The sequence below is a fragment of the Prinia subflava genome, chromosome 2, assembly GCF_021018805.1.
Source record: "Prinia subflava isolate CZ2003 ecotype Zambia chromosome 2, Cam_Psub_1.2, whole genome shotgun sequence".
Classification (NCBI taxonomy): Eukaryota; Metazoa; Chordata; class Aves; order Passeriformes; family Cisticolidae; genus Prinia; species Prinia subflava.
This window is the reverse complement of record NC_086248.1, coordinates 20,900,718-21,044,896: the sequence shown is the minus strand read 5'-3', so window position 1 is coordinate 21,044,896 and position 144,179 is coordinate 20,900,718. Positions and strand designations below refer to the sequence as shown.

Sequence of the window (144,179 nt, the reverse complement as noted above, 5' to 3'; positions counted from 1 at the left end):
GTGATCTTTTAAAATAGTTCCCATATAAGCTTTTCTACTAACAGTGTTGTTCAGTGCAGTGGAATGAAAATGGTATTGAAGGGGAACATTTTTCTCAGCATACTGCAAGTCAGTCTATTCTGGCAGGCAGCAAGAGCAGGTAGCGATTTGAGACTGAAGTCATATCAGATTTCAGGCTTTGAAGTGTATGAGAAAATGCCTTCTTCGAGCCTTATCACTGTCTATTCATCTCTCTGAGGTATTTTTTGAGGTACCGTGAAAGCAGTTTGTTCTCCTTCTGTGAACTGTATTAAATAAACTCTATGGGTTTACTGTGATAGTATATTTATGGAGATGCTAACTGTTTCATTTTAACACTAATCTACTTAGATATTGGTTTTACATGGCTCCTTGAAAAACACTACGGAGTCATGGTCTTGATGGAATGAATAATGTACTAGCAAAACTTATCTTCTAACTAGCTCTTCTTTCTCCTAAGAGAAGGTACTGAACAGAGTGCTTCTTGTCTTTGACTACACGAATTTCAAAACTATAATTCACTGAATTTCACTCATTAACCCAGCCCCTGTTGTTCAAATGTGAAAAAGAAACAACAACCCCTCCCCCCAATTAATTCTGTAGTCACATTTAGGGCCCAGTAATTGTTCCATAAGGTTGATTTGTGTAATTTAACACTACTAATGAAATTTTATATTGTGATTTTAAGTTTTGATCAATGTGGAGGAAAGTTTCTGTTTTATGCACGACCAATGAAAATGATGAATTTTTTTCATCCTAAGAATAAAAGTATTTTCAGGTTATTCAAAGTGTCCAGGATTGGTGAGTAGTCCAACCAATTTAAAAGATCCAAAATTTTCAATCAGATAAGTATAAATTACCAAACTGTTAATACAAATAAGATCTTCTTTAAAAGAATATTTTGTCATAGCCATGTATCTGTCGTGGCAGAGGAGGTTAAAAAACCACAAAATTCCACAGCAACTATAAGTTGGTCTTGAAACCATGATAACAGTGTGCCAGAGGAAGTGAAGAGTATAATATACAGAATATTATAAATCCTTTTTTGTTGACAAATAACTGTTCAGCATAGATTGAAGCAGAAACTGTAATGGAGAATAAAGTTAAAAAATAACTTGGTGGTACCTGATAGGATGGAAATATAACCTCAAGTTATCTTAGGTGATTATATTGCTAAAAAACACACCCCCACAGAAATTTGTATATGTAGATGACAGTATAATGAACTGTACTAAGACCACCACATGCGCATTAGGAATTTTGTTATATAAGTATGGGTGACTAATCACTTGTTTCTGCATCATTCTTTCTTTATCTCTTTGTATTAAAAAATCTGTGCTTGTTTCCTGAAAGATATACCAGCTGTGTTACGTGCTTGGCACCATATTCTGCAGAATTGTAATAAAATCAAGTAACTCAGTATGTTGATTGGCTCTTGCACACAGGGTAAAAGAACTCATATTTGGGACAACGTGTAGTATTTGAAATTACTCTGCTAATCTGCAAGGTGTGTGACAATGACTCACATTCACCCACACACTGAAAGGTAAATTCATCATCTTTCCCACCAAACTCCCCCATTTTCTACCATTGCTGTGTACCCTTGCCCAATGGCAAAAGCACTTGTCTCCCATTTCCAAAACATATCCCTTTCCCCCCTTTTTACATCAGTCTGATTACAAATTCTGAGTGGTCATCAACATTTATTCTTTTGGAAGTTTAAGTTCCTCTCCCAGCTTTCCTACCTTTCCTGACTCTGTATTACTTTGATCCTATTCTCCCAAGGATGGGAATATCCACATGAATAAACTGCAGCAGAAACCTGTTCTTTTTCCAGACCTAGTCTGCCAGAGACACAAACAGCAAAAAGAAAGATTGGACAGCAGCCTTTGCTTCTCCCAATACAAAAGCAGCATGTAAAGCCACCTTGTACTTGGAAACAACTTTTCCCCTCCTAAGTACACTAGAAGGTATAAATAGGTATATCTACTTTCAGCCCTGTTGTTTTTGGCAGCTTTTATCTGCAGAGCCTGGCAGATAGGGAAGGAAGCCAGATAGATGGGATAAGACCTCTTCAGTTGGAAGGGACCTGTGTCTGTGGTGCCAGCCAGGACATCTGCTTAGGCAGGAGTGAATATGTCCATTGATCCTGAGTTCTGACTTCTTTTTTAACTGCTCAGGTCTTTCTAGAATCCCAGATCGCTTCATGTGATGAAAAGTTAGTCAGCTAGGTAGGAAAAGCATTAAATCAGAAATCAAATTTGTCACATTTTGTTCCATTTAGATGAGTAAGAACCAAACGTGGATCACAACATATTATAAATTATAAAAGCATAGTAAACATTTTAAATCTCAATTCATTTGGCTGATGAATTAAGGACTCATTAATGGCAGTGAGTCACTTTTTCATAAAATCTATCTACAGAACATGAAAAAGCTCCTGTGGTTGTCATGGTATTTAATATAAAATGTATGGTAAGATAAATGGCTGATTTTTAATAAATAGATCCCACTCTATAAAGGCAGATATTTAGGCTCTAAAGGCATGTAGCACACACAGTAAATTGTGTGGATCCAGGGCTTTGCTACTGGAATTATAATTAGTCTGTCTGCAACTCCATGTGTAAAATGATTCCTTCTCAGACCATGCAGAGATTCCATTGTGGCAGCAAAGAAATTTCATAAATAACAGCAAGAATGACAGCCACAATATGTAAATCTCTTTTTACACAAAAAAAAAAAAAATTAAAAACCCAGATGCTAATCCTTAAGGACAATATTAAAATAGAAACAGCTCAAAAGTGGGGGGGGGAAAAAAAGAGATGGATATTTTCTTGGGCAGGAAAAGGTATCAGGCTCTTCCTAGAAATCCAGTGGAAATTTGTTCCTGGCTCACAGGGAATATATGAGTTTTTTGAGTTGTCTCTTTGACAAGCAGCACACACAGTAACTGGGAAGTTATCCTTATTTATTAGTTTTCCATTTTTTCGGTTGGTACTCCTAAGAATCTTGCTTAAAACTCTTGAGTTAAGGGATGGGGAATGTTATCTGTTCACTTAATTATGCTGTCTATTTTATTTGCCTCTTCTTTGCAATTTTAAATACCCCTTTCTATTATCTGAATTACATATACCTCATAAACGACACTATCATAGCCACACAATACTTTGCAGGGTGAATGATTCCATCATGGCACAAAGTAGATATTCGTGAGTTTTGTTAAATGTGAGCAGACACAAGGATATCATGAGAATAGAGAGAATCACACCTTGCTAGTAAAATGGGCCACACAGATTTCAGGCATGCTTAAGAATAAATGTGTATCTGAACAGGTTTCATTAGAAGTGATGCAACAGGACTAAAATCAGGCCAAAGCCAACTTCCTCATATAATTCTTGGGTGACTAAAGAATGAAAAGTTGAATATTTTTGCCTATAGGAGCAGTGATTCATTAGAATTACAAAGAAATACTAAAAGACCATTTTTCTAAGTGAGAAAATATAGGAATCTGCAGGAAATTTATGTAAAAATACAGAACTTGGAAGAGGGTCTACTCACTGAAGTGTGCATTTTCTGTGTTACAAATTTATTTTAAACTCAACCTGTGTATCCATGTTTAGAAATGTTTCAGGGGATTCCTGTTGTGTCTCCAGAAAGTTTGTCCAGGACTCAGGCTTTGACCCTGGGACTAGGAGGGTGCATTGGCTTTTTCTCTGCTCTGTTTGCCTGACCCATGATTTATTCTCTCTGTGCACTGGGATGGGACACCAAGCTGATAGACTACAAGTAGTAGGAATAAAACCAGGAGCTGCAACACTGACTTGTTTGGGGATCGTTACTTGTAAAGTGCCTTAGTATGAGTACTAGAATACAAAAGAGGCAGAATGAAGAAGATTCCACTATCTCTTTATCATACTTAAACACAAGTAAAATAGTGTGACAGTTAATGTGAAGAATTTTTTCAGAATTTGTAAAGCTAGAAATTACACAGTTTGATTTATTACACTGATTTCAAATTAGAGTTTAAAAAAATAGTACACATATCGACTCTCAAGATCTGTGCACAACAAAAAAATCAAGAAAGCTGAAAAGAAACTCCCCTCCCACTCTGCATTCTTTTCTCCCCAGAAATTTGGTTTTTCATTTGGATTTCTTTTTCAGCCAGGCTCCCCAGGAAGCTCTCAGACATCAGGGAAAAAGAAATTATATGGGAAAGAATAATACACCATCTGGCAACCGATTTCACTCTGTCTGTTTGAGACATGCATCTAAGTGTTCAGAAATGCCTTCATATGCACATATTGTATTCAATCATATGGTGAAAGAGTAACAAATCTGCTTTGTTGCACTCTTTGATCAACTTCTGTTACAGACAAGCAAAGTGTCATTCCATTACATGTTTATTAAGAGTTCTAATGTTGCTAAAAAGGGTCAATTCATAAAAGCAAAGAGTCAATGAAAACATAATTTAGGTTACATTACAACACGTCTAGATTTTATGGTTTCCCTAAAGTCTGTCATAAATAGTCTAGCGCTGTTAGGCAGAAGTTAATGGTACTGTTTTGTGACCATCCTAACTTAGAGTTTATTCTTTCAGAAGGCATTTTTTTTCACAAAACCTGTGATTTAATAAAGTCTTGGAGCCATAGCATAAACATCTGATGCCAGAAATAAATTTTGACATAATAATACTGAAAGACAGTTTAAATAATAAGCAAACACACTATTGTAGCTTACATCAATACTATTTCTTTCTTCTGTTTGTTTTTTTTTTTTTTTTTTCACAAAAATGATGAAGATTACATATCTCTGTATTTTTACCCTATTCTGGATTGTCCTCTATTTACTGTGGTTGGAATACAAACTGAGGACATCATTAGAGAGGGGCTGTAGTTAAATTAGCTACATTTATATTAGCATTAGGCTTTGTCTGACCAAAAGAACTGCTAGTTACTTGTGATTTAGGGAGAAAGAGACTGGAAAAAGAAAAAAATTATTTAGCCTGCCATTTTCTGAAAAAGAAAAAAAAAAGAAAAAAAAAAAGTTGTTTCAAAATAGGCAAACAAAATTTAATGCATCTTTAAACTGTGTGAGATAAGGACTTGCTGTGCAAACAACTTTAGTTTTCCATTATTTTATTACATCTTTTTTTTTAATCAGCAGCAGAAAAAAGGGAAAAAAAAGCAAATATATTTACATGTCTAAGCTAAGTTACTATGCCACTCTGTTGCAGTATATAATATCCTCACATCTGCTTTCTGTACCCTCAATTTTTTTGTAAAGAAGTCATACATTTCAGAGCCTTCTTTGAGGCATCCAGCTTATTTTTGGGTGCTGAGATATCAGTTATCACAGTTAACACAAACAAAAGAGGCCTGATCTCTGATGGTTAGAGTGGTTGTCAATACTAAGAAATTGATAGTTTATAACATATGAAAGAAGACAAATAATAATTATGATGTGTAACCTAAAAATTATGTAATAATCTCCTTTCACCACAATGTAAAATTTATGACCAAAACTGTGATGTTTGCCTTTTCCATCATGTGAGTTTCTTCTTTTAATTCCATGGCTCATTGTTTGCAACACAATAAATCATGGGGACATGCATTAATACTCTGATTTCAGGGGAAGCTTTGGGATAGAGGGGTGTGTCCGGGCTGAGTCTTCCCACTTTTGAGCTAAATTTCACTCCCCCCATTTACCAGAACAGTTTTCTCTTCTAGCCTTTTCAGGTTCTTTTTTTCAGAGTCACAGAATCAGGTGAGCTGGAAGGAACCCACAAGGATCATTCAGTCCAGCTTCTGACCCTGCACAGGGTCCTTCCCAAGAATCACAGCAGATGCCTGAGAGTACCCATTTTTCAGCATACCTTTTACTTCTCTTTGAGGAATTCTATTCCATTGCTCTATTAGAGGGTTTATTTGATGGGTTTTATTTTGTTGCCTTTATTTGCCTCTTCTTCTTCTTTCCTTCCAAGCTTTCTCAAGAGCTCTTGATATTGACCACTATACATTGTTCTATATAAAACCAGAAAGTTATGTTCAGACAGTAAAACTGGCTATCAGTCAAGTCCTCTGTTTATTTTATATAATTAAACTCTTGAAGAAGCTGGCAGAATATTAGTGAGGTCTGAACTGCAACAGCACAAGTGTGGCACAAAAATGACTCATACTCACACAAAGCTCTGTGTACCTCTGAATGAGAGTCCAGAGGAACTCACTTCCCCACATTTTATCTTAGGATATGAATGGGATTTGAAAATCATTCATCAAGAGGATCATGTCAACTGGCAACTATGGTAAGCTTTGTCCTTCTTTCTTCTGGCAATTTACAATGTGCTGTTATGGGTAAATCAAGCATTTTAATAGAGTATCATTCTTTGAAATGTAATCAAAACAAGAAAATCTAGCATCAAAAAATCTTATTTGCTGCTAGGTTAAATCAAGTGATTATGTGTTTCATTCAGTCTCTAGAAACTTCTTTGTGTTGCTGGAGGTTTTGGGGGTTTTTTTCTCCAAAATCAATGCATCTAAACACAAGAAACTCCTAGCCTTTTGGCTGAGGCTGTAGTTTTATTTAGCTTTAGTTTGCAGAGAAAAAAAGATTTACTAGTGTAGAAACATAAATCGAAAGAATGGAGGCCATGACCTATGCGAAACCTACAGGACGCATCAATATGCAAGGGTTTCTAAAAGATCTATCAACAGAGTGATTAGACAGGTAAAAAGAGAGACATGGTGAGAGTAGTTTCAGAAGCAAAGACAGAAAATTATTTCAAGCAAAATAAAAGGCAGTTTAGAGGTCAAAGATGATGAAGAAATATTGTAGAAGTCTAAGGTTTTGCTAAAATGTCACTAAAGATATTAACAAAAATAGTACCCTTCAATGTAAGGGACAAATTGAGCATAAATAAATGGGAAAAAACAGTCTGCATTTAATGAGCTTGAAGTAAAAGGAATGAACAAGATAGGACAACAAAGGAATAAAATTTGAGATAAAGGTGGGATATCTTTCAAAGAGCAAAGACTGCCCTTTTAAAATTGTTAAATAAAAGATCCAGAAAGTAAGAAGAAATTATGTGGAAAGAAAATGCAAAGGTAAGAATGGTATGGAAGAGTTTCAGAGTTGAAGAGAGGTCGTAGTAACAAGAGTAAAGTTGAGGGGAGAACTGCTAGAAAGTATGCAGATGAGCAGGGAGAAAGGAGAACTGAATGTCAGGAAGAAAACAAGGAGGCAAAAAAACTTGAGAAGAAATGTGTGCTGCACTGCAATAATATCATTTTGCAAGAAAGCAGTGAGGTCCTATATGGGGGAGAGGAAGAGAGGGATGAAGGGAGATACAGAGAGAGAGAGGCAAGGAGAGAAGGAGGAGACAGAGGAGGGTTTGAAGTCTGAGTCAATGGTGGGAAAAAACCAGATGGAACTAAGGAGTTTTAAAGTAGCTGGAAAATAGCTATTTAGGTAAACAGATGGTAGAACTGAAGAGAAAAAGCAGATTTGAAGTGAAAAGAGACAGCCTTTGCAAGTACTTAAGAAAATACCCCATTGTGTTGAGGGAAGTATATGAAATATGCAGATTCAATGACATGAGAAAATAGTAGTTAAATGAAGTGGTAGAGTGCCAAGGACACACTGATCAGAAACCAGTGTGAGGACAAAAGAGAAAACAAGAGAGATGCTAAACTCAAATGTAATCTCAAAGCTCAACAGAGACTGAAACCAGACAGAGAAGGGTATTCCACGAGAGTAAAAAACATTTTATAAATCAAGAAAAAAATTTCTCAGTGACAGCTATAAGCCAGTGGTATGGTAGTGCAATAAGACTGGGCATTTTTTGAATTTTAAAACAGGATTTTTTGTTCACATCTGGAAATTTTATCCTTTTTTAATACAATGAACCTTCTACAGAAATCTATTCAACTTCTACATGAAATACACGTGGATTAGAGGATTTTATATGTTTTAATTTTCAAAATTTCCATAGAAGTTGTTTGGATCCCTAAAAAAGTGTGAAAATCTGTATGACATAACTCAAAAGGTGGGAGTTTTTTTCCAGTTAACTCTTCAAGTTCATGAAAAAGCTCAATATATGAAGAAGACTGTCCAAATGCTTTCTCTCAGCTCCTTGCTGATGTAAGCTTTTGTGTCATCATTCTTTCTGTGCAGATATGTGTAGCTGAATCCCCCAATTTTTGCCATGATCATCTTTCCTTTCATCTATTTAAATTTCTTGATCAATTTATTAGCTATTCCCAAAAAGAGCCCTGCCATAGCTCTCTAGGTTTCTTTGTTCAAACCAGTTCTGAAAAGCATTGATAATTTTCTCTTATTCTCTTTTTAAAATAGGAAGTTAAAAGTCTTACATTATTTTTTGACTCCAAAAGATATTTAGAATGTCCACGGGCAAAAGTTACCACCAGCTCTGCTGCCATTTTTCCCCTGAGGAAACGCAAAGCTGTAACATCAGTAAATATTGCCTTTTTGCCTAACCTTTCTCCCTGACCTCATATTGACTTAACAGAATCTTTACCTCTGTAAAGGACCAAGAGTTGGTCAGGTCCATAGGAGCAGCATATGTTTTCACATTGGTAAAGAACAGAACAATTCTCATTGCTGTAATATAATTCATTTACATAAATCTTTGTAGTTTCTAATGACAGATTCCCTATGCTATAAAACCGAGCACTAAAAACCTACAATACACATAAGATTTAAATGTTTGAAAAAGCTCAAAATTAGGAAACCTGAATATTCAGACCAGAATAACTACATTATAAATTACTCACACATAACCTTTCATTTCAACAGTGACCCTGGTCCCAATCAATAACTTAGGGGAAAAAAAAAAAAAAAAGGCAACTCTGGAGAGTTTTTTAAATGTATGCCTCATCAAGTTCTCATAATTAAATCATCATTTTCATCAAGAAGTAAAATGTGACCAAAGTACCATGCAAAATTATTAATCAAAGCACATATAGAATTTCAATTGCAAACAGTTTAAGATGCATTTATTAAAGTCTTCCTAAGGTAATAGTGAAATAAAATCATGTTAATGTTTTGTTATTGGAGGAAGAGTTAGAGGTAATATAGAAAGTTTATTATTAAAAATACAAAACCTTCAATCCTGAAAATTACTGATATGGATAATGGATTCGTTTTGATACATGTTTCTAGGATTTTTGCACCATCACTTAATAAACTGAAAAGGTTAAACATGTTCTTTATATGCCTATATACACTATAGTTAACTCCAAAGGCAGCCAGAAATCCTTACCCACAGATTTTAACGTTCTCTACTTTAAATTTCCACATTCTTAAATAGATTTGATTACTTTTTATAGAAATCAGAGGCACATAATCTGTATATGCATGCATCGAATACCCCATGGGAAATAATTTTATTCAATTACATGAACATTAAACCTTTTATAGAAAATGAAACTATGTAACTTAGAGAATATAACTGAGATCACTTTAAGACTCATATTCTGCAGTAAGGATGCAGTATGCTAAACAAAGCTTAATCCCTGGTCAAAATGTTTTGACAAGAAAAGAAATAGAAATTATAAAATTTCAAATTCATCATTCTAACCTTTGTAATTTTTTTTGAAACAAACGTCCCATATGATTTGCCAGAACACTGTACTCTTTGGATATTCATCTCTTTCCTTCACATCAGGTTCTATGTTTTTTATACTGATACCATAAGTAGTAAGCAACCTTCTTATTTAGAAATTATGCCCTGTTGACTCAGCATATAAAAATCATTAGATCATTAGATCTACCTTTCTAATTATAATCAGTACTGTTACAAGTTCATATATCCATATTAATTTCTTGTTTCAAGGTATACAAATATTTTTATCCTAACTCCACATGATCCCTTTTTTTGGCATCCTTGGTTGTCCTCTCCTCATACTCTCTGTTTGGGTTAGTTACAATCACTCTGGCAAACACAGAAGAGACAGTGTCTCCCTCATTCTCTCTTGTGCTGTTCTGTTCATTTCTTTTGAGAGGGAAGCTCCAGAGGCCTCAAGCCACAGTAACATTATTGGCCCAGTCGGAGGGAGCTCCTTACCCCGATATATCTGCTTATTTGGCCTTCTCTCTTTCTTTGCCTTCTTTACAGAAGAAAGGCTTTCCTTCATATGAGGTGACCTGAACCACTTCTACATTCTCTGAAAGTTTTCTGATTTGATGAGCCAAACCATTGAGGACTCTCCTTGCTGTCTGCCCATCCGTTAAGTAGATTTGTTTCTTATAAAAATACAGGGGGTAGAAATGTGTCTGATTTCTGAGAGTTCCTTCTGGCTTGGTCCCATCTAGTGTTTTTCTGTTCTGATTTATGCTCAGATCTCTGAACTAAGTTTTCAGTAGTCCATATATCATATTCATCTGAAAGAAACAGGTGGGACAAAATATCCCACTCCCAGGTGCTGTGGCTACATCTACACTGTAATTTAGCTGGGAGGCCACAGATTCTGCCTGAAGGTTAGCAGAGCCCAACTCCATCTACCTTCACTGCATTTGTGAACAGCCCAGGCTCCAGCTTTGTAGTAAACAGTGCCAAGGCTGTTCTTGCTACTCAAAATCAGCCAAGCCTCAGGGAGTTAGGCTGGAAAAGGAAGACAGCAGTCCCAACACTGTAAAACATTAAAAAAAATTAAAAAAATTAAAAAAATTCTTCTCCAACACTGTAAAATATTAACTAATTCAATAATAAAGTATAAAAAGAGGTGTGCTTTACAGAAGTAAGTATACTTGGAGATATCTTCCCTAAGAAAGAATGCAAACTGGTTTACCTCAAATTCAGACTCAACTGGACTTCTGAAAAAAAACAGTTGTTATGGAAATTGTTTACTTGAAGAGGATTCATTTTATTTTATTTGCTTTTTTCTCTTTATTTTAAGCAATGCTGCCAACAAAGATAATACTAGGAGCTTAATAAACAACAAAGACTGTTGTTGGACTTGACAAAAAGATCATCCTTAAAATTGTATGCTCTGATTAAAAAAATTCACTTTTTCTTCAATTTAGTGGGCAGTTAAAATACAGTTTGGAGATCTTTTCCTCCAATACCCTTTTTCAAAACAGGGTCAGGCAAAGGAGTTTTCTTGGGGCTGTGCACTATCAAGTTTAATGTCTCTAAGAAAAAAGCATCTCCAATATCTTTCTGGGAAACTTGTGTCAGTGTTCAGTCACTTTCAGAGTAAAAATCTTTTGCCATGTGTTCAGATGGAACCTCCTGAGTTTCTGTTTGTGCTCATTGCCTCTCATCCTGTACTTGGACATCCCTCAAAAGAGCCTAGCTCTGTCCTCTTTTCATCCTCCCTTCAGGCATTTACAGACATTGCTAAGTTATTCCTCCTCAGGTGTAAGAATTGGTATTTCCTTTTGTCTAGTTCCACGAGGTTCCTCTCTGCCCTATTCTTCTGCTTATTTAGGTGAAAGGCAGCACAACCACGTAACTTATCAGCCACTCCTCTCAATTTTGTATCATCTGTGGTCTTGATCAATGTGCACTCAGTTCTGTTTACCATGTCATAAATGAAGATATTAAAGATAATTTCACCCAGTATTGACCACTGAGGTACCCCACTGAGATACCCTCCAACAGCAGTCCAGCCTTTCAACCAGTTCTCATTCCACCTCAATGTCTGCTCAGCCAGCTCATGTTTTATCAGTTTCTCTACGAGAATCTATCTCACAGGAGACAGGGTTGAAAAAGTTACTGAAATCAAAGTAGATAATATTCACTGCTCCCCCCTTAAATACCAGGACACTCATTTCATCATGCAAGGTTATCAGCTTAATCAAATATTACTTCCCCTCCTTGAATTCATGTTGATGTCTTGTACCTTGTAGTCACCACCTTGCTTATATGCAAATTCATGAGCTAATCCTGCTTCAGCCATGCTTCGTTGTATTTACTTTCCCTTTTTTTGACACTGTTCCAGTCTCTTTGGGCGTCAAAGGTGTCCTTCACTACCCCCACCAGAGGTCCTGGTAACTTAATTTCCTCTGAAATTCCTGGCTTAAACCCCTCTTTACCAGGTCAGCCATCCTGCTGGCAAAGATACTTTTGCCTTAGTTAGTCAGGTGGATCTAATCTCTCCTAAGCAGATGTTGATCTTCAAATAGTGTTCCATGGTATTAGAAAACAAAATCCTGCTCCCAGCACCAGCTCTGCAATCAATTGTTACCACACTGAATCACTGCCCTCCTCCCCATACCCTTTGCCGTCACCAGCAGAACTCTGGAGAACACTCAATCTTTGATAGCCCCAGCCATCACCCTCAGACCCCTGTAGTCACTTTCCAGGGTGCCACTAGCATTCCCACCTGTGCCCACACAGAAAACCAGAGGATTTTTAGCTGGGAGTTTGGACAGGCTCAGCAGTCTCTCCACAACATCCCATCACACAGCCAGTGGCAAGCAGCAAAATTTTCAAGACAACAGGCCAGGCTAGCATATCCATATTATTTATCAGCACATTTCTTGAAAGAATTTCCACTCAGGCCAAGATTTTCCCCCTTAAAATTCCTGAGTAGTTGAGTCGGAATAGGACTAGCAAGCAGTAAGGACAAGGCCGTGAAGATTTTTGCCGTCTGTGAGGCCAGGGAAGTTTAGCCATATCAATCCGTGCTATGCCGTGCTGTTCTTCCTGAGGTCAGCCTAGGAGACCTTAGTCCATTCTCTCTTCTAGAATAAAACAGGAAACTGAGGACCTGGAATGATGGATCCCCCAGAGGAAAAGTGTTTTTAGCATTATGAGTAGAATAGGAGAAAATATTAACATCAAATAAAGATAGCATAAGAATAGATGGAAAGAGAAATCATTCAGTATGGACTCAATTTATGAATCTTAATATAACAGAAAGAGAGAAATTTTATAGAAGCCACAAGGGGTTACTTGAATGGGTCATACACTGAAAGAATTTGAACTGAGGATGACTCTTTGGTAGTGGACTGGTTTTAAAAAGTGAAAAACATTTTCAAAGTCAGACACAGCACAAAAAGGCAAATGCAGCAGGATATAACAAAGGAGGAAAGCCATAAAGAGGTTGATAGGAATGAAGATAAAACTCAAGTGCACACTCAACATAGAAATGAGCTAAATAAGAGATTAAATTTGAATTTATGGAGACTAATAAAAATGGATGTAAGCTCATTAGTAGAAGATTATTAAAGTCCATCCAATTCTCTGCATACAAATAAATATGTGATACAATGATCTTAAGTAGAAATCTTTTAGAAGATAACAATAAAAGTATATTAATATCATGGGATATAAATTGTCTTTAGCATAGACCGACAGTGTAATGATGCTTGACCAATTAAGACAGAAAGGGAGAATTAGAATTGTGATATATAGGTAGGAAGATGATTTTGCTAACGTAACTCTTGTGCGTTTTCAGAAGTGATGCAGTTGAACAATTGCCATGTGGGCTGTATCCAGAGAGGAAAAACATGGAATCCTTAGGTAATCACAGGCATACAGGCCAGATTGTGAACATTTTAAGATGCAGTGGAATTAATTAAAATGCTTATCTCAGCTAGGATGCAACTGGTGGTTATTTTACATATACCAGTGTTTGTATGGGTGGTGGAGGGAATGTTAGTCCAACAAAACACTTAACTGCAGCTGGACATTTCTCCATAAAACTTTATCCCCTGTGTCCAAAATCCCAGAGGTTGGAATTTAATCCTGCGGTTTTTTTTTTCTTTTCCCTTTTTTAAAGTTTCTGTTCAGACCCATGGAGTGGTATTCCTACTAGTATTGCTGGTTTTTCACCTGTCATTTCCAATTGAAGTTATCTCTTCTGATTCTTAAGGATAAGCAATCTTAGATATCAGTCAGGGCTATCAGTACCTTTGGTTGGTTTGCCAAGTGTCCAGAGGTCAGCAAGATTCACAAAAATTTCTAAGGAAGGCTGAAACATACAGTTAATCCACTAGAATATCCTTCCCCTTGGAAAGGGTTAATGAAGAATTTAAGAAAGAAATCGACATCAGCCAGTTAGCAACAATTCGGCATCAAGTTTTTAAGCCACTTGCTTTCCAAGGGGAACAGGAGAATTCATGGTGATCTTTTCACATATGACCTGAGCACATGTATCTTATTTTTTTTCCAATCTATTTTAACTACATTTATATGCTCTTTTTCCACCTCTCTTAATCTGCGTTCCTTTCAAAGCTGATGCACATCTCCTTGACTATAATAAAAAATAGTTAGATCCCTTCATTTGTCTGTGATTTAAGACCTTGGGTCTTTGAATATACCTCTGGCTTTGCATGTTTTTTCAGAAGAATTTTCAACATCCCTCACACAACACAATGCAGTTGGTTTATAGTTTTCATAGCACTGCTCACAATCAAAAAGATGAAAATTTAAAACACATCATAAACACAAAAAATATCTTTGCTGTAACCATTACTTATTTGTACTCAATATGGCAAAAGATTGCAGACATGCAGCAGGATTCCATTGGAATTTTACATGCTTAAATACTGCAAAAAAAGAGGGTTCTTATAGGTTCTTTTCAGAAATCACACTTTAACACATTTTTTTTCTAAGATATTAGAATGGTTTAATTCAGTAAGTGAAGACTGGAATATAGCTACTGTGTTGGAATATGATAGGTGGAACAAGTAACAAAGCAAGCAAATAAATTTTAACTTTGAAGATTAAAGCAAATTAGTCTGATATAACCATGGATGAATGCTGAAACTGGATGTATTTTTTTCCCAAGTTACAAGATTAAACTGAAAGATTCTGGAACATCATTTCTTTAGATACAGAAATGTAAACAGCAGTTTTATGGTGGAATTTAGTAAGTTTGTAAGGTGTTTGGGCTGATAAGTTCCTAGATACACTTCTCGGGAGACAGTCTGAAATTAATTCATCTGGAGAAAAAGATTTGGGGCACATGAATGGAAGCCAGGCCATATCATTTGGTCTCAGAAGCAAAGGATGGTCTGTGACCCGTTACATAATTAATCTAGTTTACAAGACTTCACTCCTTTCTACTGACCTTTTTGTCCCTGGATGTATCTTATTTTCCATATTTTCCTTTCTATCATAAGGACCAGTTCTCCTCATAAACATCCTTATACTTATATGTATCACTTATGGCTTTTTTTTTTTTTTTTTTTTTTTTTTTTTTTTGAGTTCCCCCCACTCCTGCCATTTCATTTTCCTCCTCTGGGGGGTCTGTGTGACCTGTCTTGGCCATGACAGAAGGTCTGAGTATGCCCATTCTTATTCTTCTTTCTTTCTTTGACTTTTGTTTACAGATGAAATGCTTTGAATCAAAAATATTTTTAATGACATCTCTAAAGAATAAGTAGGAGCAAACTTATCTCCTCCCCTCGAGGGTCAGGCCAAACATCCTTGATTCTGAATCAGACATTTCTTTTGAGAGCTATATCATGCAAACTTTAGTTCCTAGGCTTTAATGCATTACTTTAAATTAAGGTAAGGAAAGAGAATTAAGCAGATGTCAATGTCCTTGTGCATGAGTTATGAGAAAACACAAATTGTAGCATTCCAAAATCATAATCACCTGTTCATTAGTATTTAAGGAGATATTTCTGTCTTATTTCAGGAATGACACCCTGTCAGGTGCATGCCAGGGAAAGCCAGAGCCTCCCTTGGAATGGAGAATGTAAACCCCCTCCCTCCAAATTATTATAATTTTGAAATTAGGGGCTCTCAGGCAAAGATATGGGGATAGGAATAAAAGTTCTTTACTAGTATGTATAACAAGGCAAACGAAACAACAACTACAGCATTAACAACAAAACAGAACCAGGAACCTCGTGACAGCCTTCTCGGCCGAGATGGGAATGGATGGAGGAGAGGCTTTGCTTCACAAAACCCTGGGGCACTCTGACCTCGGTGCCCCTGGTGCTCTGAGGAGCCCCAAGCTGGAAGGGCAGAAAATCCCGGGCTGGTGCATGAGATATATCAGAAGCTCCATGGTGGTAGCTGGAACAGCAGGGATATCCCAGCTGGGCAGGGGGTGGCAGGGCCACAGGGTAGCAGAAAGACTCAAAGCAGCAGCAGAGGGACAGCAGTGGCACAGCTCCAGCAAGGCAGGAGAAAGCGAGCTCAGAACTCCTGGACACACAGAGCAGATGGTGGCAGATCCCTAGGTAGCACTGGACTTTTGGTGGTGACAGTGAATACTCCCCACAGTAAGCAACACCTCAACTGTGCTCCTTCTGATGCCAAAAGCAAGAGAGCACAGCTGGCCCCAGCCTCGTCCTTTACCTGACCCTCAAAAAACCTCACCGTAACTTTCTACACTACAAAAGAACTGTAGCCCAATGCTACACTCCTCTCCCAACTTTTGGCCACCTCTTTGTTTTGGTCAAGCACCCACAAGTGCCCAGAAGCTAGTCCCCTACCAATTTATGGGGAAAAAATCCGTAAGTAAAAAAGGAAGAAATTTAACCCCCAACACAGGGGAAACGATATTATCCCATGGAATGATTTTTAAGAAACAAATAAAGGAACACATAACCAAATGTGAAGTAGAGACAGATAAGAAACAAAATTTGGCTGCATTTCCACTTTTATGAGGGGAAGATAGCTTCACTGACTCAACATTTTGCCAAAAATATACTGCTGCTTCCACAGTATACTTCTAGTGGAAGACAGAAATTTGACATAAAGGTACAAAATGGTTGACATCAACTTATAAAATACTTTCAGCACATTATCTGATACCGGAGATTTATAGCCTTCAGTAAAATTATGTTGTCAGTCTGTGCATTCCAATAGGAACTTGGCTAACTCATTGATTACTTTAATCCATATATCTCATAAATCAAAGATTCAGATTGAATCAAAAAGAGTGAAAATCTCGAAGAATAGAACAGAGAGGACATTTAAAATTCCCAGATAATCCCTTTTTGAAATATGGCTATTATTTATAGGCAGAATTAAAATGAAATTTTAAAAAGGCTATCAAAGGCATAATTTAATTTTGTGTCAGTAAATTTGCTCATATGGTAAACTGGTATCTAGAACTGAAGAGAAGCAATTGTGCCAAGACCTACTCAGACATTCAAAAATGGTGAAGAAAGCTTTAGGCATTGGGGAGAAACCCAAATAAATTAGAAACCAAATTAAACACAAATATAAATAGAAATCATAGAAACAGAAACAAAAATAGAAATATTGCAAAGAATCTTGAGTAAACCCAAAATATGCCCCATTTCCTAACTGAGCAAAATATTCTTTAAAGAAAATTGAAATGTTGTTCACAGTAAAACAAACACACGAACAAACACCAGAAACAGTCTAAAATAGCTACTAAACAAGCCTGTGTAAGTGGCTGCACTTCTCCTTCTGCTGTAAAGAAATTCGATGCATAATGAAAATATTTAATTTACTTGTTTATCCCAGACCTGTAATTTTCATAGAGATTAAACTAAATTTAGTTTATTAAGGCAAACTATTTCTGTCACTGGGAACTCATATGCAGTGAGATCAAGCTAATATTTATGGTAAGAACACCTTCATGAGAAACAAACAAAAAAATCCAAAGCCCTCTACAAACATGCATGTATTTAACTCCTGTCCAGCCTCCCTGAACTTCCTTCTCAGCCCCAGGTCCACGCACTGCTCAGGCTAGAGCCAAGGAAGGCCCATAATCTCCATGGTGTCACACACTGAAATAGTTCATGCCTCAAACATTGATATGAAAGAGTTTTGCCTGTTATAACAAAAACTGTATAAAGAAGTGCAACCAAAGGAGCCTTCCTGAAGGTACCTGACCAGAACTTTGGAATGTAAGTTAAACCACCTAGAGAAGATGCTATTGTCCAATCATTCCAGCCTGGGGAAAAACAAACAAAGCTGAGGCAGAGGAGTGCATCCACAAGTGGTTTGTTGTGAAAGCAAAATGCAGCAGAGATTCTTCCCTGGCTGAGTTTGGGGTGGGAGAAACCACAGCCCACAGAGACCATGTTTGCTCCCCCCAAAACTTGGAAGGGGAGTGTGGATGCTGAATGCTGAGAGACCAGGCAGCCGCACAGTGTCCGTGTGAAACTGAGTCACATAACATTCTCACACAGGCCTGAGAAAGTGACTTGAGAAACTATAAGGAGGAATTCAAACAGTCCTTGGAGAAAGAAAACAGCCTTTGCAGGTGGTGTTTGTCTAACTTGTTGTTTACTTGCAAGAAACAGTTGAGGGGTGTTGTTCCTAACTGTCCAATGATGGTCTTGTGTTGGTTTGCTGACCAGTGAAACTTTACTCTTTTAAAACTGTCTATTAAAGAGGATTTGGAAGAATAAAGTTCACTCTCCTGTTGCTATAAGCTGAGAGTCTGTGTCATTATATCATACCATCCCTAACAGAGTAGCAACAGGGGAGGAGGTTTTGGGTGTAAACTCTGGTTAGAGGCAGTGAACACCCATCCTCCCTTACACAAACTGGCCCAGCTGTGGAACCCCCAGGTCCCATCCATGGACATTCATGTGAGAGGCAGCTGAGAGGATGTTATACTCCAGCAAAGACCCTCCAAAGTGCCACCCCCCCAGAGTCATTCCTGAAGCTTTGCTCCGCAGGACTGCACGTGATGCAACAAATCCAGAGTCTGTTGTAAGAGACAATGGCAAGCTCCCTGCCCCAGTATGTGCCTGGGCTTTCCTACCCAGCCTGACCATAGAACCCATCGGATTCTGTGCTTTTTTGGGGGTGGACCTTCACCACCAAGAAGACCAGCTGGAGAGGATCAGCAGAGCATGGCTGGGATCCGGAGAGTGGTGATATTTTCCTTATTCTGTCCCTGGTACTCTCTTTCTGCTCCCCCCCCCATGTTTTTTATTACTTTCCTTCTCTCTCTCTCTCCCATACTTACTATTGAATAAAACCCATACAATTGTCACTGGCACATGGTCTTGTTTGCACTTTAATTCAGGCATTTCTGAGAACTTTAGTAACTGGATCTTGGCACATGGTCTGGGGAACATCCATTTCCCCAGGGCCTTTGACAACCACTGGGCACAGCACAGAAGGCAGATGGCCCCACCTCTGGCATTTTACTCAACACTCATAGCCTGAAAGTCTGCAGAAAATTCACACCTGAAGATAAGAATACACATTAAATTATATTAAGGCAGAGCTAGATGTGTCTATTGGTGCTAATGCAGTGGCTCATATTCTCCCAGTTAAGGAAGGAAAAGCTAGAATGATTTGCTACTAAACAAGTGCTCGAGACAAAAACAATCACCAGAGCTATGCAGACTATCCTCCTGTACGTGCACTGACCACTGCAAGGGGCTGGATGATAAAAGGTTCGAGTATTAGCCCACACGATGCAAAAGATGAAAATCAAACCTTTTAAAAGTTAAAATTTTGATTTTCATGATTCCCAATTATTTTGTAATAATATCTCACAACAGTAAGAATCCGGAATCTGGTATAATATCGGAGGTTTTTGCAGTTGTGACACTTTGTTTCATATTTTCAGTAAAAGTGTGGTTAAAAGGAAGAAATTTCATAAGTATTTTTTCTGAATAATGATTTTTCACTTTCCAGTCAGCTATGTGTAAAATAAAGACTAAAGAAAAATCAAGCTGATTGAGAGAGAACAAGCCTTGCGATCCTTGAAAAACTCACCTCATTATATCTCTAAAAGACTATCACCATTATATTCATTATCATCATCTCCAGGATGGAATAGATTTTTTATCAGAAACTGAACAATCTTTCAAACCAAATTTCTCCATTTCCTCCACCTGCTACACTTTTATTCATGCTCTGAGAAGTCGTGGAGAACTTAAACTCAATTACTTTTGGATTAAACTAAACTTCCTGAGTGCACATAACATTTTCCTGTTGCTAATGTGCTTGCAGTCCACAGGAGCACTCTTGAGCTGCTCCAGAAGAAAACTCTCAGAAGAGCAGTGTGGATGTCAGGTTCTCAGCATCAGTCATTTGATTGTGTCTGCCCTCTGATCATACAACATGCTTACATAGAGCATGCCTCAAATCAGTGCTAGGATCAAAGATATTTAAATAGTTATCTTCTCAGTCAATGGCTGTTAGCTGCCTCAGAACCTCTGAGTGTGTAGGAATATTCTGATGTAAAAGATTAAGAAACAGAGGAACATCAATATCTAGTATCAGTGCAAAACTTTAAACACAAACCAGCTGCATTCCTTGCAAACAGTACATTGCTCCATGCTATGTTTTTAATTTTTCTTCTATTCAGTCTTAAATATTGGCTATAATTATGGAGGAAATAAGATATAATTCTTGTAAATAAGAGCGTAGACTATTAATTTCAGTTTAATGAGCTGATACTGTTACTCAAAACTTGGGTATGTTATTTGATTTGGATCTACTTTTAATTTTAGTCCAATGGCTTTTAAATCAGGTCACTGACCAGTACATTTGCACATCCTCAGTGAAAGCAAATTTACCCACATTATGCTTTGTGGAGCATTTCAATGTAGCAGCAAGCTCTAAGATGGTATTATAAAACCTTGCAGATAAGGGCATATAATTTTATCTGAATTGCAATACTAGTTAAATATACCATGTCAGTGCAGCTCTTCTGACTCCTGCTCTTCACCATTTAGCAGCAAAAATTCCTGACTGGCAGTTTAAATGGTTGTCTGCTGAGATCTCAAGAGTTAGGGAGGTGAAGAAGTGGGGCCAATTTAAAAAAAAAAGTCTTGGAAAAGATGCAACAATATCTGACTTCAGGATTTTTGCAGCATTTGCAACATCTGCTCACTTTTCAGTTCCTAGCATTAGTACGGATGCAAGTCACTATATTAAATCTAAAATAAATTTCTTATTAAATTTTTGGCTTTCTATTTATTTATTTTTTTTACTATGACACAAACTATTAGATTTAATTCTGCATTGCCAGATTTTGTTAAGATACAGATTTTTTTATTTGTGGAGTTTTAAAAATTTTTGTTATTATTAATATTCTACTTGTTATAAGGCCAGCTAGAAACTCTTATAATGTTTTGTAACCTATGTAACATCTCAAAGGAGAAAAAGTTTGACAAGTACATTTCAATAACCTTTACAATTAATTCATATAAATATAAACATCCTAAAATGCTTGTCAAAAAACCTAGAGCTTTTATGTTAATATGAAAGAAGTCTTTGATACTATATTAGCAAAGACAATAAAAAGTCATGCAATGAGGTATAATTCTCTGCTACAATGATCAAAGTGGAATTGAACTTAAGGAAATTAAACTTTTATCAAAAAATTATTCAGATGAAGAGATATCTAATCTAGAAAGAAAGCTCCCAACACCTATGAATTAGTATCAATTCAATACTAACTACAAACATGTTCTTTCAGTTGGATAGCTGGAGCTAAAAAAGAAAAATCCAAGTGCTTAAATTTAAATATTGAACACGAATATAATTTCCAGGATTTTAAGTATCAGATGTTGAATAGTAGCAGGCCAGTTATCTGCTACAGAAGAATTTTCTGATAAATATGAATTATAAGTTATAAAATATTATTCATCTTTTTTCCTTTTTTTTTTCAAATAAAATAAATATCATTGATACTGAGGGTTTGGTTTTTTTCAGTGTAACATAATTAGATGTCATGTTATTACTATATGATTTAGCATTAATCTAAGATATGTAAGTTGTGTCCAATATTGTGAACTTACAACCCAAAAAGTTCTGTGATTCAGTGATGCACAGATCCTTGTTTTTTAATGGTGGGCAGGATGTGTGCTGTGGCTTTTCTATTGTGTTGTTGCCAAGTGGGCTCCCAGTGGGTGGAGGTGTCTCCTGCTGTAAACCTTCATCCCCACATCTGTAGGGATGCTAGTCTTGATGGTGGGGCTCCATGTACGCAATTAAAAAGCCCAAATAAAAGAACATATAATAAAATTGTGCTTTTCTTTTGAGAGAACCAAGCTGAATACCCTTTTCTAGGTAACAGAAATCAGTCTATGAGACCACAAGGACTGCATGATGAAGAAATTGTTTGAAAACCATGTTTTTCTTACCTCATATTAAAGGACCTTCTTGTTAAGGAAAAAATAAAAAGATGCTCTGGTCATAGATATGGGTGAAATAAGTAAATTCAGAGCACCAGTATGATCAACACCTACTGCTGCTTCAATGTGTCCAAGCTCTTCTCTTCAAGGCCAGGTTGGATGGGGTTTTGGAGTAACCTGGTCTAGTGGAAGGTGTCCCTGTCCATTGCAGGGGCATGGAACTGGATGATTCTTAAGGTCTTTTCTGACCCGACCCATTCCATGGTTCTGTTATCCAGAAACCTCTTGTCTAGTGCCTGAGTAAAAACACAGGAGAAATAATATTTATCAATACAATATTAGACCAATAGCCACAATATAAAAACATTTCTTTCCCTCTAAACTTCCTAAAATTCTGGGGAAAGGACATAATACACACATATTATACAATAATCTGACTGTTAAAATATCTCATGACTGTTTTAATATGCAAAGTAATTTTTACTTAAAAATGGTCTTTATCTTTTCCTAATAGGAACCTTTTTATGGAAAATGGATGTAATTATAAAAAATAATATTAAATTTTCTCACATATATTCATCTATGTTCTATCACAACAATAGAGATTGCCAGGGCATAAGGGAATTTTCTGGTTACAAAAGAATATTAAATTTTGAAAATAGATTCATTAAGGATTTTAAAATGAAAATGTAATTTAACTTTTATGTTCTAATTACATGACAACTGATCAGTAATCACCATTGTCTCCTGTCACATGTAATAATAAAAATCTCTCCCAAGTGCACAATAAAGTGCCACAACATTAACTGAATTACACAGCAAGCAATTTTTGGTTTAAACATTTTTAGTAGTCTTTTTTGCATTGTTCAGAGTTTGATTTTTTTTGTTTTGGTGTTTTTTGGGTTTTTTTGGTTTTTTTGTTATAGTGACAGGTGAACATTAAAGATTCTTTCCAACAAATTTTTTAAAAATTAAAATGAAACAGAAAAAAAAAGAAATCTAGCTGATTCACAAATCTAATTTAATGAGCTTTAGTTAGTTTCTAGACCACTGCAGTAGCTTCAGAATAATCTCCAGCAGAATCTTGCCAATGGGGCCATGGACTGTAATCTATACACCGGCTTGGAGGAAATTTCCACTTCTCTCAGACATCTCTGACAGGGAGTTTAGACTGAAATGCCATTGAATTATTAATGTTACAATTTATCAAACCTGCAGAGGATTAATTTTTTTCTCTTCTCCCCTTATTGAACAAGTGATACAGACATTATTGATGAAATGGTCATATGCTACTCCATCATATGGAGCATTCCAGGTCAGTCTGTAATTTATGTTTTTTGCACAAAGAAGAAAAAAATCAAAAACTCCAAACTATTTTCAGAGAATGACAAACGTCAACATTCAGCACCTTGTGATCAATTTTAACTCCTGTAGGATATAAACACATATGTTAATTTCCTGTCATTACAGTAATTTCAGTAAACATAATTAAAATAAATATGTATCTGCAGTTAATTCACAGTTGTACCTTGAGCTATTACTGCTATTTCTGATTCTAAATGTGTGTACTCAGCTGTAAACAGAATATTGAAATTGCACAGCTAGCTTTTACTGTACTGAAATACCAAACAGTTCTTACAGTTTGGGACTGGAACTGAGTAGTCTCCTATATTTAATGGAAAGATGAATTGAGAAGGATTTCAGAAGCAAGACATTCTCATACAAAAGCAAATGTTTTACGTTCTTGGTGTCTGCAGAGATTATCTTTACGAAAGGTATTATCCCTAGTAAAGGTTAAAATGAAGGTTAGAAATTGTTTGCTAACAGCTATAGCAGTACACCAAAATTAGGAAACAGAAATTTTAACAAATACGTATAATTTTGAGAAAAGCAGCAAATTAAACTTTTGTTTTGGAAAAAAAAATAGGCTTCCTTTTTTTTGTTTGAAACACAAAACAAGGACAAAATTCCCACAAGTGAATAAAATTTTACAAGACCTTGAAAACAACATGAAACATTTTTTCTTGCAGACAAGATTAAAATCTTTCCTTTTCTTATAATCAGTTTAGATGCATTTTTTCATTTATTTTGTTGGAGGAATGAAAAGAGCAGGTTAAAATAAAAAAAAACAAACCAACTTTATGCTTTAGATTCTGAGATTTGACCTTAGCTGAGAAAAGGCTGTGACACAATGAGATGATGTAGACTCTTGCTGGCAAACTCTGCAGCTTTGCAGAAGTGTTTATCAGCCTTGTAGGGTGCACTTGGACTCATAAGAACAGTTTTGGCTGTGCTTCAGGACTCTAATTCCTGACTGCCATGGTTCTTGCCTGTTCTCAAGATCAGCACAATAGTGTTTATGCTGCAGAAGAGCCAAATTCACCAATACCCAGCTTTAAACTGGTCTCCCAGCACATCCTCAAGCAGGAAAAGTCATTAAAACCTGAGCATGTTCTGTGTCTGTAGATCACACACCAGCATTTGCTTGCCTTCACAGAGTAAGAGGACTAGCTCTCTCATTTACCTGGAACATCAAGTTACAACCAAAACCACCTGAGTTATTGTCAAAAAGAAAGGCATACAGCTGAGAAAAAAATTAAAAGCTTCTTAAACTTCACAGGATTCCCAGTAATTCCTTCCCACTGAAGGAAGTCTCACCCTCCTTGTCAGGAGTGGAAAGGGCTTGAGGCACGATGCACACCAGCCAAGCATCCAGAAAGCCTACTTGATGCTGCAGATTAAATCCCTTTTTTTAGTTTTCTGAACAAAAGGAACTTTTCTGGCATTGCAACTCTTTGATACCACAGGTAGAAAAAAATGTATGCAGCTCGACAGTACCATATACATCCCAGAGTCCAATCTGACTCACACCACACGTGATAACTGACACCTCCTATGCCCACTCCTTTTCCCTCCACACCACAGACAAGTTGCCATGAGTTCTGCCTTTTGGTTATCTGCACATTCAGAGTTCATAAATCAAAATCAGACTCTCTGCTTTCAGACTTTCCCCAGCCTTGAGAAGTAATGCTGGTCTTATGAAGAAAAGAGAGACCATAAGTTCTAAGGGAAGTGTTTTTGTCTTAACAGCATTTACAGGAACACAGGTAGAGATCATCTCTTACTCTAAAGAGAAAAAATTACCAAGGGCAGGCCTCAGTTCTGAATATTTGTCATGTTCCAGTTTCCTATCGTTTACAGAATCATAAAATGGTTTGGGTTGGAAGATACCTTAAAGATCATCTAGTTCTAATCACCCCACCATAGATGGGAACCTTCCATTAGACCAGGCTACTCAGAGCCTTACCCAGCCTAGTCTTAATGTGTCCAGGGATGGGAGTTCCCACCTGTGTGGGAAATCTTTTCCAGTTCTTAACAACCTGCATAGTAAAGAATTTCTTCCTAGTATCTAATCTAAACCTACCCTCCTTCAGTTTTAAGGTTATTCCCTACTGTCCTGTCACTACATGCCCCTGTGAAAAATTCCTCTCCAGCTCTCTTGCAGGCCCCTTTAGGTACTGGTAGGTGCTCTAAGGTCTGCACAGAGCCTCTCCTTCTCCAGGCTGAACAGCTCTAACTCTCCCCTCGGCCTGCCTTATTAGGAGAGGTGCTCCAGCCCTCTGATCAATTTTTCTGGATTTGTTCCATCAGATTCATGTCTTTCTTGTGTGGTTATCAGGGGGTTTTATACATAGGTATATATTGTTTATAGGTTGTGAATTTTATTATGGCATTCAGATAGTCATATGAATATTCATATTCACTGCAACACCAATGTTCTTTCTCATGTCAGAAAGCCTACACCTAGTAAGCAGCTTGTGTGAAAGGAGTTATTTGGGAAGATTCTACTCATGAGCCCTTTAATTCTTCTTCACAGATGATGAATCCAGAGGATACTGTCTGATCTAAATCTCTGCCTAGACTCTGGGGGCTGGAGGGAAAAATCAGCAGTGTTAATGTATTCATGTTTCAATATAGTAGAAACATGAGTAATTTTTCTTTATTACCTTCCTTTCATGAAATATATTTTTCATCTTTTTTTTTTACCATCTCAGAATTCTAGAATCATCTTTACTGAATGCATCTTAGGAGGGCCTTTGACATCAGTAATATTTCTTTGTCTTTCCTGGGAAAAAGCATGACAATGCCAATGTCCACAATCACATCTATTTTTTCATAATTAGACCCTGCTGATGGCTTCTAGTCATTCTACCAGCAATGAAAACATCTTCTGTTCGCACTATCTTAAAACAGATATGAGCTTCTACTGCTTAGGACCCATCTGGGCTAAGATTAGCCTAAAAGTTAGCAAAATTCAATCTGTTTTTTAATTCCACCTATTACTGAAACTGCATTATGTAGCAGCCTCATTACCTAAGGCTACATGGGTTTATCTTAGAAAATTATTTGTGTATACTTACACTCAAATTTTCCAAATTTTAAACTTTCATAGAGTCATTTTTCTGACTCTGCTTTCTGCCCAAGGCATTTTTGTGTGTCATGGATGAAAACACTTCAATAACTTTTAAGTACAGTGAGCAAAACAAATACTCTGTCACCATTATTCAAACATTTTAGAATAAATTTAATACCTGTGGTTTGCAATAAACCCTTGATATTTGACAAGAAAAGTCTCAAAACAATAAAAGAAAGCCCACATCTATGTGTAAACTAAGCAAAATGATTTTTAAATCCAGATATTCCCAAGTTTTCTTGGTACCAGATGTGCATCTATAACAAAGGAACTGATAAGGAGGAAGCTGTTAAAAATTCTCAGTGATTATGTTCACAGGATAAAACAGGAATTCATTTCATTCATCTGATTTGAGCAACCAAAAGACCAAAAGAGAGGTAATGAAGGGCTTTGCCTCATTTCTACAGGAAGGCAGTATAAAGACTAGAAGTCAGGTTTACCCCATTTAAGGGAGTTTGGTTTTGTGTTTGGAGCTTCCAATAGTGATTGTCTATTTGGCTTCTTCTTCACTGCATAAGAATTTATCTTGGAAGAAGAATATTACAGCCCCTGGCTACAAGTAGTCTTTGTAGACAGCAGGGCTGGACCCAGAGCATTTAAAACCACAGATTTACTGGTACACAAGGTGTGCCAAGCAACAATCTTCAGAATGACCTGTCTAGGCCAAACACATTCATATATTCTATTAAATTATTCTCCAATATATAAGATAAATTATTGTATAGTGAGTGTGGTCCATGGCCCACGCTAACCCTGAACCATGCCAAGAAATCTTTTGAGAAAATGTGAGATCAAAAAGCATGTTGTGAGCTGCTCTGACAACTCACAAGATGAAGTTCCAGCATGCAGAAATATTCCTTGACATTATCATGTTTAGTAGCAAAGTAGCAAAAAGGTGTAGTTAAACTGTGCAACTTTTATGCCTTTCAGCAGGACTCGTGTTTGTTTAGTTAGCTGTTGTCTTCTAATGGTCTCAAAGAAGGTTTAAGCATATCAGGAGATATCTGACTGTAAGCACACATGGTCAATATCCAGTGAGATATATGGCAGAGAAATTTTGCTTAAATGTGTCACCAGAAAGAGCTAGATTTGACCACAATTTCAGTAATGCAGGCCTGAACCTCAGACAGGTCCAAGTTTCTTGTTCTGTCTCTCATTCCTGAGTCTGTATTTGATGTTACATAGTGTTAATATAAAATCCAGGAATGACGCTGTGAGCACGATAAAAAACATCATCCATCTAACAGGAATTTTCTTCCTTACAAAGTCATGCTTATTCTTGCATGGTCTTATTATTTGGCAAATCTTGTTACCACATTTGCACAGCACTGCAGAAAGTGCAGCTCAGTGGAAAGACAGCAGAGATTTTCTACCTAGAAAAGGCCATTTTCTCATGGTTCAAACACTGTCACATAGAGCATGGGTAGGAACACTGAGAAGGAAATTATATTGATTTGGAAGAACTTCAAAAGAAAATGATAACTGCAGATAGATTGTGTGAGGTACAAGATAATTATTGGTGTGAGTTGAAATACACTCTGAAAATTCAGCATGAACCTTGTTTGTGTTGGAAAGGACCTAAAAATTCATCTAGCTCCAACCTCCCTACCACAGGCAGGGACACTTTCCATTAGAACAGGTTGCTCATAACCCCTCCAAGCTGACTTTGAATGCTTCCAGGGATTAGGCATGTGCAGCTCCTCTGCCTAACATGCGCAAGTGCCTCATCACTCCCACAGTAAAGAATTTCTTCCAAATAGCTGATCTAAACCTACCCTCTTTCAGTTCAAAGCCATTCCCCCCCTTGTCCTGTCACTGCATGTGTTTGTTACAAGTCCCTCTCCAGCTCTCTTGTAAGTCCCTTTAGGTACTAAGCACCAGTGACTAGGCACTAAAGGCTTCTCTAAGGTCTCCCTGGAACCTTCTCTTCCCAGCCCAGTAGCCCAGCTCTCTCAGCCTGTCCTCACAGAAGAGATGCTCCAGCCCTCTGATCATCTTTGTAGCCTCCTCTGGACCTGCTTTAACAGGTCCATGCTGTTCTTGTGTTGGGGGCCCCAGAGCTGGACACACCATTTCAGGTGGGGTGTCATGAGAGCAGAGTTGAAGGGTAGCATCAAATTCCACTTGTTTTATCTTTTTCCTGATATATGTTTTCATCACACTTTGATACCATAACCTTTCACTAGAGAGGGAAAGGAAAGGAAACAAATGAAAGAATGGATTCTTTTTTCTGACCTTCAATTACCAGCCTTATAGATAACTGACATGCTTTAAAACTTCCCTCCCCACACAGGTCATCTGTAGGCATGGAGAAAGATAGGAAACAATTATCATTAGATGCTCCACTTACATATTCTATTTTCTGTGTAGCTTTATAATGTGCAAGTTATTCAAGAGAAATAGTTTCTTGGATCAATCTGAGCTGAAAAAAACATTAGTGATTGCCTAAAGCAACATAAATAAAAGAACATAGTTATGGTTTTTATTCAGTGTTTGACTTTTGTTCCTGTTTTCTTTTCCATTGCTAAACCACACTTCTCAACAAAGAAAGACCCTGGGTGTTTGCAAGTCTTACATAATTTCACTTGCGGACTGTAAGCTTTAGTTCTCCAAAATCTATGCCAAATGCAGTCAAAAACACAAAGCTCAAGCACCAAGTAGCACTGGAATGTTTCCAATTTTTAATTTTGCCATAAGGGAAATACAAACTTCAGCATATAGACATACATTCTACACCCTTGTAAACAACTCTTCAAGACAGCCCATACAAGACTGCAATAAGGGAGAAGTAAAATGAGGAAATTCAGATGCAAGTGTAGTACTAATGAGAAGAGAGCAAGCCTTTAAGACAAGGGACTTCTTAGCTGAGGTCTTTACAAAACCTGTACGCATACATCACCTGTAGCACTCATGAAACTGTGGGAGTTACAAATAATTTACAGGTCACACATCTGAAAATATGGTAGTGATTATCTGTCACAACTTGCCAAGCAACAAACATCTTATCAACTTTGATTTCCATTTTCATCAGTATAACCTTGAGCATGCCCTAGACCTGTATAAACAGACATTCTGTTAAGTATTATAATTCTTATTTAAATGAAGTGAAAAAGTAATAATTCCACATATTGCAAAGCAGTTAGTGATCTCATTGTCCCCTTGTGTTGTATGCATATTTGTTTATCAGTATGAAGCAGCTTCTTATCTCTTTTCAAAGCCCAAGGCAAACAAAGTAAATATTTAATTAGAAACATCAGTTCCTAAACTTATTGGCATTTTTGACTTACAGTGAACTCCCAGCTCACTAAAAAACACCCAAACAACACAACTTTCTCTACACTTGTATCTACCGGTGTGGGCGAAGTCATTATTAACATCACTGATGCCTGTTCTTCTAAAAACTCCTTTATTCCAATGTCATTTGAGGAAACATTAAGCAGACATGGACTGATGGTTTAAACAGATAAACTCGACACTAGTTTTTAATCCCCAGAATACATATGCAAATGGATCATGATTACTTTAATGGAAATTTTGCCTATATAAACATTGCCCTCTAATGGGAGAAGAGGAACAAGAGCTACTCAGAATTTATATTTGGATCCCACGGGTCATAACCATTTAAAAGGAATGGGTCTTATTGTGCTTTTATGTAGTGCTTTGATTAACCTTCCATCGCTTCATGGAGTTTGAGGCTTTGGAGATCTTCATCCAGACTGATTTCCTGGATAACTGTCATGGGTTGACATTAGACAAAATGCCAATGCACCCATGAGGGTATATTTTACCTAATGAACTACTGTGAGATGTGGTCAAGAACAGAGCAGAGCAGGCCTACTTCTTGAAACAGACAGACAATTTATTATATTACATAACAATGGACAATAGAAAAGGAAAGAAAAACCCAACCACCCAAAAGCAGAAGAGAAAACCTCCCAAAACACTGCTTCTCCTCCCCCCCAATTTCCATTCCATACATGCTCACTCAGTTGACTCCAGCACATTACCTTCATCTACTTGCTTAATCCCTCAACAACCCTGGGTTCCTAATCCAAATCATCATCCTTTAAAATTCAGACAATCCACATTCCATCCAGGACGAGAGGAGTCTCTCTCGCACCACAGACCCCCCCCCGCACAGGAAACACAGGTCCACCATCCCGTGTTCCCACGTCACCCATGGCACTGCCTGGAAGGGTCTGCCAGGGTGACACCCTCCTTTCCATGTCCGGCACTCTCACTGCCGTCCATGGACCTGCACTGCAACAGGGCTCTTTTTAAGGATGTTTTGGCCAAGTACCAAAAACCAGCCATCTTCTCATTTTGGGACTCAGGTCCCCCCCATTTACCCCTGGGGCCGGGGGCTCCACGAAGCAGGCCAAAACGTCTCTGGGTTTGAGCCAAAAACATCCACCCAAACACAGTCTTATTTATAGTCAGGAGGGTCCAGGGTCCGTCTATGGCTATCATTATGCAAGAAAAGTCCAGCCTCATAAGCCACTCCTCTTCATTCCGGCAATCGAAGGGGCTTCTTTTCATCTCACATTACCCTCTCGGTCCCAGGCTGTCCTCTCTCTTCTAAAACCACCAACTATGAGAATTCAGCGTCCAGGGATAACTCTCTTCTGCCTTAGAAAGAGTTAAAAGCTTTATCTCCCACCACCAAGGTCAGGCACAGGCGATCGCAGGCACTGCAGGTCTCACAAGCAGCTCCAGCTCGGCACCTTCTCTCTGTGGGGGGAGGAGAGAGACGGGACCGGGGGGGGGGGGAAGGGGGGGGAACGGGATGGGACAGGGAGGGGGACGGAAGGCACCTCCAAAGTTCTCCCTCCACCCCTCCATTCTAGATGGAAGCTGGACCAGCTCCACTCCAGCTCCCTCTGTTCCCCACCCCGAGGCCCACCTTGCTCAGCCAGGCCCACCTTGCTCCCCTCCCCCACCCGGCCTAGCCAGGCCGGCAGGGGAGAGGAGAAGACGCTCCCTCTCCGAAAGCAGAGCAGGGAAAGAGAGAGTCCTGCTGGGAAATCCGGCTTTTAACCCCTCGTGTGCTCAGAGGCGTGTCCAACCTCTTAGTGGCCAACAAAGGTGCCAATACTCAGACCTAAGGACTGATTGGTTTGACCACTACTTCCAAAAAAACTCACTTCCCTTCAAACCACGACAATAACACAGACCATTTATTTTCACCCAGCAACCCTTTTATTAGTACAAAAAAAAACAAAACAAAACAAAACAAAACAAAGGAAAAAAAAAACCAAACAAAAAAACCCAAATGTTTTATGTTAAAGCATTTCACTTCATAGAGACTGAGGCTGTTGCATAGCACTGCAATGAAGAAGGGAAGTTCAGTATCACTTCAGACCCCAGAGCAGCAGAGAACAGAACAGAGGATATACACTTCAGTAATCCTACAGGATACTCTCTGCTTCAGGTTTCCAAGGAGGAAAAAAAGAAAGAACTCTGCAGCTCTGTGAATATGAATGGCAAAAATATTTCTTTCCACTTCTAGCCCTGACAGTTGCTCAGCCTGTATTTTTCTTAACACAAATGATTGTTTTATTCCCCAGACAGGTGACATGGTTGGCCTTAGGACACTGCCTGATACTGTCTTGGTCACCTCTGAGATAAGAGTGAGCAAAACAAAATAAAAATATAGTTTAAAAACCTCACAAACAACAACAAAAATCCCACCCAAATGACAAAAATACCATACAAAAGCAAATGCAACAATCCCCAATCTCAACGAGCAAAAAAAAAAAAAAAAAAAAAAAGAAAAATACACCCAAAAAAAGGAAAACTAAAACATAAAAAAACCACACACACACACAAAAATATCCCCCACCCCCCCGAAAAAACCTTCTGTGACTGTGCCTAGAGGAAAGCTTTTCTGCAAATCCTGGGGAAAATGTTAGAAATGGTGTTTTCTAATACCATGTGTCCTAACACTGATTTGCCCTTCTTTGGGCAACATGAATGCTCTCAAAAGGTGAAGTAAAGCTTTTTTTTCCTTTTTTCCCCTTTTTTTATTCTCCAGACTCATTTATATTTCTCTGAACTGTGGTGAGTCCAGCACCTCCCCGATGTATCATTACCTGCACAGCAAGTAAAATTCATCTTACCTTAAGGTTGATTTGTTTCTAACATTAACCACCAGTCACAGAATCCTGTCCTGACTTTTTTTTAGGAATGTTAGAAAGTTTCCACCCATCAGATTCACTTATGTGTGAAATGATCTTTCAGGCTGCTTTCCAACAAGCTCGAAGGGTTGAGCGCTATAAGTCTCACGTTGTTTTGCAATTCATAGATCACTTTGAGTGCCCTCCTTCAAGCTGTCTCAATACATCCCCCTTAAATTACAGAGGCAGATGCAATGGATTACCATTCCAGCCTTTACAAAGGTGCAGCTAGAGGCAAGCTCATGACCCTATTTCTACTCTTTACCTACACAAGGATCACATTACCTCTCCTTGCCCCCAGCATTACACTGTGGAAGATACGAGGAGCTGGCTATTCTGGGTATCTTAAAACCTTATCTTCCAAGATTTACATTCTCTCCCTGCAGACTGTCTTCATTCCTTACCTAGACTAACTTATTTTTCAGCATTTAGGTGCCTTTTTGGGGCATCTCAACACTTAGCATGGTATGTCTATTTCTGCATGAGAACATGCAGTCCTCATTGCTTATCTTTCCATCAGCAGTCATGTCATGGCTGGACTTACCTGGTAAATTGCTTTGTGATTATAAAGAAAATGTTACATAAAGAAATGTAAATGATAATCCAAGGGTAGACTTCTGTTATTTGCCACAAATAAAAAGTAAATTTAGAGATTTGCAGTAGACAAGTCTTTAATTCATCTGATAGAACTCCTGTTGTTTCTAAGGTCAAAATTTTTAATTATTTGACATTGCATGCCACATTATGCCACACAATATAAATAATCAATATAAATAAGCATAATGCATCCAAAGGTAGTTCTTACTACAGGGTTATAATAATATTTTTAAGCACTAAAATTCTTCACTAAGTTCTAAATCTCAATGAAACAGGAAATCAAGAAGAGACAGAAGGTCTGAATGAAAATTGAGATGTTTTCTGTTTGAGCTGGGGTGGGAAACAAACAAAAAAGGTATGGATAGGATAGGCTAAGTACATCTCAGAGTCATGAAGGTGATTAAATGATTGAAGCATCTGACATATAAGGAGTATCTGACATATATAGGGAGAGGCTTAGGGATCTGGGAATGTCAAGAGAGGACTCATGAGGGATCTTATCATTGTGCATAAATACCTGTTGAGGAGGAGCAAAGACCCTTCTCAATAATTTTCACTGGCAGAAAGAGAGGCAATGGGCACAAACGAACACCTGAGATTACACCTGGGCACAGCAAAACTCCTTTTTACTGCAAGGATGGTCAAACAGCAGAACACATTGGCCAAGGAGGTTGCAGAGTCTTGATTCTAAACCCAACTGGACACAGTTCTGGATAACCTGCTTTGGCCCTGCTTGAGCTTGGAGTGGATTATCTCCAGCAGACCTTTCCAACTTTCATTGTTCTGTGCTTCTGTACTTCCATAAACATGTCATACCATTTTAGTAGTCTTTAGTCTATCGGTCTCTAATATTTCCTTGAGTATTTCTCTTTTTAGCAGCTAAGAACAATTATATGTAGCTTAACTGAATTACTACCTGCTCTATTTTCAGAGAAGATGACAGATTGGCTGACTGAATGCTGCCAACAGCAGGGGTTAACATCCAAGGCTCTGAGGTAATGGAAAGAATATTTTCCTAAAAATCCACATACTTCTTGGTATTTTTTTAAAGCCACTCATAAAAGCTAGATTGGAAAGACTAGAGGAAGGACTCTATCAAGAAACAACACAACAAGTAGGAGATAAGTTTCCAAGCTCTCTTTTTACTCAGGGTTCCCCAACATATCTGAATTTCCCCATGTTTAAAATTTACCTTGTACCAGAGTTAATAGACTTTTAAAGCACTGGTTTCAAGCTTGGAACATTTTGATGCCATTTGATACATTCACTCTGAAGTTCAGCTCTCATCTCAGTGCCTCAGGACACACCTTCACCTGCAGCTGTAGTATAGTGATTTCAGGATAGCTGGAAAGCACCAAAGCATTCACCTTTTATCCATTTTTCTTTTTAAAACTGGACCAGAATTTGATTCACACAGTAGTCAGCATCAGAGTGTCCTCAACTGAAACGCAAACAGGAGACTCTCCCACTAACTTTTCAGATAATTTTGAGTGTATGTACGTGTGTATGTATGTGTGTATGAATGTTGCATGCCCGGGCTCCAGCAGCAGCAGAGGTGCAGGGGGGCTCTGTGAGGGGAGGCCAGCACTGCCTTGTGCCAAACATTGTGCCAGACAATGTGCCAGAGCCCAATCCAGCCAGCCCCATCCAACCCACTGCGGGACACAGCTGAGCCCCACGGACGGGGTGGGAGCGCTTCTGGCAAAGCGCGTGTCAGAAAGGGCAAAAATGATACAGAGGTGGTGAGCATTGAGGGGAAAAAGTCAGAGAAACGGCCCTGTGAGATGGGGACAGGAGGAAAAAGAGAGAAGGAGCAGGTATCCCCGAAGGGCCAGCAGCCATGAAAGACCTGAGTGGCTGCACAGATTTATCATAAGCACCCAAACTTCCTTAGCTCTTTCTGTAATTAATGTCAGCAAAAGTATTTCAAAGGGCTTTGTCACATGGCAAAAATACATTAAAAAATGGTTTAGAAGTGTGAAGTGGCAAAAATACCCCAAAATATCTAGACTACAGACCATCCTGTAACCCCTACTCTTCATGGAAGGAACAGAGGGTGCCTGCTGCAATAACAAAGGGAAGAAGAGACAGAGTCTTTTGAGTGTGGAGAAGGAGGAATTGTGTCTTCCCTCACTGCTTTAATGTTTATTTCTTGGTCTTGTTGATAATTTTCCAATACCCAAATTAATAATTAAACATTCATATCAATTGACAAGAAATTAAAGTAGTTTTCCCAAGTTGAGGGTTTTTTTTCCCCACAAGGGCAGTTGGTAAATTAGGTCCCTGTCATTATCTCAGCCCAGGGGTTTTCTCACTCTTCTTTTACCCATTTGCTCCTCTGTCCTATAGAGGGGAGGGAGGGTGAGAGTGGCCACACAGGTCCTTGGCTGCAGTGGAGGCCAGTCTGCCTCAGACCAGGGGCTTCTGGTAGGGATCCAGGTCCTTGAAACCTCAGATCTCCCGAGTGTGCAGCGAGGGCACTTGGTCAGTGATTTGACTGTGTGCTCACTACAGGTTGTTGGGAAAAAATCAGTAACACTGTTAGGAGATGCTCTTATTTTATGCAGCACTATTTTTAGATTCTTTCTCAGTATAGGACATTTGTTCTAAAGAGTGTATAAAAATTCCAGTTGATGTTGCCTTTTGACAGCATAGTGTATGTTAGCACACACAATTAGCTGGAAGGACCTGGCATGGTAGATGTCTAGCTTATCCTGATGAACAGAAGCAATAGAGAAAGATTCAGTGAAATTTCTCTAATTATACTTTAATTTATGTATATATCTTTTCTATAAACATTTGGTCCCTTTTCTTCCCACAATGCCATTCTAAGGATCAGCATTCTGCTTTTGACCAATCAAATAGTCATGGTCCATAAAGGGCAGGAAACCAGGAAGAAGAGATCTGATATTTGCCACTCAGCATTGTAGCACTTAGAGTGTGAGGAGTGGGGCAGGATGGCTTGGATGCAAAGCTTTGCTCACAACCATGGTCTTTGCATCATCTCCTTGAACTACATGCATGGGTTAAGCTCAGAAGCTCTTGGAGATTGCCAGTGGGTCTGGGCTTAAAGCTAACCTTTTGCTTGAGTGAAAAAATTAGTGTGTATTGAAGCCTGGTAATGCTCAAGAACTTTTTGGGGTTTGGGGTTTTTTAAATTGCAGTACTGTGAATAAACTGTTATCCTTCGTTGTTTTGCAGTGCCTTTTCAGGGAAGTCGCTGTTGTTATTGTCACTTATATTTCATTGGCTTTCAGAAGAAGTACAATACTCTGGTCCTTAAGTTTACACAGTATTCCTAGGAGACAGAAATATTGCTGAAAAACAATGAGGTCTCAAAGGTCTCAAGACTTACTGTCTTCAAAAACGTTAAGGTTCCCTGCACAGAAATAACTCTTTTAAGGCTTATTGACAGCTGCTGATTCAGAAATACATTCAATAAAACAGCTAGTCAACTTGAAAAAGTGGCACTAACAAATAATTAACACTCCATTAGGAATGAGAACATCTGGTCATCCTAAGATGTGGAGAAAAACTACAGCACTTAAGGCCAAGTTCCCATTGTCTTCTAAATATTTTATCATAAACATCCAAACTTACTCAGCTCCTTCTCTAATTAATGTCAACAAAAGTATTTCACAGGGCTTTGTCACAAGGCAAAAACACAAAAGAATTTAAGTGCATGAAGAGGGTAATATATTACTGAAATAATGACTATAAACTAAAAGTGCTAGAGAATAAATAATTTATAACCAGACCTGTCCAACTGTTTTAGTTGTCTTAGTCTAAGCTAAAAAAACAGGCATATGTTTATCCAAAAGGCTCCTAAAAAAAATACATTCTACCACAAAAATAACACTAAATCTCAGATGTTGCTTAGGGCAGACAAAATAAACCATGAAAGGTCATCATATATTTAAAAGCATTGTGGAAATACTATGTAGTTCTGCATTACAGCTATGAGGTATAGTGACTTGGTTAGCCTGTTTAAATTGATGCTATGGGATAAGTTAATCTAAATAAATAATTTGTTTCAACAGACACTTCCTACAAGTGTCAAACAGCATGCACATGTTTGTTCATCATATCGTCATTTCTGTTTAGGCTGAGAAGATTGTGAGGACTTGCATATTTTTTGATATACCTATCTGTGTAAAACTAGTACATACAAAATAAGTAAAGCCAGTACTACTGTTCTTGTCTAAATTTGATTAAAAGATTAAAAGCAGATGAGCTGTGGTAAAATTAAGCTCACAGATAATCCACAACACATATTGCATCTGTGTACTAACATACTCTCCTTCTCATTTGAGCAAATTAGCACTCATTTAGTGATGTGTTGTGCTGCCAAACCACTTCCAAGCAGTTTGTTTTATTTCTACTTAATCTCACAATTTAGACATTCCATAAAAACTAAACATGAGTGCAGACTTTGAAACCACAGAACTGGGAAAGGAACTGTAAGAGCCTGCTCTTGTGGCAGAGAGAATTTGCTTCTATTATTCATTCAGTGGAGAATGAACAAACACAAGGGGACAAACAGGAAAATAAAAGGGGGAGGAGGCACTCTGTGAGTTTATAACAGAAAAAGAGGGCACATTTAGGAAAAGACACCCCAGAAACCTTCGACCATATGTCAGAGATTATTTCTGAGAGTTGGGTATAGCTAGCAATATATATACATGCTTTATTTGTTTTGTACAGACCTGCACACCATTTGTACCATCAAAATGGAAGAGTAGTTGTCCTACAAACCTTTTGGCAGTCCTTCTGTTTTGTTGCTGTACTACAAATTGACCATGAAAAGGTTTGATGAGAGATACCCACAGAACAGCCAAGGTGGGCACTGGCACCAGGCAGTTGGGTAGCTGGATGAAAAAACTAGACTGCTGAGAAGACCAGATTTGGGGTCTGCAGAGCATGACAGTGAGACCAAAGAAAAGTAAAGTCGTGGAACTCACTGAGACCACAGGAACCCTAACAGTCCTCCACAATGAGAGTCACAGCAGATTTGTACATGCTGGAAATTTGTGGTTTGCAACTTAAAAAAAATCACCCTAGTTGTGTGAAGGATGAGCTGCAGGGACAAAAATGTGCAGTGTACATGTATTTATACAGACACACAAATACACAGGAACAAATATATTTCTGAAACTAAACCCTCAGGAAAATCAGTGATCTGTGGGAGTACCTGGCAATCACATGATTTTGGTACAATGGCATGGAACACTGAGAAGCATGGACAGAATTTAGCTGTGATATCAGCTCACAGTATTAGAAGAGAGGAAAACACAGGACTGAGTTGAGCTTGTCATGAATCATTGAAATCAGAATAGAAAATGGCTCAAAAGTCATCCTCATACCTGTATTGTCTTCTTTCAAATATTCATTAAAGCTTTTCTTTGCCACAATCGCTACAAGAACCTGGAGCAGATGAAACCTATTGATGTGCAGGGCTAGCTGGGATTCTTTCAAAATCTATACATTCAACTTTTCCTGTCTCTCTGCTGACTCCAAATTTTCAGTTCTGAAGCTTAAGGTCTTCTGTTCAGTGCCCTATTTGCACATAGTGTCCATTTTGTGCATTTGATGCCTCCATATTACAATACAAATGTATTACAGTAGAGAATGAGGTTTTCTTTATGATATAGTGTATTGCAAAGATTTTCTTCCTTCAGGAGACATTGATATGGGTATTTTATTAAATTAAGCCTCTATTCTCTATGCCTCTACAAATCCATAAATTTACATTCAATAAGGTTACAAATCCCAGTTTACAAACATCTGCTTTTTCTGTGGTAGATTTATGTGGTAGGTTTATGTGATAAATTTTACTGTGTTTTTTTAGCAGAGTCCAACCTCTTTTATAACAATTGAGATGAAACCAGGCTGCTTGTTGGTTTGCCTCTTTTAATTAGCTCCAGGGGGTATTCTTCACCAAGCAATTAACATAGATGCAGAGTGTCTACCAATGAATTTAAAAATTAAAACAATTATTCCCCTAATCATCCCAACACAGATATTGCGTAATCCAAAAATACATCATCCAATGAAGAACAGAGGAATTAGTTGTTTTTTTTTAAAGCAAAGGTTCCGTTTCATTGAACAAATATTACATCTGAGTGGAACCTTGAATGAATGTTCATTCATATGCTTTTTTGAACTTCATTTTAGACATGTTAGTGAGGAGAAGAATTCAAATAATTTTAACTATCCTTTAGGAATAAAATGTCTGAATGTAACTTCATTCAGCTTCTAATACCTTTTGAATGTGTTAGTAGGCTACACGAACCAAAGACTGAAAAGAAAAACTAAGATGTGAAAAAAGTGATTTTTTACCACATTTATGTACAATCACTACATGTGACTGAAGGCTTTTTTATAATACTGGATATTCTTTTAATTTGTCCTTCAGACAGGAAAATATAACTAATTGTAGATGCTTGTTTCTACACCTGTGATATTAATACATGTTGTGATTGCTGTCACTTTAGTCTTTTGGACATTTCTACATCCCTAGCAACAAGAAGATACAAAAGTGCTGGTGTTTGGTTCAGTAAAACAGCGTCACACATTTGTCCCTATCATTGAATGTGTTATTTACAGACACAGAATACTGGAGGCTGGAAGGGGCTTTGGAAAGTCAGCTGGTGTGCAAGCAGGGTCACCTAGGCCTTGTTGCCCAGGACCTCTCTGTCTTCAAGGGAGCTGTTCTCCCAATCAGTATGATGAGCAAAGCTACTGCATATACTTTGGAGTTCTGTGTCCAAGGGCCAGCACAGTGCTATGTATGGTGGGTAATGAAGCCTGAACTTAACTGGTGGGCACCAGGAACACAAGCTATTTTCAATAGAAGCCAGTGTAGGGAAAATCAAATCTTGGTCAAGTGTTAAAAATACACCCTTAAAAACAGAGTAAATGAACATATTTCCATTGTTTTCAATTTGCTTATGTGCCCTTGAGTAGCAGCTTATTGCTTTCTACTTTGTAAGTAGATACTGTGGTGATTTTCTTGAGCCAATAGCTTGTGAGCAGTTTTTTAGTGGAGGAGAGATTGAAGTGGATGGAGGACCACTGCTCCTTTTCTCTCACAGACAGCAAAGCCCTCCTGCTTTGCAAATAACATCTTGAATAACATCAGCCATGCTAGGTTTATGTGAGCAGGATGACACACATCACTCTAAGGGAATGAAAGGGAACATCAGCAGGCAGCCTAAATGGCAGTGTATTTACTTATACACTATTCATATATTCATAAATTCACACCAGCTGAGGATCTGGCTCCTGAAGCTCCCTTTCAGTCCAAGAAAGCAAAGTGCCTCATCACAGAGCAACAAACTGCTCACAGTTGGTGCCATTCAAGGTGTAGTTTGCAAAAGCAGAAGTACTTTGGAAAGACTGGAAAAATAGAAAGGACAGTGATTTCACACCCAGTTCACTGAAATGCTCTGTTCTCAGATTCAGGAGAATGACCAGAACAGTATAATATTTACTGCTAGTTTATAAACCTCTGAGAAAACAAAAACCTGAATAGTTACTGATAATTATGTTTGAAAATTAATATTTTTGTTAACATTTATATCATATTATAAATATCATTGAGAGCAGTTTGTGGATGTGAGATTTTCTCATTTTCATAATTCAAAAGCCTCCCTTTCTCAAACAGGCAAGCCACCCAGTCAAGTAAACATACAAATCTGAAAGAGGCAGATCCCATTAAGATGGATGTTGTTCAGCAGTGCAGAAAATATGCTTTGTTACAGAAAAAATAATTCTCTAGTAAAGTATATGAACAAGTGAAGTAATGATATTAGATTTCTACTTCTTTATCAGGAATTGATTTAATTTACAAGCTGGGGCCACAAAATGCTTACAGAAGTAACACTGATCAATTTTATACTGCTCAAATTTTGCAGGGTATTATTTTTCCAGGATGAGTTAATTACTTTGCCTCATTTTCTGTGCATTCTTATCATCATTCTAGAAAGGATATTTTGAGACAAGTTAGGTTTTGGAAAGATGGCATTGGACAGGGGGTCACTAATTAGTAATAGTGCCTAACAGCAGTTTTGCTGGCTCAAGGAGCAGCTCTATTTAAGCAACAGCCTAACTTTATGTTACCTCTGCATGCCACGTACATGGGGAAGAGAAAAATATTCAGAAGGGGAAAGAGGTCTAGCTGAGGTAAGTCCACATCTCAGCAATACTTTGCTTTGTAGCAGACCAGTACACAGACAGTTAGTGAAGAGCTGCAGTACGTGCTGCTGTGACAGCAAATATTTCTGAACAGCAGAAATGCAGAAAACCACTGAGGTGGTTGACACAGTGCTTGTAGCAGTCTGCAGTGGACCAGTGTTCCATGACACTGGGAAACTTGCATTTATCTTCATCGCCTGACCTTCTAGCCCTTCTGTATTTAAAAAATTAGGAAAGAAAAAGAAAAAGAAAAAGAAAAAGAAAAAGAAAAAGAAAAAAGAAAAAGAAAAAGAAAAAGAAAAAGAAAAAGAAAAAGAAAAAGAAAAAGAAAAAGAAAAAGAAAAAGAAAAAGAAAAAGAAAAAGAAAAAGAAAAAGAAAAAGAAAAAGAAAAAGAAAAAGAAAAAGAAAAAGAAAAAGAAAAAGAAAAAGAAGAAGAGGAGAAAAAGAAGAAAAAGGTAAATGTTTAAAGGATACAGAAAGAGACCAAAGCAGAGCACTCATAAAAAGCAATTGAAACTGATAGAGGACAGTATGCTAAGATCAGCATTCATTTAATTAGGGAACTTGGTTGTGCATCCTTCTTGTCAGAGATCTTCCCTCTATTCCTGCAAAAGCTTCTCTGCAAGCAGGAGAAATTCTCACCCATAACAAAAATGACAGAGTTTAAAATATCCACCTGTTCAAGCTACACATATTTAATTTTTCCCAAGGTAAATTAACACCCAGCTTAACAAACTCCTTTTCTAAATCACCGCCCCTGAAATGGAGGGCTGAGAGGATGACAAGAGGAGTAAAATATTCCCCAAAATGGAGAGACTAATACCTTGACTGTTAGACACAGCACAATTAACAACTTTACTGCATAACTTTCTCTGGCACCACCCCTACCAGAGGCAGGCTGAGCTTTAGGAAAGAGCAGTCCAGGACATTGTGAAAAAGTCCATGTTCCTGGGCTGCTGAGCTTGACCATTACCCTGCTCCTCCATCATCCCACTTGTCATCTTCAGCAAGGGCTTTTGTTCCACCCATTTCCCTTGGGTCTGCTTTCACATAACTCCAGACAAGCTTGTATTGGGCAAGCAATTTCTTGGGCAGAGCACATGGAACCTGTTCCTGCTTGAGAAAGGTTGGACTATCAAAGCCTTCCCTGGCTGAACTTGTGTCAGGGTCTGCTTGTGCATGGGAGTGGAAATTCAAACAACAGACTTAAAAGAAGGGGAGAAAGCAGGATCTGGAGAAGGGGGGAGAGATGGGTGCAGTGAGTGGGTGGCATTGTAAGACTAGCTGTAGGAAATTGAGACAAGCTAGGTGGTTTTTTGGAAGGCCATTTTGTGTCCAGACTCTGCATCTTACCATGAGACTAAATTTTACATGTCACCATTATTTTTATATTCTCAGCTCTGCTCTGGAATCACAGTCTGGATACACTTTCAAAAGCCATCTGTGCACAATATAGGTGATCAACATGCTTTCTGCATGGCCAAGATCTGTTCTTTATCAGCTGTAAACAGTGGAAATAGAAGTGATTGAATAGCATGCACTTATCTCTGCAGCCAAAACACCAGACCACTGCCTGTGCACAGCCCATATATTCACACTTTAAGATAGAAGCACAAATATGACAGATGAAAACTTTCCGTGTTCCTTGTTGCCATATGTTCAAAGGATAAAAATCTAGACAGAATCAATCATCTTTTATATAACCCAAGTATTAATTGGAGTGAGACTAATTAGTTACCTACCTTTGATGAGAAATGAGAAATGAGTTCTCCTCCTCTCTTTTTTAAAGTGAAAGATTTACTAGTCAACTTTAATATTTTAAGCATTTCCTTCTCTTTTAATCTGTGATACAAATTTAATAGAGATACCTCTGCAGCAGAAAAGCTTTCTGCAAACTGATTCTCATACATAAGGTGAAACAAGACCATTTTTCAATAAATTCTAGGAGTCAACAGCAAGCTGAATATAATGCTCTGCTGCTAGGCTTAATTAATAAATTTGGACTATGGATTTAAAATGTCAACCTATGATGTAAACGCTAATAAATTATATCATCATTAATATCTCTGACTATAAAATCTCCATTCCAGTCTCTCTTAAAAGTAAACAAATATACATTGCAATTTGGTATGCTGACCCAAAAAAGCCTTGCTCATTATCCCAAAGTAATGAATAAATCTGTCATAAACAGTTTTGTTGGCTTAATAGATCTGTACGATATGTAAAATATATATTAATGGCAAAGAGCCTTTCTGGTAAAAATGTATGCAGGTCTGCTGAATGGAAGAAAAAACGTCTATACTTTTCAGTGTCATTTGAGGAATGATACTCTTTATTCTCATTATTCATGACATTGGTAGTAGTAGTATAGCTACCATGTATTGAAGTATAAAATACTCATTATGAAAGTATTCTTCTCTGTTAGAAGTTAATGTAAATGAGAAAGCTGAACCTTCTGAATTTTTTTCTGTCAAGAAAAGAAATATACAACAGTTTTCCCTCACATCTTAGTGGGTTTGAGACGTTCTAACACAGCTAGAAGTCTGTTGGTACATCTATTTTATCAGTTAATGGATGATAAATTCAATAGAAAATGCTTAATGAAAGCTTCAAGAACTACCCCAGTCTCCTGAGGCTTATGTAGAACAATTCTAATCTTTCATAGCATGATTTACTAAGCTGCAACAGCTCCATGCGTTCCCAGCACACACAGATTTAGTGAACAACTTAGAAATGAAACAAGGCATCATTATTCTGAATAAAAACATGATAGAAAGAGTTTTATCACCAAAAATTTACCAGAATCCAAATGCATTCTCAGGAACTTGACTTGAGTACTCACTTTCTATTGAGGAATTCTCTTTTCCAGAATAATACATTCAAAGTTCATAAATCCTGTGGGGCAGAGTATTCCTTACATAATGTTATATTTACAGGGAGCAAAAATAGTAGCATTTCTCAGTCTTTGTCTTTTTTACTATTTCCAGTGTAAATCTTGTATAAAAATTATGTTTGTATACACATAATTTTATTTAATTGGAAAAACTTTAATGTTACATATGGGATGAAAATACTGCACTCCAAGAAAATATCTTTAAAATAGAACATTCTTTATGGTATATAATTGGACCCTTATGCATATAATTCTTTATTAAGAACTAAAAATATTGATTTATGAAGTGCAGTTTTGCCCATAATATCTTTACTGTAATTTCTGAAATATTCTACCTAGAATATATTACTACTTAGGGAAATATCACAATGCTGAATTTCTCAGGGAGTGTGGTTTCAATGCATGTCTGCATTAGCTCTGGACCTTACACAATGTCTGAGTATCAGTTAATACATCATCAATGATCTAGCTGCTGTTGAACCACCCTAAAATATTTGTGAAGGCAAAGCCTTCACAACATCTATACCCATCTAGGAAATGTCTGAATTAGTATCCTAAGTTTCTTTTATAAAAGAAATGAAATGTTAAGTCTCTGTATGTAGTGACACAACAAAGCTGAAATGTGCTAAAGATAAAACTGGACTGTGGATATGCTTTAATCTTCCACTGTTACTACTTTATGCATGTTGTTTCCCACAAGTAAATAATTTTTTCTGTTTGATTTCCCTATTTCCATATCAAAGATGGGAACGTGGGCCTTGTACAATTTGCAGAAAACTTTCCATTTACTACTACCTTACACACTCAGTAGTCAGAACAGTGTTCAGCATATGGAAAACTACATGACAGAGAGGTCCAATAAATCATCCACCTTTTGAGCTGAAAGTCTGTAGTAAGAAGTAAATATCGGTTTGCTCTGGTAGGATTTTGTGTTAGAACATACCAAGAACGCTGCTGTCAACCACCCTGACCATCTCTGTAGTCAGTTCCATCCCCCCCCTTCCTCTGTGTGGCCCAATTTCCTTGCCTACATTCTTCATTAGGTGCCTTTCCTAATGGGAAAAAATGGTACTGGGGGAAGAAAAGGAAAGCCGGGGCAGAGGTTTCCCCAGCCGCAAAGACTGCTCATGGTAGGGAAGCTGAAGACAATGATGCACATTTTCTGGTCCAACCATCAGTCTCTACTGCCTCTGCTCTCTGCTTTCATGTCTCTCTTCCTGACAGCTGTTCAGTAAAGTTACATCCAAATTCAACTAAAATGCAAAATATCGAAATGTTGAAAGAGGAAATGGAGGGAGGATAACTCTCATGTGTACTTGGAAAACCAAATGGAAAAACCAGCTTATTGATTCCTGAGGGAAAAAAAAAAAGCTCTGCATGATTAGTGATTTACTTGGAAACAGAAGAAAGTCTTTTTGGTATGCAACTACAATAAAAGGCTAACACAAATTCATCACAAACAAAAGATATTTAAAATGTATATTACACTAAGGTCCAAAAAGCCACACATTATTATATTATCAATAACGAGATTAACAAATTTATGAAAGTTTTGTTCATGCTTGGATATAGAAGAGATACACGAATGTCAAGCAATTGTCATTTTGCTGAAATCAAAGAGGTAATTAAAAGCCTCAAATGATACATACCATGAAAATTTCTACCTTTGTCCTCTCCTTTACAAATTATTCATTCCAATGCAAGGGCACACAGATTTACATTTCCCCCTATATAATACACTGCACAGTTGACACTAACAACAAATGCATCTTCTCCTACAAAAAAAAGGGACATAGGTCCCGTAAAATGACTTGCTTAGTAACTGTTGTAATAATATCTTAAACGGCTACTTAAAGGACCCTCAAATGAATACTGGATGACAGAATTCCAGACTATGGTCCTTGCATCCACCCTGAATTCTGTCCTGCTCTGCTGGGAGTCCAGCTAAGGCATAACTTGCTGAAAGGTGAGTCAGAGCTAGATTTATGGCTTAATTTAGATGCAATCATTTTAAGAAAGGATAAGTAAATTCTCATAAGTATTAATCAGTCTCAGAGCTCATCAGGAGTTTTTTAAATTTGAGCTGGGAGACTGACTAAAGTGAAGCAGAGGGCTGTGGTCAAGCAGAGAGATTCAGAGAAAATGTTACACCTGAGTGAGCCTGCTAATACAGGAGAAGCTTAAAGCATCACAGTTGAAAAGAAACCCAGTTTGAAAAAACTCTGATTGGTAGCAGAAATCAAGCAACTTCAATTAGACTTGCCCTTAAGGAGATGTCTGAAGCTGCAATATGGGTACAAATTGCATTGCATTGAGAAAATACAGAAACTGTCTCTCTCAGAAACACAAAAATCTACTTTGAACAAACAATAGGCCTGCTAACATACCAAGTGGAACAAATTAAAACTGTCAACATCACAGAAACTCTTTAAAATTGGTAACTTAGCATGACCCTAAAGCGGAATAGAAATTAGATGTTCTGATAATGTTCAGAAAAATGAAGGCAGAGATCAGCAGCCTGCCCTAGGAAACAGCAAAGTTGTAATATGCAGAGCCCTTCGATGAAGTGTTGGCTCATCCACACAAAACATAGCTTTACAAACTTTTATGAGTTGTACGATAATCTCTGAAAGAATAATCACCCAAGGAAAAGAAGCCATTAGCACTGAGCAATCATCAGATGAGGGATTTATCACTAGTCTTCTAAATAATCAGTCACGATGGTTGTGAAAACTTCCTTAAAAATGCTATTGGATCAATACATAATCTCTACTGTAATGTAATGTGTAATCAATAAGCATGTGGAGAGTCTATTAACATACAACCCTGCTTTCTTCCTAGTGCTGCTGTTTGGTTAAAAAAAAAAAAAAAAAAAAAAAAAAAAGAAGTTTGTGCACATGTATGTAGATTCTAGCAAAGTAAACACCTGTCCCTGGCATGGTTTTTTTCAAATTCAGAAAAAAATTTCAATTGACAAACTGACAAATTTGATAAACAGATAAGAAAATTAAGACTTCCAAAATATTTCCTGTATGCACAGCAACCAGTCCCACAAGAATTTAGGAATCAAACTGTCAAGCAATGTTGTTCTTTGCCTTTAGGCATTCCAATGCAAGACAACTAGACCCACAAGAAACAGTATACCAAGCACAGAGAGGCCTGAGGGAAAGAGGTCCTGAAGAAAAGGTTTACACTGAGTTAATGCCCCAGCACTACCAGGCAGCACAGTCTTCCTTTTGGGATTTGCAGCCTGGTGAGTTCTTAGACCCATTTCCCTCTACCTCAAAACAAACCAATCAAACAAGTTCTCTCAAGGTACAGCTTTTTGTAGGTGGAATCATCTAAGATAAGAATCAGCTCTCTGCAAATACTTTCTGAGGACACAGGAGAAAAAGGCAGAGTTTGAGAGATGCAAGCTTGGCCCAGGAGCTCCCTGTTCCCACCACAGCTGTAGTGCTACCAGGTAACTGTAATATTCTATTCTAGGTTTTAGCAAATGTAAATGGTGAAGATTAGAGAGAAGCTGGATCATGGGTTTGGTGTTAGGTGTTTCCACTCAGTCTAAATCCCCCATCAGACACCATGGCCTTTTCGTAATCTTTGAATGAACAGCTTTAAGATGCCCTATAAAAGCTGCTTCATTCATTCAAAGTCAAGGAAAACAAAGCATGAGGTTGTAGCACATTTAATGCTGGCCAGATAAATGTAATAATGTGGTATTATGCTGAACTGATATGCTTGACTGGTTTCTTGCTGACTGGACCACAATGTGCTGGAACTGCAGTCTGTGACCTTTCAGGGGTGAAAGTTGTTCCACGGTGCTGACATTTACCCAGGCTTTGTGAGTTTCTATCTCCTAATATAGTGACTGCTTTATGAGAGATCTTGGCATATTCCATGGGAAGAAAAAAAAAAAGAGGAGGCCAGTGTAAAAAGGACTCCAGCAACTTAGGTTACCAAGATAAGGAAAGGAGAATGTAAGAAATTTTACATTCATAAGACACATAAACTTACTATTCTCCCCAGGAATGGCAGCTTACCAAAACTCCATTGATATTACAGCTGTGGCTTAAATTGAGTGGGTTTTACTGCACAGATGAACAGTGTCTGTTCCTTGCTAGGTCTGTCCTAGTTTCACATGCTTCATTTTCTACCTCCAAACTTCTGTTTGCTGGTGTTCCTGGCTGCAGATGTTTCTTCCTGTTCTTCCACTAGATTAATATCTGTTTGTTTGTAACAATTATCTGCAGATGATAAAACCTGAAGATCTTGAAACATACTCAGAAAATTGCAAAATATACAAAGCTTTGTCCAAAAGTCCCTGCAATATAATAGATAATACTTATCACTAAAAAGCAGGCAGCAGAGAAGGCAGGCAGCTTTCACATGCACTAATAACATCACACTGTGAAAGCTGAAGAGAGGATGCTGTTGCCCTGACAGATAATTTTGTCAATAACATGGCTTTTCAGTTACCATTTTTACCCAGGTGAATAGTGATTTGATATTGTTAAAAGAATTTTTTTGGATCCAAAATTTACAATTAAAATAAATTGAGTGTCCATGCTATTACAATAAAATAGAAGCTAAAACTGAAAATATGCAAAGCAAAGGACAGTATATTGCTTTGGCTAGTCTCATGTGTTTAAGATGACTCACAGCATTTTACTGAATTATAAGGGCCAGCAGCAATGAAAAGATTATTCAGGGTGGGATAATTTCCTAGGGGGTAGACAAAATGCAGCAGCTCCCAGGTTGTCCTCAACCCTACAGCCAGAGTAAGGAAGGGAAAGAAAAAAAATAAAGGGACTTATGCATGATACTGACATTACATCTGCCACAACAGCCACCCAGGATCACTCACAGCAGCAGTTATATTATTGTAACTTATGCCACCAGTCTGCTCTGATACGCAGCTGGCCCAGGGTCATGGCACTGGCATCCAAAGTAATTTACAGCATCTGTGCACCTCCCCCAAGTTACAGTGTGTGCCCCACAGCTGCAGTGAAGAGTTTGGATCATTAACTTTAGAGGCATTTAACTTATGCTTGCATTATGACTGCTGCCGGATGGCATCCTACTCCTCTCGCTTCTCAGGTTGCCATGACAAACTAAAAATCTTGATGCAATGGCTAGTTAGTAAATCAGGTAAGTTCCATGAGAATTTAGATAGTAGCTCTGCCTCCAATATCTTAACAGATAATCATTTTCTTGGCCCCTTGATAGTGGCAACAGTTATGACTTCTGCATTCAGCTTCATTAGCATTTCTAGGATTCAGCATTTTCCAAAGATGCAGCCGTTCTTTGATTCATGAACACTGCAGCATTGCACAGAGGATACACATGGCCAAATATTCATTAGCCTGGATTTAGGCACCTGTGTACATGATCTGCATTTTCCCATTATTGGTAACATTTAGCACATCTCTCTGGCATCATGAGAGTGTTTCTGCTCATATTTTGATAAGAAATCAGCTTCTTTTTCTCATTTTGTCTTCACCCTTAACCTAAAACATTTATTTCATGGTGTTGTAAATGATTATTTTTGATTTTGATGAGTTGGGGTTTTTACCTGTGAGTCTGCATTAAACTGATTGATTGATGTGTCTTTTTAATGAGCACATCCAGAACTAGGTATTTCCTAGACCTTCATTTTCCCCTCTAAAGAGTAAATACTGAAGATCAATGTGAATTGAATTCCGGATAATCTTCATTTTTATAGAAGTACTTCAAGAATATTTGTTTTTTATTCAAAAGCTATGAAGAAGAATAGCTTGTATTGCTCTTGTCAAGAGCAGCGATGTTATGTGACAATTATGTTAATAAGCATATAAAATTTTTCTTTAGAGTAGCAAGCTGCCACTGTGAAAAGAATAGCACAATTTTTTGTATAAAGAATTTATTTATGAGTTTATAGCTAAAGATAACAGTTCTGTCATGTGAATCTTACATTGCATTCTTGTATATTGCAATAAGTAGACTATTATGTGAATATGACCAAGAAGACTTTTAGCACAGATAAGGACATTGCTGTACCTGGAAATCAAATTCCCATACAAAGAATTGTTTTGGGGTTGGTTTTCAGGTGTTCCTTTTCTGATAAATCTTGATCCTCACACCATTTTAAAGGTGACATAAAAATAATCTCATTGTGTTCATACATTGTTAACTATCAGTCTTCAGGTTTATGGTAAAATTACAACCCAGGAATGCTCACCTCACACCCAGTGGGACTTTCTGCAGCCCATCAGAAAGAAGAATCCAGCATACAGCTGCTTTCAGCAGCCCTTTCTCTTCAGCCAGTTCAGCAGCAACCAAGAGTAGGGGTTAATTCTAATAAATTGATTTGCTTCTGCTGGGTCATGAGGGAACGATCACAAGGGAAAATGATGGTGAGGAGAAGATTGCAGCTGTAACAAGGACAGCTCATGTAGGCAGTTTTTCCTGGCTCCATGACACCTCCAAAGAAAGAGGCTCTATAGCTGATAGTTTGCCAAGTTGCTCCAGTGGTAGCAACCAATGTCAGGATGTTTTTCTCTGGGTGCATCTGGGGAGATCACACTTGTGAATGATGTGGTCAAAGTGGACAGAGTAAGCCCAGTTCTCCTGAAAAGTGTCAAATGCACTTGACTTCCCCCTGGCTCTGAAGGGCAAACTTTTCTATTTGCTACCTTTTTTTAGTTCATGTTCTCCAACTTTTCTGGGCAACAACCATCAGATTTGAATTGGATTCTTAGGTTTTAAACTAAAACTGAGATATTAGCATCAGTCTAGGACTTTCAAGTCTAAATTATTAGGTGATGCAGTAGAAATTCCAGCCATTGGCAATGTTACATCTCATTGATGGATATGAGGCTTTTTGTATGTCTTCTAGCACCATTCAGCCATGATTTTTAGCAGAAATTTGAATTTTATTGTAGTAAAAAATAATGAACATTTGCATTTTTTCTGCGATTTTTGGGCAGATTTTATCCATCCTTTATTACAAACACCACTTGAAAGATAAATCATCCTGCTACTGAAATGCAAAATGATTTAATGAGACACAGTACTGTAAACTCCGTCTTGTTCTCATCTTTTTCATTATCAAGGGAGTGCAACATCAAATTAGTTTAACTTCTTGACTCACAAGAGAATGCAAAGAGCACAAAAATTAAGATTCACCTGCAAGAATGTTTCAGTACCAGGATTAAATGTGAATGCCCAGTTGATTGATAAGCAGAATTTAGCACAGGCAAATAAAATCCTTGGGGACCAAACCTTCTCAGTGCCCAAGAACATCACTTGGTATGACTCCATTTGTTTCAAAAATATGACAAGTCTGAGACTCAAAATTTCAGCCTGATGATATACAAAGGGTTGCATCCAGCTAGAAGTCTTCAATGATCCCCATTTCTGAATGCAAATACAACTGTACTTGTCACATATCTTTTACAGTGACAAAAGCTTCATTTTCCCTTCCCAGTAAGGGAAGAGATGCCTCGTTGCTGTTGAGTTGTACACCCTTCATATTGACAAGGTCTCCTTCTTCTATTCAAGACCTTGTCCCTAATCCATGATCTGAAGGAAGAATTAAGATTTCACTTAATATGGCCAGATTACATGGGACTACTGCAATAGCTTTGTAGATTTTTAGGGCAGGAAGAAAATCAGTGATCAGCCTGGGCAAAAAAACCTGCCAGCCACCTCCTCTCCTCCTAGACAAAAACAAACAAACAAAAATGAAGTTGACCAGCAAGTACTAAATTTAACTAATTTATGTAATTTAACTAATCTTTATCTATTCAGAAAGACCTTCACTGTCTCAATTGCTATTGAAGCTATGTCCCACATGTTAATTTAATCTCACTGCTGAAAATTAGCAAGTTGCTTCCAATTTGAATTCTGTTGCCCTCAAAGAGGGTTATTTCCTCATAATACCTGGTGCTGAATGTTTATCCATTAGTCATTTTTCAAGCAACAGAAGGATGACTGAACTATAGCACTGTGCATATTTTCATACATTGCTTTTTTTCACAGGCTTTCATGCATGGTGCATCATATAAGACACAGAATCATCTGTTTGTCTGTAGAGGTGCTGTAGCCCCTCTGAAAAACTTCTCTCTCTGGGGAAGGATACCCCTGAGAGAAACTGAGGTTTAATCACTGTGTAGAAGTATTCAAGTTCTCTTTTTTTTTCTTTTCTTTTTTTTTTTTTTTTTTTTTTTTGGTTTTTTTTTGGGTTTTTTTTTGGTTTTTTTTTTTCCCCTGTTAATTTCCTTAAATTTTGACAGAAGCACAGGATCAATTAGGTTGGAGAGGACCTTCAAGTTCATCAAGACCAATCTTTGATCAATCAGCAGTCTCTAAACTAGACCATGGCACTGAATGTCATATCCAGCTATTTCTTGAAAGCTTCCAGGGATGGTGACTCCCCCATTTCCCTGAACAGCCCATTCCAATGCTTTGTAGTCCTTATTATGAAGAAATTCTTCCTGACCTCTAACCTAAACCTCTCTTTGTTGTGCTTGAGGCCATATTCTCTGGAAGAAGGGGATAATCCTCACCTTGCTACAACCTCTTTTCAGGTAGTTGTAGAGAGCAACGGATGGGACAAGTTACAAAACATCTTTTTTTTCCAAGTTCTGTTGTCAGAATTTCCTACATTCCAACATGCTAATTTTACTCCAGGTCACAACCTCAATTTTTCAAGAGCCTCAGTTGCCCATGACATTTCTTTCATGATATTTTTTATGCCTGAAGTACAATACCTTTTCTCTGCTATCCTATCCTCATAATTTTATGTTTGTCTGTTTGTCTGTGAAGAGTCTGAATGCTGATCTATTAATTTTTTTTCACTATAAAATATTCTTCCAGTAAATGATAGCTGAGGTGCTGCCATTCTGGGTTGAATAGGAGTACTGCAGCAATTGTTATCAAGCTTCTCTAGAGTGATTCATACTGCACAAGAGTTTATGCAGTCAATCAAATCCTTGTAAAAAAGGATGGGATAATCATATCCCATCTGGAATTATCCATCAAAATAAAATAAAATTTATAAAAATATTAGGTGTATGTTCATCATTGAATCATTTATTAGCATTCAGAAATGTAAAGAAAACACAGCAGAGCTTAAAAATCATAAAATGCCAGTTAAAATATAAATATGAGCTGCTTTTTTTGCAGCTTTTTTGCTGTTGTTTTGGTTTGGTTTTGTTTAGCAAAACCAGAGCTGCAACTCTTCACAAAATAACTTATGGCCCCAATGGCAAGGTAATGAAAACAAAAGAGAATTTTGAAAACACAGTACTTCTAGAGGTGAGAAAAATATAAGCTAGATTCTTGAGGTTGCTTTTGTACCATGCCAGAAGAGCAAGAGACACACAAACACTGAGGTTATGGCCACAATGAGTCACTGAAGCTGGGTACAGAGAACAAGGGGACACATCAGTGAAACTGGCAGGTCACGGGATCTCTTATTGTTTTTTCTATTAGAGATTCTGGTGCTATAAAGCCAAAGCAAAAAGCTGTATGCAGCTTGACAGATGAAATCACTGCAGAGAGAATACTGATATCTCTGCAGCTCCTGTTCTGCCCTATATGATATCCATCCCACTGCCAGTCAACCAGAAAAGAACATTTAATCTGGTTATATGGCCCGAACACAATCTTTATTTTGTGGCATATCTGTTATTGGCATCTGAACAGCTGGTATGGAGAAGAAACTCTTCAAACTAAAAAATTCTCAGCTAGCACCTCCTCAGATAGAAGAGAGTGTCCCACTTTTCATCATGAATAACATGTTCAGGTCACCCTAGGTATCAAGTTTAGCAGGTGCAGTGCTGCTCAGAGATCCTGAGAAGGGAACAGCGAGGGCTGGCTAGAGCTTGACCTGTGTGCACAGAACAATCAGACACTATTACCACTAGGAAATCTCTACTTAGATGCAAACTAAAATTTAACAACTTGGCCACATTTGCACAGGTTTTGAAAAAGGACAGAAAGAGACAACTTTCCTCCTCAGATCCTCTTTCCTGCTCCCCCTCCATTCTATCTGTCATGAATTTAGATCACTTCAAGAACTGCTGCCAAAGGTATTAGCAAAAGCAGTAATAATATGATGCTGCAAAGCTGTGGTGTAACAAAGTTCCACCAGTGACAAGGTTCACTTTTTTACTGTAGAGTAAAATCATTTGAATTCTGATTCAGAACTTATCAAGACAAAAATCAAAGTTAACAACTCAAATCAAAGTTACCGCATGGCAAGTTTATACACAATATTGGTTGCTACCAAAGATCAGTCACTGGTAAAAGTTCTCTCTGTCACAACCAGAAACCCTGAGGGGTTTCCCAGCTCCAGGGGAGATCACCATCATGTAGCCATGCTGCTAAGCAAGGAGAGCTCAAAGAAGGCTCCTGTAGGCTGTCAATATTATGTGAGAGTCTCCACACTCTGGGTCAAGCTTGTTACTGGGTGAACCAGATTCAGCTTATGCTGCAAATGATTGCTCCTGCAAGAAGGAAAAGCAATCCTTCAAAAGTTAGCACAATCTCTAGGGAATATGTGCTGGTATTATTCCCAGTATCATTCCTAAAAGGGAAAAACACAACCAGTCTTGGCTGCATTTTTCTGGATGGGTTATCCCTTAGAGGCTCAGCTTGTTTAACTGCTCAGACTTAAGACAAAGGTCCCTTTAGCCACTCAGAATATCCCTGTCTCTTTAACATCAAAATACAAGATCATCTGAAAGAATAAAGACAGATATAAGCAAGCTGCCAATCCTGAAATGCCTGTGGAGCATCTTTAATTACAGTCTGAGGCCTCAGGAGGAGACCCGGGAGCACAGTTACTGCAAAGTCATTAGCCCATGGCAGTTTCAATTAAAGCCTGTCAGGCCCAAAGAGATGTGCTCTGATGGAAGGAGAATTACTAGCTATGTTCTTTGGAATGAAATAGTCATACATTTTGGCATGGGGTGGACATGAGGCCTGATCAGAGCCCATCAGAATGCCTTTGCAGAGCTTGGAAAGTGATGTTTCTGAATCTTCACTACTATGAGGTAAGGATAAGTTTCTGAGAAGGGAAATCATGGTTAATTATATGGGCTACAATACAGGTGATTTAATGTCCTGATTCCAGCTGGTTTAAAGTTAATTTTCTTCTTAATAGCTTGTGAAGTTCTGTGTTTTACTTTTAATATGACAATAATATTGATAACACGCTGATGTTTTAGTTGCTCATAGTACTCACTCTAAACAAAGGACTTATCAGTGTCTTATGCTCTGCCAGAGAACAGGTGTACAAGAAGCTGGGAGGGAGTGTAGCCAGGAAACCTAACCTGAACCGGAAAAAGGGATATTCCACACCAGAGAATGTCATGCTCAGCCTACAAACTGGGGGCTGTTGTCTGAGGGTTGCTGATTGTTGCCCAGGAGTAGTCTACATATTGGTCAGCATGTGGTGAGTAATTGTATTGGGAACCGCTTTTTTCTCTTGGATTTTATTCCCCCCCTTCTCTCTCTCCCTCACCCCTTTTCATTACAATTATTATTAGTAATAATGTTTTTTTCATCATTAAACTGCAATCAGCTCAGCCTCCAAAGTTTGCCTTTTCTTTCCCATTCTTCCCCCACCAGGATGAAGATCTGGGGGAAGTGAGCAGGCAGCTGCATGGTGCTTAGTTGCCAGCTGGTGCTAAACCACGACATTTAATGATGTAGAAGACAGAGAGGTATGCAAGAGATATTCTCTGATTTGCAGCAGGACACTCAAGCAGTCACAAAAGGATGGGACTCAGAATTACTTCATATGAGTAAGCTTGAAGAAGTAAGATTCACAGGAATTTAACTGCCTTTCGATTTGGAGAGCTGTACATGTAAAACATGATTGTGTTAAAAGAGAACACAAAAGAAGGTTTAAGACCTCGCAACAAAGGGAAATATGTTTGCATGTCATGCTTAGTGGAAAAGACACACCTGAGAAAAACTGGAATCCCATTGATGAGTCATAAATGCCAGGCTGTAGCAGCAGGGGATATGCACCAAGATAAGCAAAGAGATCACACAAGGGCCCAACCTGTTCCTGAAAGGTCAGAACATAACCTTTAACAGCCAAAGCTTCCACAGGTGTTTATGTACGTGACCTGGAGGTCTATCCAAAAGCCAAGAAAATCAGGAAGTTTAAGGTTTAAGACTAAAGTTCTGTGTACCTTGCAGATGGGCTCAAGTATAAATGTGCCAGTTAATCGTGACATATTTTTCCCCGAACTTACACAACAATTAGTGGAAAGATAATCACTGGTGAATGATAATAAAAAGGCATCATGAACAGGAAAGGCTGAACATCCAGAAATGCTGGGTTCAGCTAGCAACAGTAAAAGATTCACAAGCTGCTGAACCAAACATTTCATTTTCATTAGGACAGGCTTGCTCACTGAAAAGCAGTTATTAGAACAGTAGGCCATGTAGCCCAAATTATTTACTTACTAATAAGTCACTAACTTTTGATGCTATCACATAGACATTTCATGTGGCTACTGGTGCTTGGACACCTCAGTTACAACCTCTGAGAAAATTACCCAACACTGAGGCATCAGCACTGAACTTAATTACCTTTTATTTGTTTGGACTCACCTTAGCAAAGTTTTGGTGCAGGTTAGCTCACACACTCCTAAATACCTCTTGATCTGAAGTTAGGGTGAGTAAGTACTGTCTCCAGTGGACACTTAAGATGACACTGAAGTTTGTGGTGGGCACTAGAAGAAGTAAATGTGATGTGTAAAGAATGTTGGTCTAGGGAATAGAAAAGTAAGCCTTGTGCTCTTTTATTTCTTGGGACAGATTCTGCCATTAAAGCGGGATTAAATGAGAGCAGATGGAATGACAGAGGAAGACAGATCGTACCAAGAAAACACAAAACCTAGAGAGTAACAGAGCTGAACAGAAAGATAACTGGGACTAGTCAAAAAAACAGATTCCAGCCCCAAAGCAGGAGTATTCAGAGCTTTTGCCAGTTCCTGAGCTGCCTTGGGCAGAAGAATTTGGACTTGTGAGAACCACAGAATGGTGCTTCTCCAGCCAGAGGATGTGCTTTGCCAGCACAACAGAGAAACTGCACAAGGCTCATCTTATGGGCTTAGCTAAAGGATGCAAACCGACCATGAAAGGATTATGGCATCCATCGGTTGAGAAGTTGCCACAGAGAGATGGCAGTGAGCAAAGGCAGAAACTATTCCTACACTGACAGCAGTGGCACAAATAATCAAAAAGTGGGATGAAGACCTACATATTTAAAAGACTTGAAAGCATAATGAAATGTCTTCATAAAGGCCAAATGATGAGAATCACCTATGAGTTGGGACCAACTGGCTGACAGAAGTCAAAAAATGCTTTCACAGAGACTTTGAAATAAGATGGATATCACAAAGAAGGCAGCAAATTACAAGAGTTCAGTAGAGGAAGACAACCTGTAAAAACCCAGAAAAAAAAATGAGGTATTAGGAAAGAAATCTGTAAATAGATTCTTCAACTAAAGAGCCAAATTAGAGAAAGATGGTGCAGAATTTATCACACCTTACTTCAAATATCAACCGATGCAATGTCCCCCATCCAACAAGTTTATACTTTAAACTTACTGTAAACTCCCTTTACAGACAGTGGAAATAATATATGATTCATCTCACTTATTTGAGAGACCTGCTTTAGAATGACATGACTTGTGCCCTACTGGTACTTGTTTCTCTCCATTTCCAAGAAGGGAGTTTCAGTGATTAGCTCAGATGGAGACATCTGCATGTGGCCTCATAACTCCCAGCCAGGGAGTCGTCTTGTGTTTTACCTCCCATTAAGCACCATGCAGGAGGTTGATTGCCATTTTCATATGTGGAAGGAATTTTTTTTCCCAGGCAGCTAAAGTGGCACATGACTATATGGGGTTCTTTTTCACATACTATCTTGCAATCAGGAGGGCTGGCTTTGGGTTGATTTAAAATTGTTGGATTGGCTTTTAGTGCACTTCTTTATTCAAAATGGTCCAGTGGAGGTCACCAAGCCAGCAGACTAAAATTTTGATCATCATTTGTACTGTGATTTAAAATGGTAAAGAGCTGCACTGGCTCTGTCTTTAGCAGAGGTTGTAGTTCTTTCCATCTGCCTCTCTTCTCCATGCTGTGTGCACCAGTGTCATTGGATGGATAATGGCTTCCCACAGAGGCTCTCAGCAGGGTGGAGGGCAAATTCACTCTTGGGATGTGATGGTGCCTGGAGAAATCTGCGTTGGGTAACCTTGCTGGATAATTTAGGATACCATGGGAAAGGCTTTAGCTGCAGCTATTAACCATATCACTTCTAACTGCAATAGAGTGTCTAAGACTTTCCTATCAGATGTCAGCTGTACAATATGAATGTAACAGAGGAGAAACAATACAACAAAATGGAGTTGCATTAACCTAAAAAATGGCACGTTTATTACAAGTTAACAGACCCTTACTGCACTCACATGAAGTTCAAATGTTCACAAACCAAATGACGTGAAGACAAGTGCTCTATTTTTAAAATACAACGGTCTGATAAACCTTGAGCTATCTGAGGACAAAGCTAGTACTGAGTTTCATACACATTGCAATGAGGAATTAAATATTAATCTAGAAGGCTAGCATTAGTTTCTTACAGGTCTTGACATCACTGAATCTTGCAGAGGCAGTGCTGAGGGCCAGACCTGTGCTCCTCGCTCACACATCTCAAGGTAATTTTAAATGGAATCATCCCTCTGTAAAAATTGAATAAAAATTGTAGGGCACAGGCATCACAGTATTGGAAACAGTGTTTTGAAAACCTGGGGAAGATGCTAAGTCTGAGAGGCTTGCATTCAGAGCTCAAACTCTAATCTTCCTTCATAAATATGGTTGATACTCTGAGGTTTTCATCTCTTAAGGAGAAACTTGATCTAAAATGTGTCTTGCAATATTTTACAAGGCATGCTTAACCTCTTAATGTGTGTCATGCAAAGATTAAGAGGCAGTGTTATTGCTTGCAGAATCACCTGCTATTTCCAGGAAACCGTCATTTGCTGGACCTGTCCTTGTCACTGGCATAAGTATAATGCTTTTAATAATCTCCCATTGCCTAAGTGATGTGCTTGCATCAAAATGATGGATATGCTATAGCTGACAGAACTTTTTAAGATCTACTTATTTCTATCTTGTTCCTCTGCTGCCATCTAGAGGTTTTATTCTTAGATTTACAGAAGAGAAAATAAAGTGTTTTATTATATTTCAAAGATGCCTTTAAAAATTGTCTGCACCTTAATACCACTTAAATTGTTATTATCACTGAACCTCTGTTTCCATACAAGAGCAGATTAAGGAAGTGTGTACAAGTTTTTGAGCTGTGGGATGCAAGTGAGCCTTATAGGGTGAAGTAAGATTTATACCAGAGGCAAACACTGTAATAAAAAAAAAATATTTTTTTTTTCCTCATAAAAAGCACCTGTAAATTTGCCTTAGGAGGAATTTTCATAGAACTTGTTTTCCAGCAAATAAACAGCAAAATATCAAAGCAGCCCCAAAGTAAGCAGGTGCTTGGAGAAAAGACAGTCTTGCCAGCCTTGCAGCAGATTGCCAACATGACAGGCACAGCTACAGCTCTGGCCCATCAGCACAACTGGCTGACGTCTCCTCTGCCTGCCGTGACAAGGCGGCGATGCTCCATTTCACGCCAGCATTGCCCAGAAAAGCACAACATGGAACTCAGACAGCACAAAACCCACCGGGGTGACAGAAAATCATTCCTGTAGAAACATTCCTTCTCAGAGGTAACAGAAACTGCTAATTCACCGTAATGGGCTCCTGGCTTTGTAAAAACAATAGATTAGCATGAAGAATAAATGAGTCATCTCCCTTGACCTCAATGTGAATAGGTTAATTGGGCATCAGACCTTCTTGAGCAAATCTTACCTTCTTGTTTTGCCCCTTCTAATGTTTATTAATTAAACTAATGCTAACACCAGGTCTGCGGAGGGTGTGTGCAAATGCTAATATGCCTCTCCATGTATTCCATCTGAATAGATTACCAGAGCATCAATTTTGTCCCTCTGATATCCATTCGATTGTATTGCCCCTCCAGGCAACTAGGTGCACATTTACTCTGAAAAGATAGTCCCTTTTAAACAGAGTTGAATCAATTCATTTCCTAGCACTGATAATAAGATTTTTAAATGTGTACAAAGGAACAAAATGTACACTGAACACTGAAATATGTGAAAGAGTTTCTAGGAAGTCCTTAGCCTTTAGAATACAATGTTCCTGTGAATGATAATTTTTGTACTTCAGCAGAGGATTAGCTGTCATAATAAATTATTTCTGTTTGCCTGGAAGGAAATAAGTGAAACTTCCTTAACTAAGAAGGCCAGCAAAAGGTACAGCAGAGATGAGACTAACCTTGTCTCCTGTGCCCAAGGATACCTCTGAAAAGCTGCCATAACATGTAATAATTTGATAGTGTCAGCTAAAATTAACCTGTGTACTGTAGAAGGAGATAAGAACAATATTAAATTCCTGCTGATACTCACTTTGTATGCTATGGAGACTGGCTCTGATGTTCTGTGAGCCTGACATAATAAGATTTTGAAAACCTTTAAGACCTTTAATAAGAAATTAGAATAGAAAATAAGAAGAAAGCTTGGTTTATTTTGTTGAGACTTGCTGAAGTTCCTGTGATGACGGATTTCTATAAAAATATATTTTCTTATTTTGACAGATACTAAATCCTTAGACAGATAGTAAATCCTTACTTTTCTTTGTGTCCTAAAATCTCCTAGCTAAACTACTTCATGTTAGTACCATGTTCTTCAGTCTTTGAACCTCTTGGACATTTTCATTTAATGACCAGATGCCGAACGTGGATACTTGTGGCTGAGTTTCTCAGGTATCGTGGGCATGATATGCTCACAGATACCATTTGAGCTATTCCAAACTAGGCCAAACTAGGCCTCAGGCCTGGGTCTAGTAGGCCGCAAAACGTTCAGCATACGTAGTAGCAGATAAACTTATCTCCTACTAGGTATGTGTTAAGGTATGGCCACTCACAGCATAGAGGTAATGGCACTAGATCTCCGTAGCCACCTTAACCCTAGATTGCTTACATACTTCTGTATGCTCACTGCCTATCACAATGCACCTGCTACTGTAAACTATTCGCTCTGTACTTAACCGGCCATCTCGCGGAATAAAGCGGAGTTCGTGCTGGAAACCATACTGGTTGGTCTCGCGTTACTCTAGTCCCCAGTCTTACCAGAGCTCGGCTACAGATACTTAGCCATAAGTTTTCACCACAAAAAAAAAAAGTGGGTTTTATCACCATTCAGTAGAATTCCTGGTTGTTTATACTGTACTTAAATATAAACTCACTGTTCTTTTGCTCTGGATATAAAAACTTTCAAAAGTATTTTTATTTCAAATCAAAGCATCTTTTAAGTGTGATCAAAGGTTATTTCATTTCCAGAGCTGGTCTGTTGTTTTTTATCATGACTACTTACAGATATCAATAAGTTTCAAAGGAGGTTTGCAGTCTTTGGAGAGTTTGAAACTACAGTGAATCCATCCTCATCATTGCTTGTTCAAACCATCAGATTCCTAACTAGTTTACACTACCATGCCCTCAATCCCTCCTTGACTATTGAAAATGAAGATAAAATACAAGAAAGGGAGAGAACCTCTCAAATCTAGCATTTAACAAGGTCACGTGAGAGGCAGAATGCCATGGTCTACTCTCTTTTTCAGTCTGTTTACCCAGCCAGGTAAAGTCAAAAGCAAAAACAAAAACAAAAACAATTAAAAAAAAAAAAAAAATAAGAAGAAGCACTTCCACATACAAACCAAACTCAGCATGAATGCATTACCCTTGATAAAGATACTGCTTCAAATCTCTGTGGATGGGAAGGAGGAGGGAGGGGGTTGATGCTCTTCTGTCTCCCAGATGTGTGCTCCAACCTACTGCCTCTGACAGACTGTAAGTTGGTTTCTCATTTCATCTGCTTTTCATCTTTCTCCAATGTGGTTCAAATGAATTGTGTTCCAGAAAAACAGTGAAATTGAAATGTCACTGAAATAAAATTTGGGGGGAAAAAAAAAAAGGAAACCCTGAAACTGAATTAGTTCCAAAACTGTCCATTTTTCCTGAGGATTTTTTCAGTTTGTCTGCTGCAGGGGGGAGGAGAGAAGTCAGAACAATTGTTTCTGTATTTCCCACACTTAGGCTCAGAAGCTGAAACTCAGAGTGAAAGACCCAGCATCAGCTTTCAGCATTGACATCAAACACAAATTTATAGTCTGTATACTTATGCTTGTCTTTCATCCAGTTTCTCCAGGGAAGATTTTGCAGTGCCATTTCTTCATGTGACCCTTTATCCAAGCTCCCGTCTCCCACAATGCCCCCTTTTCATCTCATTTATCCTGGAGACTGGAAGAAGTCTCAAGAGAGGATGTGTCACTGGTGTTACCATTAGAACTCTTTGCTGGAAGCTGCTTAACAAGGAGCAAAGCTCCTTCTAGGTACTTAGGTGGTTTTCTATTGAATAGGGAACCTGATCCAAAAAAGCCATCACTGCAAACACTCCATTATGTGTACTCCAGTATGAGAGATATGTGATGCCCATAACATTTGAATGATTCACAATAAGAATGTATTGAAATTTTTGCCTAGAAGAACATCACTTCACCCATGGAAGAGTTCCCTTGTTCTTTGCACTGAGAGGAGAATCAAAGACATAATTATCTTAAGTGACTGAATTGTATACATGTCTTCTGGTGCCAGTTTAAGCTTGACCTGTATTGTAAAAAGTAAAATTAATGTTGCAAGTGCCACCCAGTGACTGTGATTAACCATAATTTGCATTCTTTATTGAAAGTCAATAGTTTGCATGCTACCAGCTGTGAAATTGTGCAATAAGCAATAATTAAACAATGAAGAAGAGTAAATAGAACTAGTTAGGCATGATTTGGAGCAGGGAGTAGCAAAAGACATTTAAAGTTTTATTAGCACAAAGCAGGAAAAACAAAATACAACCACGTGACATCTGGTTCAGTGAATAAAGAGTGAACATTTGTAAAAGTCTACTAAAGTCATACTATTGATGGACCAAGAGTATCACTACTAAAGCAAGACTTTCACTAAACTCACAGGATCAAGGGCTTCAAAGCCAAAAGGACCATCTCTGAATATCTATCTAACTGCAGTTCATTACCTTCACTGATGGGATGTTTGTTCTCAGAGGCTTGTTGGATTGCTTGGACTTTGGGTTATTTTGCAGAGGATTGAGAAGTGTGAAAATGAAAGTTTACTCTATGTTTATAGGTTTTTGAAACTTGCCATTGTATATGGGAACCTCCTGCAGGAATTTGACTTTTCACTGTTTGAAAGTGCTACTCTATTATATGCATTCAATATGAGACTGTTGCAGATGTGTACAGCACCACAGCACAGCTATCTCCCTAAGCAAACTTAAAAACACAGTTTCCCTTTGGACATTACCAATTATTTTGTGTGGCACTAGCGCAAATACAGCTCATGTATTCTACTTCGTTTGCCAAGCACAGGGTGAAGCTCCACTTGTTACAGGATCTTCACTTGTCCTCAGGTTTGAGGACTTCTTCTGATGGTGGTATTGGCCTGGGTTTAGCAAGTTGGCCAGGCTTAATTTCAGGCATTTTTTCACCATGTCTGTACACACTTACAGTGACATCCACTGTTTCCCCACCATACTTGTTCTTGACATGGATGCTATATTTGCCTGAATCTTCTGAAGTCACCCCCTTGATGGTTAAACTGGCGTATTTCCCTTGTTCCAGTGAAAATGCATAATGCTCATCAATTTCAAAGGCCTTGTCATTCTTGAACCAAACCACTTCAGGGTCAGGGTTTCCAAATACAGTACAGGTCAGATTCAGTGTCTGAGAGAGAAAAACAGAAGTAATTTTGATATCAGTAAGATTTGTTTAATCAGAATATTCACTGTATTGTTTTTAAACATTTTTTATTCTTAGCTAATTAAACTAAGACATGGTATCATGTTCTTGAAGACTGAAAAGTAGAGTCCCTAATATTTCTTTTTCCCTTGATTCAGACTTTCCACCATCTCACCAGTAACTGTGATACAGCAATAGCCTCAGGGTTACAGTGTCTGAAGATGGTAAGTTGGACTGTCACTGCAGTCCTGCCCGCAGGAGACTCCTGACAACCCATTAGTCTGACATGAGGTTCAGGCAATGATAGCTTTAAAAACATCCTTGAAGCTTCCCTGTAGACAGCAGGGAGGAGAATTGAGCAAATCTTTTCTGACCAAGGCCTCCTGAGGTTATTGCTTGAGATGATTAAAAAAAAATCACTTAAAAATAGAATACACAGCATGAATCACTGGACATCAAGTCCAGGTGCAGCTGTCTGGTAAAGTGAACGTATTTTATGAAGAATAAATAATACATAAATATTGGTAAAGTGCTCCCAAAATCATCGAATGGTTTGGGTTAGAACGGACCTTAAAGATCCTCTGCATGCCATCCCCTTGCCATGGGGAGGGGCATCTTCCCCATGAAGGGACACCTTCCACTAGATGGGGTTGCTAAGAGTCCTGTCCAACCTGGCCATATGTTCCATGCATGTGAAGCATATTCAGGAATCAGCTGACATTCTGTAATGGACCATCCTGGCAGCTTAGGCATTTTTCAGTGGCTGAACTGAGATTTAAGGAGCTCGTAAAATTTTCATGAGCATTCTTCCAAATTTTTATAGATGTACTGCTGGACCCCATTTTGACCACCCTCTAAGTGTGTGTACATAAATTTCATGTATTTAGATATAATGATCACAGAAAAAATGAAAGAAACATCTGAGAAGTTGCATTTATTAGTCATACTTTGTATACCTTTGCTGAAAACTCACTTTGGCCCTAGATAACTAATTCACGTTAAGAATTTAAAATATGCAGGAAAGAAAGGAAAGAAAGAGGAAAAAGACAACAAGAAAAAAATAAAACTAAGAAAAACCCTACGGTTAACAACCCTAAACAGGCAATTTCTACCAGAATTCTTCCTTATGTTCCCTCCATATTCCCTTTCAGGTTTCAGCAAATCCTGATCCAGAGAGAACTGAGAAAGTCCATCTGTGTTCCCACATGCACGTTTTTGAGAAATCTTTTTCTTGATTGATGATGACTGAATAGGTGTGATATAACTCAGAGTGAAAATAAAACAGAAAGAAATTATCAGTGATCAAAAGCACCATGTTCTTCACAAATAGAAGTGGTCTTGCACAATTTATGCATCCAAAGTCAGAATGTTGAAGGAAAATTTACATACTATCTAGTACAATCCAGTGGCAAGCTAAGTCTGTGAGTATTCTTGAAGCAATATTGTGTAGGAGGAAAAGTTAACTAAAAGTATATAAGTACTAGACTTACTATAAAATATTTAAAGGAATGATAATGCAAAAAAAAAAAAATTCGGGAAAATAACCTTGTGTTTAATAGTGTGAGTTTTATTGTTTCTGTCCTGTTTGTGACATGTGCAACATTAAATTACTATTGCTTTCAATAGTGACATCATTTAAGAGAAACTAATAATTAAATCATAATAATTGATCATCTTAAGTTAATATTAGAAACTTAACAGATATATTCCACAGTCATTTTAAATAATTTGTGTCTGTTCTACTTATAAAATTACAGATTTGAACTAAAACTAAAATTATTCTCCTTCTGCTTTCAGTTTCTACGAAACCATTTGCATTCCCTCACCTTTTGACATCAAAGTAAATATTTCACTACTCAGCATGACCAAATCTGTCCTTACCTTCCCATCCATTATAGTAACGACATCAGGCAAACCACCAATGACTTTGCCACGATCTAGGAGTGAAAGAAAAATATGATGACTCTGTGAAGCTTAGACCTCGAATTATCCATTTCTTAATGATTTTGCTGTCATGGCTCACAGATTTTTTTTTTTTTAATCTTTAAAAAAAAGTACAATTTTCTGATATTTTGGGAGGGTTTTAATGTTACATAGACCCTTTAGATTTGTTTTGGTAGAGATTGTGCCACAGCATTCAAAACTGATACACATAACAACCTTGAAGGTACTGCTGAACTTGACAGTTTGTTTTGAGCCCAGAGCAAAGTAAGGAGGGTGCTTTTAGCATCTTGGTGGTATCCAAAATCTAAGGAAAATTCGTTCTGCCATGGTCTTTGTGGGCAGAAACGTCATGTCATCACCAGGGAATTGATATCATTTCCAGTATTCCTACAGTCCCTAACTGTAATGAGCTTCCCCACAGTCTGGGTCTCAGCAAGCAGTGCAGAACAGGCAGCAGCAGGCAATTTTTAACTTAATAGATAGATCCCAATATTCAGTATTCTCAGCAGCTTTCAGAATCAACACCTCCTTATACGACACAATTCACACTTCACCAAATCTCTGCAGACACAAGATACAGTGGAGGCTTGCAAAATATGCAAAGTGTTTAGTGGGTTTCCATTGCAATTAAAACCAACTAAATCTACAAATTACTATTGTTATTGTGATATTTTGAGCTAACAGAGGATTTCTGTAGCCATAGAACTCAGTAAGTTATGGCAGCATATCATGATGGATGCTTTAAAAAGAGCACTAGATCACATTGTAAAACACCTATGATAAAATGTAAAATAAACTTACTCTTCTCAGCAAAAGCAGCTGCCCTAAAGTTGTTGAGAAAGAAAAAGAAACATACAATGTTATTGATGAAACTAAAAATAAAATATTTTTTGTAAGCAAAGACACTGTTGTTATGGCATTAAAATACAAAAGATGGAGCACTTACTTGAGTCGCTGGAACTCTGCATACGCATCATCAAAAGCTGTGACAAAACAATTGAGAGGCATATTTTCCATGAACATAACTTGCACAATAAACATTTCAACACATACCCATGTTGCAGCTCTTTTAAAGGTCATACAGGGTCACACAGTAACACAATGAGAAACCAGACCTCTGAAAACTAATGCAGATGGTGCTGAAAACAGATTCAAGACTAAAAAGATATAACTGTTATAAAACTTAACTATGACTGGTTCTGAGGTTCTAACCAAAGACTATCTATTTTTACTGTAATTCCTCTATTTCCAGTAAAATCTGCTTAATCTATGAAAAGGCAGAATACAAATCTGATCTTATAAATATACCTTGCCCAGACAGATCAAGTGTGCGTTTGTAGGATTCCTTGCTACCAAAGATTTCAAAGGTGTAGTTTCCCTTATCCTTTTCGGTGGGTTCACTGATCTGCAACCAGGCAACATCCTCTCCACCTCCAATCTTCATCTTTTCACCAGAAGAAATCTTAGACTCCCTGGAAAAAAAAATATTAACAGAGGTGAGTTTGAACATTTTTTCCTGTATGTTGTCCATAGGAAATAGTCTATAAGAAGTCACAAATGGTAACATACTATTCCTAAGCTATAGATAGATTGCAATTAATGGGCTCATTTTTCCAGAATATTCTTTGCTTCTGGGGGGGAGTACGAAACACTTCAAAAACATTAGCTTCTGTTTTCATTGCTAAGATTCATTTGTTCATCCTTTTCTCATTCTTCTCTCCTCACCCAGAGCTATGCTTACATCTATATGCACATACACAGCTCTGTGTGAAAGTGCTTAGGGTTCTGTACACTTCATACACAGTAAAATATAATACATAAGGGTTGTATTATATTTAAATAATTATATTTCAATATAATAATATTTAAATATAATTTATACTATATTTAAATTTTATTTATTAAAATTATTATACATAAATTATAGGCAAATCACCTTTTCTGATGAAGGAAAGATATCTTTTGTCTTTCATTAACTTCAAAAATCAATTAACAAAAGATTTGTGTAAAATTACTTTTGCATCAAGTTAAAATATATTTTTTGTTTTTTTAAAAAAACAAGAAAAGAGAACTTCTTAAATGCAGACAGATAATAAAAACTCTTTTAAAAACAATGGCATTGGCTTGACTTATCGCCATTTCCTAGTTAAGAATAAAGAAATGCTCTGCAGACTGAGATCAGGTGGTCTTCTGATCCACAGTCTGTCATGAAGAGAGGAAAAAGAAGAAGCTATTTAATGAGAACATATAAACCAGACCACTTTCAATGTCTCAAAGAGAACTTTCTTCTTTCACCTCATTAACTAAAGAAATACTTCTTTCATTCCTCCTCCCCAAGCATATTTAGTTGGAATTTTTAATAAATGAAGTCAGTTTTAGCTTTTCCTTGATCACTCATTTTATTTGCTGAACAGAGCTAATTTGACTCCATAGCTAGAATTATTTTGATAATTAAAAAGTATTTTTACCATTTTCCTTTCTTTAAGACAACTTCATTGAGTTCAGCCTAGGAAATTAGATTTCTGGATAGAAACCGCTATATATTAGAAAATATTAAATATAATGTTTCCCACTGTGCCCTGAGTGGATGATGACTACTAGGTCTAGAACTTGTATTGTATTTCATGCTATGCATGACAGTGGATAATTAAATGCTAGCTAGAAATTTACATGCTAATAAAACCCAATACAAATCATGGGTAGTGTAGCACTTCAATTTTTGCAGGAAAAAATTTGCAATTACCCCATTTAAAGGAGATGGGAAGTTTGGGAGAGGTTGGTCAGCTGGTTGGTTGAGTTTGGTCTTTCTTTTAGCTTTAACAGTTCTGATTATAGTCATTGTACTCATAGAAGAATTGAAGTTTTATTCATTCAGAGTTAGTGTTCAGTGATCTTCAAGACAATCAAAGTGTAACACATTTTAAAATTAAAAATATTTGGGGAGTTCTCTATGAAAATAATAAATAATATAAATATAAATATAAATATAAATATAAATATAAATATAAATATAAATATAAATATAAATATAAATATAAATATAAATATAAATATAAATATAAATATAAATATAAATATAAATACGCACACTGATATTTCCATGTTAGTCATGTAGCATCCTTTACTTTTATACTTCTATGAAATGGATGGTAAGATAGACTGTGACTTTTAGAACTCAAGCAGGTACAATTAAAGGCAGAGGCAATTTTTTTTTTAATTTTCCTTGCCATCATAGTAGTATCACTATTATTAAAGAAGTTTATAAATATAAAGTCTGAGATATAAATATAGTTGCACAGCCTTGCAGAAACGGTCTTGACATCCCTGAATGTGATAACTGATGCTCTGTTTGTGTTCCATCTTCAGAGAAAGCATTGCAAATCTAGGACAACATATTCCTAAACCAGAGTATTCCTGTCTAAGTCAGACCAGTTACTGTGTGTCAGCTTTTTAGGCCATCGAGAAATGTGAAAGTTGAAACCTCTTGAAGAGTTTTAAAATCCTTTCAAATATTACCTGCAGTTCCAAACAAGCAAGGGTTTGGCATAACAAAACATTTGAACACATATTTAACTGTAAATACACAGATGATGTAACTGTCTCCCAAGTCAAATATTAAGCTAACATGAGAGTGGAAAACTATTAGCAACTTGAGAGCTCATTTCCAGCCATATCCTCAGCTCTGAGAGTTATTCTTAAGGTATTCTGTGCCCCATTGAATGTCTTTTCAAGGAGGAGTATCAAAATTAAAATATTTTGGGTTACTTAAGACTGTATCAGTTTGGAAAAAAAAAATAAAAGCCTTAATATAGGCTTTTATTAAACTGTGAGAGCAGATCCTTGGTATTCACCTAGAACTGGAGAAGAGCTTCATCCACTTTAGAAAAAAGGCAGCCCTGAATCGAAAAGTTTGCCCAAATATTTTGCTATCATTTAACCAGTCAGATGATACAATAGAAGACAAAAATCTTGTTGAATAAGAGAACACAGTACAGTAGATTCTTTTTTTTCTGCTTGTTACAGCCCTCCTGATGGGTGTTGGACAAGCCTTTTAATATTTCTTTTACCTTATGTACTTTCTATGTTAAAAGAGAATATATCATTCTGGAAAGAGAAATTCATTAATGTGGTCCAATTTATAAATGAATTCCACAGAATAGTAAATATTAAATTGTAAAGACAACTTTTTTTTCTCGAGTAAAATTGAAAAAATATTCTCATCTACCTGTGGCACCAGCTGACTTTCATTTCTTCATTGTAGTATTTCAAGAAACACTGGAGCCTTATTCCTTCCTCAGTGCAAAGAATCTTCAGTGGAGAGGCTGACTTACCTAGATTAGAGTACATGTGGATCAAAGAGGAGAGATAGTGGAATGAACAGGACATAGAGGAGTGGATTATTTGTACTCTCTGGACAAAAGAAAATTAAAGACCTGGGTCATGATTCTCAAGTATCACAGAGACAGTTGTCATACCTCTCAGGGAACATCTGCTGATTTGTATCAGGTGAAAGTTCAGTATAAATTTATGACTTTATTGTCATATACAAGCATCATGACTGGAGAGATCCATTGTGAAATAATAATCTAGTCATAGGATTTCCATGAAAGAGTAGTGGAATGATTCTATTTGCATAAAAATTTTATTCTTGTGCAAACCCTGTTCTTCAAGTGGAAAGAACAACTCACTAGGAACAGATTCAGAACCTCATTCCCTCTATATCAAGGTTCACTTACTAATGGAGAGTAGGAAGAAAATTATTGCTGCAACATTTTCACAGTATCTAAACCAAACAAGCCAGGTGGAATAGTATGTTGTTCCCTTTTAATAGTCACGATTAGCAGGTCAATTGCCTGTTCAGAAACTTAATAACATCCATAATAGTATAAGCGTGGAGACTCAGAGATTTCCCACTTAAAATAAAAGTTTTCTGTCTCAGCCTCATGTGACTTCAAAATAAAAAACTGCATGAAAATTCAAAACATAAGCATTTACTTACCACTCATTCCACTCAATGCCAGAATTATATCATCATAAACTGCAGAGAGAAAGAAAAAAAGGAAGAAAATGTACCATCAAAATTCAATCAGGATATAGCTTTTTTATGTTCAGTTTAATTAAAGCAATATGGGAAATCTTCATATCCTTAAGCAAAGAAAGCCATTAAAATTGCAACAGGTGTACAGGACAAATTGGAAACTGTCTGTGTACAGCATATGAATTCTGTGCTGTGTCACTCCGTATCTCAGCCTTTTGTGGAGTCAGCTGTCTGCAGACAAATCTTTGTCTCTCTCCCTTAGGCCAGCAAAAAGAAGAAAAAGTCATTAAAACTGAATAGTTCACATTCAAAGGAGAGTGCAGGTGAAAAAAAAATTATCTCATTCTTGGTGAAAATAGTTTCACCTTCTCCCTGTAGGGTGGCATTTGACAGAAGTGTAGTCCTTTAACAGCAAGTGAAATAAAGCAGGTATCATATCAAGCTTTTGAAATATCACCAAGCTGATGGGTTTGTAGCAGGACAGAACCCTGGAGACAAGGGCACAAGAGTGGGGAACCCTTTCATAGCAGAAGAAATATATTCAGTGATACAGTGTAAGATAAAAAAAAAAGAGAAAGAGCCAACATAGTCTAAAGAATGCATAGTCAAGGCTGAAGGATGCTTATTCAACATTGATGAATTTTTATGAAAATGGAAGACAGAGAAATGCGGGGAGTTCAGAAAATGCTACTTATCTATTTGTATTGATCTGTATATGCACATTTTTGTCTCAGCTAAAATAAATCATGATACAGTTCCATAATTCTTTGTAATCTCCAGTATGCTTCTACTGACATCTTGACATAAGAATATGTATTGCATATTATATATATCTTACATTACAGATGTCTGGGGTGGTAGGATTATGTTTACCATACTGTCTAAATGAGGGTGGGGGGTTTTCCTGAGAGAATCATGGGCAGAATTTATGCAAAAGCAAAATGCCTGGGAGACTTTCAATTGATAATACAGACTTCTGCAGTAAACCACATCTTAAGAACACAGCCTGATACTCATATTTTCTCTTGTTACAGGTACTTCCTCCAGCTGCTGAAAAGCAATGTTAAGATTTTTTGGTAACCCGAGTTAATTTTTTTAAAATGTCTTTCTCCTTCTATTCGGAACCTGCCAGAAAATACCCATTATTTGGAACAAATGTCTACATGCAGTTTAGATGAATCTAGATTCACTTTGTTCTATTTGGTGGGACCTGAGCAAATATATCCATGGAAGCTCTCTTCACCAAAATTAAATAAAATTCACTCATTTTGGCAACAGAACAATGTTTGTTACGGGCTCAGAATCATAGAAGATTCTGAGTTGGAAGGGACCTACAAGAATCATCAAGTCCAAGTCTTAAGTGAATGGCCCATACAGGGATCAAACCTATCACCTTGGCATTTTTAGCACTATGTTTTAATCAACTGAGCTCATCAGAGTCAAAGTAAACTGACATTTTTTACATTAAAAAATTAAATGTAAATAGAATGGCTGTACCTCACTGTGATGTTTCAGATCATATGTTATCTTTTCTAAATGTCCATCATGCATCTATTTTAGGTTATATTCTCTTCTTTTCATTTAACTTCATTTGAAAGTCAGTGGATACCGAGCTTGTAGTAATCTGCCCCATAAGCAGTCTTCCCTGCTCCTGCTAGGCTTCTCTTTATACCCTTTATGTTTCAAGGCTAACTCCACCATTTGGGAGACCAGTTGTTTGGTTTAATAGAGCAGTTCTCATGGGTTTTCTGGTTGACATTTTCAAAGCCTCCTGGAACCACAGGTTTAGATACTGTGAATTCTCTAAGTGGGCATTTCACTGTACATTTCAAGCACAACGCAGTTTGCCGTACCTGAAGTATAGTCACTGGGAGGGGAGCCCTGACCACATGATGGAGACCTTTTGCATATTCCAGTGGTCAAGATACACACACACAAATCCACAGACAAAGGGAATGATATCTGTGTATATATCATAGGACAGGAAGGGAGGAGGTGATTAATGAGAACATATTGCAAAGTGTGGGACCTGAGCATGACATAGATTGTATGAAATAAGGGACAAAAAATTGTCCTGGTTTTGTCTGGAATAGAGTTAATTTTCTTCATAGCAGCTTTATGGTGCTGGCTTTTGGATTTGTGACTAAATCAGTGTTGGTAACACAGGGATTTTTTAGCTGTTCCTGAGTAGTGCTTTACAATGTGGAAGGATTTTATTTCTTCTCCTCTGAGTGCCTCACCAAGAGGAAGGTGGGGGTGCACAAGAAGTCGAGAGGTGACACAGCCCAGACAGTTGGCCCCAAGTGACCCAAAGGACATTTCATACCATATGGTATCACACCCAGTATATAAAGCTCAGGGAAGAAGGAGGAAGTGAGGAACATTTCAAGTGATGGTGTTTGTCCTCCCAAGTCACTGTACATGTGAAGTCCAGCTTTACTACAGATGGCTTAACATCTACCTGCCCAAGGGAAACAGTGAAGGAACTCTTTGTTTTTGCTTTGTTTGTACACACAGCTTTTGTTCCACCTATTAAACCATCTTTAGTTCAACCCAGGATTCTGTCACTTTTCCCCTTCCAATTATCTCCCCCATCTCACTGAAAGAGAGTGAGCAAGTGGCTGTGTGGGGCTGAGATGCCAGCTGACATTAACTCACAAAACAGTTTTATGATTTAGAATCCAAAGCACTCTCAGTCCCCACTGAGAGTCCCACATGAATATAGTACTTTGTTGCTTTAGGTTTTTTTATAGATATTGAAGTTAAACAAACCTGAGAGAGAGTAATCTCCAATAAAATGGTGTCTGTCTGGTTAAAAACATACTTCATCTCCTGCCTGTCAAAATGCTAGAGATTAATCACAACAATGCCCAGTGTCACCCCTCCTAAAGTGCTGATCTGCAGTTCAGGTCTCTATAATATAAGAGAAAGGAAATTCAAAGAATGCCAAAAATTATGCTAGTTTGCATCTTTGACACCTCTGGAGAACATGTGGAGATCATGATTCCATTACAGCAGATTGAATGTTACCTTTTCCCGATAATTCAAGAGAAGATACATCATGACCTCTATCATCTGATAGTGTCGCCTTATAAACTCCTTCATCTTTGCGAGACAGCTGCAAGGAAAACACAAGATGTTTACTGACAGACTTGATAGTACTAGATAGCACTAGATTTGCTCAACCCCTGCCTAAATTTCTAAATAAAACAACATACATTGTACACTCTTCTGAATAAATAATCTTACCAGAGAAGAGATAGAAACTATGAATGGCTTGTTCATGCTTTTTTTATGGAGATGCATTTAGTTATTTAGCCTAAAACCTATTCTGATTTCAATTCAACTTCCTCTAGAAACCATAAGGATTTTTTCTCTTGTTCCAAAAAGACAGCATTGATGCTGGTCAATAGATGTTACAAGCACTGTAGTAAGAAGTAACAAGGCATAACTACAACCTACACAAACTTTGGAAAAGTAATTTCTCTTCAACAAAAGTTATTATATTTTTGCATTATGTAAATAACAGCAAATCTATATCCTCTAATATCAGCTCCTTCATACTGCTTGCATTCAAGCAACAACTGTAGTTAAATTATATCTATGTTAAGTAAATAATTTATTCATTATCCTTGGAGAGTTTACATTCTGAAATCTATCACAATGATATTGCATTAACGGCAGTAGGGATTTTTGGGGTTTGGGGTTTATTTTAATTTCTTTTAAAACCTGAAGGAAAGTAAATGAACAGTTAAATGTAGATTGGAGATGACTTAATACTTAGACTTATACAAATCCACAAGCATGTAAAACATAGCATAAATATCATAAAACTGAATGACAAGTAAAAAGACAAGCAGAAACCAGTCTCCCAAAAAAATCTACTCAAGAAAAATGAAGCTGGTAAGTCAGTATCCTCTTTCAAGGGAAATGGAGGAAGGAAATTAGAAGAATATAAAGCCAATAAATAAACAATTTAGATGGAATACACATTACTGAAAGCAGAAAATCTCATTCTGGTAGGTTTTGTCACTTCAAAGGCAGCAACTATGCAAGTTAAGGTTTCAGATAGAAGTTGGGTTATCCTGTTTGCATAAAGATAAATTTTAAGAAGCCATAAACTTCAAACTTATTCATTTTAGGCAAAAAAACTGAAACACTGTCAAAAATTAGGTGCTTGAATAAGTTGAAAAATTAAGGAGTAACAATAAAGAATGAGATACAGGTCACCCAAGGACTCTGAAGCAAATTAAGCATGAACTCTGAGCTGATTAAAAAAACAGAGATTTTTTTTTGCTACTAATAGTTATTCACCAGCTAATGAAAGAGTAGAAATTATGTTTTTTTCTTACAGCTGCTCAAAAAATCATGATAGGTGGCTTACTGCTTTGTCTGGCAAATCTATAGTGTGTCAAGCAGAAGCTGTAAGTTGCAACCAGCAGGTGATACAATACCTTGGGAATGCTGAGGTGACATTCTCCCTTCTGCAGATCAGGCAGCTCCTCAACATCCACCCCAGAACCATCCTTATACCACTTAAAATCAGTTTCCTTCTTTGTGTTTGCAACCTGAACAACAGAAAAGGCACATAAGCCTGGCTATGTCCTGAGGAAATGTACTGCCCTGTGGGAAGTCACACAGGTACTCTCAACGTATGAAACCAATTTTTTTATAACACATGTCAAATAAAGCTAAGTAAAAACCCAATTTCAACCAAGTCCTCCTAAGCAAACCTTAGCCCTACAGTGTTTCTCTGCAGCACAGTATACACGTTACAGCTTCAGAGCCCTGTAAAACCCTTTAAGAAAATCCTGCCAATCTCTTCCCTTCAATGGTTTTGCACCCTTGCTCTGTGGTCATAGTTTGTCTAGAGATAGCTGTGGAAGAAGTATGTTTCAAATTAGAGCTTCTGAACTCTCTTTTATCTTTTTGTGTTTGCTCTGTGACTCCAGAGAGTTGTAACACAGAACTTAGGCCTTACCTTAGTCTTTGGCCAATTTGGAGATTTATCCCAGCTACCTAAGCAATGTCTCTCATGGATAAGCTGCAGAAAGCAGCTGAAATCACTATTCTGAAAGAATCCAAGACTTCAAAATTGTGAACTGCACCAAAAATCCTTTTCTATTTTATGTTCTACATTGGGGCATACAAAGACCTGAGGAATCCTAAAATTGCAGTCTCTCCCAACAAAAAGGGACTTAACAACGTAGTGCATATGCAGAGCAGTTGTTTGAAAGGAAGAATTTTGCTGTAGTAGCAGTAATTCACTGAAACAATGCTTATACCTGAAGTACTGTTCTAATTTTGGTATAAAAACTGTATATTGGATACACTCAAAATATTGCTGGATAAATTACCTCAAACTGTGAATTCAAAGAAGCTAAAAGTGCAGCTCTTTTTAGACACCCTGGCAATATATACATATTTTTTTTTACCCTTGCTTTCAAAAACACTATGGTTTATTTGACATCACTATCCCCATACCCTTCTAAAAGTCATAAAAATGCAATGGTATTTTCATGTGTAGCCTGAATTACCAGTCATTGTGGCTTTGGCAGAAGGACAGAGCCGGCAAGATATTTCTTAGTCCCCAGGCAGTTGCTTTAAAAAGGCTCCTTAAACAAAAAGCAAAAAAACTGAACAAATGACTAGAGGGCAGCCAGGAACTTAATACAGATCTGCAATAGTTTTCAAGTGGCTTGCTTGGAGGAAAAAAACATGCACCGGTTTCTAACCCTTCTACATTAGAGAAGTCATTCCATAGATGAACAGCTCTATGAAAGCTCTCTGCAGAGATGACAAATAGGAGGGTCTTCTGTACTGATTCCTAGACATCTCTATCAAACATGCTCAAATTAATCACTCTATTCTTGCTTAATAACCAGTGTGGTTGCTATTGATCCCTGACAGTATTTGAGATCAACACCTGGCCCAAAGCAATGACTCGCTGGAGAAAAGTGAGCAGCATTTTACATTTAGCAGTAACTACAAAGTGGCTGTTCCTGTAGTCCTGTGACATGATTGGCAATTTTATTTGAACAAAGCCTGAAGGAACAAGCCTTTAATGCTTTTCAACAATTTTTCATCAAAGACTGTTAGCACTCAATCTGAACAATAAATAGACTGAGTTTCAGACACATGCAATTTGCAGTGCTGAAGTTATTTCATGTTGGCATTTACTATGAAATGTTACATTTTTCACTGTTTAGCCACACACCAAAAATCTTTCTTTTAACAGACACAGTACAAATAAGGGCCAAAGTTGTGGAAGAGCAAGTAGCTTCTGAAAGTTCTGAAATTTAGAATTACTAGAAGCAAAATGACAGTTGTTGCTGGCATATGAAGAGAAATAAGCACAAAACAAAAAGCAAAAAGTAAAATCATCAAATTATCTTTTAATTGCACAGCCATGTTCCACTGACATTGAGGGGCTACAATATCAAGAACATGGTCATCAGTCCCAGCTAATTCAGAATTAAACACTAAGTCGATCAAAATTCAGTCAGGTGCAATCATTTAGAAAATAAGGGATATGTGAGGTAATATTTGATATACTCTTTCCACAATCCATAACACAATCCATATTTGTCCATCATTTCTCTTATGGGCCTGGACCATACAGTCAGTCCTTTGCCCTACACAAGCTTCCAGCTGATGTGTTTCCTAGCTTCCCTGTGCCATGCTACAGCCTTTAAAAGAGTCTAGGATGCCCTCTCTTATAGATACTTCCTTCACATTATCCCAGGCTCTTAGAAGAGGGGAAAACTCCCTTGACAATGTTTTTATTTGCAGAGAAGCACTTTACAGAGCCTGGAAGAGACCTGGGTCAAGTGTTATGATATGGCCTGAGAGAGCAGAGATTATTCCTTGATTGTTTTTATTACCACAGAAATAGCGTGGAGTGGCCACACTTCTAACTTGTTTGTCAGATATCTGGAGTTTGAAGGACAAAGCCAGGCTTTGTTTTTCAAACTCTGCCTATGTACAAATATAAGTTAAACAGCCATAAACAGCAGAGCCATGTGAACCTAAAGGCTAGTCACATACTAACAGTAACAAACATTATAAGGTCAATAGCACAGTTAAAATGATGAGTGTGCAAGCAGTCCACATCCTAGATTTCATTTACATAAAATGTTCTGACCTTGTGAACAAAAAGCACACCGGTGAAAAGCAAATAATCAGATGCTCAGCCTTTCACAGCTTCAGTGCTATAAGCAGGCTTGACAGTCAATGAAAGCAGGATAATTTCAGATTAATTTGTAGAGAATTAACACTAGCATAACTGGTTCAGCAACATTTAATTCCCCATGTGAATGAAAGGATAAGCAGGGTTCATGCCTGAGGCATGTATGTGGGGATTATAAAGCACTCCAGCAAAGATACTGTGTTAACTAATGAGTGTTGAGCCCTAAAATGGGAGCACGTGGAATGGCAGCTTCAGCACCAGGTCAGTTCTCCTGGGACTAACTTGAGGTTAAGGGTCTCCTAGTTAATGAGCAGGAAAAAAAAATGGAAAAAAAAAAAAGAAGGAAAAAAATCCCACAAATGTGCATGTAAATTGCTCATAATGAATGATTCAAGTTAGTCTAATTATAAGCCAAAAGTTATTCAAAAGAAGAGGAGAAAATTAATACAAAAGAGTCCATATTAGAGAAAAAGAGAATGAAGAAGAGTTTGATGCCTGAATTCAATTTACTTAGTTATTCAAACTTCTAATTAGTCACTCTAGAAGAGCAAAACAAATGAAAATTTATCTGTTCAGAAAGACATTTAAAGATGTTAATAGCTGAAGTTACACCGAAATCAATACACATTATCATTACTTAAGATTCAAAAGTTGTTAGCCAAAAATAATTTTAAATCATGTTTTATAACCTTAATTCTAGAAGTCTTTGTAGCACATTTGATTACAGTTGATTAAATAATAGACGCTTTGTTAGAGAAATCAGAAAACAGTAAAGAAAGATTTTGAACTCTGACTTTTTTACCAATTTTTGAGGATGAAGAAAAGGGATACATCTTAAGGGAGGTATATTTCATGTAAATTATTCTTATGGCTCACAATTTTTATAAATATTTTGACTACCTAATAATACATTTAGAAATGTCCTATATTTGGTTTTGTTTTCATTAAAACTACTGTTGAAGAATAGTAAGATGGAAATTTTCATATTAAAATTTTCCAAATCATAAAAAATTGTTTTCATATGCAACTTTTGTTTTTAAAGGTATCTAAATAGTTTTCCACATTTTTATACCTCAATTTTTTCATCAACATATTCTAAAAAATCTTTTCAAGTGTATTTCCTTACCTTACAAGAAAGTAAAACTTCACATTCCTCTGTAACTTTCCAATACAAAAACTCTGAGAAGTGAGGACCTAAGAAACAAAAAAACTTAAAGTAATGCTGCAGAATGAAGAGTACCAGAAAGATCCAGTGAAAGAAAGAAAAAAGATGACAATTACAACATCCTTACACCAGAACAAGAAGGAACTACCCATGTTCTAGAAGGAAAATCCTGCATGTTTTTATCATATTTACCCGGTGTCTACATTATAGCTTAGAAACCTAAATCTCATATCTGAATATGTGTGAATGCGGTAGTATTCCAAAATATAATAAAATGGTGAGTGAGAGAAGTTAGTTTGTTGAATACCTTTGTCCAAATTGCCAACTAAGCAGTGGAAAGAAATGACGTAGCTACAAACAAGTATAAAAATAATGTAAGAACAGCAAACCCATGACAAACATTTTGTCCAAATAATGTAAAGTTTTAAAATGTATTGAATATTACAGGCAGAACAGAAAACATTCCTTTTTTCCCATGAAGGTTCCAATTCTGCAAAGAAATATATCCTGATGAAAATTTGCTGATATACACAGCCTTCTAAAAATTATTGTGTTTACTTATCTCAATAAATGTACATGTGTTTGTGTTGGCAGGATGAGGGCCCAAACCTGGGAAGTTGCAAAGTCCAAGACTTTAGCTTAAATCATTGAGTATTAAAAGATACTGATATTAAAAGATTTTGTCAGTTTATGCTGCAAGATGTATCATTTCTTTCCTTAAACAATTTTAAACAGCCTTAAAAACAAAACAAAACAAAAAAAAACCAAACAAACAAACAAACAAACAAAAAAACACCAACCCAAAAAAAACCAGAATTACATTATTTCTGTACAGAATCTTACCTAAGCTATGTAGGAAAAAGTTTTTAATGATTATTGTTATTTTCATCCTGAAAGCCATATGCTTACAAGTGAAAATTACAAACTAGAGCTCAAGTTCAATTTTTTAAGGATTTCACAGGGATAGAGTTACAAATTATGTATCCATTACTAATTTTCTCATTCAGCTTCAAGCAATATCAATAATGAGTATATAACAAACTCTACAACTGTATGGCAACTATGCAACAAATACACAACTATGCAACTATGCAAAAAATTTAGTTCCTGGAATTTTGCCTCAATGGAAACCATAAGCTCAAGCTTTTAATCTTCTTTATCTGGCACTACTTGTCTTGTCTGTCTACTCATCTGTCAATTATATTGAACAGACAATTTGTATCCTTGAAATTAAATGCAATTAAATGTTTTGTTGGACCACAGCCTGCAGTAGGCACACTTCTCATGAATATTGAGCAAAGATAACCTCTTGTGAGAACTCCTTTTTCCCTACTTAGTGAAGGCTCTGTCACAAATTGCCAATGTTGGAAAATTCAATCCACCAAGATTTCAAGTGTCCCCAAGAACAATACACTCATCCTCTAATGAAGAACAGAAGCTGTAAGCACTTAGCATTCGCCAGAGATGAATCATTAGCTGCAAACTGGGCCTAAAGTCACCAATCTGCTCCATCTTACCTTGTTTTCTGAGAAATTCCTTTCTTTGGAGCTCAGACTCAGCCAATACTCCCTTGAATGCTAAATTTTAGGAGAGGTGAATGAAATATGAGTTAGTCACAAAATTACTCAAAGAATAATTGAAGTTCAGTTCTTCATCAGAGTCAAAGTTTCAGTGTTTCAGTGAACATACCATCTCCAATGAGAACTAATGAGGACTGGTTTTTGGCCTTTCCATCCTGAATCTGTACTGTGTAGGTACCTTCGTTGTCAATTGTAAATTTTTCCATCACCATTTCTATAATGCCATTTGAACGGTCACAATTTATTTTATGTCTCTGAAATAAACAGACAAGTACTTTAGTATAGCGTAAATTACTTATGATTCCTATTGAATAAATTGTGATTTATATTCCTTCCCCCACAGCCAAAATTTTTCATGTTCTTTTAATTGTAAAAAAGGGAAGAGAACTCTGCTTTTATTTACTGTTGTACAATAAGATCCCAGTGGTGATAGAAACCTCTGTGTGCAGCTGCATTTGGAATTCTCAAGTCATCATAATTTGCTGGTTTGTATTTGAAAACAATTGTTTATGGCACTGTGCATATTTGAAGAGCCTAATAGCCAGCCTTTAGCTGCATTACAGTTTCCAGTTCAACAAGAGTGTTTGCTAGGCAGAGGCAATATTCCTAGCAGAGTGCAGAAACAACTGGAAATATGTTTCTAGACACAAATGTGGATCTTCAAATAAATCCATCACACCAAATCAAAAAAGTCATCCTTACTAAATATCTGAGACACATATAGTAGTCAGTAATGGATCTTATTTTCTCATAAAAAGTAGTTTATCTAGGAGGACTACAATGATTCTCTCATTTAATGCTAGGTGTTAAGTTTCAAAGAACACTTAAAGCAAATGACCATGAGAAAAGTAACTAGTGCAAACCCCACAGAGCTTCTGGGAACCAAAAGGGATTGACCAAGTTTAGCAAAAGAGAGGTATAGTTCTGTCAGGACACATAGTTACCCATTAAAGTGTTTATAGAATACACAAAACATCAAATATTGACTTGAATTCAAAGTTAAATACGCTTTTCACTCTTTGTGTCCTTTATATGTTTGCTTTTTATAAATGTTCTAGAAAGATAAATTATTAGCAAGCATCATCATGGAAGCAGGAAATTACAAACTAATACTGGATAATCTTTGCAAAATATGTGTATTGAATTTTCAGGTACTGTTTTAGATACAACCATGTTTTAGTAATATCCTCTTTTATTTGGTGAGTTACAACTATGAGGAAAATGTCTCCCTCTAATAGTGATGTTTTTTGAGTCTCAACTAACAAATTCCTACAGCTAAGTAAAAATAACCCATAGAAGTCTCTTGGTGAATACTTTTAGGTAAATGATGTGGCCAAGGATACTACACACTAACTTCAAGTCACGATTGCAGAGAATAGTAAATGTCAACATCTAGAAGGAGTTGCATGAAGTAGAATTACTATAGACCCTGTTACTTTTAAATTTACTATACATAGTAAAAAGGAGACATGATGTCTTATAAACAGAATGCTTTGATAAATCTGTTTATTGGTGTCCAAAAGTACAAAATAGTATTAAAGTAAGAGATAGACAAAGTTTAAGGAAGGAGAAGAAAGAAGAAATGTAAAAAAAGCTAGTAAAAATGCCACTCATTAAGGTCTCTAGAATCTTATTGAAATGGAAGAACTTCTAAGTCCCCTAAGATTCAAAAGTAGGAATGACCCCACACAGATATCTGCTTTAGTTTTAAGGGTCATATCTTGGCCAGCCTCAAAAACAGACTCATTGTTGTATGGACAGCAAGCCTGGAAGAACAGTGTCACACAGTCAAATACTGACATTTTCAAATATATAAATCTTTTAAATCTTAATGGGATAATGGAAAAATGAAGAAAAAGAAAAGATGTGGAATTAACAAAGCAGTCAGCGAACAACTTGATCAGGATAATAATTTTTTAAGGGATGTGCACATTAATTTGGATACATGATTTTGCATACATAGTGCAAAGAAGATAAAATGTCAAAGAATAAGACAAGATTAAATTAATTGGGAAATTAAGTAGAAAATCTACTCATGTAAGAGTTCGTCTATAAGGTGATAGGTGAGGAAGGTTAAAGAGAGCATTAATAAACTTACCTAAACCATCAAATGTGCGAATTTCAATGTGCAAAAATCAAAATCTTGCTTACAGTCCCTTCCCCTCAGAGGTCAAGGACTACACTGTCATTTACTTCATGAGTTCTCAGGAAGAATATTAAACTAAATTTTGCCAGAAGCAGAAAAGTTTAAAAAAAAAAAAAAAAAAAAAAAGAAGCCAAGACGCATGTTTCAATCTGATTCTTTATGACTTTTTTTTATTTTCTACTTTTATTGAACAAAATATTAAAATATTAAAATTAAAGCCGAGTAAATGAGGCTCAGTTCATTCCATTTTAAGCTTATTTTGAAATCTTACCAAAAACACTCCCTGTTAGGACTTAGCAGGAAAAATTTATCGCTTCAGCCAGTGTCAAGAATCAGGCCACAATTCACCAGCATAATGGTCTATTGAACATGTTCAGTGACTGTAGCCCAGTCTCCAGACAGGTTTTAGAGTGCAATTAGCCTTCTAACTATTGCCATTATGCAGCAAGATGAAGTTCAATGATTTTATGGGCATCATAAATATTAGGCTTTTATGTGACTTTCCACAAAAATATCATCTGTCTCCAAACATAAATGTCACCTGTGGGTTACTAATTAAAGAGATGAAATAATGCAGATTAATTTCAAGACTCTTTCTGATGTCAACACTTCCAAAACATATGAGAACTAAAAATAGCTCATTCTGTTCCATGAAAATTGCCAAGACAGAGTATTGTCATTTCAATACATCCTAGGCATGAATATTCAAGTTTTCAGTGCAATGGTTTATTACCTCTTAAAGCAAGAAAAACAGAATTATTTTACTGAGAAATCCTTATTCTTCCACTTGTCAATATGTAATTAAAGTAAATGCTCTTTGCCTTCCAATGGTATAAAAATGCTGATAAAGCTTCTCTGTCCCAAACCAGGATTTGCATTCTCAGGAATAAAATGAATCTTTCAAACAGCTGCACTGGAGATGAATTCTTCACAGGAATATATTTCCAGTGCTGTACTCATGGCCTGTAGATGAACCTCACTCTTGCCCTGCAAAGGCATGAGCTTGCTTTCTTCTCAGCCTAATCTGAGAGCTTTTTTATGCCCCTTTACATGAGAGGTCTTCCTAGAGCTTCCCATAAAAATGTGGGAAGATGGTGGACAACCCTTTCATCTCTATGTAGCTGTTCAATGACCAGTTTCTAACCCAAAATTAAAAAAAGAAATAGGAAGCCATAAGATATAAAAAATTTAAGTCTATGTACACTGCTGCATTGTCAAGTTCTTCCCACATTACACACAAAACTAGTAATATCAGCCTCAGAGAATTTTTGGGAACAGCAGGTCTTGTTGGTTTGGAATCCAAAACTGTACTTGAAACAGCTATTTTCTCTACCTGTTTTTCTAAAATATTTGTGCTTAACACTGGTCTGTGTGTAAATTCTCCTTCTGTTTGGCTGTTGATCATCTAGATATCAAAAATCAATAGAGATAGTCCAAGTCTTTTTCCAGTATGAATAGCCTCAATCTGCAACAGGAATTCTACACTGGAAAAATATTTGAGTTATAGATTTGCCTTCTTTTCAGGTGTTATCATACCTTAATGACACAATATTAAGAAACTATAGGATCCAGGGGACTACAGTTGTCAGCCTGACCTCAGAGCCAAGGAATATTAAGAAGCAGATGCATCCTGAGAGACATTAAGCAACATGCACAGAGCAACCAGAGGATCAGGGCCAGCCAGCACAGGCTTGTGAAAGACAAGTCCTGCTTCACTGACCTGATAACCTTCATTGAAAAGGTGACCAACCTAGTGGACGAAGGAAGGACTGTGGATCTTGTCTACCTGGAATTAAGTCAAGCCTTTGACACTGTTTCCCACAGCATTCTCCTGGAGAAACTGGCTATTCATACCTTGGATGCATGCACTAGCTCCTGGCTGGGCAGCCAGGGCAAAGTGGTGGTGCATGGAGTTAAATCCAGTTAGTGGATATCACAAATTATGTTCTTCAGGGCTCAGCAGTGGGGCCAGTCCTGTTTAATATATTTATCAGTGATCTAGAAGAAAGGATCAAATTGGGTGGGAGTGTTGATCTGCTGGAGAGTAGGAAGAATCTGCAGAGATGTCTCGACAAGGTGAATAGATGGCTTGAGACCAGCTGCATGAGGTTGAATTAGGCCAAGAGCTGGGTCTTTCCCTTGGGTCAAAACAAGGCTTGGGGAGGAGTTGCTGGAAAGTGATCCAGTGGGAAAGGACCTGGGGGTGCTGGCTGACAGCTGATTGAGCATGTGCCCAGGAGGTCAAGAAGGCCAGTGGCATCCTGGCCCGTATCAGCAACAGTGTGTCCAGCAGGAGCAGGGCAGGGATTGTGCTCAGCACTGGTGAGGCCACATCTCAAATCCTGTGTCCAGTTCTGGGCTCATCATTCAAGATGGACATTGAAGGGCTGGAGTGTGTCCAGAGAAGGGCAATGGAGCTGGCAAAGGGCTGGGAGCACAAGTCTGATGAGAAGCAGCTGGGGGAAGTGGGGTTGTTTAGCCTGGAGAAACAGAGGCTCAGGGGAGACCACAGTGCTCTCTACAATTGCCTGAAGGAGTTGTAGCCAGGTGGGAGTCAGTCTCTTCTCCCATATAACAAGCCATAGGACAAGAAGAAATTGGCCTCAAGTAGCACCGAGGGAGCTTAGATTGGATATTAGGAAAAATTTCTTCACTGAAAGGGCTGTCAAACGTTAGACCAGGCTGCTCAGGAAAGTGGTTGAGTCACCATCACTGGAGGTATTTAAAAGACAAGTAGAGATGGCGCTTGGCGACATGGTTTAGTGGTGGAGTTGGCAGTGTCTTGTTGGAATCCATGATCTTAAAGGTCTTTTCCAACTTGACAGCAAATGACTCTATGATTCTGTGATAACAATAGAAACCTGCAGATTTCTTAAACAAAATCACTTATGTATAGTACTCATTATGTACTTACGTCACTGTTTTCGACTTCTCTATCATTAATAACAAATCTGAATGTAGAATCTGGAGATAAGCTTTCAGCCTGAATCCAGAAGCGAACTTCTCCTTTATCAAGAACCTCATAAGCTAATTCTGATTTCAGTGGTATTGCTAAAAAAGAAAAGAATGGAAAATCAATAGTTCATGAAGCCTTGTGAGAGATAGAAATATAGTGAAATACTAGCAATTGCCTATTATTTATGAATTTCTGGATATTGACTAAATTTTACACAGGGATAAGTCCTCTAATGCAGCCTTTGGCTGATTTTTAAATTAATTTCTTAAACGGAGAAGAGAATTTGCAGTTTACTGTTTGTACATTGTGTAAGGATTTGGCTAGTAACAATCGATAATGTATTGCCAAAGTTAAACTTCAGAGACATTTAGGAATGATGACTTTATTGGATGTCAACTAATATTCTTCTAAACAAACTAAAAGATAATGAAGCAAGGTGTTCCATGGTAAATGAAGCTGCCATAAAAAATGAAGTTGCCATTGTCTCAGGAAGAATCTTTTTGGGACTCCAGTCACTAGTATGTAATTATATTCCTTCTAGAAATATCTAATAGATTCAGATCTTCAACTTACTTGGATTCTTTATTTCGTAGCTTAATGCCATCAAACGTTCAAACTCTGAAAATAAGAAAAATGTTCATGTTTAATTTATTCTGAAAAACACAGACAGCAAATGAGTGTTGACAAAAGTAAACAGCATCAGCAAAGTTGTCTCTAAAGCTTGTATATGAGTATGCAACTCTACAGAAAATGGCTGAAAAATAAGATTTAGGAAACTTAAATTCTGATACATGGGTTTACCAAATGTTCCTGTTGCAGGCATTTTAGTGCACACTCTCTCATGCAAGGGAATCTAAATGAAGGCCAAAAACTGTTTTAAACTTTAAAAATAGCAATATAAAAAAAGATGGGAAACAATAACTTCTAAGCAGTGTATAAGGTTCCTTTATCTCCTGACTTCCTTTCTCAGACCTCCTGAAAATTTTGTTTTACTGTGGCAGGAAAGAAGACTGAGTACATGTTAGTATGTAAACAGAACAGAAAGTTCTAGTTAATGCACTAGATCCTCATGAAGGCAGTTTGAGTCTAGAATTCCATTTTTTAGATTTTCATACTAATCCTATTTATCATAGTCATTACTAATAAAGATTTCAAAAATGAACATTACTGCAATTCCAAATTTACAGATAATGTAAAGACCAAAGAAAATTAGCATGGATTTATGACATGATAGAGGATTTAGCAAAATTACAGGAGAATTTATAGCTTTTGAGACAGTAATTGGGCAGTGAAATTACGGGTTTCAGTGTTAAGATGCAAAATCTGATACTTGTGCAGGGATTCAGTACAAATCAATTTGTGATTTTCAGTGACATATGATCAGGAGAGATATAGGGGAAGTATGGGATAGGAAACACCTTCAGTGCTTTATGTAAAAAAATAATTTCAAAGGAAGAGCAGATGGTGACAAGACCTACAGAAAGATTTTAGAGTGATGCTTCAAAACTCAGCTAGAGGGCAGTTCTTATAATAATACTGTTCTTATGATAATGCTGATAAATCTTCCATGTCCTGGAGAACTTTTTTCATTTTTATTTTCTTTTTTTTTTTTTTTTTTTTTTTCCTGAACATTGATTTCTTCTCTACACCTGCTTAGAAAGGGTGGTTTGACATGTTTCTCACTGTGGTTCCTTAAATGGCTTAGTAGGTTGAGAAGCAGATGGATTTTAATACTCAAAGATCTGGCCAGAGCAATTACAGCCAAGGAATGGGAAAGCACCAAAGTAATTTTTATTTTATGTAAAATAGCAAACTCTCCTCCTTGCTTTTTATGTCAGCATTTCTCAATGATAAAACAAAGTGAGACTGAAGCAAATTAATTGTGAATCCAATGAAACAAAATAGCTACAATGAAATAAAGCAAAACTAATATATATGTAAGACAAATGATAATTTAACCCAATGTATTTAGACCTTGTTAAAGCACCATCGTTTTTCTCATTAATTTCCTGCATCTTGGTTTTGAGAAACTGCATCTAGAGCCTCAAGCACAACTGAAAGTGTAAGGGATATTTACAATCATTATAACCCCAGCATAAAGAAAACAATTCTAATTTGCCATATTTTTAATCTATATCTAGAAAATGTTGCCTAAAGTTATCCCAGCTTTCATTATTATGATAATCAGAAAAATAAGCAAACACACAAAATCTGTTGTGTGTTCTTATTTGATTTTCTTTAATGCATAGGAAATAATGTGAGAGTTGTAGAGTTCTATTCTTATTCTCCTTGGGCAATTTTGAGTGCACTTGAGGTGACAGAGTGAAGAAAGATTTGAAATTATAAGGACCTTACCTTCATCATCCATAACGAAGCTGGAGGAAACCCCATCTGTGTCACTAACTGAGATAGAGTAAGTTCCCAAGTCTGATTTATCAGGATTTTTGAAGTACAGCTTAGAACTAAAATCACCAATGAAGAAGAACGTAATTAGCTGGGTATCACATTTTTAACATGACTTACTGATTTCCTTTGGTAGATTGGCATGACTTACTGATTTCCTTCTGTTTCAATCTTAAACTTATGAGAATCATCAATCTCCTCATAAGATTTACCCCATGCAAAATGAGATGCATCTGTTGCTTCTTTGCACTCAAAAGCCAGGTAAATATTACCCTCATCATCCACACCTGAATAGATTTCTTTTGTTCCTGCAAAATAGAGTTCAATTCAAATGTCAAGACTGCATTTTTCTTTCAAGCTGCAAATCATAAATTACTAAAGTCCACATCTATTTTCTCCTGAAAGATACTGATTTTATTAGCAAGTCTTAAAGCAGGTTTATGTCATATGTTGACTTAGCATCACATGCTAGTAAGTTTCTTACTCTACATGAAAGAAAGGAGTAATAACACTAATAAATATTTATTGAGAAACAAATGAATAGGATATAACTGAATATGAGAAGACATGAAAGTTTAAACAAACCTATTTTATTATCATTCCTGAAGCTTTAATAAATATGTTGTCACAAGTAGCACCTTTCTTAGAATAAAAAACAGAATAACTGATTATCAAATAACTCCTGCAGTAAGTAAGGAAAAAATTCTAATCAGTGTCTCTGTATCCACAAGATTTTTCTTTAAGTTTTGAGGCTAAGAGCATCTTAATTCTTTAAATACTTACATGTGATATAATATCAAATTGGGTTGATCAAACTCAATCCCAAGTATGTTAGTATTTTGGAAACAGAGGAGATGAAGCAGTTCATTTTACCTGGCCGTTCCTCAACAAGCACTGGTTCAGATATCTCAGATGATTTGCCTACCCCAGCATCATTCACCGCACGAACTTTAAAAACATAGGTATGACCCTGGTGTAAATCAGTGACCTTAAAAAGGACAAAGGGCAAAGCCAATTAAAAAAATAATCTAAACTGTTTTGTTTACTCATATGAAGATACTAGCAGAAACTGAAGTTCAAATACATTTCTTTTTATCCTCAACCAGACTTCTAGTACTCAGATTTATATTATAATGAAAATGGTACCTTAAAATAGCGCTTTGAGGTAGGTTTTTCATTAGCAGTGATCCAGTCTTCTGTATCTACTTCTTTATAGTCCACTAAGTACCCAGAAATAGGGCTTTTGCCTTCATACACAGGAGCTTTCCAAAGAAGAACTAGTGATGTATTTCTGACTTCACATATCATGAGATCGTAGGCAGGACCTAAAATATTTCAAATATTGGAAATTCACTTCAACATAATGAAGTTTTGCCAGCTGTCCCTGTAGAGGCCCAAATGTATCACTATAATTTTGACTGTATTTGCTTTCCAAAATCTCCCCCTTTACAATACACCTGGTATATGTGGTATTTAGGTAATTTTCACCTCATGTCTGTATACAGCAACACCTGCCTTATACAGTGAGTGACATTGGTATTCTGAAGCATACTTGCTTAGCTAGATCTCAGTAACTATATCTTAAGGGTAAGTTAATCATGTGGAAAATCCATGCAGTTTAAGATTTTCCAACAAGCAAGGGTGGCTTCTTTTCTGTTTAACTCACCAGCCTCACATCAAAGTTGCTTCACTGTGCCTGACTCAGATTCATAATTTAACATCCAGATATTTCTCTTTTCATCAGTATACATGAGCCATGATCTTTCAAAGTAATCCAAAATCCAGTGGTACCAAGGGACTTTGGATCAGACTTCCTGCTCCCTGCCAGAAGAATCTTTATTGTGAACTGTATAGCTGCAGCCAAGAGGAATCTCGCAGGATGAATGATATTTGTTAGGAGAAAAATTTAAACCAAAAATATCCCGATACTCCACAAATGAGAGTTTATGTTTGCAACTACCAAGTTATGTTCTTCCTACTATACTCTCCTCCTTCACCTAACTCTTGAAGTGCCTTTCAGTCTAAAGGCTATTATTTCAATAGCCTTTATAATATTCTATTGCAATTATTTTTTACTATTCCCTTGATATATATTTACACTAGTAAAGAAATATTGATGTAAAGGCATAATCATATGAGTTTCCTAACATGGTCAAACACTCATGACAGAATACTCATCTTCAGTCAAATTATGATGCTTGCTTCTTGTGCTTTAGATGTAGAGCAAGGAAAGCTGAAGATTTAAGGAATAACTTGAGACTTAAGGATTTCCTCAGTTGTCAAGGTATTAATTTTCCCTACAACACATCTTGCCATTTAAAATAATAATAAAAAAAGGAATGGAAAGCCTTACAAATAATTCTGATTGCCATTCTGGCCTACATGATGTTAAGCAATGATGAATGAACATAAAATTTGTAAAGGATGATATTCAGCAAGTATATTGGGGAAAAGAAAAAAAATTAGAAAGGTTTTTTTTTCCGAAGTGGATAAACACATTTCAGAAAAGAAACATATCAAATATCTGTTGCAGACCTTACAAGGATAAATATTAGATTTCTCATGAAAAGACTGCCATTTTCAAGGAACCTAAAGTCTTCCCTCGGGGTTCTTTAAAAAAATGTGAATGTCTATATATCCACAGATAATTAAAATTCCACTGTCAAATGGACACGATAGAAATCTAGACAGTAGAAGGAAAAGTGTAATGAAGTATGGTCTATACTGAGGAGTCCGAGACCCCAGACATTTCTTTTTTATTTAAAGCAATGTAAGGTAATCCATTAACTATCATTGCTAACTCACAGACACTCACAGAGACACCTAAGACTAAAGTTCTGTGGAAGGATGAAATAATTATGGACTCTGGGCAAAGAATCCATCACTTATGCTGGAAATCCTGCTAAAGGTTATGGCCTTTCTAAGGAAACTTTCCTTCTATATCAAAAGGTGGAAGAATATTTTGTTGACACTGAGAGGATATTGCATTCACATTACATTAGTCCTCAGTATCTTTAGTAAGTCAGGGCAGAGGGTCAGGCTCTTTCTCCCAGTCTTAAATCTCAATTATTTCTTTTCATTATTGTTAAGCCATTGTTTAAAAATGTATTTTAAAAAGGCTTGTGAAATATTTAACAGGTTTGGAGATTTGGGGTTTTTTGCAGAGTGGAAAATGTTCTCTGCTTGTAGTGGATTTTTTTTTAAGCAGGAGGAAAACAATACTGTCTATTCAACTCATATCATAATGAGAATAGCATAATCAGCCAAACATTAAAAAGGTCAGATTGTTCATTATGGGAATTTCACTCTCTTGATTTCCTGAAAACACCTTTTATTTCTTTATCTGTAATTTAAAATGAAGGATAATTTCACTTCTTTACACACTATGTAATTTCAATCAGGTTTTAAACACACTGTAAAGAACATAAATCATAGATAATTTCTTTAGGAAAAATAATTGTTCAAATGACGATGCATTTATACTAAATATTACGAGATTATAAGAAAATGTAATTAAAATTAAGTGAGTTAAGATCAGGAGATTAACAATTTTGTTATTGACAGCTTTGTCATGTCATTAACTCTGAAGAACTTACCTAGAAAACATAGACAAACAGCTTTTCAGCAAAGAATATGGTATTTAAAAGATCTAAACTTGGAATTTAACAGGGTAATATCTGTTTTAGAGGTCAAATAGAGGGGGATTTGTAAGCAGGCAAATGACTTGCAGGAGCTGGAGTTACTCTACTCAGCATTGAAAAATATTTATTTGGTATAGTGTCTCCAGTTTGTGCACTGCCATTCAAGAGAGAAGTGAACCAACTACACAAAGTTAGAAGAAAGGTAGAAACTTTTTTCATTTACAATAAGGAATACATGTTCTACAGGGAGGGTTGTGAGAGGAAAGATTCAGAAATAAAAGAGAAACTTTTAAACTGCAAGCATAGCAAGATTAGGAATGGATCTTGTCCAAAGAATCTGGGAATTTCATGAGGAGAAGCCTTCAAAGATAGATTAGAGAGGCCTCTGTCAAGGAGATGGGTATAGGTAACCTGCAAGTGACCAAGCAGCTGGATTTGAGAGTCTGTCTTCATAAACAATACCATGATCTTACTGATTTTTTTCTTGTTCCAAGTAAGAACTACCTTTTATCTATAGCATAGAAGAGAAATTTCCCTGCTATATTATTCCACCTCACTAGTAATTTTGATAGTTTTACAAATCCAAATTTAGGAGTTTTGTGGTTTTTTTCCTTTACTGAGAAAATAACTGTGTGAATATTTAGGCTCACAACCTAAACCTCAGATGCTCACCAGGTCAGACAGCTCCTGATGACCTAAACAAGGACTAGAATGGATTTTTAGGTACAGAACAGAATTCAGTATAACAACAAAGCAGTATTTTACAGTGTTTGAGGGAAAAGAATGTAGAAATATTTTAAAGTGCTAGGCCCCTGTGTTTTCACTATGGGCTTTGTTTAAGGAAATCTGTCCAGACATCAGAAACAGCTTCAGCAAATGTGATGCTCAGTAGGAGTAACAGTGTTACAGTGTTATAAAATAAGAGGAATGGACCTTCAGGAACCCTTTATTTACAGGCCTTGAGCATTGCTGCCTGGGACTAAGTTTTTAGATGTTTACCATTTTTATATTAAAAATATAATATAAAATATATAAAACTATAAATAGGCTATAAAAACTAGATATACATAACATATCTATTTATATTATGTATTACATAAATTTATATGCTCACATGAGGTTGATTACAGTTTAACTTCCTTTTGGTGAGGGTTCCAAATTCACAGTACTTATAATTGCAATTAATGGTCTTCAGCTACATCTACACTGCCAAACAACAGACAATCTAAACACAGGTTTGAGTACTAGCATACAGCCTTTCCTGCTGTATGTTTGTTAGCACGTTTTTCCTAACACCTGGCTAATAATAATCTCTCAGCTAACACCTAGGTACAGTCTAGGGGAAACACACATACATGGGCACACTATTTGAGAGTAGCAGACTAGCTGTGTTACTTATGTCTATGTCAAGAAACAGGCCCCTCTTATGTGTTACTGGTGACCAAAAGTGAACATAGTTTTGGAGTCTGAAACTCCAGAAATATTCTTAATAGATTGCATTTATGGTGCAGAGATATTGTACAGGTCGTGCATGTAAGGTGAAGCTTGTAGGGCTTCAAGAGGGGATAGAGACACAAACATAGACCAAAGGCTCAACATGTTTCTGAGCTGGTGCTAGCAGTGAAAGAAAGGGACACTCAACAAGCTAAGTAAAGGTCATCTATTTCCCAGGAGACTCAATGTCATCATTGGAGGTGCAGAGGTAACTTTCAACAGATCTCAGAAGCAAGGGCAATCTCAACAGGTACTATGCAAGAAATTAAGCAAAAGACATCCTGCAGAGTTTGGCTGGAACTCTGTGGCTGTGTTTTAAGGACTTTACATTGAACTGAGATTCATGAAGGACTAATAGTCTTACCAGGTTCTGGCATAGTCCAGGCTTTACACTTGAAATGCTCACTGGGATCTGAAGGTTGACCTATTCCAACCAGATTTGCAGCAGCAACTTTGAATTCGTAGAAGGCATCTTCAGTCAAATCCTCTACCTTTTTTCATTTGAGAAAACAGTTCAATATATCAGAAGCCATGATTCATATTCATTTAATCCATGCTAGAATACAAACATGAATTAATTACCAGGCCTTATGCTATGCTTAATGATCTAATTTGAAGATTTTACTCTTAAACCAAAACACTGCAGAGTTCTATATTATATGTCCACATTTCATCATCCTAAGAATAACAGCACATCATATATTGGCATGAAAATTTGGAAAAGTTTAGAGCAAAGGTTCAAGGAGCCAAATCAATGAGTGACCAACGGCAGATATTTATGGATGAGTGTTCTAAATTGAAATATCTTCTTGCATTGCTTGTGAATAGCTGTTCAAAAGCCATTCACTTAAGCAAGAGTTCAAATGATGTATTGGTTTAAATGGTCACAGTGGACTAACCTAGGAAGAAAGGGAAATGATAGGAAACAAAAGAAAAAGCAATCCAATTAGTTCCACAATGTGCTGATATAACTCTAGGAAAGAGCCTCTCAGTAGTATTTTGTGGCTTTTATGAATCTTTCTCTTAATGTTGTCTACAATTACAAAGCGAAAAAGTGATACCTCATTAGTAATGGGATGAGCAGAATCCACATCCTCTGCAAACATCCCTGGTAAATGAGCTCTGATTTATCTAATGAGCCCATCCCCACACCAGCATCTCAGATTTTGAGATCAAAGTAGAAGGCTAAAAGGCATGAATGTCTTGACACCCAAATGCCTCATGGCAGCAGCCCTTTTCCATCCTTCTTCTTCCAGAAGAATAAAATACAAAATACAACCTAAACACAAAAAACCAAGTCTTTGACATCTGATTCCTCTGAATAATATTCCCACAATTATATTTAATCACATCTCAAGAGAGACAGCTGAGAGTAGCACTCCTAGTGGAGATACCAAAAAGTTTTAGATTTTCATTAATAAATAGTTCTCTTTGAAAAGTTGAGATAAAAAAGGATTTTGGTGTGATTTTTTAATGATAAAAACATTATGATAACAAACATATGATATAGCATCAAATACAAGATCAAAACAAACAAGGTAACACAGGAAAGTCAGGCACTAAAATAATTTTCTGAAGACAAGGTGTTATATAGTGTGACCCACAAGACAGAATTAACTTGTAAAAATGATTTTTAAATCCCAAGTTATTAAGGGAAAAAATGTTTGTGGGGTTCCCATAGAATTATTTAATTAATCAGAGAAGGTTAAACCTTTAGTGATTTCCCAGTGCTGCACTGAATATCTCGGGCATTCTCTGTTTGCAGTATGTCATAAAATATTCTCTGCTACTAAAAGCTGTCTTGGTTTTATTTCCCATCAGTATTTCAGATTCTAATCATTCAAACTAATGTACAAAGAGGCACCTTTAGGCATAAATACAGTTACTGGCAGGATTGACACTTAAATATCTAGTTAAATTCTCAATAGTGGCCCCTAATTTACATTACTAATTTGTTTACAAATGCATTAAAAACAAAAATATGTGGAAATCATTGCTTAGTATTGCCCTTTTGTGCCTATCCTACCTGCCCTTTTTCATTTCTCACCATCCATGCTCCATCTGCTGCATAGAGATGCCAGTCATAGAATCAGTCACAAGCACACATGCACCTGAGGATAGCTGCCTGCCTTTTATGCATGAAACACAGCTCATCTGCATCATTATCTTCTACTTCAGTGTCAAATACCTGCAAGACTCACCTCTGTCCTAAAGCTTACAGGAAATTAGCAGAAATAAAATTTTAAATATTTGTGAATAAAATCTAATTGTTTAAGTAAATTTAAAAAGCATCACATTGATTGATTACTTGCTATAGCCTATCTCACTAACTTTTCTTCATGGAAGGTCACATCCAAATTTGCTTATTTTAAGAAACATTTAATATATTGCAAGTGTAACCAGAAGTAATTTATTTCAAAACCGGTACTCTGTAAAGAAGGTGACAAGACATAAGGCTGAGTTCATTAATATACATGCTTTTTCATCTGAAGGCAGATTTTGAGAGTAAAAACAGGGACAGTTATATTTTTTCTCAATCCATCCCCATTTCATTTACAAATCCTCAGCTCTGCAGAGAGCAGTTATCTGTCCTGCTAAATGCTTCCATCCTTTCTCTGTATGTTGTTATAGTGGTGATGCATACAGTGATCATTAATGAAAATAGCTAGTGGAACATTTTATAGCTCATCTTGTTCCTGCTGAAAAATGTGCTTCATACTTTTCCCTCAAAAAATTTCTTATCTGAATGTCCTTATTCGTATTAGAATTTCATAGTAGGGGATGGCACTGGCTCTTTAGCCCAGGTTTAACCTTCTTGCACTCTGAATGGAAGGGCCTAGCTTTGTTGAAGCAAGTATTTAAAGACTTTCTCTTTAAAAAAATAAAAAATTCAAATCAACTCCAAAAATATAATGATAAAAAACCACTAACCGTATAAATTGTCCGGGTAATAAGGGAAGAATTGACTTCATGCCAGTTTTGATGGTTAGCTTCCCGTTTATCCATATAATAACCAAGGATTGGTGAACCTCCACTGTATGTTGGTGCTTTCCAGCCAAGGGTCATTGAATGCCCATCACAGTTTAGAAGAGTGATACCATGAGGATATGAAGGACAAGCTACAAGGAAATAAGCAACCTGAGAGTTAGGACAGAGTTGAAAACACTGCAGTGCAGAAGTTGCTTAGCATTTTTGGTACTGCTTCTGTTCTCTGCAGCACACTGCTCTCAGCTGCATAATGATTGCAAAGTAGTTGTAAAGCTGCTAACCAACATTCATTTTATCACCAGATATAAACATGGAAGGTTTTAAAACATCTGCCTAATGTTTTGTCCTCTCAGAAGGTAGCAAGGAAGAGTAGACCATATTTGCAAGGAAATAGTAATGCCAGCAAGTGTCTCCAGACCAAAAATTATGCTAAAAGATTTAAATATATCAGAAGATCTCTTCCTAGTAATAAAAAATAAGCTTCTTAAATACTTCTGGAATACAGTAAAAAATGATCCAATAAAAAAAAGAAAAAATATTATAAACTTGAATAAAATTGTCATATGACTGACTGATCTGTGGCTACCACAGTTTTCCTGTACTTTCTGATGTTACATGCTTTGTTCAGACTCTGACTGCTTTTTGCCCTACAAAGAATAGAAGATATTTAGACTTTCACTAACTTAACCTATGTTGAAGCAGAAAAGTAGTGTCCTTCTTGAGGTTACTTGCATGGGTTCACTTCCTTCTGTAGCAAAAGCACAAATGTCACCAAGGCACTTTTAGGGATGAAGAAAACCCTTTTTCTGAGCTTTTTAATCCCTTCCTACTGGCAAAACACCTCTTGTAGCAAACAGTTTTGCATTTGTCATCCATACTTGAAAGTCTGCCCAAAGATACATACCCCTTTCTTGGCACTGGGGTGCTTCAACCGGTACAGCTAAACACCTGCCCTTAAAGCTGATCTGCTACTTTCAGCTGAATTACCAGTATAACCTGAGAGAATGTAACTTACCTCACTCAGAAGAGAATACATTAGCAAAAGCCTTAGTACAGTCCCTGACCTTGTAGCTGTACTAGTGATCACCATGAAAACAGATAGGAATCAGCAGAACTGCTTTTTCTTCTTTTTTTTTTTTTTCAGATATGGTGCTATACTCAGAGGTCACAAAATGGGGCCTTTGTGTTTACTGCCATTTCTTGGTAAATGAGAATGACTGTAGCAAGCTCCTGTAAATAGTCTTAAAATAATACTGCAGAAAGATTCTGGCCGTGCTAATGTTAAGTCATCTGTAAATAGTCCTGCTAACTTCCTGTAAAGGCTACAAAAATGGATAAAAGCCATCCACATCCCATAGGTGTGTGTAAATCCACGTGCTCTGTGTTTGATGATATACCCCATGCAACCCTCATCTCCAAAGCACACAGTGACAAATAGGTGCAAGTGCATTTACAACATTGTGGTGATAATGTGCAAGTGTCCATGCACCACCTACCCATATGAGACACACTTCCTCCTAAAAAAGTCAAATTGAGTAACTTTGTCAGTAACATACAAATTTACTTTCTATTGACTATCTTGAATTATAAATCTTTTAGAGGATTATTTCTCACAAGTATGTCTACTCGTCTTCTTCCAGAGGTAGGGGCCACTCTGCTGGGGAAAACCTGTCCTATTTAAAATTTTTCAGTATGGAGCTGACACTGTCCCTTAATTCACATTGAACCATGATAGCCCAGATCTGTGTACTCTTTGTTGTAAATACTTGTTCAGCCTTCCAATCAACATGTACCATTCCCACTGAAGGCTGCACGACTGACCTTACACAGAAATTTTGTTTGTAGGCCACCAGAGGAGGTAAATTGTGCTCCAGCCTGGAGCAAACAAAGGGCATTTTCAGTTTGGTTCAGCTACACAGTAATAAAGCTTACTGAAACTTTTCTAAAGGGAGCAGATTCCATGCTAAAATGTTTTGCACCACTCCAACTCACTCAGAAACTAATTGTCTAATTTAATCAGTATTTAAATTTCTTTCATACAGCTTAGGAGCAAACAGCAACCTGATCACTGAAGTGCATCTTACTCAGTATTTCTAACAGTCATTATAAATAACTTTTTTAATAAAACAATATCTTTTCTCTAGAATAGGCACATGTCAGAGAATAGACATCATTAAACAGATGTGCATGATGGTTGCAAGATATACTATTATAGCAAATCAGACCAAAGGAGATGATTGCTGAAAATATGTCACTCCTTTGGAAAACAAGAAGCTGAGTTGCACAAGAATCACACACTTACTAAGGGCTGCCTGCACTGTTACAGCCTCTGACTCCTGCGAGTTTTCACTCAATCCTAGAGCATTGGCAGCTTTCACACGGAACACATATTGCTCTCCAGTTTCCAAACCATGAACAACAAACCTGGGTTAAAAAAGACAGCATCACATATTAGTGTGTATTTTACAGGAATCATTCTATGCTGTAACATGAAACCGTTGCATCAGTTAAAAAGCTCAACTTCATGAGTGCTTCACAAAGCAAAATATTTCCAGGAGGGAAACTGCAATACAATTCATGATGTAGTACCATATAACTGGATGGGAAGCTGTAGCAAAAATCACAGTACTCATTAGATTGTCAGTACTGACCTAGCAGGTGAAGTCAGATAAAATATAATATATTCCTTCTGAACTTTTGCTTGCTAAATTCTAATCTATTCTAGGGAGGAACCGTATTTTTCACTGTAGTTTTATAGTCATTGTCAAAAATAGTTTTCAGTTTTGCCAATGTTCTAGGTAATTACTGTACTAAACATAATACTCAGAGCTATCCTAGTCTGAGATATGTTCATGCATGAAGAAATTGAATGTTTTTCTTATTTTTGTGCTTTCCCAACCCACTTTGACCAAGAATTAGTATGTATTTTTTTTTCTTTGATCAAATTTCTTGACTGCTTGGAAAATGGACTCATCAGAATACAAAGTCTCTCAGTTAATGACTGACCTAATACACTAAGCAAAATGACATGCTTGTTACAGAAAATACAAACTACAAATCGGTGATTGCATTTGGTGATTGATTCCAATAAAAATAAGTATGATTTTTCACAGAGGAAATTTCTTGAAGAATCCCATAATGAAGTTTGATATCTTCAGGAGGGAGTAAGAAATCATCAGAAATTCAAACAGTGTTAGTGTCATGACAAGGGAATTAGAAACGGAGCCTACTGTCCTTTGTCCAGAGATGTATCAGATCAGGGAACTCTGATGTTTCTGGAATGAGACACTTGGCTTTCCTGCACAATAGTGTCAGCTGCCAAAGCACTTTCGCGACCGTATTTATAGCAGAAATGGCCTGATCTTTTGCTCTGTTATTCATGGACTAAGATAAAGCTTTAGAATTCCCTCTCCTTTCTCATACTTCCTCATCAGGTCTGTTTACCCCCCAACAGAATTCATACTTGAAAAGGGCATATTTTGCACTTACTCATGTTCAAGACACTCTGAATCTTGTCTCTAGAATCTGCTTTTAAAACTCAAAGTCATGGAATAGAAAAAAATATGCTTCTTCTTGGAAAAAAAAAAAAAAAAAAAGGGTTAGGAGAATTGCCCTGCAATTTGGAAATCTTGGCTCTCGCAGTCTGCAGACTGTTTTTCTTCACATGCATTCAACATTCTCCTTCAATTATATATTTATCACATATAAGGTCTTAAAAATATCCTTCAGTTTTTAAACTTCCCAAAATACAGAAATATTATCAGTACCTGTTATATTTAATAGGTTTATGGTTACTGGGTTCCCAGCGATTTGATCCCACCACAGAATACTCAATGTAGTAGCCATATAAATCCTCTTCATGTTTTGGTTTATCCCATTGAACTACAACTGATGTTTTTGTATTCCTTGTGGCCACCACCTGACCAGGTGCAGATGGCAAAACTAAGAAAAAGAGATAAAACATATAATATTAGAAAATACATAAAAATAAAAGTAATTTGAACTAGAAGAAACACTGCATAATTTGATCATACTTAATCACTACAGCTATGACTCCTCCTACCCTGTAAATATTTTTATATGATATGTATTTTAATATATTTCTTTCACTCTAAGTCTGGATACCTATATATATGTGTGTATACAAATAAATTGTTTTTCTATTTTTTCTCAGAATGCTCTAAGATGTGAGGCTCCTCACTTAAATGATTTTATATAGGTTTTATGATAGTCAATTTTAGGAGTACGTATTTTCAAATATGATAAAAGCATACAGATATGAAAGTGTTCACTCTCAAATTTCTCTCTCAAAGAAGAGGTTGATGTATAGCTTATGTCCCTGTAGCATTACTGTGTCAGTAAGAAATGCACACAGAGATATTATATCGTGAGGATTAAGAAATACTGTCTTACAGTTAACTAATGACAGCCCTAATTCCAAAATTATGAGCTTTTTAGGACAAGTTTAAGCAGCTATTTCAATGCCAAATCTAAGCTGAATGTTATAGAAGCATAGGAGCATTGGTTGGGAGGGATCTCTGGGGATCATCTAGTCCATCCACCCTATCCCTGAGGCTGGGATTATCACCATCACTAAACACTAAGTGTGTCAGTCATGGATTTGTACAAGTCTTAAAACCCTCTGACAACAGAGATCTCACAGCTTACCTGCATAATCTTTTCCAGTACTGCACTCTTGCACCTTTCTCTTTAAAAGAGCCTGTCCAGAAGGAACTTCCTAAGATACAAATTTTGGCTCTTGCCTCTATTTGTCATTTGACAATGCTGAGAAGTTTGACACCATCATCATTGTAACCCTTCAAACTTCAAACCTCTCTTCACAGGTCCCAATCTCTAACCCCCTGGTCATCTTAGTTCCCCTACAGAGGACCTCTCCATTTTACAGCCATCCCTCTTGACTAAGGAAGCCAGAACTGGGAAACAATATTCCAGGACCAACCTCAATACTACCAAGAAAAAGAGGATAAAGCTTTCTTCAATCTGTTGACTACAGTTCTTCCAGTGTACTCTAGTATGCAGTTTACTTTACATGCAAAGTTTGTTGTTGGTTTAAACCAATCTAAACAGATGAATGTGCATAAATAGAATAAGAAATATTAAGATCCAAATGGAAAAAAAATCTTAGTAAGAATCAGCACACAGTCTGTACACTATAAAATATCTATCTGATCTTTCATCATGTGAGAAACTGCAGTAATGTCTCACCCTAACAAGACAGGTTAAGAGAGGCATCTGGTACTCGCCTTTTGAAGGTATTTTAGTTTCCCTGGATTGATATTGCAAAGAACTGCAAGCAGTATGAAACAAAAGAAAGGCAGCATGTTTTCCACTTGGTCTTATCATATTAAAATAAAAATTAGTACTTACACACTGCTATACTTCATACAATAAAGATCAAATGGGCTCAGTCTGATAAATGTACCTACATTTAGCTTTTATGTGTGTCTACAAGCACGTACGCTTGAGCTGCTGCTGTAGTTGAACAGCTAGGGCTTGACTCAGTTACACAGATAAAGTAATTTAGGGCCATTTTGTACCACCTGTCACTTCTTCATGGAGTTCTCAGATATGACTCGCGAGATAGTACCTACACTCCTCTGAAATGGCAAACTGAAAGCATTTGAAAAGGATGTCTCTTTGGCCAGTTAAACTGAGCCTTCCATCAGGGCTCAGTTGGGTCCTGAAGATTATTCATCTTGCCCCAAAACAGACACTCTACAGCTGGGTGACATGGGACAACTTATGAACCAATCTACTTATCTTCCAGGCTCCAATTGCCACAGTCAGAGCAGAGGCATCTACTGCACCTGTAGTCACCTACATGGAAACACCTAAATTTAGATTTTAATCTCAAACTGAATACTCTTTTACCACTCAGTTAAATAGCATCATTTGAAGTGTCATTTGGGATGGCCTAGGATACCCCAACCATTCTTTAGTTTCTGCTCATAAGGTATCCATAATCCCTGTGTAAGGATTGCCATTCCCATTAAGGTGTCTCAGTCACCCTCAAGAATATCAAATGACATTAACTGCAGGCAACTAAATGGAGCTGTGTGTTTCTGATATATTTTAGCTCAGGTGGCACACTCTGTCTCTGAAAATACCCCAGAAGTTTCTCTTTAAAACTGATTCTTCTGCTTTGTGTTTTATTTAAAGCTGTGAGTTATGCATAAGGTGTTGCATTAACCCCTAAGGGATACCTTATTTTCTGTAATAAGTGCAATAAATATAGTGTTTTTCTTCCCTACCTTGGGGAATGTTGAATGGTTTAAATAATTTATATGCATTAATGAGACATCACATCAAGAATATATGAAAGCAAAAGACATTTTTCTTTATCATGTAATTACAGATCAAGCTAAAACTATTGATTATATTTTTAAATTATGGTACATCAGTACCATTTACATGAATGTAAATATTTTCTATATTACTAGAAAATGTGCTGGTAAGATATGTGCACTTAAGGTGGCAATTATCAATTCATCAAGCTATTATATGTGGCTTCTGGAAAACTGCAAAAACAAAACAAAAACAAAACAAAAAAAAAGATGAACAACCATGCCCTAATTTTTTGTTTGTGTTTTTGAATGTGACCCCAAGATAAACACTTCGTTTTCATTTGGAAAATCACCACTGAATATGTAGATGTATCTTCCCCTTTCCCTGAAGTCTACTCATCTGTATGACACAGGAATAGTGCACCAGCAGTAATTTGCAACTCAGAATACTAAGCAAGAAATGAAAGGCTACCTTATCTAGCTGAAGTTGGAGGGAATTAGGTAGTATATAATTACCTGAGCCAGAAAATATAATTATCAAAGTTAGTGATTAACCTGTTTTTGATGTCACATTAATAGAACACTGAAGAGTGAATAACTAAAAATTATTTAATTTTATACTGATTATTGTTTTCAGTAGAAAGGCTTGTGATCACTAGGAAAATTCAGGAAAGTCTCTAAAATTTAGCATCTTGGTATTTTTTAAACCCTTCACAGAACTGAACACAAATAAACTCAACTACTGTTATTGTAGTTATACTAATTTAATGAGAGTTGTCTATTTCCAGTTTGTAAAATATCTCTTGTTTTTAATAATAATGCCTTACAATTAATACCTTACCAATAGTATCTTGTGGTTGAATAGGTTCTGTGATTTCAGATGGATCACTGATGCCATTTTTGTTTGCTGACAACACTCGGAAAACATACGGTTTTCCTTCTGCAAGGTCAAACACTGCATAGCGAGGAGATTTTACTGCAACCTGTGCATTGACTCTTTGCCAACTTCCACTGCCAACCATGGACTACAAAAAACAACAAAAAAGCCATGAATTATTTCTGTGAACTGTCAAAAAATGAACGTGTTGCTGTATCCTATCATGAATTTAAGAGCTATGAGAGAAGGATCACTCTCAAACTCCTGACTTAAACACATGCAAATTCTCATAGCTCGTGCATTCCATTACTGTACAAAAAGGTCTGAATAGCTCACCGTCTCCTTCCCTGTCTCCTTCAATACATGCACAACTGTACATAAAGCCAGCCTTCTTTTAGGACTGTGACTGTCACCTGTGATTGGTCCCAAAAGAATTACTTTCATGTCCTGCAAAACTCATGTGAACACCCAAAGGTTTGGAGTCAAGCAAACAAGTCCTAATCCAAATTCTGCAGAAAGGTAGGGAGGGAAATGTTACTTTAGTCACAACTTTATTTACTCTGTAGAGTAAGGTCATGTCCCCTAAAAGCATTCATCAAATGAAGTAATTACTTTTGAGTATTCTCAATGCAGCAGCTGAGATTGTCATCTTCACAACTGCACATGGAGGAGAGCCAGCAAATCAGTACTCTGAGAGAAGTCTGCTGTCCATTAGATTTCCCACATAAACTGTTTAACCAAAAATTAGTCATGGAATCTTTCAGAAATTTTAGTAAAACCCAAGTGCCTAATAAACAGATTGAAGAAAATTTCCTTGGCATAGATAGGTGTGTGCATACAAATTATATGTTTACAAAATTTTGGAACAGAAAGTCTGGGAACAAAATCTGATAGACTGTAAATTTCTTCGAGGTGGAACGGTGTTTCATGGGTGCTTGGAAACTGCCCTGTATATAGTGACACCTACAATGGACAAATAATAATAACATAAACAGCTGGAGTACATATATCAAAATCTTTCTCCTAGGTACTGAACTCACCTGGTGTGCTCAACAGAAAAAAAGAAATAGCAATTTCACAATTGTCATAAAAAGCTGCAAAATACAAAATAAATATCATTTTGCCATATATTTTACTTCCTTCCATGAAAAGAATTAATTTCTTTTTTTCACAAAGAATCAGCATCACATTTTGTTCTGCAGTTTGATTTGATTTATCTTTTTAAAAGGTATTTCAAGGGAACACAGAAACTTATTTCAATTTTGTGTCTCTTGAAGGCTTTATAAATACATTTTTATTTTTCAGGACTGAATCTTCTTTATTTGAAATAAAATAATTAGAAACTCTTCTAAATTAACAGATGACAGTGGAAAGCAAAAAATAAACATTCACCTATGATCTAAGCTGTTCACATATATTAGCTATTTATGCAAAAAGATTTTAGATTCAGGTATTAATTAGTACAACTAACCTCTTTTTTCTAACAATAGTCTTTCAGTCCTCATTCTCACTTTCTTTCAGTAAGTCTGGTGTTTAATTGAGACTGTTTTTTCATCATTGTCACTGCTCTGTACTGTTTTCTGAGCTATATAAATTTATTTGTATAAAACAAGCAGATAATGTATATTTTACAATTCATTCTTAGAATGAAATTCAGCTAACCAAATGTAGGTGCCTTCTCAATGGAAATCTGCCTTGGAGGCTTTATCTGAGCTATTTCTGTATATCCTGTAACTAGTAAGTTATTTCCATGATAAGAGCTGGTTCAAACTACTTACATCGATATTCTTGAAATTTATAGATAAGAGATGACATACGTAAATGAGAATAAATGCAAAAAAGGCATTGTATTTTATTGCATAGAAAGAAAAACTAGATACCTATTTCTATGAAAATTTTCATTACTTCATTTAAAGGTATAAGACAGAGTGGAAGAAATGGTCATGCTTCCTGGAAAATCTAACCAGTGAGTGATGCTCACTTTACATTGATTTGTTCAGCATCCAGCAAGTAATGGATGATGGTCACTCTTCCCCTGCACTCAGCACTGGTGAGGCCACACCTCAAGTGCTGTGTCCAGCTCTGGCCCCTCAGTTCAGGAAGGACATTGAGTGCTGTGTCCAGCTCTGGCCCCTCAGTTCAGGAAGAACGTGGAGATGCTTGAGCGCATCCAGAGGAGGCAACGAGGCTGGTGAGGGGCTTGGAGCACAAACCCTGTGAGGAACAGCTGAGGGAGCTGGGATTGTTTAGCCTGGAGAAGAGAATACTTAGAGGTGACCTCATCACTCTCTACATCTTCCTGAAAGGTGGCTGTAGTCAGGTGGGGTTGGTCTCTTTCTCCAGGCAGCAGCTGACAGAATGAGAGGACACAGTCTTAAACTGTGCTAAGGGAAATATAGGCTGGATTTTAGAAAAAAAAATATTACTGAAAGGGTAATAAAGTATTGGAATGGTCTACCTGGGAAGGTGGTGGATTCACCATCCCTGGATGTGTTTAAAAAAAGACTGGATGTGGCACTTGGTGCCGTGGTCTAGTTGAGGTGTTAGGGCTGGGTTGGGCTTGATGATCTTGAAGGTCTCTTTCAACCTAGTGATTCTGCGTGAATGTAGAAATGGTCTATGGAGCACTTTTGAAGTGGAGGGGGGTTTTGTGTGTCTAAAAGGGAAAAGAAGCTGGGGGGCTACAAAAAGAGGAGTGGCATGAACAGGACAGCTGAGAAATGAACTGCGGAGGAATGTGTAGAATTTTAGAGGTAAGAATAAAAAAGCTTGCATAGTGAAAGCCTGAGAAAAGGCTGTTACAATATTCATGTTGCAAATTAAATGTGTGGCAGTTTTATGAAGAGGTTTAGTGCTTGTGGATTGTTAAGACGGTACATATGCTAGAGGCATAATTCATAAAAACTAAGTATAGCTTGACCTGTAAATGTTTTAGAGGTCAGGTACGAGACTCATTTTACCTACTGGGAAAACTTTGTAATAAGTTGCTATAATCCAATATAATTTAGAAACATGAGTCAGGAACAGATTTAATTTTTATTCACTTAGGTGGATGAAGAGCAAACCTCTCAAACTATGAACACTGAAGCCTCCTTTCAATTCAAAGAGAAGGGGAAGGCAACCATGAAGAGTACTAGGGACCAGCAAACCTGAGACAGGCGTCTGCCTCTTAGCTGATCTTACAGGGGATAAATTGGAAATGTCAGTCTATAGTGGAGGCTGCCACAAGCCTGCAAAAAGTGAGGGTCAAATTATGAGTTACTGTTTATTCCTTGCTCTACCACAGGACAAACAGAAACTTCCTTTTATTACAGAGAGACTGAAAACTTACAGTCATGCCTAGGGCTGTGAAAACTATAGATGTTTTTTGGTTTTTGGTGGTTTTTTTGGTTTTGTTGTTGTTGTTGTTGTTGTTGTTGTTTGTAACTGCTACTTTACATAATAATTTGTTCCCATTTAGACAGCACTAAGCAAATAGCATAGGGGAATCTTTTTCTTTGGACCTTGAATTTCAATGCTCATTAAAACTTGCAGCAAGACATTTGATTATCCATGTTTCTCTAATATTCCACTTACAAATCCTGCAAGACCACAGAAAGTGTTAGTTTTATTGCTCATTCTGCTGTTCTGAAAATGGGTTGAATGTAATTGCACACAGCAATGAAGCACCTCTCAACAGAACACCACTATGCAGTGCAGTACCTTCTCAATGAAATACGTCAGTGGCTCCCTGCCACGGGGAACAGGTGGATCCCAGCTGAGTACAACATATGTTTTGCTGATTTCTGAAGCATGTACATTGGTGGGAGGGCCTGGAATCTGAACATCCCCTGTAAGATTAATAAATGTAGCAAGTGTTAAACAGCAGATTAGCTCCTGCGTCAGCATTCATGCTACAGCTCATCTTTCTGATTCAACTTTCCCACCCTGCATTGCAATGCTTGGCTATTAGGGGCTGTGATATCATCTGTGCAGTTCACCTGACCACTTCAATTAAATTTTGATAAATAAAACTTCATTATTAATAGCTAGTTACTTACTCTTTCAGTAAAGGTTAAATGTGCTCCCTGAAACTCTGTGAATTTGTCACACTTTTTTCACTGATCACATTCAAATTACTTCAATCTGCTAGTAAAAACCCACTCACTATATGCAAACATTTTTTGATCAAAGACAGGCCTAAAGAGTTTTTATGAGAAATTAGAATAACAAAAAAATAGCTGGAATGGAAATACAATCAGAAAAGCACCTTTAAAACAAAGAAGAAAGCAGGAAAAGGAGCAAAATCTATTAGCAATCTATCCGATAACATGATGGTATTATCAGTTGTATAGTCTAAAGCAGTTCTCAAATCTATGAATCAGAGACACAAAAATATGTCACCAGCCCTCTTTGGGTCCACCATGTAGTGTGGCCTGATGAAACCCCTCTCCCACTAGCTCTACAGAGTTACCAGCAGTGTAAGAGACGACCTGCCTACCCTGGACCAGGTGGGAAGAATTCAGCTCAGCCTTTCTTGGTCCTGCTTGCTGACCACAATATGAGAAAAAGCTGGTTCTGCTATCCAAGCAGTTACAATGGGGTAAAACAGCACTAGATGGGAGAGTGACCCATGATGGACCTGTGATGGACCTCTACTCAGCAAAAGCCCTGAAGAAGCTTCGGCTTGGTAGTAGGTCAGAAACAGAAACTCAGCAGATACCTAAAGATTTTATCTTTACGGCTTGTGATAGAAAAAGAAAAAAGCTTTGTTCTTTGAAGGTAAATTTTTCCACTTCTCAGGCTAAGAAAAGAGCATAGATCCTCTAAATGTTAAAGATCTGTCTTCTAAAAAGAGAAAAATATTTCAGTGATAATCTCTAAATCATGGCAGTGATATTTTAAATGATTATACGTATCAGAAAGAGTCTCCAATCTTGCAGATGAAAGTAGTGATCTACATAGTGATATTTGAATATTCGTACTCTATTAAATATGTACATTCATGTGACAGAAATCCAAATATCATTATTTATGACTATTCCAGAGGGGCCATTTACTGGACCTGATCATTCTAAGGCAATCCTGAAAGCAGAAGAATGATCTGTGAAGCCAAACAAGACAACAATAATCTGATATTATAATGTGAAGTAAAAGCTGAATTGTAATGATCCCAAAATACCCATATCAATTCATTTAGCATACTATTACAAAAATAGAGAAACTACATCTGTCCTGTCCATGCACTGGGAATACCATTTAATGTCTGAGTCTCCTCCAAACTACATCTGTTCTCAGATGACTTCTCTTTTACTGTGTTATTTTTGGATTTACAACTTTATAACCTTTGTGGAAGAGAGCATACAGACACTTTTTTAAAATTTTGAGCCATTATGCTCAATAATTTTTAATTTCAGTGTAAAGAAGGTCATTATTCAAGTCTACAAACCAAATCATTCCATAAAGAAACAACCAAAACCAGAAGAAATTTAAACTGTATCTCACAAGTTGTCAGGGATCTCTCCAATTCTGTTGAGGAAAAATATTGCTTAGTCTATAACCTTAACCTTTAGAATAACATCCGTATTCAGCTAGATGTATTAATTAAAGAATTGAGATGAATTGTAGAAGTTTTTATGAGAATGGCAATAACTTGTTCATATAGTCAAAATCAGTCTAAAAAGAACTATACTTAGCTCCCAGAAAGCTAGAAAGAGTGGAACCAAATACCCAATCAAATCAGCAATTAAAAGTTCAGCAATTTAACTTAGCATAGCATTAATAAAAGCAAAAATGTAAGAAAATGCTGTCAATATATAAAAGTTTTGCTGTTGAAAATGTGATGTTCTTCATCCTTTTAGACCTCACTGTTAACTTGTGTTCTCTCAACCTTGCAAGTCGTAATGTTTCTTTATTTCTTAATATAGAGTCTTTATCACTAGATGGATTTCTTTTCAAGTAGTGTTTCTATTTATGACGCAAAATTCCTGGAGTACAAGCAGATGGACCAAAATTGCAAAAATGCTACATACCTTCAAGGTCATCCTTACTGATCACAATCTTTCTCCCTTCATCCACATGAACAGCTGTTAATCAAAATATTCAATTAGTTTCTCAAGCTAGTTCAATATATTTACAAATGTTGCCAATTATTGTTTGTCACCTGTTCAAAAGCCTGTATACCGTTTATGTTTATATATATATATGTTTCTACAATGTTGTTATTAAATCTTTCCCCAGACAGAGTCAACTTGAAGTCATACTGGTTTATTCAATTTCATAGGAAAACAGGGCATGATAAGACAGTACTATTCAAAGATGCACTAAAAAGCAAGAGACATAATCACGGCAAATGGATTTGATTTTGAGGCAGATTAGTAATCAATTGTATCATGAACTGTGCTTTTGTTACAGGAATTAATCATAAAACATACACTCATACATAAAACACATGTAAAGGAAACTGCATATTCAGCTGAGATTTCACAGGCAATATTGGGAAAGCACTATAAGGTATTCACAATTACCTTAATTCCCCTCCGACTAAAAGGAGCACTCAAAACAGAAGGTGTGGAAGTACATTTTATACAGAGCCTGCACAGGGGTTTAGGACAAGGCTAAATCAATAAAACTACTCCCCAGAGAAGCCGCCTTACTCTAATCATGGAGAAGCTCCCATAACATTACTTTGCAGTCTGTAGTGAGATATTCAATCAAAAGAAGAAATAAACTTGCTCCTTAGGCTAACTGGACAAACAGAATCTTAAATAATATTTTTTTTAAGAAGCCTTGAATAACCTACTTTGTGTTCTCTCCAGGTCAAGAGGGTCAAGCGCTGCAACCGGTTCCGAGGCGCGAGAGGGCCGGCTAATGCCAGCACTGTTCACGGCTCTCACACGGAATATGTAAGAATGCCCCTCTTGAAGACCAGTCACAGGATACTTGCAGACTTTTACTGGAGCATCATTGCACTGGACCCAGTTTTCCAAACCTACTTCACATCTTGGAATAGCAGAAGACAGCATTTGTCAGTCTCATCTCACAATTAATATGCCCCATAATATCCACACCAGGCCAGAACCACAGAAGTCACCTTTGCTAGGCTGAGGATCTAAGCCAAATATCTCATTAATGAAAGTCACACACTTTATACACTCTTCTCTGATCAGAGATCCAATTCCCACTCTTTTCCTATTTATTTCATAATGCAAAGGTAATTTTCCTCTTTCCATGGTTTTTGGCCTTTTCAAATCTCTCTGCCTCCCTTCTGTTTGATTCTCTTCCTTGCCATGTAAAGAATAAATTATTCACCTTCATTTTTAATACTCATCTCCAGAGAACATGATGAATTTGCAAGATTCACCTAATCATTTTCATGTCTTGCTTGTCATATTTTCAAGTAAACTTCTTTGTGCCTTTCCCTCCCAAAATGGCTGGGCCACAGAGTATAGGAATCATCAAAAAGCAGAGTGATGTCCTCATAATTACTGCTTTGTGTGTACATATTTAGTTTGTATCCTATTACTATAAACTTTTGTGTAGAATACTCTCTTTTGCCCTGACTGTACCAGAAAATAGTCCTGTCATGATCAAGGGCTCCTTGGCACTGCAGTGATACAAGCAATGTGTCAAATGGCACATCTGACTAGATTGTACGCAATCTAGGTGAAATACTCCTATGATCCATGTACTGCATAAATTGGATATAGATGGTAGAGCCTCCAGGTCTCAAGATAATTTCCTCATACTGACTGCCATTCATAAACCACTATTTTTCCAATTATTCCGAGGCAGTTATCATTGAATTAGACCAAATGACAGGGTAGCAAATAGCAACGAGCTTCAAATGTTGCTTTTAAGTGCAGACCAGTATACATTATGAAATCATTTCAGTAAAGCTTTGCTGACTGACAGTTTCAGACTCTAAGGATGAGATGTTCTGCTCTGGCTACAAGGAGTAAGCATTCACTTCCACGGAAGAGACATGCAGACTTGGATCCCCTGATCTCCAGCTGTCTGCACTGAGCTGAAACCTCAGCAAAGTGCAAAACTCACTTAAGGACAGAGGCCTGCCAGTCTGATTTAAACTCCCAGCTCCCAGGAGTACACGCCTTGAGCTCCTGATGTACTACATTTAAGAAAGAAATAAAAAGATAATGTAATAACTCCTAGGTTTCAGCTTTTGCAGTATAGAGATTAAAGAGACTAAATCTCATTCAAGATGCCCATGGATTCTAGCTTTTATAAATTAAATACTGTCAGGGCTCATTCTCTGATGTGCCCACATCCCTACTATTGAACATTTTAAGTGTATGATAAAATGTCTCTGCCTGCAAATATTACTTGGAATGGCCTCCAGCTCCTGCTAATTCCCTGACTGTGCCCAGCATTGCCTGTGAAAGTACTAAATCATCTGGGCCAAAAGCTTGCCAGGGAACAATCTAGTAATTTAACAGTGTGTAACTGAGTCCCAGTGCCAAGTGTCTGTAAAAATATATCCAAAGAACACGCACATTGAAAGAATATAATGGTATTTTTTTCTTTTCAGTATATACATATTTCTGACAATTAACAAAACTAAATAAATGCTAATGTTTACATACTTGTCAACAAAATATCCAATAACAGGGCTCTCACTGGTTGTATTTGGTGGTTTCCAGGTAACAATAACATAGTCTCTGTTGGCATCATGACATTTAACATCCATTGGTGCCCCTGGTGCTCCTGCGATCAATGCATCAGCATCTGGGCCACAAATTAAAATAAATTGAGTTTGACATACATCAAAAAGTCAAAGGGAAGGCTTCCAGTTCATTGTGCTACTTGTTTATATGAATGGAAGCCCAAAACATTTCATTACATACTAATCTACTGCAATAATGATTCAGGACTATAATGTCTATCTTTTTATACAGACAAAATGTTCAAGGATGTTTTTTGAGAACAGAAAAGCTTTTTAGGAAGCAAAAGCTTATTATTTTCCATGAGAATTAAAAGCCTAACCCACTCATGTGTTTTTGATGCTTTGTCACACTGAAAGCCGTGACTCAGTGTGTTAACAATCAGACCAAGGTACTCAGTAAAAAACATAAAGATCAGGAAAATAAATCTCTTAAATAATAAAAAAATTGCAAATTCCTAAAATATTTATAACACTATGTTTTATTTATAGTCTTAGGTACCCTTTTGTGGCTTCATTTTGATATATATTGATTAATCCGGAGCCACAACTTCTAATGAAATCTCGTAACAGCTAAAGTTCTCTTCCTTCAAAAGAAGATTTCTTTAACAAAAAAACACCCTGTATAGAGTCTACATTTATAGACCCTCATCCCAATCAGTTGTGAGGTAGCTTGTGCTCAGTATCAGATCACAGCCTGCATGAAAAAAAGGAAAGAGAATGGCCAACAGACAATACTAGAGATTCCAAAGGACACAGCACAAGCCAGGGTCCTGGGCATGCAAAGGGATCAAATACAGTATACAATGGACAAGAGAGATACCTAAAATTTACCCATCATTACAACAAAAACCTCTAAAAAAGTTTTTTATATATTAGTGGGTGCTCTTCACCTGAATAATATCTTTCTTGGAATGTAACCTGGACATAATTAGCTTTAGCAAATTCTTTCTAATGAGATCAGGGTGCCAAAATGGCTTGCTCAAGACATAAAAGCTGATGAAGCCCTTGCACTAGTTCTGTGAGGAAGCTGGATTTCAAACCCCTGAAAAAGACATTTACTCCCTCTACCTCACACAAACTGTCTGGATGACACTCCCACAAGGCACATATGTTCCAATATGTTTCCAAGAAGAACAAGGTTTAAAATTAACACAGCTGCAGTGGCCTCGATGGGGCTGCTCCAGTTCGCCCACATCAAGGATGTTGTCCAATGTATTTAAGAGAGTGAAAGAACTGCTCAACCAGAAATATTTTTATCTTTCAATGAAAAAAATATAAAAAGGAATACTAAGTTCTGCTCACAGGTACATGTGGAAGTTCATTTTTACTTCACTGAGAGCTGTGCATGGAAATGTGATGAAAAGTTCTGACCTTTATTCTATTTTAATACATTTACCTCCTTTTATCTATGTCTCTTGTGAAAACTGCATTTCTTCAGTCAGCTAGTTTCTTACTTTGCTTCTTTTCTCTGGTTAATGACATGACTATGACTGGTATAGTGGTGGGAGTATTTCTTTTGTTTTCTCCTGCACATATCCCTAAGACCAGGCACAAGATACAAGAACACCTGACAAGGCTCATTCCCAGTTTCCAAACTCTAAATCCAAAACCATCACAGTGAGAACTGATTGTATACAAAGATGTTTATTTCCTACCAGGGGAAAGGAGATAAAAAGGAAGAAACAGGTGGTTTCTTCACAAGCACAGTTTCTCTGGTACTTCAGGAAACAAAACGTCCTCAGGAGCATGCTCCTCTTGAAGCTCCCCATTCAGGTAAGGTGACTGTTTTTTAGTACAGACTACTATGTACAAATCAAATGACTATGAAATTCCACAGGGCTAGATTTCTTTCGTACTTCGGTTATTACAAAGAGTTTTTTCATAGAACTAAACTTTATAATGCTTTTAAATTTCTCCTCAAGAAGCAGATTAAAGTTTTACCTCTTACAAACAGGTATGCACTGCATTCACTGATTCCACCTCTCGAAACCATGCGCAGGGTGTATAAACCTTCATCATCTTTGTTCAGATGAGTAAAGGAAAGAGCTGCCTGTCCTTCTCCAAAATACAGCTTTGTCCACTTGGAGTCCTTTATCAGCACATCTGGAAGAGAAGACCATCAGACACGTTACTGTGCTGCTAGAACAACCTGCATCCTAGTGCAGTTCCCCGCACCAGGGACACAAACTAATATTTATGCCAGTTTTATTGAGAACGATTGTGCTTTGATGCTAGGAAAACTCTACAGAGAGTAAGTTTCATCCCTCTAAAATTATTTGATCAGTGAATTTTAGAGAACATGAGGTCTAGTGCTACCTCATGCAGTACCAACAATAAAATTCCTATCACTATAATTTTTAATGCTCTGAGAGACAAAAATTATACACATTTAGAAATATTGTCATGAAAACCTGTCATACCCTATAATGAATGCAGGATGGAACCTTGTTTCATTTTTAATAAGTTTTGCTTCCTGTCAGGTCAAACGTTCGTTTACTCAATTTTTTCTTCCAAATTTAAAAAAACAGATTTCAGTTTAATCTGAAAACTGCTATAAATATACACCAAACTTAAATCTTCAAGGCATGCCTGTTGAGAATTGAATTAAATTAAATTTAAACCTCTGAAAGGTGAGAGGTGATGACCCATGATTAATGCACATTAATCTGATTTCCTAGTGAGACCAGAGCAAGAGATTGAACAGGATATTTTGTGGTGGCCAGGGACTTTCTCATATCATCCTTTTAAATAGCTGATTGGATTATTTTTGATTTTTAACTCCATAAGGCTAATGACGTACAAATTTATTGTAATTAATGCAGCAGAACTGTATTTAAAAGATCTGAATATCTATGAATGTTTATTATTCTATTGCTTAAAAAGATTTTGGAGCTGGCACTCAAGCATTTGCAAAAGAATCAGTGCTCTTGCATACCAGCTGAGTTGCATAAGAAGGTATAAGACATGACACACATTCAGATAATAAAGCATGTGGAAGACACATGCTACTAAATCTTACAGCAGTAAATTCCATAATCAGCTAAGCATGTAGTAGTTTTATGAGAAGCACACAAACTAAATTTAATCACGTTCCTCCCCATGAGATCTTTAGTCATGAGATCCTTACCTAGAAAACCTGAGTGTCCCCTTTCTGTCATGCCTGTCACAGTGCTACTCAGACTTTGTGTAGAGAGACATTATGTACTTTAAATTAAATCAGAAAATATCTCCACCTAGAAACTCTAACCAATGCATGAGCCCTGTGGAAAATCCTAAGCAAAAAAAAAAAAAGTTGATTAACCAGCATCTCTGAAAAGCTGGTCACTTGTTTAGACTCCAAGCTTCAATGGATTGGTAGCCACCATAGTTTGAATATATAGAAATTGTAGGCAAGCCTGTATTGCTACTAAGGCCAGAGTTACCCATTTCCATTCTTTATGTGTACCTGACAGCAGGAACTGAGGAGGCAGTTGTGTTTGGTAAGAGCAGAAAAGCTCCTCTCCTCCACACAAGGCCAAAGATCCACTAGAAATCAACAGAAACACACTTTTTTTTTTTTTTTTTTTTGATGCAGTCTGGATGAATGACTTTGTAGGCAAGACAATTAGCATAAAGTTTGGAGGTCTCAAACATATTAAAAGGTTCTAATAGAACAAGTATTCATAAACCTGCCACCACAATAATATTACAGGTTCTCACTATTGACAGTCTATTCGTGTGTTGTACTCTGTTATTTCTCCTAGAATTCACTTGCAGAGGACTAGCCCTCAGACACAGCGTGTCTCAAGCCTCACAAGCTGTTTCTAATATATACGATAATTTTCCTAATATATTACTATGATTAAAATTCATACAAAGTGTGGGGAATTACTATATATACTGAAACTTCTTTTCATCATGTATTTTTTGTTCTGCTGCAACTTTAACCAGTTTCTTCACTCCACGATTTTTCCTTCTGAAGTCAATTATTTTATTCTAGATTACAGTATAAATGGCTGCAGAATGCTGGTACATATAGCTTTGTAGAATTTATATTACATTAGAGATCAATAATGAAAAGTTTCTGCTATCAGCTGAAGTCATGTCCAGATTGGATATACGTTCCTGAAATATTATTTTGATTTTGTTCTTTCAGTATCTTGAACGGTTCTTTCAGTATCCTAAATTGTTCTAATTGGCCGTGAATAATAGACATCATATTCATGTTTGTGAAATCCCAAATCAATTCAGGGGATTTGATTGAGCTGACTTATATGCCCCTAGGAGTCTACTAAATACCCTCAATAAGGCTCACTACTGTGAAGCTTATTCATGCTAGATAAACACATACTTCTCCTGTGTATAATTATTAGAAGTAAATCATACATATCCATCTCAGGGCTTTAGTTCCTAATATTTGATTAACACAAACAGAAAAATTTTAGAAATAGTACAGTCTTAATGCAAGAGTAGAATTAAATATTACCTCTCTAAAGAACCAGAATGTCTAAAGCACATGATGTTGGATAAATTATTAACTTCCCATTGCTTATATTTATGCATTGCATCCAGCTCTCAAGGGACTCAACACAGGGAACTGTAGCACCTATCAAAGATTTGTAGTGCAGGAACTCCTGCTGCATTTGGGAACAAGCTCTGCCAGCCACAGCACCTGTACACCTCTTGGAAATATTATGATCCATGTACTTGTAATGAAGGACAAATCTAAGCTTCTTTGTAACATCCTATTTCCCACAACATAACTACAATAATGGAATTAACACCTATCTAACTCCCTAGCAAAAAACTATTGGCTTAAAACAGACCAAGTTTTCACCTCAGGTTTTCTCAAGTGAGGACTCCTTAAGTCAAATAAGGGGGAAAACAAAGAGCATAGTATTCTTACATATCAAGAAGGAATTATCTTGTCACTATGAAAGCACAAAAGGAAAGGGTCATGAGCTTTTGTTCATAGTTCAAGAAAATTTGATGTTCAATGAAAAGTGGAACAATACTGTGCATTCCTTGAAAATTAGAAATTCTTGTTAGCTGCAGTTTCAAACTTAGAATTTGAGAGATTTGTCACCTTGAGAAACTGTGCCCAGTAGGAGACAAAGTAAAGGTACCTTTGAAAATGATGGCTCATTTGAGAGTGAAGTGAGTAAATATTTTTAGTTATTAAATGTCCTGAAGTGTGTAGCAATTCCTGTATGCTTCAGCAGGAACAGAATCTGAATTCAAGGACCAGCCTTAGATTTTAGGTTATTTGCCAAACAGAAAAAGCCATTTTTATTATCTCATATTTTTTACTCTGTTGACATCTAATAGTTCATCACAAGGGAGTATCCATAATGATAGAAAAATAAGAATGAATGATTAAGTAGTAGTTTTTTCCCTGAAGGATTAGTTGTGAATATATCTAAAACTACAATGTACATGAAACAAAAGGCATAACAAGCAGTAACAAAATCATTCTTTTTCTGATTTCCGTGATCTTGAATTTTCTTGACTTATTGATTTTACTGTTATTTCTCAGTTTATTCATCACATTTTGTCCACCGTGGAAATTTCTTCCATCAGTCTTAGAAGTCCACCATTCTCAAATGTGGTCCCTTTGGGGAAAAGTCTAACCATTCAAAAGCAACCAAGGCTTTTTTTTTAACCTTCAGGTAGAATAATTACTTTAGACTCTTACACAGATTGTGGTTGGTGAGAAATGATGGGCTAAATACCTACAACAAGCTGCTATCCATTGAGCTCTCAGCAGCTAGTTTTGTGTTTCAAAACCCTTTTTTGCTGCAGTGAACAAACACTACTTGTCCAAGGTTTATGTACCATCCACACCAGTATATGATAAGTTTAGTAATGTTATTTTGAGTACTTCAAGTAAGAGCAGAGCAAACATATGTGTATCAGGCCTGGCTTCTATAAGTATTGCCTAACTACACATTCATGTGATTTTAATGTAAAATTCACAATAAATACTGGAGCAAGATTAAAGTGGAGACCCACACCCATACCTCAGTACTTCAAAATTTAATTTACTGCCCTGTGAATACCCTTCAGCTCAGTGGTCACAGCATTCAACTATGAGTCATTGTGAAATCTAAGAACTGCCTTTGGATCTCTTCCAAGTAAATGGTCTAACTATTGTGTTATCACAATATGAAATTACCTCCTGCTGCTATTAATGTGTGCTCAACAAAATTTTGACCGTCACTTATTTGAGAGTGCAAGACTATAAATTTTAACTAGTGATTTTTTTTCTCTATTCCAGATTTAATTCTGAGAATAAGATGCTCTAAACCTGATCTGAATCCTCAGTGACTCCTCCAGCATTTTCCAGGCAGATTCTGTTCAATGTAATAACTTACCATCTCTATACCACTCAGCACGAGGTCGGAGTCTTTTCAGCTCTGGCGTGATCAACATAGAACACTTCAAGGTCAGTGTTTCGCCTTCAGTTGCAAAAGTGACTCCAAACTTCTCCAGAAACTGGACATCAATGTGGGTGAAGCAAACATCATATGACAGGGGCACTATGAATGAGAAAATGAAAGCATTCTTGAGTGCAAGTAAATTTTATTTGTCACAGATTAGTATCTGATCTGAGCAGAACATGGAGTTTTCTGTTATACTGAATGCTGATCCAGAAATCCAACTGGGAAAGCAATTTGGACAGCTCCTACTGTAACTCAGTGCTTAGAAAGCAAAGTCAGAAGATGCAAGTTGTATTCAATATTCTCATCTGTAAAACATTACTCTGACAAGAGGATATAAATTATCTAAGCAAATAGAATAAAAGGCTTACAGTGGAAGGGCATTATCCCAGCTGGGTGAGGCTCTTCATCCTCTCTGAACCCTATGAATAAACATACAAGAAACATTCAATCACATGAGCATTGTATCTATTTATTGTTTTAAATATAAAGTAGGACTTACTTCGCACAATCACAGCACAATTAGTTGATGCCTGACCATGGACATTTGTTGCAACTGCTGAATAGGTTGCAGAATCATCAAAATCAGCTCTGAAAAGGGGAGGGAGACAAACAGACATCTCTTTATGCAAATAAAAATTCTCTTCATGATTGGTATTACAAGCCAAACAATATCAACCATAAGGAAAGTGTATAAATCTCTACTGGTAGGGAAAGTGTAGAAAGCTCTTTGCTTTCTACACACTGCAAGACATTGATGAAACATAATCAGAAAGCCACTACTGTTTATCACTGCAGTTTTATCACAACTTAGTGTGCAGGCTGCATTAACTTGAGCAAACTCTAAATAGCCTTTAGAGAACGATCAAAAGGAGATAGCTGGACAATGTCAGTCTGGTTATTCCCTTCCTCTATGTAGCATTCCTTAATCCATCTTGCCCTTCTGCTATATTTTAGAAGAGAGACATGGAATAAAAGTACATGTGATTCTTGTTAAAATTCTGCTTTCTATGGCAATTCCTAGCTGGCAGACACTGGTTATTTTTTGATTCTCTCATATCCCAATCCAGGAAAATGATAAAAAATGAGGAACACTGATCAGAATTGTTTATGTTCATACATGGCTTGGTTTGTTATATTTTCTAGTGAGAAAAAAATTGATTATGCAAGGACAGTATAAACAAATATAAAGCAAAAAATAGTTACTTGGTGCAAAACACTGATAGATTGTCTCACTCAATACATCCTTCCTTGAAGTTCCATAAGCACATACATGACCAGCTGTTAAGATACAGGTACAAACCTTGATGCCCCAGTTCTTTTTTTATTTAAAATGGAGTCCATCAGGAACAGTTTATTTGGTATTAAATCTGATGAAGGCCACTCAAAAATTTTCATTTATGAGATACAATATTGTGAATGCATCCATTTAGTTTCCTCTCAGAAGAACAAATCTGTGTCGTCTTGGCAACTGCCAAGTGATGGAGTTCTGATTGCACTAGTCCTCTAAGAGGTCATATATCCCAGATGTGGCAGAAGGAATATGTAAGGGTGGTTTATGCAAATTGCATAACAGGATGCCAAATTTGGAGTATGTAGCAGCTGCCACAGACATGAGACACCTAATTTTCACTTCTTGCATATGTTCTGGGCAGTGTCATATCATAAAAATGATACTATCTATACTGTGATAGCTAAAGCACAACTTGATGAAAGTCCCATTAAACTGTAATTTATCTCTCTAGATTTACAGGTTTAACAGCTCCTCCTGGAGGCAACCCTTCAGCCACATATTTCACAAAATCAAAAAATCAGTTACAAAGTTTATCATACAATTAATTATCGAAGACATAAGGGTGAGTCCTAAGACTAGACTACATAACCAAAAAGCCTGCCAGATGGGTAGGAAACCCTAGTACAGTTTGGATAGGCACAGTGAGACTGAAAAACAATTTAAAATAATTGAAATCATAAGGTTGTTAAAGTTGGAAAAACCTCTAAGATCATCAAGTCCAACCATCAACCCAGAACTACCACCATGTTAAACCATTAAACCATGACATCATGGGCCAGAGCTACATGATTTTTGAAAACTGCCAAAATGGCAACTCAAACACTTCCCTGGGCAGCCTGATCCAATGCCTAACAATCCTTTCAGTGAAGAATTTTTTCCTAATATCTAAACTAATCTTTCCCTGGTAGAGTTGAGGTTATTTCCTCTTGTCCTCTCATTTGTTACTTGGGAGAAGAGCCTGGCCCCACCTGGCTACAAGATCCTTTGAGGCAGTTGTAGGAGCAGTAAGGTCCCCCTGAGCCTCTTTTTCTGCAGGTGAAACGCCCCCACTTCCCTCAGCTGCTCCTCATGACTTGTGCTCGACTCTTCATCAGCTCCACTGCCCTTCTCTGAACATCCTGCAGCCCTCCAATGTCTTTCTTGTAGTGAAGGGCCCAGAACTGGACACAGGACCTGAGGTGTGGCTGACTACAGAGGGACAGTCACTGCCCTGCTGGCCACACTACTGCTGATCCAGGCCAGGGTGCCATTGTCCTTCTTGGCCACCTGGGCACAGCTGGCTTATGTTCAGCCACTGTCACCAGCACCCCCAGGTCCTTTTCTACCAGGCAGCTTTCCATGCATTCTGTGCCTAGCTTGTAGCCCTGCCTGGGGTTGTTTTGATCCAAGGGCAGGATTCATCACTTTGCCTTCTAGAACCTCACACAGCCAGCCTCAGCCCATTGATCCAGCCTGTCCAGATCCCTCTGCAGACCCTTCCTACGCTCCAGCAGGGACGCACTCCCACCCAACTTGGTAACATCTCCAGACTGACAGAGGCTGCATGCATTCCCCTCATCCACACCACTGACAACAATATCAAAAAGCTCTTGCTCCAATACTGAGCACTGGGGATCACCAGTTGTGACAGACCACTAGGTGGATATAATCACATTCATCACCATTCTCTGGGCTAGATGTTATTTAAGTTTGTTTTCATGAAGGATTTTAAAGAAATTACAATATGTGTCCCAGAGCTATATAAAGCTTTACAGATTCTGGACTTCTTTGAGAGATGTCAGACTTGACAACACTTCTTTGCAATGAATTTTTAAAAGCAGAACATTTTTTTTTACTATCCCAGTTTCACACTATTTAACACTTGTGTAATAAAATACCAAAAAGCAATATAAAACTACAGTACAGGAAATTTTCCTAAGGCATGTTATGCCTCTATACTGAAATGTACATAGTTAATGCATTTATCACAGTCTGGTACAGTATCTTACTATAGTTTAACAAGTTAATAACAAATGAAGAAGGTCAAAAATTTCTTACAAGGAGCATTGCAGAATTAACTGTTCTGGAGCTGTAAGGCATTTTTTGTCACTCTGCTATATTCCTAATTTGAGAATCTATATATAGAATATACAGTAAATAGTGTAAATATAGTACATAGTATATTTAATGACATATATTACACATTAGCAAATTAAACAGCATTCATTCCCAGATACTGGATTTTGATTGCCCTAATGCTGATGTTTTAGAACAGCCCTTGCCATGCCTTGGTGTGCCCCAGCTCACCAAAAGGATTCCCACATATACCTCAGGAGGCGGTAAGGGACCTTTTCCAGAAAGCAGTCTGGACGTCTGGCAGCCCTGTCCTGAAGGGTGAGAAGATTATCTCACGCCAGGAGGCCACTGTGGTAGGGCATGTCTTTAATTTGCAGTGTCAGGCAGAGCCCAGGAGTGCACTCCTAGGCACTGGTGGCAGGTATACACCACAGTGTGCCCTGCACCCCTTGTCCCCAGACACATCCCCTATAAGGGCTTGCTGCCCCTCAAGGCACAACCCAACCCTCATCCTGCCAAAGATCTACAGAGATGCACACTGTTCACCTACCACCTGCATGCCCAGTTCCTCCTGGATGAGCCAGACCCTCCCAAAGGATGGTGCACATGCCTGGCAGGACACTGCTGGAAGAGCCACCCTGTGTGTGCTGGTCAGGCCTGATCCCTCCCTGCCCTGGACATGATTCAGACAGCACACAGCACCCAGCTCATACAGGAGTGAGGAACATTACACCAGCACTGCTGCACGAGGCCATTTCCTCACATAAACAAAGCATTACTTCAGGCTGCTTCACTTCTTTCAAATCCAACTTCACTGCTCTCTAACATTTTGTTGTTGCTGTAGAGTGTTAACAACAAAGATAAAAAAATCAGCATTGCTTGACTGAGGTTAACTCTGATTAAATCTCACTTTAAAACTGTCATCATCTGCCCTCACTGTTGGCTTCATTTTTCATCAGAACACCACATAAAACAGTTGAATAGGAAGCAATATCTGCAAGAATTACACACGATTTAGCATCTAAAGAGAGAGTTATTCTTAAACAACAGGTGACCTAGAAATAATCCAGAAAACAGAGAAACATGTATTGTGGACTAACTTGGGGTCCCAAACTGTGCTAAACCACTTAAAGTGTCAGAAATTTAAAGGTGTAAGAACCGCAAAGTTGTCTCCCAAAAAAAAAAGCAGCAGAATGGAGGATACCTGATTAACTTTTCAAATGTTTATATATCTGTGCTCATTTCAATCCCCTCCCCATAGTTTTGCTCTCCTAAGAAACGGCAAAATAAATCTTTTGATGAGCTCTTTCTGTTTGTGATGGTATCCAAGGTAGAGAAAACAGAATATGAGCTTTAATGTCTCTAGAACAGACAGGAGATTCACAAGAGGGTCATATCTTTAGCCAAAAGAAGCTCAAAATCTGAAAGCAAATATTTGACAAAAGTTAGAGATAGAGTTATAATTCATTTTCTTAGGGAGAACATAAGAAAGAAGTAGCTGACCAAATAGCTGGCCACATGCTTACAGTATCCTTTGTTTTTTTTTAAGAGAAATGAGGTTCTTACAGTTATTACGAACACACAATTCCACAGGCCAGGCACTTCTTGCTATTTAAGAGGTCATAACACTCTACCCATTTTCTGTAGCTTACTGCTTTAAAAGCAATTTATATGTCTTTGGTATGATCACTCATATGACTCACCAGAAGGGAAATAAACCATCTTAGACAGCCTAGTACCCACTGAAACCCCTTTAAATCTTATATTGGAAATGTAGGGTTTTAGTGGCTAGGAGCTAGACAGCACTTTTGTTTCATATCCACTATGAAGAAAGTTGGACAGGATGGCAAGTTACATAAGGTTCTGATTTTTTTCATGCCAGATAATGTTGAGATTGAGGATTATCTTGGAAATTATCTGTTTCCTTGTATTCTAAAAAAAATCTTAGATTTTCTAAATTGCACTGTAAAGTGCACTGAGTCAAGACCAGTTAGAAACTACATTTGAAGTACCCAGGAGGCGAGGTGTGGTCTAACAGTTATTCGTGTTTTATGGTGGAGAATGTGTTTTTCAGCCTTTACAAAGGTCAGATAAAATATGCATAGAGTACATTTAGAAAGCATAAAATGTGAGTGCAGAGCTGTATCAGTCCCAAGGTACTAATACTTTTTTGTGAAAATTAAATTGCTCTGAATCCACATGAGGTTCTAAAGTGCTAATACTTGTGTGGGGAATATTCCCCAGGAAGATACATCTATTTAAAATGCATATATTCATCTAACTGCCTAGTGTAGATTTAAACACAGGAGTTAAGGGTGAAATAGCATCTTTGCCTGAATTGAAACACAGTTCAGTGCATGTAAAGAACACGAGGCAGTACGCAGCAAATTACAGAGTTAAAAATTACTCCTTTGAATCCAAACGACCAAATTTTCAGTGTTATGGCTGGATGACATCAAAATATGTAAATACTCTGCAGAATTGTTATCTCCTGTCCTGGTTCTCCAGTCAGAATGAATCTGATTTTTTCTGTTTGGTTGGGTTTCATATTTAGGGCAGAGGGACAGCTGTTATGAGGTGGCCACTTCCTCAAGCCCCCAGCTACTGCAGCTTATAGGGGAAGTGTCTGACAAGTCAGAAGATCACGTATTTGGGGGCTGCTGTTTGCCTTTCAGCAAGGAAAGGAGAGCAGCACAGCATTTTGCTGCCTGTACAGCCACTGACACTGCATACCTGCAAAAGTCGGGGAGCTGCAGTCTCTCACCCACCCACCCTGCACAGCTCAAAGGCTCTGCGGGCTGTGCCGAGGATCGCCTTTGTCTCACCACCCCTGCTCTGCCCCGCTTCCTCTTCCAGCAGGGAAAGGGCACGCCTCGCTCTCCATCTCTCCAGATTAAATCATCTCAAGCCTTTCGTGCCTAATCAACCTAAAATAGCACTCTACTGACCGCACAGGGTCATTTGTTAAATGAGAAAGCTGTAGGAGAAGGTTCATTCAATTTTTAAGCTTTTCTTTTTGAAGCAGTGCGGGTGGTGCTGAGGACCAGAGGAGAGGCTGGCGGTGCCTCTGCCAGCAGGTGCTACACTGCACTCTGCTGGCTCTGCCACACAGCTCCCGAGGCAGCTGCCAGCCTCCTCTGCCGTGATGTGCCCTGCTAAGGCTCTGTTAAACGGGAAAGGGAGAGCGCCCTAATAAAAGACAAAATACGATCGAAACTTGAGCCCTATATACGTATGAGTCTGTGCGGTCACACCACACTGACAGTGCTCTGGAAAGTCAAATGTCATTCCCTGCTCCCAGCACCCAGCTCAGCCCACCCTCGGCTCACTCGGGGCTGGGAGTCGGGAATACCCCAGGGAGGAGCATCCCCTGCCTCCTGAACACACCAGCCAGCCAGCCACGGCTGCTGGGAATACAGCACAGCCAGTCACAGCTGAATAAAACCCAGGGATCCATTTAACAAGTCATCACAGTAAACAAAGAAAGAAAAAAAAGCCCAAGTCTGCTGAGAAACAAGTATTAGCAACTAAGAACTTAAAAAGTTACAACTGTTAATTACTAAGATATTCAATGAGATAGAAAATATTTTTCAGGTATGCCATAAAGCAATGGCCACCCTCATCTTGGCTGATACAGAAATCTTTTCTTGTACTATGTGCCTATCCAAAGTTGAATTATGTGGATTAAAAAAATACATTATAAACAAACATGCACATTCTCAGACACATATGATCCATTTCAACTATCAGGGGCTTTTCCTCCAAGGATTCCTCACAGTCTCCTACTAATAAGCTATCAGATGAGAGCTGAAAAATGGAACCACTACCCCCATGCATACCACTTCTGCTATAATTATGAGATGTGTAAAAAATAGACTTGAATTCCAAACTCCTTCTCTTTACTGCTCAAGGGAGATCTTGAGCTCAAACTCCCATCTGAAGTTTAAAAGGAGCAAGGAAGAGATATATTATATATATCATATAATCATGATAGCACTGAGCACACGCAGAAAATGTGGTAATTGAGAAGGTTGCATCATAAAAATATGAGAGAGAGCAATTAAAATTATCTCGTTACTGTATAGGCTTATGGGTTCTGGAGAACAGCAAACAGTGGGGGATGAAATTGTGTCCAGTTACTACTTTAAGACAACAAGGTGACGGTAAGGTTTCAGTGCCTCAAGAATGTTTCCACTGGGATCAGGGAATACTCACAGGAATAAATATCACACTTGCATCAGAAGGAAAAAGTGCACTCCCTGGGCTTCGCTGAAGTGCTAGAAAAGTAGCCAAGAAATTCCAAGGCCATTCTGAGAGGCTGTGGATAAGATTACCTTCAGCTCAGCACTTTAGTATGAACAGCTGAGAGGAGCACACAAGTGCATAGGAAGAAACTCCCCATGGCTCCACCTCCCAGAACAACAAATTATTCATAAAATAGAAAATATAAGTGCATAAAGATATTAATGGAAGATACAGAATTAATTGATACTTTTGTATAAAAGCATTAATAATTTATATATTTTAACCATTATCTATATATCTATTTCTTTCAATACAAGACATACTTAAAGTTAATTATGCACTAACAAAATGTTCTTCCATTTCCTGCATGTCCATTTCCTCTGTGTTTAAGACAGCAAATACAGCAAATGATCAAGTTTAGAAATAAAATGGATTATTAATAAAGAAAGAAAAGTAAATTAGAAATTTTAATTTAATAAACTGTGTAAATCATAACCATCCCCCAGTATTATTTTAAGTGTAGAAGGGAAATCTGTGGGAGAGCAGCCAGGAGTCTTTAGGTGGCAAAAAGACGACACTGGCAGACAGAACGAAAGAGAAATGGAGCAGGAGTCTCTGAAGATGGCATCTTGGCTGAATGTGAGGGAGACTGCATGAGTACATGCAGGTCTGGGACTAGTACAGGGGGTGGGGAAGCCTGAGTGGGTGCCAGTAAATGACTCTGTGGTGTGAACGTGCCTGAAATACAGCTGGGTCTGAACACTCCCAAAGCTGGCTGTGCCTACATGACTGACAACCAGCAGAGAAAAGAGATAAAAAACACCAAGGGGATGGAAACCATTATTACCCTTCAGCCTGATGGTTACAGATGCACAGAAAGCAGCATCAGCACTGATTCTCATTTCTTCTAAAAGCTATTTATTCCAAAAATGTCACAAGAGGGCCTACATACTACATAACTGGCATGTGGACTCACCAAGAAGTTCCTCAGGAGTGCTAACCAAGGGAAATAAACAGGCACAGTCACTCACCATCAGGGAGGGACCAAAGTTTCATCTCCTGACTGGCACTCACACACATCCAGACAAAAAAGAGTTTTTAATTTCCCTGCTAGAAGGGAGAGGAGTGCAAAAGGACAAGCTTTTAAAATATTTTTAATATTTAATATTTTAATTTTAACCTCCCGTTATTATCTTCAAAAGTAATGTTGGTGGGAAGAAACAGTGGTATATACAGATTTCATGGGTACAGAGAGCAGTTAGCAAGTTATTCATGGTCTGAGGGTAGAAGAATGAGTGCTTTGAAGCATCTTAGGAAGCAACAGCCTGGTGATTCTTGCTGCCTGGTTCTGTACAGGGATATGTTTCTCCCATCCTGAGCTATGAAAAGGCTGACAGTTGGGCTGGACTTGGCTGAAGGATGACAAAGGCAAGTAGTCTTTCCCAAAAGCAGAAGGAATGATGCACTTATTTTCTGTACTAATGCCACAAAGCTGTGCAGCCTTGAGGCTGCTTCCACTGCTGACAGATGGAGTCAAGGTAGAAGATTAAATGTTTGGCCAGCCAAGTGTTAGCCACAAATATTCCAGCTGTTTCAGCACAGCTGATGCTCATGTTCTGGAGAAATTAAAAGAAGGGGTTTGTGTCTCTAGATATTCATTTTCTTTTTAAATATTGCCGTCATGTCTTCATTTTTATTTGTGGTTTTATATTTTTTAAAAAGGTTACAGAAAGTCACATGTAACATTTCAATTGTTACAGATAGCTTGGGATTAGTTTATGGGAAGATATTACACCCAAGTGTGTTTTATATCACAAAGTTAACATTTTGAAAATGAAGTAAATTAGAACCTTTAAAAAGTAATTTACACTTCCTTACTTTTTGCATGGAAAAAAAAAGGACATGAAAAAGAATCTAGCATATAGTAAAACAAATACAGCTGTGTATCCCTGCCCTGCCCAGCTATAATTTTGTTTACCTAAAGGAGCTTCATCATTACAAGAACAGATAATCTTCCATTTCAAAGGCTGAGAAGATACAATTCTAATAAAAAAGGAACTACCATTTTTCATCTACTTGTCTCTTCTTTTTATATCTTGTAGATTGCTGAAGTTAATGAATACAAATATCTAATTTATAATTTCATTTTCATAATCTAATATTCAGGTACTCGGTGAACCTTCTCCAGCCTAAAAGTGAGTACAAATAGAAAAATGTGCTGAATTTAACAATTCTCTTTTAGCCTTAATGTGCATTTTTAATTGTATTTTATACAAAAAGCTGTGTATACAGCATAAAAAACCTGTTGTATTTCCCAGAAAGATTTACCTGTTTATATGTAACACATGCACTCCATATTTGCTTTCAATTCTGTACTTCGTTGGATCACTTGCAGGAGAAATCAGTTCTTCATTTTTGTACCTGACAATCAAGAAAAAAATAAAACTCATAAATATCAGCAACTATTCATTCATTTGGTAGATCTTAGGATCAAGACATCATCTACTGTCATCTGAACTCTCTCTACATGCACAGAGTATTTTCCAGTATGTAGGGATAGATAGGCAAAGCAGGACCATCACAGCAGCAAGGAAGTGGAAAGAGAAGATGAGCACTCAATCTAGAAAAGGAGGAAAAGAATTAAAGAGAAGATGGAATGGGGCTTGAATTTTCAAGTCCACCAGCCCTGACGGGAAGATGGGAAGCAAACTTTATATTGCACCACAGTAAAATGCTTCAGCACAGAAAAGGGGAGCAGCAACAGAATTATGCTTTGTTATGTCTTTACATCCAGCCTGAGGCTTTCATGTGTAAAGGACAGCACATGTTGAGAGAGGAGGGCAGTCGTGTCCTCCTCAACGACCACAGATGCAGCCCATGACAACAGTGGTCCTGTGCACATTTATCCAGGCTTAGAAAGTATCCTGTGAGTTCTGTGCATTTTCCCACATGTATTCAGGAAACTCAATGGCCAGAAAGACTGGAATGCCTTCCACTGTCTGCCTCCTGAAATGTTCAGGTTTGCTTCTCACATTGCACATGGCCACTCAGCAAGTTTTCCTCCCACTCCTTCCACTGCAGTATCAACTGCTATGATCCAGGACATCTAGGAGGATTATAAAGGGGATTTAACAAAGCCATTATATGCATGACACTTATCAGCTATGGCATAACTTTCAAATGAAAAAAGCTTAGCAACATTTTTAGAGGGCTAGGAAAGGCCAGTCTCTTACCATTGTACAACAGGGGTTGGAAATCCTTGTACAGTAAAGCAAAGGCTCACAGACATCTTTTCCCAGACGGTGTGAGACCTCAGGCGCACTAGAATTTCAGGGGCTCGACTTATTCTTTCTTCAATGATATGTCTTTCCAGAGCCATATTTTCCTCTACCTATTAAACATGGGGAAAGAAAAGAAGGATCTGGCACCAGACTCAAATAGTCTAGGAGACCTAACTTTAAGTTCACAAAAAGATGCTTCATCACTACTCATATTTGAAGCACAGGGCTAAATTTCAGTATATATTGTAATTATTTTTTGCATAGGAGCAAAAAGATTCAGCAGGTACCATTCTTTGCACAGCAAGCCTATCCAGATGCTCTCGAGCACGGTGTCTGGCTGTGTGAATCTCTTTTTCCAAAGCAGACAACTCACTGGCAAAACGGATTCTTTTCTCATCACTTACATGAGACTTTTGCTCATGAGTTCTGTGGGACAAGAAAAAAAAAATCAGGTAACCATTGTGAAGCTTTAAGTTTGTCACTCATACACATCAGGCAAACAAGGGCTCTGAAACCGTATCAGTAAGATGTAAAACTTTGGTTAGGAATCTTTCTTAGCATCTGTCTGCGTATCCTAATAATGGATGTGTGAAATCATGTGAATTTTCTTCAATATTCTTTCCCCTTGTATTTGTGCTACCACAGCTCTAAGTCTTGAATTTTGCAGTGGTCACATTGATATGGTTCCCCACAATCCTCTGGTAATCAAGACCAAGATCCTGCCTGGCCTCCTTCTGGCCCCTGATTTTCCTTCCCCTTGACACAAGAAGGCAGAGGAGTGAAAGCAAGTTCTGTTCACAACCTATTAAAAGTTGTGCCCTGCTTACATAGTACCCTTAGCTTTATAAGCTTTAGAACCTTGGAGCTCTTGTAGCTCCATGGGCTCTATCACCTGACCTCACCTGAAAGATACAGACCAAGGAGTTTGCAAGGATTTGATGAACATTTGAGTGCAAAAAAAGCTTTCCGTTGACAAAGATGAGCAGAAATTATTATAGAAACCACCAGGAAAATATAAAGTATTGAAAAAATTGTGAGTTGTTCTATGAAAAAAAAACTCCACGTATTTTTCAGAATTCCTAAAAACACCCCAACTCATATATGTTTTTAGGAGCAACAAGCTCAGTTTCCTTCATTCCTGCTGATTCAGTAAACAGCCTATGCTACTCTTTCCTTCCCAGGACAAATGAAAGTACTGAATATCAGCTATTTCTAACATATCTGTCAATAAAATCAATATATGGCAAGACTGAAAACAACCCAAATAAGAAAACTTCCATGAAATTCAGTGAATCAAGACATTATTTGTCTGATACTTAAAAAAAATTCTTTGTATCATTTCAATGTACTTTAAATACCAGTTGTGTCTTGCCACGTGTTGTGTCTTTTATATTGCTGAATTTAAAATCTAAATTAAAGTATACAAAATCATTTGATTTTCCTAGAGATTTCTGTTCTGAGGTTATATATTTCAAACCAATCCAAGTACCAGAACCATATGGATGTATATGATTTGCACAATGTATTTTCTACAAACAAGGCAGAATTCCTTCTTGTAATATAAATCCTCCAAATCTTTGGTGCAGTAACTGTAGACCAAAGCAGAGCAGAGACAGTGACGTTCACTAAGGGGAATATTGTCATCAGCACAGTTACTCTGGGACTACTTATCAGCATTGCAGCTGAGACATGACAGTAAATCCTTCTGATATTCAGGAAAAAATTTAAAATGTTTAAATTGATCCAAATTAGAAATTTAGGAATAGTGGAGTAGCTCTGTTCAAAATGAGTTCTGGGTACCAGGCAGATTCTGTTGTGGTTTTTTTTTTCTGGTTTAAAGCTATTTTCAAGGGTCAGAGTGGGGATTAGGGGAAAAACTCTGGGTTGAAATATGAGACTGAAAGTGACAGTCATTTAGTGTTCCAGCCAAAACAGATTAGTGAAGAACAGTGACAGGGAATCCTCCAGTCCTGTCAACTCTGAAAAGAGCCCTGGCAAAAGAGTTGGGACAAGAGCCACTGCACAGGTCAGACTGGACCAACAGAGCTTTACCTTTTCCTGGATTCCTGCATCGCTTCATGCGCCAAGGTGCGTGCCCTCCTGGCACAGAGCCTACACGTCGTTTTGCCCAAGCCAGAAGATTCATAATAAGCAGCCTGCCTGGAAGCAGCCCTTCAAATGTAAAAAACATTGTTATGGTCCAGCAATTCAGGTAAAACTTAAACTCATAAACATCAAAGAAATTACTTTGAGCTGAATGAGCTGAACACCTTGACTGAGCACTGTTCAGTGAGAAACCTTTGCATCTTCACTGACTGCACTAGGTGCTGATTGTCACTTGTCCTTCAGGGCTTAATTCCCATCATCTGTTACTGGGGATCATTAGGCATTTTATTTCATTCTATTAAATTTATATTTATTTCAGTCTTCAATCATTCAGGTGTGATGACAGCATTTCAGTGAACCCCAGGGCACCAGCCTGTCTAATACACAAATCATAAAGATTCCCCATAGCATTGTCTAAGTATTCACGGTTTTCTATATTTCACAGAACTTTCTGCAACTGTCCTCTTTCATAAGGGAATCTGGAGCAGCTAGACAGCTAGACAGGCATGTTAATTACTAAGTAGGGAGAACGGTGGTTCTGAAGCAACCACAATACAAATTTTCAGGCTTTGAGACAAAAAGAATGTGTATTTTCTGGTTAAAACTCTGAGATTTCAAATGAGAAGCATTAAGCCCTCATTTAAGTTTAAAAAAGAAATTGAATCACAAAAACTATAATTAGTTATAGCCAGCTTAAGGAGAAGGAATATCATCCTGTCATATGGAAGAATGGGTAAAAAGCTTATTTCTATGACTTAACAATAAATTTAATGGCAATTTTATTTACGTCACAGTTTCAATTTTAGCCTACAAGGAAGAATTTTCCATTTAGAGGTACCAAACAGGACAGATCCTAAACTAAAAGGTCTGTGTAGGTATCTTGCAATGCTGCTAGGAAGTTTAGCTATGCTGGTGGGAGACTATAGGCAAGGAGCATACCAATGGAAGGAAATGGAAAACTGTCATTCTATATAAATCACTTTTTTGGGGGGTGGAGGGGAAAGGTAATTATCTTGATTCTAAGGACTGATTACCCAAAACAGAGGCCTGTCTATGCTCAAACACATGGCACTTACTTTCTTGCTGCATATTCCTCAAGCACATATCTTGTCTGAATGTTGCGATAGGACTGATCAAAGTGCTTGTGCCTCCTCTGGTAAAATGGCACTGCTACTGAAGACATAATTCCTCTGTGACAACCAGCAATTCCTGCAGAGAGTGGAGTTAGCCATATATTTAGCCATGCACACATTCAGCCATATATTTCAGACACTTTGGTTTGATATTTTTTGATATGTAGACATGTGTGTGAACATGTCCAAATGTATAAAATTGCACCAATTTGTGACAAACACAGCCATCAGTCACACACGTACCTCAGGCTGTATCTTATCAGTCGAACAGTGTGAGCTATGGAATCATAGATGATAGCATAAAAGATATTTCACTCGATCATTTTTCCCCTTCTTTGCAGATGTCATTTAACGCCTCCAGAGAGATTTACAGGGATGGAAATTTGACAGGTTTTTGGCCATTGTTAGACATTTCAGCTCTCTACTCTTCAAACCTTTCACTTTTTCCATTTTGGCAATTTATGCTCATTATGTTTTGTCCAATTCACCATGACAACAAATAGACAGTATTCATTCACTTTGGTAGCAGCCTGTTGAAGATTTTCTATACTTCTCTTTCCTGCTCTCTTATATAAACTCAGCAAAGCTGGCTCATGCAATCTTTCCTCATGGGTTATTTTTTTTGGACTATCAATCATTCTGCTTTCCTTCTTGTGGACTTTCTCCAAAGCATAGCACAGTTTTTGATCAATATTTGGATAGAAGGTTCTAAGAAACCTTCAGGGTGCTCCTAGAAGCAGTGTGGGGGACAAGAGCACATTTGCCTGACTTAAGCAGATTACCAACCGTATCATTAAGGAAACACAGAAGTGTCTGCATCCCTTTGTGCTCATTGGAAAAATGATGACAGCTTCTTGCAAAAGTGGGGAATATCATGAGCCATTTTGTGAGTAGGTGCCAGCTTGTGTAACTGTAGTCTGGGTAGGGTATGGGGCTCTTTACTCCTGGGCCACAAATGGTGGTGAGGGATCCCAACAGAGCAGCCAAAACTTCCCCCACAAGGCACCTACGCTTTGGTGACAACAGAAGCAAGCTCCCAGTATAAGTCTATAAAGCAGATGAAGATTTAGTTAAGTAAATTACTACAGTAACATCCAATACCCTACTGAAGGCTGAGGGGAGCATCCCTGTAGTTAATGCTCCTGTGGGGTGCAGGCTGCCAGCTCCATGGCAGCACCCAGGGCACAGACTAAGGCATGGCCAGGGATCCACCTCAGGACACCCATGGCAAGTGAAGCAACACCAGCTCACTCATGTTAAGAGTGTGTCAGGGTCCTGAGGACAGCAATGGACCTCACTGTCCCAGCCCGGCCTCCTCCAGAGTTCCTCCTACCCTGCCCACAGCCCAGGACCCTATGTCAGTCCCCAGAGCCAGCAGTTTTTGCCCCAGAAATGGCACAGCAGAACCAGTCTCCAGCTCCCCACAGCCTGGCCGTGCCTGGACGTGGACCATGCCAAGAAGAGCCTGCCTCAGACCCACATCAAAAGTCCAAATTTGTAACAAAAAGTCACATAAATAAGCAGCTTTGTGATGTATATCAAATGAAAGCTCAAAGGGATTTAAATAGAAATCTTATAAACTCATTTAAATGAAACCTTTAACAAGTTAAAATGACAGTATATACCATATTTCCAGAATATAGTATTTATCAAAAAAAGGAAATGCTAGTCATTGGTTAAGTAGAGTAAAAAACTGTAAATGTGTCTGATTGTTACTTGCAGATAGTTGAGGGCAAAGTCAGCTGCTCCCAAATTATGATGCTCTCATATTAGCTGCTTTTATTTTTCCAAGAAAAAGGAGGGAGGAAATAGTAGGTATATTTAATAGAAGTCACATCTTATTTTAAAATGTTCAGCGATCCAGAGAGACTTTTACAATTTATCACCTCATAGCTGCATCTTCTGCATAACTTAGAGTTACCTTTCCAGCTCTTTTTCAAGACTTATGAGAATGACAAGTCACAGGTTCAGTAATGAGGGGTTTAAGCAAACAGAAGACATTACAACACAAAAAATTAAACAGCTTTACAACATTACTATGGGGCATTAAAGAAATATATTGCCATGTTTATAGAGAAATAAGAAAGTTAGCATGACGCAAATTAGTTCAGCACCTCATAGAGATGCTGGCTTAGTAAGATGCCCTCATACAATGCTGGGCTGACATGGACCCCTCACGGACCTAGTAACTCATCATAGACACAATGTCGTGGTTACATGAGCAGAGTTGCACAGACCCACAAGCAGCCTTCCTTCTCCTGGTTTTGATACCTGTACATCATGTGATGCTACATCTGCAGACACTGAACACTGGTTTTCTTCCTGCTGTCTAACTGTGCCTGTTGTGTACATGACACTGGATTTCCACATTACTTCATTTGTACACTGGACAATTAATGGTATAACTTTCCCTTTTTTCTATTTTTAATTAGCCTTTTTGCCTAGATGGAGGTACGAAAGACAAACACAGGTTAATCTCACTCTACTGTTCATAGAGCTACTCATGTTTACATGCGGCAAAGTTAAATAATACAGTGAATTTATCAACATGCAATGCAAATGTTACCATGTTTATAATTCACACTGAGATCAACTTTATAAGGATTGCAGAGAAATGCCCAGTTATCTGGACAGATCAGTCTAAGTTATTTTCATTTTTGAGGGAGGATATAACACCATTGTCATTACAGTGCAGCCTTTTTCACTAAGTGTAAAACTTACGTTTAATTAATGTATCTTGTTCTATTTGTCAGCACCCAGGACCCCTCAAATTTGAGTTAATGTATTTTTCATTTACCCAATCACTTTTAGCATAGAAACCAGGGTAGGCATCCACTCACAGCCTTCATACAAGCAATTAACTGAGCTTGTTAGCAGCCAGATTCACTTTGCCTTCTGCTAACACAGAGGGGAGCTGCCTGGCAACAATTCCAAATGTAATAATAATCATCAGTTAATTACAAAAACGTTTGCAGAGTACGTATTTAATACTTAATAGTGCTGCAAAGACAAGTATCAGAAGAGCAAAATCAAAGTCCCACTGTAAAAGCAGCATATACGGTATTGAGCTCTTGATAAAAGAAGTTTATACTGTATCCCTAGGAACAATATGTTGACTGTTTTTCCAGTTTTCCACTGATACACACTTATATGAGATGTTTGAAATATAGTCTAATATTTAGACAACCTACCACTAAGACAGTTAGAGAACATGATATGCTGATGACAGCTTACACCCAGTGAATTTATTGATTTAGGTGAACTAAAATTTTACTAGTGACAGTGTCTGGAGACCTAGCTATATTGGCAAGTGAATTGGTAGAATTGACTCAAAAATGAGATAAAGGAAGTGGTCTGGCAGAGAAATTGGGAAAAAAATCCCAGTGGAAAATTGAGAGTCCAATAACAATAACAACAACAAAAAAAGTGTAAGTCCAGAGAAAGACAAACTTTCTGAATGATTATAACAAATTAAAAAGCAAATCTCAAATTTTATTTACCAAGTTCTACTGCAAGAATATTGGAGGCCTTGCTGAAATACATGACCTGTGTGTCATAAACAATCCTTGAGTTACAACCATGCACATCCTATTAACAAACCCGGGGTTCAAGAAAAAGACCCAGAATTACAGAAAAAGGTGACCTTAAAACATTTGGTGTCTCATCTGACCTTTACACTGTTAATGGAATGTAGCACCATTGTACTCCTTTCTTTTTATTATTAAACACAAAGAGAAGTATTACCTCAGGCAAGATATCCTTAAGGATTAATGACATACAACACAGGTGAATTAGACTGTTCAAGTCAGTTTACATAAACATAGATTTATTCATGCTTTGTAGCATGTATATAACTTTTTTTTTTTACTTGATCATGAGTAAAAGGCTGAGCTCCCAGGTCAGGATATGAATAGTTTTGTGACACAGTAATAGTGATCTGAATAGAAAGCCATAATCTAGGGCCACATGACAAGGAGCCACATTCTTGAGCAGAGAAGCCAAGGGTCTGATATAAACATTGTTACTCTGATAAGTGAGTTAATTTAAGATTTAAAGGACAAGCAGTAAATTCTAGCACGATCATTTACATTGCCTCAGAGAGCAGGCACACAACCATCTAAATTGATGGATGGCTTGACAAATGCCATGGCAAGAAGAACATGGCTGCACTCACCATAGATAGACAACTTTCATTCCCAGATTCAGAGGGCTCATGTCAATGTCATGAGCCATGCACTGTACAGCATGTATTTTCTCAGCCTGACCTGCCAGTGCTACATCATGCAACGTGCACTTCTGTGCTCATCTCTGCTCCTGGCCATCTGCAGAAGTGCCAAAAATTATCCACAATTTCTTGCCTGTCCTCACGTAGCTAGAAATTTCTTTGACCATTTACATTGATTTGAGGGCTTTTCCCATTTTTCCACTACTTACACATTTTTTTCTCTACCTGTCTCTTATTCTGCTAGCTATTCTCCACATTGTTCAAAGTTAAGTGTTTTCAAGAAACTGCCAACTTATACTTTTATGGTGCATAAAAGTCCCTGATATTTAACTGATAAAATATATTTAAATCCATATCACCTACATACCACAAAGAAAGACAGGAAGAACCCCCACCTTCTATTAATTGGTTGCTCCTAACAACCAGTATAAAAAATTACCATGTTGCCTCAAAAAATATGTGATCCTTTCTAGATGGTTATATCCATGATGTAGAGATTGTAGACTTAATAACATATTATCATTTTCTCCCATAAACTGACTTTGGTGGAAATCTTGTCATGAGTCATTTTGCGGCTCTGGACACTGCAGTCTAAACAGAACGGGATGTAGAGGATCTGGTTAATTCTTCTTCATTTTGATAAGAAACTAATTTGAAAAAAAATGGATTTAACAAAATTTCTAATATGTCTCTCCAGTCTTTTTTTCTCTGCACACATGTGCACATTTAGATCTTCCACAGAAAATTATGTTTTGTGAATGAAAAAACAAAATATACTGTCATTTTAAGATGTTTGACACCTTCCATTGAAGATCTTGTTCAGTCTGCATAAGAATTCAGTTTTAGCTTTTTTGACAATAGAACACAAATGCTCATCATTTTTTAAAAAATCATATGGAATTCTCACTTGCTTATTTTGCTGAATTCCAAATATCATTCAGCAAGGTTGAACACTTCTTGTGTTTTTCTTTTTGATTTCTTTAGCTGCATCATAGTTAATCTTATGTTTTACCAATCACACCTCCTTGTCATGGAAATAATATTTTCCTCATTTCATCAACTGGTTTTAAACAGATTCAAATAATACCCCAAAATGCACACATTACTTTTGTTATTAAACATAATAACAACAACGAAAAAAATTGAGTTCTCTATTTCTACTTCTCTGAATATCCAGCAAAGCAACATTTTCAAGCAGCTGACAATAGTGGCCGTCACAGATCTGTCTATCATTTTTACTAATTTCGTGTGTTTTGAATGAGTAGACTTTCAACATTTCCCAACATCAAATGATACTATTTTCAATGACATTCAGGCAGATTCAGCAATTTAATGCAATCATTTGGCTACAGCACATCTATGATTGGTTCCAATGAACACCCTGACTTGGTAATAGTCCCTGAATGGCTTGATTCACACTCTAGCCAGAGCAGTCAGTGTGGAGGTAATTTGACATGTATAATGGGTAGTCACAGTCATATCCACAACCCTTGATAAGGACCTTTGCTCTGTGGAGGTGAGCAGGAGGCAGAGTCATAGGTACCCTTCCCTCCAGCAAGCTAATTGTTGTGGAGGGAAGCACCAGATCCTGTATTTCAGTGAGTCTATAAAAAGAAGTAATTTTGCATTTTCTGTGACTCTCATGAAGGAAAGGAGTGGAAGCTTCCAAACTGATTTTCTTTCCATATTTCTCATAGAAGCTGAACAGTATATATCCCAGACAGGTTACTGATGTGGATGTTACTTTATGAATTCATGATCATACAAGACTGGGAATTAAATGAGGCTAAATTTGTCTACATTGATATGAATCCTTGCCACCCTGACATTCCAAATGCACAGAGTTCAAACATGTTCTGATAAAGTTTGAAGACTTTCATTCACTTGCCCAAAGTATTATATCCCTTCATATAGACAGCTAAGAATGTTGGAGGGTGAGATTATAAAACTAATTTTCCATCATCCCAAGATTCATTATCCTTCATTATGGTACTTTTATTGGCTCACAGGCATTATCAATACAAAGGGATAATTTCAAGAACATGAACTTGATTTCCCAAGACTCTATCAATGGTATTTAGCTGGAATTTTCATGTGGCACAGAACATATCACTTAGCTTAGAGCAATACAGACACCAGAAACACGCCTTTTGGAAACGTGTACTTGAAAGCACGGCAGACACAAAATAAAAGCAGATTTTTTTTTTTTTTTTTTTTTTTTTCTATCTACATCCCGTTCTTCAGCAGGCCAAATAGTTTTTCCAGCTACTACAGGATTTTATGCTTAATTATTTACATACAAACTTCAGAAAAATTGTACAGTATAAGCACACAAGAAAGTGGCATTGCCAATATTTGTGCAATTGGAAAAGGATATATGCGAACAGAGCTATGGATTTCTGTAATGTAGTTCTTTATATGCAGAAAGAAACAGAGGGAATGTCATACACAATAAAATCAAGGTGACTATGCGCAGGACAAAACAATCTTACTTTATTTTTTTTTGTTTTGCTTTCCTTTTCATTAATAAATTTGTGTCCTACTTATTGCTTGCTTTCCCTCAGGAAAGTAATTTTGGTTTTACAGGAAAGCACCCAACTCCCTCCTAAAAGCACTCTCATTTGTTCTGTACAAGAAAAACATCGATAGAAAATGGACTTACCAAGGGATATAGAAAAACTGCAAAGCAGAGAGGTAGACCAGCCTTTCTCAGCTTAGCAAACCCTGCCCAAGGAAAACAAATAATTCCCCTCTCTAAAGGCTACTGCCCCTTCACTCCTATTTAAGGGCAGATGCAGTGCTATATTTAGAACTAACCAAGTGATTCTCTTAAAACTGGGGTCAGCCTAACACGCAATAAGGGAGTGATATAAAGGCAAAGGAAAAGCATTAGCCTATATGCAGTTTAAGACTGTATTTTAATAAAAAACAAACCTCACTTCTTAAAAAGCAGTTGTTTATGTTAAAAGTGGGGTTTCTTTTCCCAGCAACACCAAGCACATGGGAAGCAATTAAATGTCAGAAAACAGTTTAATTTTTTATTTAGAAAAGTTTGAAGTTTCAAAATGGTCAGTAACTTAGAAGAACAGTGAGGAGACGTAAACTCCATAATATTATTAGGAGAGACATAAGATCCCCTTGGTGCTCTGGGCTGTAAAATGAGCCTCCCTATTGCTTCTTTAAGAGCTCTCTGGATGTGAAAATGTCTGCAACATATGAAAGAATACCAGTTGTATAAAACCCCTATTATTTCCATCTCTATTACATCACCAGTCAATCTGAAAGAGATTTTTCTATGTCTTGTAGGTAAAATAGGAAGAATTTAATACACATAGAGACATAACATGCAGAGGAAAAAAACCAGCCCAAGCAGTCAACCCTGTGAGACCTTGATAGTCTCTGATGGTTCCTGATTATTACTGACTAAAATGGGTTCTTGCTGCCTGTAGGGCTCCTGGGTTTCTGTCCAGAAGCTACAAGGCACTCCTGTGGTGGCTCTGGCATGCCTAGATGGCCTGGGGTAGCAGCACTGGCTCTGCAGAGCTGGCAGGCTTGGGCTCAGTCACTCTGCCCCATTCTGGTGGTAGACAACTCCACAGGGATTGCACCCCTATGGGGGAAGGGAAGGAAGGGTAGCACCTCTCACAAGGCTTTGTGACAAGCATGAATAATTAATCACATTCCTCTTATTCTGTCTGGACGTAGGACAACATGCCTGGGAAAGCCTGGCTATATGGCAGACCTAATCACACCTCATGACTTAGCCCATAATGACTCAAATAATCAGTGAGTCAGCAACATAAAAAAGGTAAGGAATTAATTGATCTTAAAATTATTTGAAAGTAACAAGATCTATTTTCAATTTACTTATATAGAAATCTGGTCATTGTCAAAGTCACTAAATGACAATCTCTTCCACTGCTTGATATGTGACACTGATACATGAACAATGTTCTTTTTAAGGCATGTATTCTTCTTATATATACATGCAGGGAAATGGAGCAAGAGGTGGAAAAGCCTTTAATCCTTTAATGGGATTCTCATCCCATCTGCAGTGTTCATTCAAGTTTCCTAAATAGCTCTGGTAAGGATCTTTCTTACTTTTGTATCATCTAGGGCTACCATTTCCTTGAAAGAGACTTCTCCCTTCCTCCCATTGATCTTGAATTATAACTCAGTCTGACAGAATTAGATCTACAGAGACAGACAGAGTGGAATGACTGCATATGCCCTGAATGTAGATGTTGCTTCAGAAGCAGCTGTCAAAGTAATTAGCATGTAATAATCCAGAGCAAACCCACTTTACTTGCCCAGCTTCATCTCTTTTCTCCTACTGAATATTCCTGTGGGAGGTAAAAGGTCATTTTTCAGAAAACTTTAGAGTTCCCACTATGCTCTGCTTTTCATTTCTTGTTCTATATTTATTATCTCTACAGAGATGGAGGCATTTACAGCCTGCTCTGCCTGCCTCTACATTGAAGCACTCCTCTATTTTAAGTTTTCTTCAGGGTGTGGCTGAATGACAAAAATATGGAAGTGCAGCCTAAGGACTGTGGGAAAAATGCCAAGGGCAAGAACAAGCCATGTAAGAAGGACAGCCCCAGGTTGCCCAGGAAAGACATTAAATAAATTCTTCTCTTCATAGATATTGCAAAATAAGATAGAAGGAAGAACTGCAACATTGTGTTATTCACTGGTGGTGAAATTTAGGCAGTAGAGCACAAAAAATTATCCAACATTTTAACTATGAAATAATTTACATTACATTCCTACTTCCCCCCTAACACAGAAGGGACCTTCTCCTTATCCCTCCACTTCCCAAATCTTCCCTAAGAACTTTTCTAAAGCAGAGATTTAATAGGGTATGAAAATTCAAGCATTTAAAACTTAGCATGTGCTAAAATCCTTTTGTGAATTTGGTCTTTTAGAACTACTTCTTTATTTTATGCCAGTCCCTTGATGTAGGTTGATTAATTGATACAGGCTTAAGTAATGTCTTGTTGTAATGCATTTCCACACCCAAGCAAATTATTCTATATAAAGGAGAGAGTTTCAGCTCACCTTGGGACATGTAAGGAAGTCAAACTCAACTTTCCATAGCCTTCTTATTGTAATTGACTCAGTGCCAGCACAGGGGCACTGGTTGGATCTTAGGATGTTTCTCAAAACCTGTAGCTGTTTCCATTGGCACTTTAGCAACAGAAACCTCCTAAGTCGTTCAGTACTTAAGGACGACCACAGAGGTGCTCTGGGCTTTTTTGGACTGCCTAAATCAGTGCCAGTGTTCTCTGCACGGTGTTCGTCTTATATTTCTTTGTTTTATGATGTTTATTATTTTTGTCATTATTAAAACCTTTTCTTTTACAAAGCATGTCCAGAGAAGTTGTCTTGTTATTATTAAGCCATTTTGAGAAGTGCTGGATACCCTCAGAGACTTGATAAATCTTCAAATAGCTTATTCCATTCTGTCCACGTGCAAGATTTTATCAAGGTCTCAGCTACTTCAGCAAAGGGGAAGACAAAGAACTGAAATGGAGCTCAGGAAAAAAAGGTGTTAGTTTTTAGCCATTGGATTAAACATCAAAACAGCAATGAAATGAAATGCAATGGTGTTAGAAGAGGTATGTTTTTAGCCTATAAGGGTGCCTTAATAGTGGCCTTGTGCTTTTGTCTTTCTCCAGTTTCAAGAAGGCCTAATGCATCTTTGTATGGCAGCTTCTGAAGCCCAGCTTTGTTAGTGTTAACTACTGATTTCTTCAAATTCTTGCATATTTATAGCTTCATATAAATTAAAAGACTGGTAACTAGCAATGAGGTTCCTAATCTCCTCAGCAGTCCTAATTATTCACACAGCCCTGTGCTGAGGTTTCTCCAGCCATGCTAGAACAATGGATACTGTGCACTGGTGATCTTAGAGCAGTCTCTCTTCACAGAATCTCCCTTGGTATTACAAATGAAAGACATAATGATGCATGCAAATTCAGCCACATTAAAAAAAATCGTGCTCTTTTCTCTGTTAATGACTTTGAGCACAAATCTCCAAGGGAATACACCTTACTGCCTCTTTCAAGTGAGAGAAGTGGGGAGAGAACAAACCCACACTGACTTCTAAGCCCAAGCACTTCTCTCTCTACCTCCTCTTTTCTGCTTTTCTTTTCTTTCTTGATGCATGTTCTTTTTCAGTGCCCAACTTGCAAGTAATTTAAGATTGCCTTCATGCAGCTGAAAACTGTCAAAAGCTAAAACTACCCTTCCCAGAAACTAGATTATGCTGTGTGGAGATGAGAGGGGAGAAGAGTCAAGTAATTTGGAGCAGGAAAATACACTTACTTGGAAGGGAAGGGTGTACAACTCCCAGGAGCGAAGACAATGGCAGCTGAAGGAAAACAAAACAACAAAAATAATCCCCACATCAGATAGATGTAAGATGTTTTAAACAGCCAGACAAGTATTTTCAATCAGCAATTCATCTAAGCTAGACTGAACCGCGTCCAGAACATCAAACAATTTTAACATAAGTCTTTGAACAAACACTAAAATACCTGAGCATACAAAATGTTGGGATTTTTTTCCTGCAACATAAGGTAAAGTGAATCTTTTAGTAAGTATCCTCGTTTATTTCTAAGACAAACACATCGCTGAGTTACAACTCACTGAGTTACAGCAAATAAATTATTTTTTAAGATACCTAAACTGTAATGTGTCCCTCTGCTGTCCAAGAAGCCATTCT

General features: G+C 37.4%; 1 protein-coding gene and 1 long non-coding RNA gene across 3 annotated transcripts; both read right to left on the bottom strand.

Annotated features, from left to right (window-relative positions):
- Positions 1-30,338: 30,338 nt before the first annotated feature.
- On the bottom strand, positions 30,339-31,666 carry LOC134547696 (uncharacterized). The gene is made up of 2 exons (XR_010079556.1): positions 31,404-31,666; positions 30,339-31,231 (listed from the first exon to the last, which is right to left on the bottom strand). It is a non-coding gene; the product is annotated as an uncharacterized LOC134547696 (long non-coding RNA).
- Positions 31,667-63,216: 31,550 nt separating this feature from the next.
- Positions 63,217-142,494, bottom strand: MYOM2 (myomesin 2). 2 transcript variants are annotated; one of them, XM_063389337.1, is made up of 38 exons: positions 140,112-142,494; positions 133,168-133,300; positions 132,038-132,157; positions 130,273-130,411; positions 129,938-130,095; positions 129,033-129,125; positions 119,613-119,701; positions 119,482-119,532; positions 119,045-119,209; positions 114,633-114,794; positions 112,612-112,753; positions 110,811-111,010; positions 110,041-110,094; positions 107,732-107,859; positions 103,994-104,177; positions 100,615-100,789; positions 99,150-99,271; positions 98,344-98,364; positions 96,791-96,978; positions 94,224-94,350; positions 89,871-90,049; positions 89,598-89,712; positions 88,876-89,032; positions 88,677-88,783; positions 86,895-86,939; positions 86,280-86,416; positions 81,329-81,473; positions 81,157-81,216; positions 79,601-79,668; positions 75,740-75,853; positions 74,316-74,403; positions 71,247-71,285; positions 70,473-70,578; positions 67,556-67,719; positions 67,194-67,230; positions 67,049-67,071; positions 66,185-66,240; positions 63,217-64,288 (listed from the first exon to the last, which is right to left on the bottom strand). In XM_063389337.1, the coding sequence occupies exons 2-38, from the start codon at positions 133,272-133,274 to the stop codon at positions 63,962-63,964; spliced, it is 4,392 nt and encodes a 1,463-aa protein (XP_063245407.1). In that variant the 5' UTR covers positions 133,275-133,300; positions 140,112-142,494; the 3' UTR covers positions 63,217-63,961. The 2 variants fall into 2 exon arrangements, with proteins under 2 accessions (XP_063245407.1, XP_063245408.1); XM_063389338.1 differs by lacking the exon at positions 98,344-98,364.
- Positions 142,495-144,179: the final 1,685 nt, after the last annotated feature.

Coding starts and splice junctions, on each gene's coding strand:
- MYOM2 (XM_063389337.1), bottom strand. CDS start 133,274: ATGTCTTCAGTAGCAGTGCCATTTTACCAGAGGAGGCACAAGCACTTT. Junction 110,095..110,810: donor TGACCTGGAGAGAACACAAA/GTAGGTTATTCA, acceptor TTTGATTAACAG/CTGTTCATGTGGATGAAGGG. Junction 70,579..71,246: donor GGCATTGAGTGGAATGAGTG/GTAAGTAAATGC, acceptor ACTCTAATCTAG/GTAAGTCAGCCTCTCCACTG.